Consider the following 144,179-nt stretch of genomic DNA (forward strand, 5'->3'; position numbering starts at 1 on the left):
CAATGTGTCCGTGATATTCGGAATCGGATATGCGTCCGAAATGGTTTTCGCATTCAGAAACCTATAATCACAACAAAACCTATATTTCCTTGTACCATCCACTGACTTCTTAGGTACGAAAACTACATTGCTTGAATAAGGACTATCGCTATGCTCTATGATTCAATCCCGTAGTTGTTGTTCTATAAACTCCTCTAGCAGCGGTTGCATGTGACGTGCTACCCTATGTGGTTTCATAAACACTAATGTATTATCCTCTGTTGGTATGTGATGCTTCGTAATCGGTGTTGCCAGTAACCTACCCTCCGCTCCGAATAAATCGCTAAATGTCTATAACAATTCCTCCAACGCGACCCTGTCGTCTCCAAGCAAATGCTGTAATTTTTCGCTCATCTGCGCTGCATCGACGTTTTGCTTATGACTCGCCTCTAAATCCTCCTTATCGAGGTCATCTTCATCAAGAAACCCCAATGTCGCCAGTAACAACCCTTTCGACATGCTAAAATCCGCTCTGCCGAAGTTATCTATACTTAACAGAAACCCTATAATCTCCTCCCACATAACTTGTGTGAGCTAAACTCCTCCGCACAAAACAGTGCGAATTATCCAACTTCTCATTACTCGAGAGTGGCTCCACCTTGTACAACGTATCCTTTGGTAAGTCAGTATTTATCGAAACCCAGACTAACTTCCCTGTACCTGTCGGTATGTTATCCTGCCGGTCGACCTATAATGAATCCGTCCGCAGTTCAGCCGGCGTCACCATCGCTTTAAGTGCGCCTTGCGAATCCGTCCATTTGCAATCGTTTCTCCCATGCAAAACATCGTTCCACTGTTTGCTGCCAAAGATATATATTAGCACGGTGTTTGTCATGGAAGTCCAGACCGAGAATCACCGAATACCCCTCACCCACACATGGTAACAACTCTGCCTGCTCACTAAACTTAGTTCCTGCGATCACAAATTGAAGTACCGTCGTACCCAATGACTCCACTTTATTATGCCCCACCCCAAGTAACCTATGACGTGGTGGCTCAAGCCTTCTCCTGCTAACCAGGACTAATAACAGACACGTGTGCCCCCGTGTCAACCAGAAACCTCTGTTCCCTTCCGTTCACCAAGCCTAATAAGCATCATTCCGTCTGTGCACCTACAAGCGCATTACCTAATTTCATTGGGACCGCCCTCCGACGGTTGAAGCAGTCCCATTCTCGTTTAACGGCTGCTGTCGCCGAGGTTGCCTCCTACTTTTACTCCTGCAGTTCACTGCCCAGTGATCAGTTTTCTCACATGAGCAACACCGCAACTGACGCTGACACTGCCTCCTAATATGCGCTACCTGGCCACAACCACTGCCAGAACTTTATGCTCCACCCTTTGCTTCGTCGCATAATATACCTCCTACAAGTATGTGACAATCCTTAGAGCCGCAGCAAGAACACTGGGATTCTCCATTCGCACCCGACGTGACATATCCGGCGGTACTTTCGGTGACAGTTTGAACGTTTGTGCATTCAGCTTTCGAATCCTGCCTGAGAAAACCTACTTCTCATAACTCATGCACTTAATTTTTCCCGAAAAAACCTGGTAATATTTTGTTTTTGATACCTCTGGCGTAGCCCAGCCTCAAGCTCTGCAAACGTCCCCACATTGTTCAACATTTCATGGTACAGTACATACGACTTGGCATCCCCTATCAAGCGTGACTTCGCCACCCTCAACATTACAACATCCGACCACCCACTGGCCTCAGCCATTGTGATAATGTCATTAAGGAATTCCAACACATCCTCCGTTGTTTTACCTGGTGTTAATCAATGCCATGATTGCCAGGTCAAACGGTCTATGACACTCCCCGACCTGTAGTTTACTTTCACCCAACGTCCCTTCCCCTACTTGCAATGCCTCAAATCTCCCTGCTAATTCTTCATTGTTTTCTTTGTCCCTTATCCTTGCCTCTGACAATACCCCAATTTGCTCAGTTAGAGTGGCTACAGCTTCTGCTGTAGTCACTGCCACAGCCTCCGCTGCTTGCCGTGTTTCCTCCATTCTTGCTTATAGCTCTTCTGTTAGTATTTATTCCAGTCTGCTACTCCTAAAACTTAGTTCTTGCGGGGAATCATCGCCCATCTACATTCTGAACAATTAAGCACCAAATGTCCAAATCTGTTACAAATAAAACAATTCTTTGGCCCCCACTTTCTACACAGTAATCCGTGACCTGACAGGTTACAAAAATTACATCGGTTAGGCGCTACGTCGTCATGTCCCCCATTTCCCCTGAATTCAGAAAAATCGACTTGCTCCTCTGGCATTACAAAAGGCACCTTCAAAAAGTCCATACTAATTGACACTTAACCCCTTAAAACACAAAAGAACGACACATAAACAACAAATCAAACATCACTCACCCATCCCCATCGCGCTCGTGCACAGGTGACAGTCCTGCTTTCCTCCCTATACTGGTATGAACAAACACTTCCCGAACGACAAGACATAACAAGAAATGTACGACCACCCGTCATGAATGCAACCAAATACCTCAACTACCCCTCCAGACAGGCACACTTCAACACTACTTGCTCGAGATAAGATGTGGGAGTGGAAATCCAGTACCAGCGTTGTAACCGGCACCACTGCTGACACCACTGTTGCGGCCTGTCGATGGTCGAACCCGGGACTCCAGTGGGCAGAGCTGAAGTCGGGACCCACCACGCCATATTTCGTCAGGAGGCCGAGCAAGTTCAATAGTGTCAAGGGACAGTGCAGAGTGATACAGCAGTATTCAAAAGTATTCCTTTATTCAGCTAGTTTACAGAAGCATAATGTCGGTGCACCGCCTGCGCGCTGTTCCGCGAGTCCGGCCGTCTCAGCACTTCTGGACTGCCGACACCGCTGCTGCTGTCATCACGGCCGCCCAACAATGGAAGCCAGCCGCCCTCACCAGGTCGCCACCCGCCGAGGCATACAGACTGGCGCCGCTCTACTGTCCGTGAGTCCAGAGACTGTTACAGTCCCCGGTCCCCACCACCCTCCGCTCCATTTGGTCTGCTCTGTCCGACCATGGGACGAAGGTGGTTGTACTGGTCAACTGTGGCCCTCGGCCGCTGCTGCTCTCAGGACAGGGCCGGACTCGAACCCGCGCCCTCCTGGACGCCGTGCCGCAACTTGCTGCTAGTGGTGCTTGTCGGATGGCTACACCTGCTGCCGTTCCTAATACACTATCAGTTCTGCTGCGCCTCTCGCAGCGTACGCCTTGCCTGGACCCCGGTACGCCAGGTGGGAAGCGAACATAGCCCATCATGGACCCCCTGCAGACTGCTGTCACTGCCCTCCTTTAGGCAGACCACGCAATCCCCAAGTACCCAGCTGCCATTCTGTCCCACCCTAGTGTCGTGTCCCCGGAGGCAGAATAGAGCCCGAACAAGTACATACAAACAAAGTACAGGTTTACACAGAAGCCGGCCGCGGTGGCCGTGCGGTTCTAGGCGCTTCAGTCCGGAACCGCGGGACTGCTACGGTTGCAGCTTCGAATCCTGCCTCGGGCATGGATGTGTATGATGTCCTTAGGTTAGTTAGGTTTAAGTAGTTCTAAGTTCTAGGGGACTGATGACCTAAGATGTTAAGTCCCATAGTGCTCAGAGCCATTTGAACCATTTGTTTACACAGAATATTTACAACATCGCTGCCAGTCTGGCCCCTATAAGCATAGACCAGCACAGGTCTGATCCGACTCTCGACTGACTTAGTACACCCGTCAAGCTAAAAGTGCCTCACTATTTATACTGCTTTTCCCCTTGCTTCTGACGTAGTGTCAGAGAGAGACAGAAACTATGGCAAGGGTAAATTCCCATACGTCAGCCCCTTACACACGGCCACTCTCGGCTCTGGCCTGCTGCCTCGCCTCATACATCGGAATAATTTAAAGCAGTGCTCCCGTTCCCTGCTTGGCAGTTGCTCCACTACAAACAAATCGTACCTGCAATACGCCGCTGCAGCTCCACGCCATGTTTACCCTGTCTGGCCTACGGGCTGCCGACTATTACCACACACTGTCAGTGGCGCCAGACTTCATCACTCAACCGCGCCTTTACTGAATTTTAACCAAATTCCCCTTTCCTACGACTAGACTAGTACTAGTGCAGCAGTAAGGAAAACTTTTTGTGGAATCGATGGAAATTCGTGTTCCAGTCATTAAAAATTAATTGGAATATTCACTCCAGCTAGAACAAGAAAGACTGAAAAACCGAAAATTCCGATTTCTTTCTCTGAACCACAAATCTTAAAGGTTGCTGGATGAAGTGGAAAGAGAAATTTTGAGTTAGATATCACCAGTTACTACAATACTGTTGAATTTGATACACCTTACTTTATTTTCGTTGTTTTCCAAACTAAGGGAAAAAATAATCAGTTGATTGATTCTTCTTTATTCGACCGCTACAGAATATATACTTTAAAAATTAGCAAAACAAAGTTTTTCCTCAAAAAATGTGGAATCTAGATCCGCCAAATAATTGTCTAAACGCATATCATGCTTTCCTAGATTTGAAAAGAGTCAGACAACTGAATATTGATGTTAATGTAACATCCTTCAATTTTATTGGAACTTTTTTATATATGTCATAAGTATGTCTAGAGTAATGAATGTGTTAACAGCTCAGAAAACAACAATGAAACTGTGTGCCACTTTTAATGATAAAATTCCTAATGACACACTTGCATATATTGTAATGTATGGTAAAAAGACACACAGCACAGAATTTAATTTTAACTGAGTATTTTTAATGGATTATGATAACATTTTGAATTTTTAAAATCGGTTGAAAAATAAACTGAAATCTACATATTAATCTGCTTCTGGATGCCCACAGACGAGGGCTATTGTATAATTTCTGTCTGTATGAAGCCTCCAGGCTGACTAAAGGAGCCAGCTGTGGGCATTGAATTTTGTCTTAGTCTAAAGGTCGCACTCCTTGCTATAAAATCACATCTTCCTGCAGGCTGTGCCTGTTATCCCTCTTTCCATCTTACTCGTGTGTCGTTTGTATACTGAAGAACAGATGGCTCTGATGTAAGCTCCATTTACATTAATACAGGAACATACTTCATTTCAAACGTAAATTAATCTTTTTTAACACTAATTTCAGTACTGTCATTGACATTTACATGTTGTTTAGAATTTGTTTCTTCAAAAAAAGTGATAATTTGAAAGAAAGTAATTTATTTCTTATCCAAAATAAACAGATGAAAAAGAATAAATTAGAATCAACTTTGTCTCTGGAATACGAACTATATACAAAAACTGTCGACGTTTACTCTCTGTCAAACTCTGCATGAGTGTGTCGACTGAAGGAATGTGGCCATAGAGCTGACGAAGTCTTAAGTGTGTCAAATGCGGGGTTGGCTAGCAATCTGACAAAGGATTTTATTTCCTCGCCTGCGTACTTAATAACCAGAGAAGGACAGGTGACTTTGCTGTTTGGTCCCCTCCTCCAACTTAAACAACCAACCAACAACCTAAAAAACATGGAGCGATTCAGTTAATTCTGAAATTAGTCTTCGTTAAGCATCGTGTACCCAGGGTCAGAAGCCTGAAACTTGGAAACGAGTGGAAAGTGTTAGATAGAAAACGTTTTGCAGTTTTTAATTTGACTGCGTTAAGTGTAACCAGAAAAAAATGCTGTATAAAAGTAGTGAATTCGTCAAAAGCATGTTCATGGAAAAGGCTCAGCCTGCCCGTATTCTACTACTACGAGTGTTGTAGAATGTCTTTTGAATTGAAGATTGTGTCTGTTACTTTCCAGTGATTATTCAATGGAGTTCTCCAGAGTCAAAAACCCAAAAGTACATAGTCTATTTCCAAGATATAGCGTTTTCTAAAGATTTGTTCAAAGATGCAGAACGACTAGAAAAAGCGTTTGACAGGTTAAAATCTCCACGTCTCACACTTACCATTAACAGCCGTCATTTTGCTCACGCACAGGTGAATTGCACAGAGCTAATTATCTGCTAGGATAGAATGAGGACCAATCCTCACCTCACTTCTGCTGTACATGACTTTGCAACACCACACACAGCTATACAATTGCAGTCATTTATTGGGTTGGGTAATTATTACCGAAAATTTGTCCAGGTGTCTGCAGAGATTGGAAAACCACTGAATGCGAAATCAAAGAAAGGTGTAACTTAAGAGGAATTATTCAACAACTGGGAAAGAATTATTCTCAGAACATACTTCGTTAAATAAATTTACACATCCAATGATACGAATGAATATCACAAATTTGACTTTGTCAGTTTTGGGTGTCACTTCAAACTTGTTTTATTTTTGTACGGTAATGGTAAGAATGATAAATCTACTTTTTACATACATAGATTTTAGTGCTATAGAATTTCATTAAAATATGTCATTGCTAATTATTTAGATCCCAATGATTTGTTTTCTTTTAATAAGCATGAGAAGTTGAAACAATGAAACCAAAACTTGGAAGCAAAGACAGCAGTAAATATATAGTAAAAAATGTAGTAAGCAATTTATAATCAAAAGAATACTCCAGTCATACTGATAAGTAACTGACTTTCAAATACAGATATTTGAAGCCTCATGGTTACGGCGCATATACATTATAAGTCACTCTGCTTTTAATGGCTTCTGTGACATCCTTCAGTCCTTCCTTATTTTCCTCTTCAAAGTGGGGGATGGTGCTGTTACATCGTTGCAGCCACTCCCTTATCTTTGGGTATGCATCAAGGACTACTCCCATTGCCTGTAAAACAAAAATTACCTGTGTCACTATGCCTTGAGAACCAGCATATTGTTATGATATTAGTAAATCTAAAACAATAATGGTAAAGTGCTTTATGTTACAGAAAATCTTTACAATATATTCCCGAGGTCCATCAATGGTTTATTATTTCTGATACACTGACCAATAAGTCATTTAGAGAAGAAACTAAAATTTCGTTTCCTTCTCAACTGCACTAGGTTAGTAAAATGAAATCAGTGGAATAAATTTGGATTAAATCAGTCAATTGTGAGTACATGAGACAACAGCGATGAAATGGATTCAGAAATGTTTAGCCTGCAAAATGTGAGTGTGTTGTGACAAATGAAAATCAGTGGTATTCTGAAGGCATGGTTACATTTAAGTGAATCTATTTCAAATTTTATTTATATTTATCTGTTTATTTATTTTCTGGTGGCAGGGTAAGTTCATAAAGTGTGCTACCCCGATGTACATACACCGTGGGAGAACATCTGGTAGTAGTGTTCAAAAGTAAGAGTTATCCTCAGTGACGATAAAAACAGGTCGGCTTAGGTGCTCGTTTGGCACGAAATTTCCTTTCCTGGCATTTGCATCAATTTAGTGAATAAATGAGAAAAGCTTTTACAGGAATATGTGACGATACAGTTGCATTTATTGGTAACTAAGATAATTATATTTGAAACAAATAGCAATTCGTCAACTGACCATCCTTTATGTAGTTTTGCGAATATTTTCGTAACTGAAACACTCCATTAGATACTTCCACGTTGTGTCGTTAGAACTCCAGATTGCTTTGGTACACTTTCAGGAGCTCTTGCTACTTGGTAACAGTTCAAACTAGATACATCCAGACATCTATAAAAAAAAAGCTGCTTGATTGTCAACCCTCTGTAACTCACAATACATTTCAGATGACAAAACACTGGATAAACAGAATCTCAGGTACCTCATGACATGTTCATAAAAATAAATTTTTAATTAAGCAGTATCAGTTAGTGCTAAATACTCAAAGTAGCTAGAAAAGCAAGAGCTTTTTTTCAAAACTGCCATTTTTTTGCTTTTAGTTACATTTATAATTTTTCTAGTATGAAGAGCGTAGCACATTAATGATAAATGACTCAGTTATGCTGGACGAGCAATTCTTGTCAGTTATCCTTTTTGTGTATATGTTGACTTGCACAGAAGTGAAATGTGGATGATAAACAGTTCGGACAAGAAGAGAACTGTAGCTTTTGAAACAACATGCTACAGAAAAGTGTTGAAGATTAGATGGAATAATCAAAAACTAATGAGGACAAACAAATTTGGGGAGAAAATAAATTAATGGCACAGCTCAGCTGTAAGAAGAGATCAGTTGAGAGAACACATCCGAGGCATGAAGGAATTGTCAGTTTGATAACAGAAATGAGTGTGTGTGTGTGTGTGTGTGTGTGTATGTGCGAGAGAGAGAGAGAGAGAGAGAGAGAGAGAGAGAGAGAGAGAGAGGAGTGTGGGGGAGGGAAGAGGATTGTAGAGGGGCACTAAGGGTTGAATACAGTCAGCAGATTCAGATGGATGTAGGTTGCAGTAATTAAGCAGGGATGAAGAGGATTGCATAGAGCATTCTGGAATGGAACCAGAATCAAACCATTTTTCGCACACACACTGTAGTAGGGGTGCGTCAGAGAGACAGAGGAAAGAAGCTCGCCAGGAAATGACGCTATAGGTTCTTCCTCAAGAGTGCTATTGGAGGCTTGGGTTCGGCGGCGTGGCTTCCTGTTGACCAATGCGTCAACAATAATCAATGGAACAGGCTGAGAATGGCAAGGTAACAGACGTTGCAGATCCAGTCAGAATTCGTCAATTTAAACAGACTGCTTTTAGAACAGATATTTTTTGATAAGTGTCTGTTTCCTTTAACATGGAAAAAGAGGACATTACCTAAGATTTCTGAAAGCTGATAAAATGCAATTCAAATGACAAATGGCAAATGGCAAATAATCAGAGCTCTCGAATAAAACTTTAGGAAACGCCTACAACAAAGTCTGCAGAATGACGGGACAGTGAGGAGACAGACATGTAGCTCTTTTTCCGGCTGTTACGGGAGACATTTCTATTTCTTTTCTGTTTCTACTGGAAAGTCGCTCAAGACTATTTCTGAGTGGACCCAGTGGTTATCAGTCAGAGTCTTTGCCATTATATGCCTGATCCAGTTTTATTCTATCCTCTTAACACAAAAACAGCAAACTGCTCAGTCTTCTTCTTCTTCTTCTTCTTCTTCTTGGTGTAATACCCAACACCATTAACAGGCGGATCACTGGAGTTCGTCATTAGTGTGATGGGTATATTAACGTTTTCTTTAATCTTAGTGTCTGATAAAAAGGCATTAAATGTTTGAGATTAAATCTTGTCAAGAGTAACCTCAATCTATTCAACTGTGGCCCAAAATAGACCAGTTTCATGGAAATAACAAATAATTATAATGCACTTTAATTACATCTAATACTTTTATTTTTTACTGATTAAAGTGACGCATTGTAGTGCATTTCAATCATTAATTAAGCGTGTTGTAATGTAACAGAAAAACTCTGTGGACTATCGAATTTTTTCCTTGCAGTTTTACTTTTCGATGTATTTTTTTCTATGAATCAAAGTTTGTAAATAAGTGAACTAATATGTAAATTGAAGGTCAAGGTGGGAGATTGGGAAAGAAAGGAATGGTATTACTGATGTCAGCTGCATTGGGACATTATGCGGAACCAGAGGCAACAAATGAAAATGTCTACTAGATGGGGTTTCGAACCCAGCATCTCCTGCCTACTAGGGAGGTGCGTTAACCACTGCGCCATCCGGGGCAGAGCGTTATTGTAACTGCACGGACTAACTCAGCACGTCTCATAGCAGACCCACATTCCCACCAAGCACCACCCATCTGCAGTCCCTGTCCATTTCCTCCGTGCTCGCTACTCTGCGAGTCCCAGGACGCCGGACGTACTTGTGCATCCGCACTGAATGTAGTGGTCCTTTGCCCTTCTAGACGTATCAGTTATATGAGTGTGCGGTGTCTATTCTTTCGGACATGTCCGATTAAATTGAATGTTTCCTCATAGTAAAGATAAATAAGTACTAGTTGTAAGTAGATACGCTGGGTTTAGACAGGGCGATGCGAATTGTCAGAGATTCTAGTGAACTGACAGTTGCATTATCGCTGTGCGCCAGCAGTTCATTACCGTGCAGAGGAGAAGGCAGGGGGGGGGGGGGGGGAGGGAATGTTGAGAGAGACAGTCGAGTTGAGTGAAGCTGTGATTCTCCTTCCATTTTTTGTTGTTGTTGGAAAATGGTCGAAAGCTGTGGTGCTAAAGTATGCAATGGCACAGCATACATTTGGTGAGGGCTGGCCGAGTATATGGCAGTAACTGGGAACAGTACAATTACTGCAAGAGGATGCAAATTAACATGAAGAGTACTATTGGCCCAATATCATTTGTTACGGAGTTACAGGAAGATCAGCCTGTGCTGCACATTGTCAACCAACAATACCTTACATTGCACTAACGACATCTCATCCTGAATTAAGATCCAACCATTTACTTGGTCAGGCTTTGCCAGCGTCACAGTTCATTTTGTGTTTCAGTAATACCGAAATACACCACAGTAATGATCTTCACTTTTACTTAAGACAAAATACCTATGGAGGATCTGTTCTATCCATTACTGATGATCTGAGAGTTTCTGATGATTGAGGAACTATTATACAGTTTTTTAAAGAAATAACAGAAATTAAAAATTCAATAATACGCAAAACAATTATTAATTACTTAAGTGCTTCACTCCAGTAAAACTTATTGTGAAAGACATTGCTTAACGAAGTAAAATTCAGTAAAAGACAGTTTCTTATTGTACTTTTTCATGAATAAGGAGGTTTTCATTTTTACGCAAGTGCAATCAGTAAGAAATGTGTGCTTAAGTCTTGAGCAAATAATGGTAGTAATTGCACAAAGTAATTAGCAGTACTTGTTAATGAATAGTAATAAAAGCTGACGTTAATAGAAACCAATGAGTCAGTAAAATCATACCACGAACTTTTCCATTCTTTCGCAATCAAACTTTTAACTTCGCAAATTACGTTACTGTAACTCACAGGAAAGTGATTGCTGAATGACGCTGTCACTACGATAAATGATAAGCTAAATGACAGCATTCAATAATGAACAAAACACAAATAACTTTTGAATAAAATGAAAGACAGTAACCGTTACAGTGAATGACCTCACGAATTTTTGCATTTCCTAATTTTTTATTAGTAATGAATTATGTTCTTTGATTACTACTAATTGATTTCCATGAGCTGGTATGTAACTGAAAGAGTTTTTTCTCTGTGACATATCCATTTGATATCACGCTGGAGCAATATTTATCAATTTTTTTTACTGTTTTCGCCTTACGACAAAACCAAACATTTTTACCAAGTTTTTCACCATTAGCGGACAGTGAGTATAAACCATTAATTTTCTTTAATTCATCAATTAAACTTATATCACTTTTCAAATTAAGCTAATTGCTGTAATTCCTTGCAGCCAAATTCATTTAACGTTAACATAGTTTTTACTTCTTGTCGTCATTGCTCCAAATACAGAGCAACGGTGATTCGGTTATAACTGCACCAACATTTCACGGATTTCATTTATTCTTCGGATAGATGCCCGCCATGTGCAACAGGAAACTTGAGGTACACGGTCCATTTCAGTCCTAATTAGCCAAAAGTGTAGTGGGTGGTTATAATGCATCCATCACGACATAAAGTAGCTTAACAAACAGTGGGGCTAATACATTAATGGCAACAAGTTCCACCATGTGTTTTTTGAAACATAATGAAATTTACATGCTTTCAATGTATTTGAATAGATGTGCTGTGGGACGAAAGAGATGTGATCACACAATTACCAACAGATGCAGATTTCGCTGTATTAAACTGTCACTCAGCATTATAATTCGGTATGAAATTGTTGGAAACGTACAGATGTAACTTCTTTTATAAAAGTACATTTATCCGTCATTTGGAAAAAAAAAATTTATCTGCACGTACGCTAAGATCAACAGTCACATGACTTTGTCAAATATTTACTATTTATATCGAATGTGTGTTTAATAACTTATGGGACAAGTGAATGTATTATATTTGAAAAACTAATTGCAAATACCTCTTTCAGGAAATAAAGTCTTAGAAGACTGAATTTCTTCCATAGTCATTCAACTGGTTTGTTTTCCTTTTCTCCTGTTTCTAACCTGTAGAAGTTTGTTTCTGCACGGTGCACGCAATGACGTCGGAAATCTATGCTATAAACAACGATTTTTGGTGTCCAAAATAATTCCCCTCCTATTTACTGTTTGCGTCGTTTCTCCGGTACCTAATTCTAGATGGCTAACTTCTTCATAACCATTATGACTCTCCTACTAATAAAGGTTTGAATATACTGTACTTCTCTACTACCTTTTCGTTTCAAAAAGTAATTTTCTACTTATTGGTCACGTTTCGTAACATCACACTTGAAATTCTTCTGAATCCTTTGCAGAGCGTACCGAAACCCACATTCTCCAATTGACGCTGTATCCCAAATGAGTAGTTTCATAGATACATCCATGACGTCTAGCTTATGAGACTTCGCCTGTACCAGGTCTTGCTCTCACATTTTTATATCTGATCTGGAGAACGTGCTGGCCAGGGCAGCAGTCGAACATTTTCTGTATTGAGAAAGGCCCGTACAGGACCTGCAACATGCGGTCGTGCATTATCCTGTTGAAATGTAGGGTTTCACAGGGATCGAATGAAGGGTAGGGCCACGGGTCGTAACACATCTGAAATGTAACATCCACTGTTCAAAGTGCCGTCAATGCTAACAAGAGGTGACCGAGACGTGTAACCAATGGACCCCATACCACCAGGCAGGGTGATACGCCAGAATGGCGATGACGAATACACGCTTCCAATGTGCTGTAGGGAAGCAGCATACTCACGCCTTATAAAATTCACATCAGTCTTTCCATTGTGTGCCAGCCTAGTCCGCTGTAACTAGCTCTGACGTCATAAATATTGCGCAATACTTTAAAATGAAGTAAATAACCTGAAACGTTTCTAGCATGTCAGGAGTAATACAAAATCAATATGTGTTGGATATCAGTTCAATAACTTTAGCCATTTTCGAAATTTAGATGTTTTTCTGTAAAAATCATTGGCGCAACAGAAAAGAGCTAGAAACTTAAAAATTTATATTTAGATTCCTTTTGCATAATAATTTAGTATTCTGGATCTCACAAATTAAAATTTTAGTTGAAATTCATGATTTTCTGGGTTTTGTCTTCGAAATTAAGGAAACAAGATAGATTAAGTAGGCGAACAAATAAAGCTAGGGTGTTTAAATTTAAGTAGAAGGGAGATCCGCTATAATCATAAAAATGTGAGAAGTTTCAACAGAATAACTATAAAACTATAGCTATAGCGTATCTCCAAAGAGCAAGTTCAGAGCTCGTCTACTGCGTGTAGTGAACGTAACCATGAAATCATTTTCGAGTGAAGTGTTAATTCTGGGATGACTTTAATGATCTATCTTCAGTTTGCGTATGTCCTATTTTCACGTGCCGCCGCGGGACAGACATTCTATCATTATTTAGCGTGGCGTTTGATGAACATTATCATCAAATTATGGCGAGCATTCACTTAAACATTTAATTTGAACAGTTATAGTGGCATCAGCGCATTAGACTCTGAACTGCTCTGGTAGTTGGATTGTGTGGATTCTTTTTGGTCTGTGACTTTCAGAATATAGTGAACATTTTAGAGAGAATGGTTTTTGATTATGAATCCCAGACAATCTCGTAATTCTTCAGAGCTATAAGCTGTAGCTATAAATGTATTTCTCAGATGAAGTGGGCACTAGGAATTCTAATTACAGGCTTCACGTTTTGCTAATCACTTTCTGGTTGCCAATATTGTAGTTAGAGAGCCAGTTTTGAGAACAGTAAACAGCATAAATATAAAACATATATTCTATTACTCCACCCGCCGCCCCACACATGTTGCTAATCGGCCGGGAAACAAACTGAGTAAAAGTGAAAGTGATTTTTAAATATTGGGATTCGGAAGTGAAATGCGACACGCAACTGAGCAATGGAACAGTGATAGACAGTGTTACGTGTGCATGTGGACGACGCAATTGGATTAACAACGCATCTGGATTGACGGAGCTGGCGCTGAGTAGCTGCACTGCTGGCATCGCGAGAAGTGAGTCTCGCCGCACTGCAGTCATCTGTCGGAGCGATTGGAGCCGCGTCTGCTGTTGCGGGCCACGCCCACAACACAGCAGTTGTCGAGGTGCCGTCTGCAGTTCAACGCGCCGCGTCACATCAGTAATCCTGGTACGCCGCGCTGGCAACGCCATACATCGTGCAGAAGGAACTAAGTTAAGTGAAAAGCTGTTAAAACTTTTACTAACCTGCACTAAAAGACAGTTGGCGATGGAACCGCAAAAAGAAACAGAAGTTAAACCTAAATCAGGACCTATGTCTGTTGAAGGAACTGTAAATCCAGACAACGGTTCAAGTGTAAATATGCGTGAAAATAGTAATGTCAAAGTGAAATCCGAGCTAGTGTCTCCTGACAGTAGTGTGAAAAAGGGCAACGATTCAATAGTAGAGACCCCTGTAGTAAAGCAGAAATCAGAAAGTGTTAAGTTATTGGATGATAGTTTCTCTGATGAATTAAAAATGAAACAGCCATCAGAGATGGTAGAGTTTAAAAAGGAGAAGTTAGATATGACTGATCAATCAGAATTTCGTTTAGTTTTGATGATTCTTGTATTGGAGCTAGTTCTTCGTCACCTGAGTGTGATAAAAAGCCAGCTAGTGAGGAGCCCAAAGATACTGGGGCTATTGATTTAAATGTAATATTACAAGCAATAGCTGCCAGTAATGCAAAAATGCCAGCCAGTAATGCTAGAATGACAGCTGAGTTAAAATCTGATATAATTGAGGTAAATAACAGGATTGTGGCCAGCAAACCAATTTTAAAAAACGGTTTGAGGCAATGGACAATAAATTAGAATCCTTCAAGACTGGCTGCAATAAGTTGAAAGAGGATCTGGACAGTTTAAATTATAAAATTGATTACAACCATGAGGATATTAAGAAAAAAGTTGCTCAACAATTTTCTGAGATGTATAAAACAGTAAAATCCGAAATTGCTGAGGTTCGCAAAAACTTCCAAATGGAAGATGCGAAGCTGGAGCACAAGTTAACAGAAACGATCGAGGCGGAATCTGAACTGTGCTCAGATAGGTTTAAAGATGTTAATATAAAAGTAAACATATGCCAAGCAGAAGTAGACGCAGTCAAAACTGATACTACTCATATTGTGCAAAGAGTAGATAATGTTGAAATGAAAGTAGAAAATATTAGTACTAACATTGCTAACATTGAGAGTAAAGTAGCTTCAGTAACTTCTGGTAATGGTAGTATGCAACAAGTTGTAGCTGCAAACGCCGCTTTTATCGGGTGTCGGCAGTTCTTGCGGTTCGATCCAGATAAAAATATCCACCCGCTAGATTTCTGGAACGATTTTGAAGATGTGATTCCGCCAACTTGGTCTGAACGAGAGAAAATCTCATTTATTAGAAGCCATTTAGCAGGTGACGCCATGTGTTGGTCAGCTGATGTTATGTTGAAGTGTAAAACATTAGCGGAATTTAAAACAGCTTTCATTAATGAGTATTGGTCTAGCAATAAGCAAAATGAAGTGTTGAGAGAATTTTGGAGTGGAAAATGCTTCAATGCAGACAAGGAATCTATTAAAGAGTTTGCCAGGTCATGGATCTCACGTTTGTCACATTTGGCCGAAAAGCTAAAACCTGAAATGATAATACTAGGTCTTGAAGCCAAACTGCCATGGTATTGGCAAACTAGAATTATATCTGCCCCTAGAGACAATCTGGATCGTTTCATTGAATATTTGGAACGTGTAGAGCGTGTGGCTGCCAATGAGGAGGAAGCACGTAATAACAGAAATGCTAATAACACTAGTAGCAATTTTAAGAACGAGCAGAATGGCAATGTAAACATCAGAACAGTAGGTGTTCGCCATCCTAAGAAAGGTAGGAATTGGACAAATAATTACTAGAACCAACAATGGCATCCAAATTATAGTAATTTTGTTCCTAACAAAAATGTGCAAGTAAACAACAGTGTTGAAAGCAATGCTGTGCCAGTTAACTATAATGCAAATAAAGGTAACAGTAGTAAGCAGAGGCTGGAAAACTATTTCCCATCTATGAGGATACTGGCGCTCACCAGGCGGTTGTTTTTCCTAAGCCAGTAATTACAGTAATTAGTATGACAGATCAGAATACTCAAACTGAGGATTCGGTTGATGGGTCGGTAGCATCCAATGATACTGCAGAAATATTAAACCACTCACAGTATTTGATAGACACCGTGTTAGAGACGCTTTCTAAGTGGGAAGAGAAAGAGAAGGCGCAGCAGTGTAACGGTAGGGAAGAGCTACAGAATACTGAATTGTCAGGTGAAGAAGCAGAAGAAATTCATGCTTATATTTACGATGAGGATGATGTGCTCTTATCTAAAGTGCCTGTGCAGGATATTGATACTGTACTAATAGATTTAGGACAGGAGGTAAGTGAGAATGTAGAGGATAGCCTGTTGGGGGTCGATGAATCCAGTAGCTGTGACCAGTTGTCACTGGAGAAGGAACTCGACGATAATAGTGAAAGTGGTTTAGCTGTAACTAGTGTTATGCCCGGTCTGGAGGTGAAGAATCGCTCAGACTGCAGTAATTTGGCTCATGTTCAGCAAACTAAATGTAATGAAGTCGTGCGGTGTTTCGATTTGAAATTAATAGACCGACTGGAAAAGGCAGCTGAAAATGTAGTTCAGGAAACCCCTACACACTTTGACCTAAATGTAATGAAGACAGATGTCGATCACTTTAGTTGGAGACAAATCCAAAAGGAACTATTGGATGAGTTTGAGGAACCACCTGTACAACCTAGAATAAGCCACCCTATAATAATAGTGAATATGTTGGGTATCAACGTTGTCTCTTAGACAGTGGAAGTGAGGTGAGTGCGATATCTCAGTCCTCCTTTGCTGCATTACCTGGTAAAGACAGGCTTACAGTAATGAGGGTATCAGGACTAAGAATAATTGGTGCTACTGGCAAGGTGTCAAAAACGGTAAAGCAAGAAGCTTTACTGCCCTTTGATATTAATGGTAATTTAATAGATCATCCATGCTTAATTGTAAAAAATCTCAGTATTGAGGTTTTAATTGGCATAGATTTCTTGTCGAAATATCAGAGTGTTGTTGACTTTGAAAGAAGCCTGTTAAAATTGGTCTTGCCGATAACCGGAGTAATTACGGTACCTTTTATTGATAAACATGTAGTAACTAATGATGAAACTTAGGAGCTGCTTTTACGATTTCTGAAAAATAGGAGATATTGGGACGAAGGTGTTAATCTTAGTAAAAGTAAGCTAAACATAGAAGAAGAAGAAGCAATTATTTTGGACAAAAAAGAAGCTAAATTGCAGGAAATCGATAAAATTTCAGCTAATCAGAAGGAAGAACTGAGACAGGTTTTAAAAAGGCATCATAAGGTATTTTCAAATCGACCTGGCGTGGTCAAAGGTTATGAATGTCAATTAAAGGTGAAACCTGGCCAAATGTTTTTCAGGAAGCCATACCAAATACATGTAGCTAGAAAGGAGGCGGTTCGAAAGGAGATACAGAGAATGCTAGAGTGGGGTGTGATTGAAAAAGCGGTCAGTGAGTACAATCATCCTCTTGTTGTTGTACCAAAAAGATACGGGAGTGTCAGATTGGTCTTGTACGCTCGTTGGTTGAATGAAATAGTGGTTAGGGAAAGTGATAGACCGCAGAACATGGACGAGTTATTGCAAAAATTCCGGGGAGTAAAATTCTTAACCTCTATGGACATCACGTGTGGATACTGGAATTTGCCACTGGCGAAAAGTTCAAGGAAGTACACAGCTTTCTTGTACGAAGGAGTTTGTTACCAATACCGTGTGGTACCTTTCGGACTTAATATCTCTGTTTATGCCTTCGTACGTGTGATGTGCCATGTTTTAGGACCAGCCTCAAGTAATAAAATAAGTCTACGTAGATGATCTGTTAATAGCAACTCCTACCTGGGAAGAACACATAGTTTTATTAGAGGAAATGTTAGAGGCTATTGAGAGAGGTGGCATGAAACTAAAGATTGAAAAGACAGAGTGCGCTAAAGAGGAAATAGGTTTCTTGGGATATATGACAAGTGGAAAAGGTATTCTGCCTCACCCAGGCAAGCTAGCAGTCATTGAAAAATTTGAGGCTCCCAGAAACAAGAAGCAGTTGAGATCGATGTTCGGTCTTTTCGGCTTCTGTAGGCGTTTTGTTAGTGATCAGGCTTTTAATGCACCCTGTCTTCACCTCCTGCTGAAAAAGAATACCCCTTTGGTTTGGACAGCAGAATGCCAACAGGCGTTCGAGGTGCTTAAACAATCTTTAATTAATAGTCCTATATCAAATCATCCTGATTTTGAAAAACCATTCTGTATGCCTGTTGATGCTAGTGGCTATGGTATACCTGTGGAGATATTCCAAGTAGAAATAGAGAACGAACAAGAAGTGCACAAGGCTATAGCTTTCGCAAGTCGATCTTTACAGGCAGCAGAGAGAAATTATGGCATCTTAGAACTGGAAGCATTGGCAATTGTATTTGGGGTACAGAAATTTGAGCGGTATCTATTAGGTCACAAGATAATTGTGTACAGTGACCATAAGGCGTTGACCTTTTTAAAGACCTGTAAGTTGAGGAATGCCCGTTTGGTAAGATGGTCATTGTACCTCCAGCAGTTTGACCTTGAGGTTAGATATATTCAAGGGAAAGACAATCTGGTAGCTGATGGGTTATCTAGAAGTGTGGAGCTATGTGATGACGCGGGAATTATAGCAACTGACCTAAGTGAAGTACGGATGTTTGCGTTGCACGAAGTAAAGGAAGAAAGTGCATTAAAGAGGGTGATTAAGAACTTGAGACGTGAGCAGAATGCAGATGACCAGCTGAAATTAGCGAAGAGCTATTTAGGAAATGCGAACTGTCTTAAGGTTTCGCAATACTATAGTCTGCATAAAGGTATTCTGTTTAGAAGGAAAAATGTAGGAGTTTCAGAGCGGAGGCCGTGCTTTCCCTCACAACATGTAGACTTACTAATCGACTATGTACACCTGAGGTATGGGCACTATGGTGCAAAGAAGTGCATTGCCAAATTAAAAGAGAAGGTTGTGTTTGACAACATGTACCGCCGTGTTACCAAGCGTCTAGCATCTTGTGTAGTGTGCCAGAAAGTCTGTGCTGCTAACACCAAAATACAAGGGGATATGCATTCAGTAGAGCCAAGTGAAACCCTAGAATTACTGGCTTGTGATTTGTTTGGCCCTCTTCCTGCTTCGAGAGGTGGGTGCACCCATGTTTTTGTTGTTGTGGATGGATTTAGTAAATATGTTAGGCTATACCCAATTAAAAGAGCAAATGCAAAAACGTTGGTAGAAAAGTTGGAAAAAGATTTCTTCATGAACGTTGGCGTTCCGAAGAGTTTGCTGTCAGACAATTTCAAGAATGTCTGGATAAGGCCGGAGTGAAACATCTGAAAATATCTGCGTATTTCCCCCAAGGAAATATGAGTGAACGTATTATGAGAAAATTGAATAGGCTTTGCACGACTTATTGTGCTCGGAAACACTCAAGTTGGGCAGAGCACATGAAGTATTTTGAGAATGTAATTAATAACTTAAGGCATGATGCAACTGGTTTTGCGCCTTGCGAATTGATGTTTGGCCAAGGTTGCAGATATCGTAGAATTCCCTATTCTAACGCAAATATCCACAAACGAAAAGAAGTTAAGGGCTAGGGCAAATATAAGGAAAAGAACATTAGAAAGAAAGGAGCGTCATGACGCAAAAGCTGTACCCACCAGTTTTGAAATAGGTCAGTTAGTCCTTGTCAAAACCAAGGAAAAATCAAAGAAAATAAATGCAGAAACAAAGAAATTCATGTTCGTATACCAAGGACCTTTCAGTATCATAGGAAAACCACATGCCAATGCATATAGGCTAGAGTACCCTAAGAGTAAAAAGCTATTTGGTCCCAGGAACGTGATCGACCTAAAGAAGTACACAGGTAGTGAATGAATTCTGTAGGGAGGAGGTTGTTCTGTAACCTCTACACAGTGTGGCAGCTGTGCAGTCCCAGCTGTGTGAGATCTTCTTTCCTTTTCAGGTCTCACTCATTCTTCATCTTTCCTATCCACAAAGTTTCGACTCCTTCTTTGCAATACAAAAATTTTCCGTCATGGCTATCAACCCATGAGTTCTATAACCATTCTATCCACCGATTAGTGAAGAAAATACCTAATGTGACAAATCTAACAGTGACATAAACAACGGAGAAGTATGATGTAATTAAGATACAAAGGTATTTGAGTAACAAGTATGTATAGAACCCTGGTAATATTATAAGTACAAAGTTGTTGTTTTATTGGAAATGGTCCACCAACAGTAATTTAAAAAGATATACAAATTCGTGTACAAGCAGGATCTGAAGTGGCAGTGAAACCTATTGTACGCTGTAGAGCTAACTAATTAATGGTAAAAGAGATTGCTTAGTGTTATGAAAAATATGCAGATAAGTTGTAAGAATGAACTCACCTTGTGTAGCAAGGAATGGTAGTGTAATAGAATTGAACAGTGTTTTTGGTTGAGACGTGAAGGACACGTCCTTGAAATATTTATAAGGTTGGAGCTGGCCGTTATTTGGTGTAGTGTGTGACAGGACACACCTGCACGTATTGAGGTTATGAGTTGGAGGCGTGAATGCGACCATAGGTACCCTTATGTTAAATGAGACAGAGCCGCTCATGGTGTCCTATAGGTTTAAGGAATTTAGCATTACGCTCGGCCATAATTACTTAATGCACTTTGGTGGTAGGTCGAGAGAGACTACCTGTGGTTTCAGCATCCAATCGAGTGGAAATGGATTGCAACATGAGCAAACTCATCAGCTGCAATACACTATAGATATGAAATAAATGTGCTATCCTATGTGTTAAATGTTAATAGAGTGAGTGTTAAATAAGTACATACACTAGCAACATAATTGAGTAACATAATGGCAGACGTGAAACATTATTTATAGCTCAGTATAAATACACTTCGATGAAGTAAGTACATAATTGCAGATGTGGAACTGACACAGCAGCAGAGGACCAATAAGTGGATTTAGTAGTCAACTAAACGTAGTGTGTTTAGAACACTCAGAACTGTACTATTACCACAAGTTACTCACATGTACAAAGAGGCTGAGAAGACAACTGCTAATCAAATATACTATCTCTAAGAATAAGGTAATCGAAGATGAGTCAGTTAAGTAAATAAAATACAGATTTGTCAGGAATGTACCGAGCATTGGTTCAGTGTTCCGGCCCAGAAATAATAAATTGAGATTAAATAGGATTTATGATTGTATGCCTTGAAATTTCCCCTCCTCTACCCTTGTGAATGGAAGTGTAGAACGCCAGCCAAAGCGGCTGCAACCACGTGTGTAAAAATGAAATTGTCATGATTTGTGAAATTTTCTTTCAGGTTCAGAAAAGACTGCTAAGATATAATTATCTGTTTATGTATCATGAATAACTGTATTATTTTCTTTGAATTTGTGTATGTAAAAATATTTACAGACAATTTAATGGATTTAAGATTTTCATAATTTTACGTATTTTTATGTGTTTGTCTGTCTAAGGCAATTTGTATGCCAAAGTGTTTCATCGATTTTGCTTAAATTTTGAGTGATAATGTTGCTTAAGAGGCAGTGAACATGCCAGCAATTTAAATAATTGAAGTAGGTAGTAAGTTTTCTTTTAATATTTCTACATGTTTACATTTCAATTTTAATTTTCATAGCGAGTTAAGCAGTACTCTTGCTTCCCTTTCTGTAATTAATTTTTTTTTCATTTACATTCCAAAAAATTAAGTAGAGGGTGATGTAAGGAAGCAGCATACTCACGCCTTATAAAATTCACATCAGTCTTTCCGTTGTGTGCCAGCCAAGTCCGCTGTAACTAGCTCTGACGTCATAAATATTGCGCAATACTTTAAAATGAAGTAAATAACCTGAAACGTTTCTAGCATGTCAGGAGTAATACAAAATCAATATGTGTTGGATATCAGTTCAATAACTTTAACCATTTTCGAAATTTAGATGTTTTTCTGTAAAAATCATTGGCGCAACAGAAAAGAGCTAGAAACTTAAAAATTTATATTTAGATTCCTTTTGCATAATAATTTAGTATTCTGGATCTCACAAATTAAAATTTTAGTTGAAATTCATGATTTTCTGGGTTTTGTCTTCGAAATTAAGGAAACAAGATAGATTAAGTAGGCGAACAAATAAAGCTAGGATGTTTAAATTTAAGTAGAAGGGAGATCCGCTATAATCATAAAAATGTGAGAAGTTTCAACAGAATAACTATAAAACTATAGCTATAGCGTATCTCCAAAGAGCAAGTTCAGAGCTCGTCTACTGCGTGTAGTGTACGTAACCATGAAATCGTTTTCGAGTGAAGTGTTAATTCTGGGATGACTTTAATGATCTATCTTCAGTTTGCGTATGTCCTATTTTCACGTGCCGCCGCGGGACAGACATTCTATCATTATTTAGCGTGGCGTTTGATGAACATTATCATCAAATTATGGCGAGCATTCACTTAAACATTTAATTTGAACAGTTATAGTGGCATCAGCGCATTAGACTCTGAACTGCTCTGGTAGTTGGATTGTGTGGATTCTTTTTGGTCTGTGACTTTCAGAATATAGTGAACATTTTAGAGAGAATGGTTTTTGATTATGAATCCCAGACAATCTCCTAATTCTTCGGAGCTATAAGCTGTAGCTATAAATGTATTTCTCAGTTGAAGTGGGCACTAGGAATTCTAATTACAGGCTTCACGTTTTGCTAATCACTTTCTGGTTGCCAATATTGTAGTTAGAGAGTCAGTGTTGAGAACGGCAAACAGCATAAATATAAAACATCTATTCTATTACTCCACCCACCGCCCCACAGTGCGTTCACCGCGATGTCGCCAAACACAGATGCGACCATCATGATGCTGTAAACAGAACGTGGAGTCATCGGAAAAGGTGACGTTTTGCCATTCGTGCACCCAGGTTCGTCGTTGAGTACACCATCGCAGGCACTCCTGTCTGTGATGCAGCGTCAAGGATAACCGCAGCCATGGTCTCCGAGCTGATAGTCCATGCTGCTGCAAACGTCTTCGAACTGTTCGTGCAGATGGTTGTTGCCTTGCAAACGTCCCCATCTGTTGACTCAGGGATCGAGAAGTGGCTGCACGATCCATTACAGCCGTGCGGATTAGATGCCTATCATCTCAACTCCTACTGATACGAGATCATCTTCGTGATGTAGCAATTTTAATGGCCAGTAGTGTAGGATGTGATATTATTTACTTCAAAGTAGTTAATTCGTTCATTTGCTTTCGAGATGTGTCTCGTGGAAGCCGAAAGACGATGGTGGGATCATGATGCATATTTTCGGGAAGCTTTGTACAGTGACGGATTTGTTATGCCGTGCAGCTTAAGGATATAATGTATATTAATTACATTTGTTCTTTATAAATACTCTACATAAGTGAGGGAATCGCAGACAGACAGACTAATTAACATAATGCATTCGTATGCAGCTATTACAATCAGTAACATTATTAAAGGAAAAGGTGCACCCATTAGAGAAATGTCATTAAAAGAAACCATAATTGCTCTTATTTATAAATAAATTATTCATTTCTGGTCCACAGTTAAATATGTGGGTGTTACCCTATACACAAGTATTTAATTAAGTGCTCGAAAGATTTTATACCAAGTAAGTTAATATCTTACCAGTGCAGACTACAATGTAAAGACAATAATATTCCTTGTGTTAACTGGTTGTTTTGTTGATTCTTGGTATAATATTTTATAACTTATGAATAAAAAACACATGGTATTTGTTCAACGTTCTACATTATACATTACTTAACTAATTAGATATGGGCTACTAGTCATCAATAGTTACAAAGGTTGATATATGTCATTTTTTATGCCTTATATTGTTGCTCAATCTCTTTTACAGCCACTGAACATTCTTCACAAATAGAAAGAAGTAAAATGTTTATGGCTCAATACTCAGAATCTTTCATTGTGTTGCATTAGACGAACCATACTTGCAAGAATAAGTATGTTTGTGTGTGTGAATTTTTGTGAGATCAAAGGTTTTAAACAAGATGCAGCCAAAGAGTCTCTCAGCTGCCCTTCAAAGATGGCAATGGTTAAAGTTCAGTACAATATTCAAAAAAAAAGTTCAAATGTGTGTGAAATCTTATGGGACTTTGGTCATCAGCCCCAAAGCTTACACACTACTTAACCTACATTATCCTACAGACAAACACACACATCCATGCCCGAGGGAGGAATCTAGCCTCCGCTGGCACCAGCTGCACAGTCCATGACTGCAGCGCCTTAGACCGCTCGGCTAATCCCATGCGGCAGTATAATATTAAATTGGGAAGAATTATTTCGATAAAAACGTGAAGTAAAACTATTTCTCTTACAACCAGATAAAACATGACGAACTGAGTTAATGAACTGTTGGGAAGAGAAAAAATAAATTGACAAAAATGCAGTAACCTTTGGTGACCCGTTATAATGACATGAGTGATCAGTGTAAGGTTACACATATAGTTACTGAGTATCGATATCTGTACCTTACACGAAGTGGTCTATCACATCAGCACTACTGCCAGCGGAACCCCCAGTGATCCAGAAGCTCTGTATGGCGGCGACCCACCAAAATTAGAAGCAAGTTATTAGCAAAGATCGGTAGAAGCAATGGTTATCTCAGGATAGTAATAACAAGCTGAAATAAGACTGAACATTAATGTGTGTGCTTAGAAACATTAGGAACGTATTCCGTGCCATGTACTAGAGACAATAAAACTTGCAGTTTTATAAAGGCATGTCTCCATTCGAATCTTTTTCATATCTATTAGAAATAACAGAGTGTAAAGATTTTTAATGGCAAGTATGGTGATTTGATATGGCATGTACCAGTAGGCGCATTGTCCCATTTTATTCCTTGGGAGTAAGATGTCCACTCTAAGCTGTAAGACATAAAATTAGTACGACCGCCATGGCTATATCAGCACAACTGGTTTTAGAGAGAAAGTTGTCTGTTCAAATGGTTCAAATGGCTCTGAGCACTATGGGAGTTAACTTCTGAGGTCATCAGTCCCCTAGAACTTGGAACTACTTAAACCTAACTAACCTAAGGACATCACACACATCCATGCCCGAGGCAGGATTGGAACCTGCGACCGTAGCCGTCGCACTGTTCCAGACTGTAGCACCTAGAACCGCTCAGCCACCCCTGCCGGCAAAGTTGTCTGTTATTAAGACGAATAACGGAATAGGCATCTTACAACAAGATAACATTGTCTTAAAGTATGTACGTATTGAACTGTACAGTTTTTATTAGTTTGACGTGTTCTTTTTTCTCACGATTTCATTGGTCACGTAAATTTTTAAATCTAGCTGACATGTACTTTTTCTATCACTTGACATTGCTTCTCTACAGCACGCTTGAATTTTAAACTCCTTCTGTACTTACATTGTACATATATAAACCTTGTTTTTTTCATCTTCTATTGCATACAATATTTATATATTTATCATATTTCTGGCAGTTTTCATAACCACTTGATAATGGCTTAAAATAAAGCCTGAAACCAGTAGTGGAGTTGTAACACCGAAAATGTAAATAAAATACCTTCTGCACCATCCAAAATTTTTTTACATTTAATATCCGTTCATAAATTGTACCACATTTTTAATTTTGAATCTCTAAGCTTTCTTACACCAACTGTATTTAGTATGTAATTGATATGAAAGTGGATTTATTTGTGAATGTATGTAATTGATTGTAATTATAATGCAAATATAATAAATTGCAGGATAATAGCCAAGGGAACTGACTTTAAATGTATCGATAAGAACGACGAAATGGCAGTAGATGTGCCGTTGTTTATCTTTGGGTATGGAGAGTATCAGTCGCGCTGCGAGCAGAGAAGAAGCAGAGCAACTAGAGTCATGAAAGAGTTGGGCGCTCCCGCAGATGCGGTGTGCGGCTATGATCGCGCCGGTGTAGGCGCCACTACTGCGTTGACCCGCGATTACTGAGAGCCCGGTAGGCGTGAACAGACGGAGGAAGCTGCAGTTCTCACAATTGCCTGTCCCATGATTATCCGTGGCTCTGGAGACGACTCGTGGTTCTCAGCCAGCAACAGCAGCAGCTCAGTATTATCGTCGGCTACATTCTTCATCGCTCGCACAGCTACAACATTGTAAGACTGTTAGCTGAGAGTGTAAACAATATTGTACGGCCATTACCCAGTGACATTTCTTTCACAAAGATTGACTAACTTTCACGAATAATAACGTACAATAGTTAAAACTTGTAGGGCACCTGTGTTGTCGTTGTCCTCAGGCATTATTATGAAGCAGGGTCCCTTTCCTTTCCATGCAATCACCGAGTGTCGTAAAAATATGAAAACTGATTAACTACTTACTGCCAGTTTTTTTTTCTTTTTTTTTTTTTTTTGTTAATGACCAGTTTCAGTCTAACTTCACCTGCCTCAGTAACTGTTCAAATGAATCTGAGCTCTATGCGACTTAACTTCTGAGGTCATCAGTCGCCTAGAACTAAGAACTAATTAAACCTAACTAACCTAAGGACATCACACACATCCATGCCCGAGGCAGGATTCGAACATGCGTCCGTAGCGGTCGCTCGGCTCCAGACTTTAGTGCCTAGAATCGCACGACCACTCCGGCCTGCTCAGTAACTGTTCATTCTTGTATTGCATAACAGAGGCTTAACGAGTGTGCAATTCAATCACTTACAGTAACTTAAAATTTCACTGGCAAAACTAATAACTAAAGACACAGCACAAATTAAGATTGCGCAATTTCATTTATTCCGTATTTAGCTTATCGAGTGTCTTCTGCTGGCTTCATACGTACTCTATTGTTCTTATGTTAAAAGTAAAATCAGTTGCTCATTTGCTAAAAGTACATTCAATAATTAAAAGTAAATTGCTTGTCTTTTTACAAATGTTGCATTACGTTACGCTGAGGTTACTGGAAGTCATTCTTTACGTAACGAAGTTTCAGTTACGGCCAGTCATTAATTTAATCAGGAACATAATTTAACTTTACTTTCAAAATTCAGTATTTCAGAATAAATAACTACAAACTCAGTGCTTTCTCGTTCGTTTATTTTGTCGTGAACTGTTGTGTTGTGGAAAAGCGTGACAACTTTCTGTCGCCACGCCAGTGATTATATGCTTAATTTGTTTTGTCATTACCTTTCTTAGGATTTTGGATATTCACTGCACTAGTGAGCTGGCGATATGTTTAATTATCCTTTTTTTTTTTTGCTGATCAGCTTATCTACAACAATCCGATGCGTTGGGTTCACTGTCAACGATCATTCTCGAAGCAATCACGGTCCCATCCGATTTTCATGTGCTTTCAAAATTTACAGAACACCTTCGAGAACTTCACTTTGACAGTGTTGAAGCAGTACGAGCAGAGGCGAGGGAGTGGTTTCGTCAACAAAGTCAAACATTCTACTGTGACGGAATCAACGAACTAGTCTCTCGTTCGGAGAAAAGTCTTCGCCTCGAGGATGACTGTGTTGAGAAATAAATACGTAGCCATGAAGAATGAGAATGTAGAACGTTAACAAAGTTTGTGTTATTTAAAAAATATTCTGAGATTTCACGTAAAAAATCAGAGGCATTACTTTTCAGCACGACCTCGTAGTAACTGGAGAGTTGCAAAGAAAAAACAGTGTAAGCTACAAGTACGTTACTGCAAACTAGAGTGTAGCGTTAACAATAGCTATAAATTTAGTGCCTGCGAATTCTAGAGTCACATACGAGGTGTATGTGAAAAATTATTAGACTGATTTTTTATCTACCAAAGTTTTAATTTTTTTCAAACAACAATATTGTCCTCTTCAAAGTAGTTCCCTTCGGCAACTATACGCCAGGAAAGTAGTTGTTCCCCGTCTTGGTCATATCTTTTGGATGCTCTACAGAGTTGCAAAATGACGTTCTTTTAAAATTTTTCAATTTCGAGAAGAGAAAATCGTCACAAGGACTCAGATCAGGCGAATAGGGGGGCAGTGGAACAACAGCACTGCCTTTTGATGTCAAAATGTGACACTGTGTGTTCTCATGATGCAGCATACGCTTGCCTGCAATGTCCTCAATTCACCCTTTTCCTGAGCCTATCAAAGACATTTTTGTAAAACATTTGGTTGACAGTTTGCCCTGGAGAAACAAATTCTGTATCCACAATACCGTTAATATCAAAAAAACATGCAAATAATTGTTTTGGTCTTTGATTTGCTCATTCGAGCTTTTTTCAGTGAAAGAGATCCCTCAGTATGCCAGTCCTCACCTAGCCACTTTGTCTCAGGACCATATTCAAAAATCGAGGATTCATTACCTGTGATTACACGACTGAACCAGTCATGGTCAATGACAATCCTCACAAGAAGATCAACGTACACGTTTCTTCTATTGTCCATCTGCTCAGTGAGGTTTTTCTGTACCGTTTTGGCATAATTCTCTCGTATGTGCAAAACTGACATCAAAATTTGATGTACGGTGCAAGTGTCTAACAGGTCACCCATCATCCTTATTCTTAAACGTCGGTCTGATCCCACAAGAGCAAACATGCGTTCTACGTTTTCGTCGCTTTTTGAAGTTGAAGGTCTCCATGAGATTTATGGTGTGTTCTCGGCCTTCCAAATTGATTTGTGCCAGCGAAAAACTTGTGGTCTTGGTAATTAATGTTCCCCATAAGCCAGTTTCAACTTTTCAAAGGTCACACTCGCGGATTCCCAAGTTTAACACAAAACTTGATACAATAACGTTGCTCTAAATTCCGCCGTTCCATTTTCGTAAAACACAACTTCACTGACGGCGCTATCGAGAAGCACGTGATGGCTGTACAGAGCTGAAGCTTGGCCTGAGCAACTGGAGGGGATGAACACAGGGGTGTACACAACTAGAACAATACAGTGTTGCCAGCTCGCTCGCGGTGTTGTCTATCTTATTACTTCTCTCACACACTTCATATTTTGAATCATTATACTTTCAAAAGACATAAACGTAGGCTCACTGATAACGCTACCACAGTGGTGAAACATATTTGGGTTGAAACAAACAAAATTGTGCTCTTGCAAAAGGACGCTCCCTCCAAATCATTTGCTAATGTGTCGGCTTTCCGGGTGCATGGCCGGCGTTTTATCACCATAGGTCAACGCACTATGAAACCTGAAGCAGCTCACCTGCAGAGTGGCCGTGGTCACAGCGCAGGCGATGTCGGCCACCGTGGCGTGGTCTCCAGCCACCCATCCAGTGGGCTCCAGGAACTTCTCCAGAATCCCCAGTGCATCGTATATGGCAGCTTTCTTGTCCGGTTCCACGTCAGATTTTCCCAGGAACATCAAAGGAAACTGCAAAACACGACATGATGACATTTGAATTAATCTCGTTAACTGCTAGACACATTAAGAAATACAGAATACTGCGCCTGGCAAAACAGGGGAGAAGTTAGTCTTTTCTTTGCAGTAACATCAAAAATCTACAAACAGGTTAATGTGAATGCATTTCTGACAACTGAACTATAGACTTGATAACTACGATGTCTAGTGCCACTTTTGCTCGGTGAATCATTTTGCAATAACGTGTCTTAAAACTTTCGTACATCAAACGACTAGTTATGTCATTCCACTTGAAGTTTTCTTCGTTATATAACAGTTTTATGTGTAAACGTGTTACTGAAACTGAGCGCTCCCCTTATGCTTACAGCATAACAGTCTGCTTTTACGCCCTTTGCAATTCCTCTACGCGTGTAACTTTTCTGTGTATTTCTACTATGCCGAAGGTTCCCAACAATATATTTAACCCGGTTTATTTCATACTGTATTACTTTCTTCTTTTCGTGTTGCCGTAATTTCTACGTTGTAGTACAACGCACTCCTGTTCTCAAAAGTTACAGTTTCAGAATTTTCCTCCAAAATCTGGGGAAATTTTTGGCACTAGAGGATATCTTTAGTTGCAAAACAAAAAAAACAAAAAAAACTGTGTTAATTTTTATGGGCACATTAGTTTACATCTTGCGTAAACTTACTTCCTTAACAACATAATTATTTTACGATAATTTTTTTATCTCAGCGTACCGTGCAGCTGAGATGTATTTTAATTCATGTTCCTGTTTTGACGCATGTCGTAACGTTATTATCTTGTAAATCTCTGCAAACGTTTTATTAGTCTGCACAAACCTAAAAATGTTAATGCAAATGTTTTGTGTGAAATGTTTGTATTTGTAAGCTGCCATGCCCAGAGTTAACTGCCAAAGTCATTCGAAAGAGTCTATACCGAGACAACTGAAATACTTTCTTATCATGTCTGCCTATCATCTCGGAAGTGTGGAATTTTTTTAGAGAAATTTTAAATAGTTTAAAATGCAAGAACACCTACGCTGGTTAAATTATCGTCAAGTTATGGAGAAAGAATATTCATAAACATATAAAGTTTGCGTTGAAACTAACACCAAGCTACACAAAAACATACACATATATTGGACCAAAGTTATTTGACATAAACGATGAGGAATTTCGCCTTGGCAGTTATTTATTGTAAGGGTAGAGTGATACAATATGTTTTCTCTTGCACTGAACGTCGCTCTCTGCAATACTTAGAGGCTACGGTTGTGAATTTTCTGGAGCAATTTATTTGTGAGTGAGTCATATACATCTCTTCCTGCTTTATATTATCCCTGATACCGTTCGGAGTCGGGTAATGCTCTTTACACAACAATACCCGCAAACTTTACTTCATTTTGACGTTACGTGCAATATTGACGACCGCATGATCGGCTATCGACATTGTGACAAGGAAGAATATGAATATTATTGCTCCTCCATTCAATCGCAGCAATTTAAGCTGTCCTCTTAGGTTCCTCCCTAACCGCACACTCGCAAGTCGCTACATATTCGTAAATAAAGAGACAGATATTTGTGAGAAGAAAAAATACAAATTTTATTGCAGCTCGTTTTAGCCGCAGCATTTAATGTTGTACTCTTTATTCCCTGCCTAATCACACCCTCGGAAAACGCCACACATCCGTAAATAAACAGCGAAATATTTGTGATAAGGAAGACTTTGTGCTCTGACGGCAAAGACTACCAAATCCACCGGTTAGTCCCTGAACCGTTAGGGGTAAAACTCAATGGGACCCGGGGCAAGTAAGGCTAGCAACCTGCTTCCCCGGTACTTTAAATGTGATGCTGGGAACAATCAGAGCAAAATGCCTCGGACCTTTGGAGGTGACGGAGTCCCACCTCTAATTGACAAACCAGGGACACCTTAGATACGACTCGGCAAACGAATGGTAACGAGATGGGGAGCTATTAATATCAATGGGGGCTACTCTGGGAAGAAGGCAGAGCTGGCAGAGGCTGCAAGTAAGATGTGGTTGGACGTTTTAGCTGTTAGTGACATTCGGGTAAGGGGTGAGAAAGAAGAGGAAGTGGGAGAACACAAGGTCTACCTGTCAGGAGTCAAAGCAGGAATAGCACAATGGGATGTAGGGCTTTACATCAGGAAAGAAATGGAACCGAGAGTAGTTGCAATAAGGTATGTAAACGAACGACTGATGTGGATAGATTTGACAGTGTCTAGCAAGAAAATTAGGATTTTGTCAGTATATTCGCATTGTGAAGGGACAGATCAAGATAAGATGGATAGTTTTTATGATGCACTCAATGATGTAGTTGTTAGAGTAAAGGACAAGGGCAGTGTTCTGCTCAGGGGTGATTTTAATGCCAGGATTGAAAATCGAACAGAAGAGAATGAAAAGGTTATGGGTAAATTTGGAGAGGATATGGAGGCCAACAGGAACGGGAAACAACTCTTGGATTTCTGTGCCAGTATGGAATTAGTAATCACAAACACCTTTTTTAAACAGAAGAACATTCACTGGTATACTTGGGAAGGCAGGGGAACCAGATCTGTCATTGACTATATAATAACAGATCAGGAATTCAGGAAGGCTGTGAAGGACACACGTGTATTCAGGGGATTCTTTGAAGACACTGATCACTATTTAATCTGCAGTGAAATTGGTATTGTGAGGCCGAAAGTGCAGGAGGTCAGGTCCATATGTAGGAGGATAAGAGTGGAGAAACTTCAGGATAAGGAAATCAGGCACAAGTACATACAAGTGCATATAAGTACATCACAGTGATCTCAGAAAGGTACCAGTTAGTTGAATGTAGTCAATTACAGTCATTGGAAAAGGAATGGACAAGGTACAGGGACACAGTACTAGATGTGGCTAAATAATGTCTTGGAACGGTAGTGTGTAAAGGTAAGATGAGGCAAACAGCTTGGTGGAATGACACAGTCAAGGCAGCTTGTAAAAGGAAAAAGAAGACGGATCAAAAATGGCCACATACTAGAATTCAGGTACACGAGAGAGTTATGTTGAAGAAAGAAACAAAGCCAAACAGATAATTGCAGCATCCAAGAAGAAATCTTGGGAATACTTTGGAAACAGGTTGGAGACTTTGGGTCAAGCTGCTGGAAAACCAGTCTGGAGTGTAATTAGCAGTCTTCGAAAGGGAGGTAAGAAGGAAATGACAAGTATTTTGGACAGGTCAGGAAAACTGCTGGTGAATCCTGTTGATGCCTTGGGCAGACGGAGGGAATATTTTGAAGAGTTGCTCAATGTAGGTGAAAATACGATCAGTAATGTTTCAGATTTAGAAGTACAATGGGATAGGAATTATGATGGAAATGGGATCACATTTGAGGAAGTGGAGAAAATGGTCAGTAGATTGCAGTGCAATAACGCGGCTGGGGTGGATGAAATTAAGTCGGAACTCATCAAATACAGTGGAATGTCAGGTCTTAAATGGCTACACAGGATAATTGAAATGGCCTGGGAGTCAGGACAGGTTCCATCAGACTGGACGAAAGCAGTAATTACATCAATCTTTAAACATGGAAACAGAAAAGATTGCATCAACTACAGAGGTATCTCTTTAATCAGCGTTGTGGGTAAAATCTTCTCAGGTATTGTTGAAAGGAAAGTGCAAGTATTAGTTGAGGACAAATTGGATGAAAATCAGTGTGGGTTTAGGCCTCTTAGAGGTTGTCAGGACCAGATCTTTAGCTTACGGCGAATAGTGGAGAAGTGTTATGAGTGGAACAGAGAATTGTACGAGGGCCGTTCAGAAAGTAACCTCCGGTTGATTTTAAAAAATACACCAAGTTAAATAAAAATATTTTAATATATACATCTTACAACTACATCTTTGCACTATTTTTCTACATAGTCTCCATAGCGATTGAGGCACTTATCGTATCTCTTCACAAGCTTTGAAATTCCTTCTGCATAAAAATCACCCGCTTGTGCCTGGAGCCAGCCTGTGACCGCATCTTTGAGCTCTTCGTCGTCATCAAACCGCTGTGACCCGAGCCATTTCTTCAAATGCATGAAGAGGTGATAATCACTTGGCGCCAGGTCTGGGCTGTAAGGTGGATGGTTGATAACGTCCCACTTGAAGGACTCAAGAAGGGCCGTTGTTCTGCGAGCAGAGTGAGGACGGGCGTTATCGTGCAAAAAAACGATACCGGAAGTCAGCATGCCACGGCGTTTGTTCTGTATAGCCCGTCGTAACTTTTTTATTGTTTCACAGTACATGTCTTGATTAATGGTCGTACCACGTTCCATGAATTCAACCAACAACATCCCTTTGGCATCCCAAAACACCATTGCCATCAGTTTTCTGGCAGAAAAATCTTGCGAGGCTTTTCTTGGTTTGGTAGGCGAATTTGAATGTGCCCACATCTTTGATTGTTCTTTTGTCTCAGGGTTCACGTACTTAATCCAGGTTTCGTCACCGGTCACGATTCTGTTTAACAATGGTTCTCCTTCGTCCTCATAACGCGACAGAAAGTCTAATGCAGAGGCCATTCTTTGAGTTTTGTGGTGGTCGGTAAGAATTTTGGGCACCCATCGTGCACAGAACTTACGGTAACCCAATCTTGCTGTCACTATCTCGTGCAAGAGAGTCTTAGAAATCTGTGGAAAACCAGTAAACAACTCCGACATTGAGAAACGTCGATTTTCACGAACTTTTGCATCAACTGTCTGAACGAGTTCGTCAGTCACCAATGATGGTCTACCACTCCTCTCTTCATCATGAACGTTTTCTCGTTCACTTTTAAATAAACGTACCCATTCACGGACAACTCCTTCACTCATAACTCTTGGTCCGTACACGGCACAAAGCTCATGATGAATAGCTGCTGCAGAATATCCTTTGGCTGTAAAAAACCTTATGACAGCACGCACTTCACATTTGGCGGGGTTTTCTATTGCAGCACACATTTCAAACTGCCACAAAAACTAAACTAGCGCAGGTACGACGTTCACTCGACCACGGCTTGATGCCGACTGACCTGTTGAGTGCGTGAACGCACAGATGGCGTCGCTACTCCCCCCACAACCCGCACTGTGACCAATCGGAGGTTACTTTCTGAACCGCCCTCGTATCTATGCTTTATAGATCTAGAAAAGGCATATGACCGGGTTCCTAGGAGGAAGTTATTGTCTGTTCTACGAGATTATGGAATAGGAGGCAAACTTTTGCAAGCAATTAAAGGTCTTTACATAGATAGTCAGGCAGCAGTTAGAGTTGACGGTAAATTGGGTTCATGGTTCAGAGTAGTTTCAGGGGTAAGACAAGGCTGCAACTTGGCTCCACTGTTGTTCATATTATTTATGGATCATATGTTGAAAACAATAGACTGGCTGGGTGAGATTGAGATATGTGAACACAAAATATGCAGTCTCGCATACGTGATGGCAGATTCGATTGAAAGTTTGCAAAGTCATATTTCAGAGCTAGATCAGAAATGCAAGGACTGTGGTATGAAGATTAGCATCTCCAAAACGAAAGTAATGCCAGTGGGAAAGAGATATAAACGGATTGAGTGCCACATAGGAGGAACAAAGTTAGAACAGGTGGACGGTTTCAAGTACTTAGTATGCATATTCTCACAGGATGGCAACATAGTGAAAGAATTGGAAGCGAGGTGTAGCAAAGCTAATGCAGTGAGCGCTCAGCTACGATCTACTCTCTTCTGCAAGAAGGAAGTCAGTACCAAGACTAAGTTATCTGTGCACCGTTCAATCTTTCGACCAACTTTGTTGTATGGGAGCGAAAGCTGGGTGGATTCAGGTTACCTTATCAATACGGTTGAGGTTACGGTTATGAAAGTAGCTAGGATGATTGCAGGTACTAGTAGATGGGAACAATGGCAGGAGGGTGTCCACAATGAGGAAACCAAAGAAAACCTGGGAATGAACTCTATAGATATAGCAGTCAGGGCGAACAGGCTTAGGTGGTGGGGTCATGTTACACGCATGGGAGAAGCAAGGTTACCCAAGAGACTCATGGGTTCAGCAGTAGAGTGTAGGAGGAGTCGGGGTAGACCAAGGAGAAGGTACATGGATTCGCTTAAGAATGATTTCGAAGTAATAGGCTTAACATCAGAAGAGGCATCAATGTTAGCACTGAATAGGGGATCATGGAGGAATTTTATAAGTGGGACTATGCTCCAGACTGAACGATGAAAAGGCATAATCAGTCTTAAATGATGATGATGAGGAGGAGGAGGAGGAGGAGGAGGAGGATGATTATGAATGTTAATGTTCCTCGTTTCACTCGCAGCAGTTTAAACTGTTCTCTTAGGTTCCTGTCTCTCCACACACTCTAGAGACGGCACATATTCGGAAATATACAGCCAAATATTTGTGGAAGGTAGAATATGAATTTCATAGTCGCTCGATTCAGTCGCAGCAATTTAATCTGTCCTCTTAGGTCCCTGCCTAATCGCTAAATATTTATTTCATCCGTTCTCAGATGAGGCTGAGTGTAAATAGTATCCAATATTGCAAAACATACAAGTATTAGATTCAAAAGAAAGAAGCAGAGCATGTTAAGAACGCTAATACGAAAAAAAATGCGTGCAACGGGATGCGAACCAACAATTTTCGATTCCAGCAACCACGGCATTATTAATCACCCTAACACTTAACCATGCGATGTTTAATTCCAGTCTTGGTTATCATATTCTGTCTTGAATGCTTGTATCGTTGATACGTTATAGAGCGAGATTTAATTATAGTTGTGATGTGTTTGTGATAAATTTTCAATGCTCCATTACGTTGAAGCGGCATATTGCAAATTATAAAAGAAGTGTGTTTCATTCTTAATTTGTAAATTATTGACGATATTAACTCACTCCTATGACAGCAATTATTCAGGTAGTGCGTTCTCGCTTCCCGCGCCCGGGTGCCCGGGTTCGATTCCCGGCTGGGTCAGGGATTTTCTCTGCCTCGTGATGACTGGGTGTTGTGTGATGTCCTTAGGTTGGTTATGTTTAAGTAGTTATAAGTTCTAGGGGACTGATGACCATAGATGTTAAGTCCCATAGTGCTCAGAGCCATTTGAATCATTCAGGTAATGAAGGGAGACGAAAATTTAATAGTCATGGGTGACTGGAATTCGAGAGTAGGAAAAGGGAGAGAAGGAAACATAGTAGGTGTATATGGATTGGGGGGTAAGAAATGAAAGAGGAAGCCGTCTGGTAGAATTTTGTACAGAGCATAACTTAATCATAACTAACACTTGGTTCAAGAATCATAAAAGAAGGCTGTATACAAGGAAGAATCCTGGAGATGCTAGAAGGTATCAGATAGATTATATAATTAGGAACCAGGTTTTAAATTGTAAGACATTTCCAGGGACAGAGGTGGACTCTGACCACAATCTATTGGTTATGAACTGTAGATTATAACTGAAGAAACTGCAAAAATGTGGGAATTTAAGGAGATGGGACTTGGATAAACTGACTAAACCAGTGGTTGTACAGAGTTTCAGGGAGAACATATGGGAACAATTGACAGGAATGGGGGAGAGAAATACAGTCGAAGAAGAATGGGTAGTTCTGATGGGTGAAGTAGTGAAGGCAGCAGAGCATCAAATAGGTAAAAAGACAAGCGCTAGTAGAAATCCTTGGGTAACATAAGAAATATTGAATTTAATTGATGAAAGGAGAAAATATAAAAATGCAGAAAATGGAGAAGGGAAAAAGGAAGAGAAACGTCTCAAAAATGAGATCGACAGGAAGTGCAAAATGGCTAAGCAGGGATGGCTAGAGGACAAATGTAAGGATGTAGAGGCTTATCTCGCTGGGGGGGTAAGATAGATACTGCCTACAGGAAAAATAAAGAGACCTTTGGAGGTAAGACAGCCATTTGTATGAATATCAAGAGCCCAGATGGAAACCCAGTTCTAAACAAAGAATGGAAAGCAGAAAGGTGGGAGTGTATAGAGGGTCTATATAAGGGCAATGTACTTGAGGACAATATTATGGAAATGGAATAGGATGTAGATGAAGATGAAATGGGAGATACGATACTGCGTGAAGAATTTGACAGAGCACTGAAAGACCTGAGTCGAAACAAGACCCCGGGAGTAGACAACATTCCATTAGAACTACTGACGGCCTTGGAAGAGTCAGTCCTGACAAAACTCTACCATCTGGTGAGCAAGATGTATGAGACAGGTGAAATACCCTCTGACTTCAAGAAGACTATAATAATTCCAATCCCAAAGAAAGCAGGTGTTGACAGATGTGAAAATTACCGAACTATCAGTTTAATAAGTCACAGCTGCAAAATACTAACGCGAATTCTTTACAGACGAATGGAAAAACTGGTAGAAGCCGACCTCGGGGAAGATCAGTTTGGATTCCGTAGAATGTTGGAACAATATTGACCTTACGACTTATCTTAGAAGAAAGATGAAGGAAAGGTAAACCTACGTTTCTAGCATTTGTAGACTTAGAGGAAGCTTTTGACAGTGTAGACTGGAATACTCTCTTTCAAATTCTGAAGGTGGCAGGGGTAAAATACAGGAAGCTAAAGGCTATTTACAATTTGTACAGAAACCAGATGGCAGTTATAATAGTCGAGGGGGGACATGAAAGGGAAGCAGTGGTTGGGAAGGGAGTGAGACATGGTTGTAGCCTCTCCCCGATGTTATTCAATCTGTATATTGAGCAAGCAGTAAAGGAAACAAAAGAAAAATCCGGAGTAGGTATTAAAATCCATGGAGAAGAAATAAAAACTTTGAGGTTCGCCGATGACATTGTAATTCTGTCAGAGACAGCAAAGAACCTGGAAGAGCAGTTAAACGGGATGGACAGTGTATTGAAAGGAGTATGTAAGATGAACATCAACAAAAGCAAAACGAGGATAATGGAATGTAGTCGAATTAAGTCGGGTGATGCTGAGGGAATTAGATTAGGAAATAAGACACTTAAAGTAGTAAATGAGTATTGCTATTTGGGGAGCAAAATAACTGATGACGGTCGAAGTAGAGAGAATATAAAATGTAGACTGGCAATGGGAAGGAAAGCGTTTCTGAAGAAGAGAAATTTGTTAACATCGAGTATAGATTTAAGTGTCAGGAAGTCATTTCTGAAAGTATTGGTGTGGAGCGTAGCCATGTATGGAAGTGGAACATGGACGATAAATAGTTTGGACAAGAAGAGAGTAGAAGCTTTCGAAATGTGGTGTTACAGAAGAATGCTGGAGATTAGATGGGTAGATCACATAACTAATGAGGAGGTATTGAATAGAATTGGGGAGAAGCGGAGTTTGTGGCACAACTTGACAAGAAGAAGGGACCGGTTGGTAGGACATGTTCTGAGGCATCAAGGGATCACAAATTTATCATTGGAGGGCAGCATGGAGCGTAAAAATCGTAGAGGGAGACCAAGAGATGAATACACTATGCAGATTCAGAAGGATGTAGATTGCAGTAAGTACTGGGAGATGAAGAAGCTTGCACAGGATAAATCATGACGTGACATTATATTATCGCAATAATTGTAACAAATCGTTCCAAGAATTACGTATTTTTGTAAATCTCTGATACGTGCACATGACATCTTGAGAGAGACGGGTATCGAATGCTAAGAAAAGTAGATAGCCGACCGTTTTGTGTGTGACATCAAAATGACGTCGCGTTTGCGTAAATTGTTACGAATCAAGTGTTACCCCTCAGAAACTTTAATGTTGCTCATCATTCGTTACTCAGAATCGTGAGCGGCTGAAACATGGCGGTAAAAACAGAAGGGAGGTGTCATTATGTTACGAACTTTAAGCCGATGTCCGCCATCTTAACCAGCCCAAAACATAAGGTTCACTGCGCTAATGCTTCCCCGTGACGTCACTCAGACGCGCCCGTGCCCAATTTCGACAGTGTTGGGTGCGTTGATTCTGTGGAGACGTAGTTGTTTCATCAAAAATGCCAGCTTGTATTGTTTACGGGTGTACTAATCGATCCGATCGTAATCTAAGGCTTTAAGGAATCACATTTCATTCATAACTGGAGCTATTCAAGCAATATTTTCTTTTGTATACATGAATTATTGTTGAAATGTTTACTTTTACTGTAGTGGTTTTATTTCTACCATCTGACTTCAGACTTGCCTTACTTTATTTTGTGTCCGTTCTTTTCTTTTCTGTGTTGTTTATTGCCTTGCAACTCGCAAATGCTCCGACATCCAAGCCACACTGTCTTAACGGTCTCGATCCGCACAACACACGGCTACGTAACCGCGCTGATTGTTGGTGCAGCATCTGATGCCCAAAATTCCTCTCGCCTATTATTATTCACATTATTATAGCTGTTCACATTTTCTTACCCTTCAAAAAGAGTGTGGCAGCTGTCATGTATGTGTGAGCTTTTGTGAATGTGTATGTGTGCTGTGCTTCCTTTCTGAAGAAGGCTTTGGCTGATTTATGTGAACACACTTCTCGTTGTGCCTGCGTTGTGCTAGGCGTGTGAATAGCTGTATTTATTCACTCGTGAAGTTTGTTGTAAAGAATCTACTGCACTTCAAGAGGAACGATGATGTACATAATTACAATACTTAAAGAAAAAATGATATTCATTGCGCCACATTAAGTTAGCCTGTAGCACGAGCAGGGGTTTACACTGCTGCAACCAAAAGTTTTGATTACTGACGCATTGATATAACGCCTGACACACAGCCACGCATAATTTAAAACTAAACTGAAAACGTTTCTACTTGATAACATATATACACGGAAGAGTATCTGTTACTGTAATGTGTAAGTGGTGATTTATTTATTTATTTACGTCCTGAATCTTTGTGGTACATATACCATACCTTAGATGTTGGACAAAATGACATTACATTAATATACTGTTACACTGATTGTATACACTACATTTATAAATTGTTACATTTTTATATTGCTATATTGTTACATTACATTTTTATATTGTTACAACCAAAATTAACTTATTTTTCAAGATACTGTGTTACTGAGTAAAAACAGTTTTCCAAGAGGTATGATGTTACAGATTTTTTAAAGCTATGGATTTTGTTTATGGCATTTAGATTACTTGGTAGCTCACTAAACAAATGTGAACCTGAGTGATATACACCTTTCTTGCACAGTGTGGTATAACAATGATGTCTGTGTATGTCACTATTTGCCCTTGTATGGTGTTCATGCACAGATTTATTTTGAATAAATACATTTCCATTTTTTAGCATGCTTTTATTTAGGAACATTACAACTTATAGTATATAGATACATGGTAGAGGTAGAATCCCCATTTCTTTAAAGAATGGTTTGCATGATTTTCGGCTGTTGGCATTTTTCATTATCCTCACAATCTTTTTTTGTTTCCGGAATGTGGTTATGCTATGAGGAGAATTTCCCCAGAATATGATGCCATACCTCAATAGGGAGTGTATGCAAGTGTAATACACTGCTCTAACTGTTTCAGGACTTGTGTTGTTCCATATAATCCTCATCGCATAAGTCATTTTGGATAGTTTAGAATTTAATGAAGTGATGTGGGAATTCCATTTAAGATTGTCTTGTAAGTAGATGCCAAGAAATTTTGTTTCAGTGACACTGTTGATTCTTTGGTTTTCCATTGACATGTTTGGTTTTAATGGGTTTTTATTTTGTTGTGTATGGAAGCGTAAGACGACTGTTTTTTGAGGGTTTATCAGTAATTTATTCCTCATAAACCACTCTGAGACATTTTCACTTGTGACTCTAGCATTTAAACTTAGAGCCATTTCATTTTCACCTTCAATAAATATGCTTGTGTCATCTGCAAATAGCACTGGTTCGGAGTGTTGAACGTGTAGGGGGAAGCCGTTTATGAAAATTAGGAAGAGAAAGGGACCTAAAATTGAGCCTTGTGGTACACCGTGGGTTAATGTGGAAGGTTTCCATTGATAAGCTTGGAGTTCGTTTTTTCCCATGTGTTTTACCTCTGTTATCTGAGAGCGATTTTCTAGGTAGGATTTCAGCCACTCGTGGGGCAGGCCTCTTACACCATACCACTCTAACTTTCTTAGGAGAATTTCATGGTCTATTAGATCAAATGCTTTTGTTAAATCCAGGAAAATCCCCGAAACATTTTTGTGACTATCCACTGATTTTAAAATACGATTTATGAGGCTAAAAGTGGCTGTTTCAGTACTGCACTGAGGCCTGAAGCCATGCTGACATCCTGAAATCATGTTTTTTTGTTAAAGAAATCAGTTAGTTGTAGCAGAACTAGTTTTTCAATGATTTTTGAAAAACCTGATAGGAGTGACACAGGCCTATAGTTGACCACCTGCTGCTGATCGCCCTTTTTGTAAAGGGGTACAACTTTTGCAGTTTTTAACTGTTGTGAGAAAATACCACTTGATAGTGAAGAATTGCATATATCTAGCAGTGGTGCGAGTATCTGTTCAGCTGATACTTTTATAATATAGTCTGGCACATCGTCGACTCCGGCGGAATATATACTTTTTAATGACTTTATGCTGTTTAACAGTTCTTCCCTACTTATTGGTCAGAGGAACATGGATGTATTTGTTACACTATTTCCAGAAATTTCCTGTAATATTTTGTTTGGTGTTTTTCCCATTTGTTCCTTCGCTAACTCATGAGCAATATTGGTGTAGTAAGAATTGAAGTGGTTAGCAATTAATTTTGGATCAGTGATCTTGCTGCCCACCTGTGACAATACAATATTTTTGTGTGTTTCCACCTTTCCAGTAAGTCTCTGTACCGTATTCCACATTGTCTTAGCTTTGTTTGATGATTCCATAATAAGTTTGTCATTTTCCCTTAATTTTGCTTCCCTTATTACACGACTCAGAGTTAACTTGTATTTTTTGAAGTAGTGAGCAAATTCAGGGCTGCTATTTGTTTTTGATAGTGCAAAAAGTTCTCTTTTTCTTCTACATGATACTTTGATCCCTGATGTAATCCAAGTTTTGGGTTTGCTGGCACCTTTACAAATTATTTTCTTTTTTGGAAATCCAATTTCGGAACAATGTCTGTAAATTTCCATGAAATTATCCAGCTTTTCATCTGTGTTGTAACTGTTGTAGATTTTATTCCACGAGTGGGTACTTAGCATATGTTTGAAGTGCTCAATATTTTGCATGCTGAATTCTCTCTTGTAGATAACACTTCCATTCCTAGACAAATCAACACTTCCGCATACAGCAAGTAGCTGTGCATTGTGGTCACTGTAGCTGGTATTACAGTTTTCTGAGGTGTGCATGTCAGTGTTTACAAAGATCGGATCAGTAAGTGTAGCACTAGTTTTTGTTATGTTTGTAGGGAAGTTTATTTTAGTGCACACATTATATTCTTGAATAATATGAAGGAATTTTTCTCTTTGGTGGCTGTGTGTTAAGAGGTCAATATTAAAATCGCCACACAGAACTATAGTTCTGCAAGCATTTTTAAGTTTCCCTAGTGCAAGGTCAAGTTTTTTAAGGAAAGTATTTACATTGCTGTTGGGTGATCTGTAAACACACATTATTATAGTTTTTCCTGATGTTATTTCAATAGCTGAGGCTTCAAAGTGTTTTTCGCTTCCTAAGTGATTTACACAGTCTATTATCTTATAGTCTATGTTTTTACATAGACTGACATCTGCCCATCTTTAACTGAAGAACGTAAAAACTAATAAATAATCAGCATGGAGGCATACTTACAACAACAAAAAATTGATGTCAATATAATTATAATGACTCATTCCATACATTATGATTTATCATGAAAATGTTACATGGAACATGAAACTAAGTAATTGACAATTGGTGTATCACTTATATACTTTGAAAACCTCAAAATGAAATTCAAAAGTACAATCGAGCAGATGATCAAAGTAGATGTACATTCAAATTGTGCTATGTTTGGTTTTTCCTGAAAAACTAACAATTACTGATGAGAAATATTCTGGGAAAAGAAGCAAATAAACTACTGTTGGAAAGAAAGGCCTACATCGTATACAAGTTAGGCTATCATTACTGAAAAGTTATTCACATACATGTTATAGCAAAATATCCATCTTAAGGGGTCTTAAGCGTTTGGTGTCTTTATATGACCCATCTGTCACAAAATGGAAACCACTGAAAATCAAAAATGTTTTATCTGTAACAGTTATCTACAACTTTGAGCTACTTATCTTCATAAACGCCACTCTGACTTAGACATTTGTCGGTGCATTGTACGAACTTTCCAATACCCTCACCATAGAATTCAGCCCCCAGTGCTGTCCGCCAATTCTCTACGCTGGTCTGCAGCTTGTTGACTGTGTCAAAATTTTGCCTTCATAGCTTAGATGAAAATCAGAGGGAACCAATTACGGGCTGTATTGCGGCGATGAAACACTTCCCATCGGAAACGCTGCAGGAGCATCTTCAGTGCCCCTGCAGAATGCGGCTGAAAATTGCCTTGAAGAAGGAAATGCATCATAGTTATGGTATGCGGGCAGCATAGCTTCAGGCGAAAATTCTCACTGGGCTCTCGTAGTTGGCGGGAGACACTGTAGTTGTAGGCATATTTACGTGCTCACTGTGCACTCGGAACTGAAAAGAGTGACGTGATGCGATCGACGGGAGTACTAGCGAAACTGCCCAACACATCTATGGAAAACTTAATCGGAGTTTAGAGACATAGCCCTCGTAAAAAAAAAAAAATTACGTGCAGCACGCAAAAGGCGTTTTTCTTTTGGACTACTGTAATTTGCTTTACTGTGTTTCCTGAAAAATGCACCATAGTGGTACCCCGGGACTTATTTTCATCTTCTAAAAATCCAATGTGGTACAAGAACTGCTTCGAGGGACACGTTATGAGAGATTCACAGAAAACAGGTTGGAGGAAATCCCACGCGCCGACGCATTAAAGTAATCCAGGAAAGGGCTAAATTGGACAGGCTTGAGTGTGATGGCATGACCAATTATACAATACGTCACCTATACCGTTTTGTAATGACTCATGGCCAAACTGAGAAACTTTTAAGGAGGTTTTTCACCACGAGGGAATCTTGTAGGGTTCTAATTATCAGTGAGAGGTTTCACTTGGATATGGGACACCATAATAAACTTATGAGTTCTCTTCCTCCCCGAAATGAAGCAATTATCAAGGCTAGAGGTGGCGGTACAAGGTATTAGCATCATGATTATGAGGACGTCCGGCTTGCACGAACGTAAAGGTCACTTAAATGTTGCATCGCAATCTAAACTGAAAGAGTCTTATTAATAAAGATCCTAACTGCAACAACTACGTTCTTGAGACAAGAAACAGAAGCAGTACGGAGTGAACAAAGCAGACAGAAACGGCTGCTTCCCACAATACTGCAAGGTAATCAACAAACGACTTCAGCCAATACACGCTTAGACAGCCCATCAACTAACATATACTGAACACAGTATAGTGGTCCATGCGTCAGCTGAACGCGTTGGTCTTGCGAACAAATGCTCAGGAAGAGCGCATGTTGTTAATGTTGTGCTCGACTGCCGGGCCGGCTGCCAGAAGACGGCCTCGCAACAATCCAGCCACGTCCCACGCCCAGCTGCTCCAGTCTCTCTCTTTCACTCTCTCTCCACCATTCATCTACCAATCTATCCTCCTCCGCCAGCTAATTCTGTTGCTCATGCTCATGATACAGTTATTACAATCATTTAATGTAGGCTTTCACGGCTGTTACTGACTTCCAGCCCGTGGTCGATGTATAAAACTTGCTCCTAACGTTTCATCTCCGACTTGTGGAGACATCTTCAGAGGTAAAGCGGCGAACTGCAACAAGAATTGGAGGGAGCACCGAATGTATAGTACCTGTGTAGAAGGCACCACAGCCCATCACATGACGTCGGCTAAGAGATTGTCTCTGGTATTGCCAACATTCTCAATTGAAAGTAATCGATCATCCTTATTACAGTTGTAACGTTGACATCCAAATTTTATTTAATTTATCGCTTTCCTCTGTTCTGTTAAAATTATTACGGTTTTTGTAAATCTCCATAGCCCCTCTATAAATGCGCACATGATAATGCGATGTTTTCTATATGATGCTCGTCTCAGTGAATTTTATTTCATGATCACCCGCTTGGTAAACATATTCCGACATGGCTGATTTGTCCGTATGTCCCAGGCGGCAATTCCTTCCGTGTTCAACCAGACGGGTGTTAACACTTCTTTTCGTGGTACCAACGTTACGGTCGCAGGTTCGAATCCTGTCGCGGGCATGGATGTGTGCGATGTCCTTAGGTTAGTTAGGTTTAAGTAGTTCTAAGTTCTAGGGGACTGATGACCTCAGCAGTTAAGTCCCATAGTGCTCAGAGCCATTTGAACCATTTTGAACCGTGGTACCAAAATAAACCAGTCCACAGGTACGTCGACCAACGCTTATCAGCCGGGAAGTTTTAAGTGAAATAATTACAATGACATAATTCGAAACGTTTATAGATGTGTAATTGTGTATTGGAAGTGATTGCAAGAATACTCACAGTAGTGGCTCTCAGACGAGGGAACAGCGTGGTGGCATCGAAGTAGAGTCGTTGGTCCACAACCACCCTCTTGGCTGGATCCTTCGGGTACAGAGAGTCGTCCTTCCCGTACTTGGACACCAGGTACGTGGCGATTGCGTGGCTGCCGCAAGTAAAGGCGTCATTAGCACCATGAGATTAAAACTGGCAAGTAGAAATGCATTGCGGTTCGGGATGGAGTATGAATGTTGGGAACATTTTGGAACTGTCTCTAAGCTGATACAGAAGGATACTTCTCTAAAATTTAATTTAATCAGGCACAGATTAAGCACATACTATTCTATCATTGATGAAATTTTTAATGGACTTGCCAATTTATGCAAAAATATTTATTTTTATTGATTTATTAAGCATACATCCAGAAAACAGCATTACAGTAATTCATTTCTGACAGACTGTGGCAGTGTGTCAATTGACAGCAACGTTACACTCCTACTGCAAAAAAAAAAAAAAAAAAAAAAAAAAAAAAATGACGTGATGCTAAGTGAATACAGTCTTTACGCGAATATATGTATGGGTCTCGATCCTTCAGCACAAGCAGAACAAGTTTCGATTATTTTGAGTCAAATTTAATGGATTCCCCGTGGCAATACCAATAAAATTCCTATTTTATACTGTATGTGCCTTGAAGGAAATGAAGGAGCTACATTGGTGGTCAAGCCATCGACTTCACATCTTACACAAAACTGTGGTGACAGGATGTGTTAATTCCCGGTACACGTTACTTTGTAAGCAAAATTCCCAACTGCCAGCGACGTCAATAAGCACAATACTTTCTTAAATATATGTCCTACCGTAAATAACTTTCAGTTAAGCGCCTCTGCATGTCACACTTGCACTAAAGCCTGAAGTGTAGACGTGTAGAAAGGTGTCAGATTTAAGGTTAGCCATGTATTCTGAATTTACTGTTTTTTATGGGAAATTAGCTACCGGGACTGTATTGTGATGTTCATTGCGGAAGATAAACTATGAGTTAATATTAAAAATTATGAATTACAATAAATAGAAATATCTACATAAATGTACAATACACAGTTACGAGCCAAAACATTATGAAAGGAGAAGATGAAAAATTAAAATCTATAGTATTAAATGTCGTCCCGTCAAGAAATTGAGATGTTTTGGACTACACGTATTACTTGAGTAAAAATGAAACACATACTGCAGGATCTCCAATATGCTTGCGCGTGCGTGTTTGCGTTTGTGTGTGTGTGTGTGTGTGTGTGTATGTGTATGTATGTGTGTGTGTGTGTGTGTGTGTGTGTGTGTGTGTGCGGCGCATTTCCCAAATTAGTCCGGGAGGAATGTAATTAGAAATCATTCAGGCAGCGTGGCTAGTTCATCCTGTAAAAAAAAGATGAGCTAGTCACTCTGATAACACATTAAAACCCTAGCCCTAATTTTACAGGGAATAAATCAGACATTCCTGGGAACCTTAAAAGTCGTATCACGTATCGTCAGCTAAAACAGAGGGCATATCAGCTGGTAAACTAATTTCTCCCCTCTTGTCAGAATATAAAATACATTCTAAGACGAAGAAAAAGACACACTACGAAGGAATTATCCGAATGGGACAGAAACTGGTAAATATAATGTACATATAGAGACAAACAAATGACTAAAATTGCAGGAAAACTGAAGAGAAAGAGCTTTCCAAACTGAGAAAGTCAGTAAGACGTTGGTCCACCTTTGGCCATTATGCAAGCAATTACTCGACTTGACACTGATTGACAAAGTTATTGGATGTCCTCCTGTGGGATACCGTGCCGAATTCCGTCCAACTGACGCGTTAGCTTTCCAAAATCCCGAGCTGTTTGGTGTGCCTGGCCGATGAAGCTCCAAACGTTCTCGGGACAGATTCGGCGACCTTGCTGACCAAGGCAGGATTGGACGTGCACGAAGACAACCTGTAGAAACTCTCACCTTGTAATGCATGCATTAATTTGCTGTAATATAGCCTCAGGATGACTTGCTATGAAGGGCAACAAAACAGGACGTAGAATATCGTCAACGTACCGCTATGCTGTGAAGGTGACGCGGGTAACAACCCGAGGGGTACCGGTTGTCAGGCCGTATGCTGGGCAACAGTCAGGTTATCACACTGCTGTCGACCGAGTGAGATGGCGCAGTAGTTAGCACACTGGACTCGCAGTCGGGAGAACAACTATTCAAGCCCGCGTCCGGCTACCCTGATTTAAGTATTCCGTTATTTCCTAAATTACGGGATTGTTCCTTTGACAGGGCACGGCCGACTTCCTTCCCCATCCTTCCCTAATCTGATGGGACCGATGATCTCGCTGTTTGGTCCCTTCCCCCCAATCAACCAACCACCACTGACCGGAGGGGTGCACAAAGTGAAAAGATAGTGAACAACAAAAAAGTGCAAGTGACACTGATTCGTGAACAGCCTAAGAAAAAGAGACCTTTAATTATATTGTATGACGTGCCAGAGGTCACAGGTGCAAAGGCACTCAAAGATACAAGATACATGTAGAACCTTGAAGATGAACTGAGTAAGGAAAGCTTCGAAAGCGGCTTTGCAGTATGATTCAGGTCAGGACCAAGGGGGAAGAAAAGTGGTATCAAGTTATTTAAGTGAGTCCTGAGGTTAGAACAACTCTCATGAAGCGACATAAAGTATATTTGGGTTCCGTTCGGTTACAGTGAAACACTGTCTAGTAGTGAGGGGGCGTGTTCAATGTCAAGACCTTGGTCATTGGGGAAGGCATTGCGATAATCAAGTAGACAAGTGGACATTGTCGGGAAGAACACCATATCAGAAAAGACTGCAATAAAATCAAACAAGAGGCAGTGTGTGAGCCTTGTAAATATAGGGGTAAAAATGCGCATGGAACAGAAACGAATGGCACACATATCAAACCCTCCTAACAAGGTAGATTTTAAGAATGGATTATGAGTAGGCGTCTCATAACAGCAGAAAGCAATGACACCATCAAGTGCCGTCTATGTAAGAAACATAAATCACCATCAGGGCTCCGAAAGAGCGAGGACTTTCTGGCAAAAAGTAAGTGGTAAGTACCATAGAACATAGCATGCGACACAGACTGGAGTAGAGCATCGTTCATCTACGAATAAGCAGGAAAGAAGTTTTGGGCGAAAATTCAGATCTATATGGTACAACAGAGAAGCAAGATCGCAGACGGATGCAGGAGTGACATGATATAGGCGAATAGGATTTGGTGACACAAACTGGCAGCTGTACGTAGAACGCGACAGCACATATCCTGAGGAATACACTACGCTAACTACAAAAGTAAAACAAGATTCTCCAATGCAAAAAATGAATCTGCAACAAAAACAATACGAGAGCCAGCGAGTACAGGAAACAAACATATTCTACAAAGGAGTAAACAACAAAAACACAGACCAGAACAGATCCGCGACAGATTTATGAAACCATAGAAAACGTTATGCAACTCACTAGACTCCGAGAGCCGAAGACGTTTATTACAGCGTTTTTTCCTGTACCAGATTTCGTAGACAGAGTCCATCTCAGAGTGAACAATCTGCCAATATAAGTGGAAAAGCTGTAGAAGTTACTGAAGCAGGTTTCTGTCAGAAGAAATGAATCATTTTCCTTAGACACTTTGTACAAGCATATTGTGATGACGCATGGTCGTACAGCATGCGATTACAGGCGAGTAGGACAAGACTGCCGAATATATACGCGTCACCCATAATGGAGATAAAGATAGGATAGCTTAACGCCAGGAGAAGTGTCAGCGTATTGCATGAGGCTAAGAAGAGTGGCAGAAGAGTTGCAGTTAGATGTAGTGTGCCTCCTAGAACAGTATACGAAGGTAGGAAATATCCCCAGTACGCCAATAACTGACCCTATGGCACCAATAAAAGTACTTAACAAGGCCATAACAGTGACAAAAATATCGCAGTACTGTTCGGAACATGTAATCTGTGTCGAAACGTGAACCGGAAGGGACGATTGCATCCTGGTTTCCACGTATTTTCAATTTAGTGATGAGAGCGACGAGTATCTGCTAAGACTAAAGGATATTAATCACCTAGGACGAATTAAGCCTCTTATGTACTACACTGATGCAAATGAGAAGTCAGTATTGTGACGTGGCTCAAAAAAATGGTTCAAATGGCTCTGAGCACTATGGGACTTAACATCTGAGGTCATCAGTCCCCTAGAACTAAGAACTACTTAAACCTAACTAACCTAAGGACATCACACACATACATGCCCTATGCAGGATTCGAACCTGCGACCGTAGCGGTCGCGCGGTTCCAGACTGAAGCGAATAGAACCGCTCGGCAGCACCGACCGGCTGTGACGTGACCGCCTGACTGATGGCCTTGGAAGACAACTAGAAGAGGCATTGTGGAACTGAACCTGTAGGTATTGAAGGCACCTTGCAATCCGCCAACCTACGAAGGGAAGGTTGGAGCAACGTCAAATATTGACATCAGTTTAGCAAATACGGCAGGGGCGCGCCCTGTAAAAGGCTGGAAGGTTGCGAATGGAATGACTTCGAGTGATCACAATATCGTACACTATACCATCACTGGCAGGGAAATCTCAAGACGTGACAGAAAACGTGCGCATAAGGCCCAATTAAGAGATCAAGGACGCTAAGTGGGAAGAACTAAGAAGAGTTTGATAATGTAGACGTTAAAGCGCAAAAACTGACCGTGGCTATACATAGAGCAATGGATGCATGGGTACCTATCAGCGAAGGTCATTATAAAGAAGTACTTCACGCAACAAGACCCCCGGAGTAGGCAGCATTCCATTAGAACTACTGACAGCCTTGGGAGAGCCAGGCCTGACAAAACTCTACCATCTGGTGAGCAAGATGTATGAGAAAGCCGAAATGACCTCTGACTTCAAGAAGAATATAATAATTCCAATTCCAAAGAAAGAAGGTGTTGACAGATGTGAAAATTACCGAACTATCAGTTTAATAAGTCACAGCTGCAAAATAATAACGCGAATTCTTTACAGACGAATGGAAAAACTGATAGAAGCCGACCTCGGGGAAGATCAGTTTGGATTCCTTAGAAATGTTGGAACACGTGAGGCAATACTGACCCTTCGACTTATCTTAGAAGAAAGATTAAGGAAAGGTAAACCTACGTTTCTTGCATTTTTAGACTTAGAGAAAGCTTTTGACAATGTTGACTGGAATACTCTCTTTCAAATTCTGAAGGTGGCAGGGGTAAAATACAGGGAGCGAAAGGTTATTTACAATTTGTACAGAAACCAGATGGCAGTTATAAGAGTGGAGGGATATGAAAGGGAAGCAGTGGTTGGGAAGGGAGTGAGACATGGTTGTAGCCTCTCCCCGATGTTATTCAATCTGTATATTGAGCAAGCAGTAGAGGAAACAAAAGAAAAGTTTGGAGTAGGTATTAAAATCCATGGAGAAGAAATAAAAACTTTGAGGTTCGCCGATGACATTGTAATTCTGTCAGAGACAGCAAAGGACTTGGAAGTGCAGTTGAACGGAATGGACAGTGTCTTGAAAGGAGTGTATAAAATGAACATCAACAAAAGCAAATCGAGGATAATGGAATGTAGTCGAATTAAGTCGGGTGATGCTGAGGGAATTAGATTAGGAAATGAGACACTTAAAGTAGTAAAGGGGTTTTGCTATTTGGGGAGCAAAATAACTGATGATGGTCGAAGTAGAGAGGATATAAAATGTAGACTGGCAATGGGAAGGAAAGCGTTTCTGAAGAAGAGAAATTTGTTAACATCGAGTATAGATTTGAATGTCAGGAAGTCGTTTCCGAAAGTATTTGTGTGGAGTGTAGCCACGTATGGAAGTGAAACGTGGACGATAAATAGTTTAGACAAGAAGAGAATAGCAGCTTTCGAAATGTGGCGCTACAGAAGAATGCTGAAGATCAGATGGATAGATCACATAACTAATGAGGAGGTATTGAATAGAATTGGGGAGTAGAGGAGCTTGTGGCACAACTTGACTGGAAGAAGGAATCGGTTGGTAGGACATGTTCTGAGACATCGAGGGATCACCAATTTAGTATTGGAGGGCAGCGTGGAGGGTAAAAATTGAAGAGGGAGGCCAAGAGATGAATACACTAAGCTGATTCAGAAGGATGTAGGCTGCAGTAGGTACTGGGAGATGAAGAAGCTTGCACAGGATAGAGTAGCATGGAGAGCTGCATCAAACCAGTCTCAGGACTGAAGACCACAACAACAACAATAACAACTTCGCGTACGGACAGAAGCTCTGAAGATGCAGAACAAGAAGAGCCACGGAGCTGTGCCAGGGCAGCACAACTCGAGAAGAAAGAGCCCGAAGCTTGCGTAGATACAGGTATTTAAAACGACGTTCTAAGGAAGAATTGGGGAAAACGAACATGGAACGATGGAATTAATTCGTGGAGGCTAACTTAGAACCGATCGCTGGCGTGTACCATATAAAATAGTCTGCGAGAAAATACTATCACCAACAGTCTTAGACACGCTCAGAAGGAATGATGGGACGGTGACAGAAAATTGGGAAGAGCCAGCGGTGCTAATGGAAACACTACCTCCTGACCATGGAGAAGAAGGCGAGACGGATAATCAGCGTAGGTTACAGGAAATGTTATGGGAAGAATGCAGAACAATAACCTTGTGTATCCTTTCTCACAAGAAGAAATTAGGCATATAATTTTAAGAATGAAAAAGAAAAAATCTCCAGGACCGGACGGGGTCCCTGCCGAAGTAATACAAGCCTTATGTGACCAATTAGATAGTTACTTGTGCGAGCTGTGCAATGAGTGTATCTTGCAAGGAACAGCCCCTGCACCGTGGAAGAACGCTGAAATGGTCATAATCAGTAAAGGGCAAGATAAGGATCCAATTATACCCAAATCCTACAGACCAATTTGCCTTTTGAAAGTTCTTGGCAAGATATTTGAAAAGGTTACAAGATGACATACTGTTAAACGGAATGAGCCCTCACCAGTACGGGTTTACGAGACGCAAGTCAACTTAAGACGCAGTTAATAAGGTGATTTTGCTAGCTACAGATACTCATTCTACCTACGCTCTAGCGACGATGATTGATATTGGTAGTGATTTGGTAGTCTTAGGGGCTATAGCAGGACCCTTTGATTGTCATCCGCGACACCGTTACAACACAGTGATACCTCGATGATGTTCTGCGTCCCGTTTTCTTGTTCTTCACGACAAGCCAACCTGGGCTTACATTTCAGCAAGGTAATGCACGTGCATACACGGCGAGAGTTTCTGCTGTTAGTCTTCGCGCTTGCCAAACCCCACCTTGGCCCGCAACGTCCTCCAACCAGCTCGCCATTTTGACGATCTAAAGCGCCAATAGGACAGAATTTGGCACGATATCCCTCAGGTGAACATCCAACGACTTTATCAACCAATGCCAGGCCGAGTAACTGCTCGCATAACGGACAGAAATGGACCAACACGTTACTGGCCTGATGATTTTGGGAAGTCCTTTTGTCATGAATAAATCATCCAACTTATCAGAAATTTCTTTATCTGCACATGTACATCACACCTACCAGTTTCCTTTCCATTCGGATAATTCCTTCGTGGTAAGTAGTTTTTCTGTCTGAGAGAGTACTTTTATCTACTATGTGGTGTGCTGAAATCGGAACGTCACCAACATCGCCTATTTGAGGATTCTCTCTCCAGAACAGGAATCCATACGTCATCAGACTATGCCCTACCCGAAGTGGCGAGAGAAGTTCTTCACGTCCCCTTAGTAGCCGAAAGGAGTTACGCCACAGCCTAGTAAATGGTTCCACCAGTCGCAATTATTGTCCACCGCTTCCAGTCACTCTTCTTCTTGTGGCCACATCTACCTGCTTAAAATGCGAGGGCATAGCACGTAGGGGGCAGCACACTGACCCACTTGATTTAGAATACACGCGTCCATGGATGCAAAACCCTTCAGTTCATTATCATGAATCCGCTTGCGCCCTGCTATTCATGAGAATGATAGCCCCATTCTTCGCAGGTGAAGAACAGACCTGAGTGTTACGGACTTATTTGTCTCCTGAGTACATTAGTTAAATACATTTTAGGGGCTCTCGGGGAGTCGGAACAAACTTGAAATTTGCAGGTATTAACACATTCCTCTTGACTCAGTACGCTTAAGATTGCATGTAACTCTGCGTTAAAGTGGTAAATTGTATTGGGAAGCGAATCTCGAGGACGTGATAAGGGTAAATCGTTGAACAGTCAAGAGTGTCCCCCTGCTTAGACCTGTCTCTAAATACAGGTATGTGGTTGTCGACTTCAGTAAAAATTTCATTAATAATCGAATTAAAAACAAAAGCAGGAGTGCAGTCTCTACTCTACTCCCTCCTTTTCTTTTTGAGTCACCTTCTGATTGGCTTGATGCGGCCGGCCGCGAATTCCTTTCCTGTACCAACCTTTTCATCTCAGAGTAGCACTCGCAACCTACGTCCTCAGTTATTTGCAGGATGTAGTGCAATCTGTCTTTTTCTACAGATTTTACCCCTAGGTATTTAGCTGAATTTACGGCCTTTATATGTGACTGATTTCTCGTGTAACCGAAGTTCAAACGAATTCCTTTTAGCACTCATGTGTATGACCACACACTTTTCATTATCTAGGATCAATTGACTATTTTCGCACTATACAGATATCTTATCTAAATCGTTTTGCAATTGCTTTTGATCTCCTGATGACTCTACTAGACGATAGACGGCAGCATCATCTGCAAACAACCTAAGACGGCTGCTCAGATAGTCTCCTAAATCGTTTATGCAGATAAGGAATAGCAGAAGGCCTATAATACTACCTTGGGAAACACCGAAATCACTTCTTTTTTACCCGATGACTTTCCGTCAATTACTTCGAACTGTTATCTCTCTGACAGGAAATCAGGAATCCAGTCGCACATCCGAGACTGTATTCCATAACATTGTTCCATAACAGCTTGGGAGGTACGGTGTCAAAAGCCTTCTGGAAATCTAGAAATACGGAAACAACTTGAAATCCCTTGTCGATAGCACTCAACACTTGGTGTGAGTAACGAGTTAGTTGTCTTGTGTTTTCTAAATCCGTGTTGGCAATGTGTCAATAGATCGTTCTCTTCAATTAATACACAATTTTCGAACACAACATATGTTCCAGAATCGTGCTGGATACTGACGTTCATGATAAGGACCGGTAATTAAGTGGATTACTGCTATTGCCTTTCTTCAATATTGGTGTGACCTGTGCAACTTTCCAGTCTTTGGGTACGGATCTTCGTTGAGCGAGCGGTTGTATATGATTGCAAAATACAGAGATATCTCATCAGCATACTATGAAAGGAACCTAACTGGTATACAGTCTGAACCGGAAGACTTGCTTTTATTAAGTGGTTTAAGTTGCTTCACTTCTCCGAGGATATCACTTTATAAGCTACTCATGTTGGCAGCTGTTCTTGATTCGAATTCTCGAACATCTACTTCGTCTTCTTTGGTGCAGGCATTTTGGAAGGATTTGTTTAGTAACACAATAGTTTTAGTGGCACAGTCACTGACACTATGTCCTTTGCTATCGCGCAGAGAAGGCATTTATTGTGTCTTGCCACTAGCATGTTTTACATACGACCAGAAGCTCTTCGAATTTTCTGCCAGGTTTTGAGACGAAGTTCCATTGTGGAAGGTATTGTAAACATCTCGTATTGAGGTCCGCGATAAATTTTGAGCGTCTGTGAAAGATCACCAGTCTAGGTGATTATGCGTTAATTTAAATTTGGCATGCTTTCTTCTTTGTTTCTGCAACAGTGTTCTTATTTGTGTTGTGTAGCATGGTGGATAAACTCCGTAATCTGTTAATCTATTCGGTATAAATCTATCAATTGCTGTCGACTCTATTTCTCTGAATTCAAGCCACATCTCATCTACACTGACACCGGTAATTTAGAAGAAGTGGAGATTGTCTCTCAGGAAGACATCAAGTGAATTTTTATCCCCTTTATTCAATAGATATATTTTTAGTTTATTTTTGGAGGGTTTGGGAGTTACGGGAGTCAGTCTCGCTACGGCAACTCTGTGGTCACTAATTCCTGTATCCGTTTTAATATTCGTTATTAGCTCAGGATTATTTGTTGCTAAGAGTGTGTTTTCACAACTGTTCACTATTCGAGTGGGTTCGAAATAATTTTCAGAGAATGTGTTTAGTATAATTTTGGATGATGTTTTATGCGTACCTCCGGATTTAAATGTATTTTGGCCAACATATCAAGGGTAAATTGACGTCGCCACCAATTGTATGAGTCGGGTAGGTGTTTGAAATAAGATTCAAGTTGTCTTTAAACATTTCAGCAACTGAATCATCTGAGTTGGGATTTCGGTAAAGAGATCCAATTATCATTTTTCTTCCGGTTGCCAAGAATGGCTTTTAATTCACAGGAATTATCCACTTAAATTTCGCTACAAGATAAACTACTTCTACCAGCAGCAAGGAACCCACCGCCAACTGTATTTAGTCTATCCTTTCTGAACACCGTTGGCTCCAACGAAAAATTTCGGCTGAACGTGTCTTCAGTTTTATCCAGCTTTCGGAGTCTATAACGATTTGAGCATTAGTGCTTTCTAACAGCGCTTGAAGCTCTGGTACTTTGCCAACACAACTATGACACTTTACAACTGTTATACCGATGGTTCCTAGATCTACGTTCTTCCTGAATTCTACTTGCTCCGTTTGAGACTGAAGCCCTTTTTGAGTTTCGCGAGACCATCTAACCTAACAAACCGCCCAGTCCACACAACACAGCCCTGCTAGCCGCCTCCTGCGTGCAATGGACTCCTGACCTCTTTAGCGGTACTCGAAACACCACCACCCTATGGCGCAAATCGAGGAATCTGCAGCCTACGCGGTCGCAGAACCGTCTGAGCCTCTGATTGACACCCTCCACTCGGCTCTGTACCAGAGGTCCGCAGTCGGCCCTGTCCATCTCGCAAGCAAGACTGGCAGCTTTTATCACTTCTGGATGGCCGCTCAAAACCAGAGAGTATTTCTTCCGATCCAAAGCGACACACATCATTGGTACCGAAGTGAGCCACCACCTGCAGTTGGCTGCCCCTGTGCTCTTCATGGCATCCAGAATGATTTGTTCCACGTCTTAAGTGACTCCACCCGGCATGCACACGAAGTGCACATTGGCTCTCTTCCCCTGCTTGGCAGCCATGTTCCTAAGGGGCCCCATAATGCACCTAAAATTGGAGCTCCCAACCACAATAATCACACCCTCTGTGACTGCCCGGATCTTGTATTCTGAGAAGTTTACTCTCAAACAGGACAAGCGACAGCATCTGGCTGAGGGACAGAGGCAACCGCCGTAAGTGACGAAAAATCATCGAGGAAGACAGAACAATATCTGGCGTTCCCCGATGAAGTGTTATAGGCCTTTGCTGTTCCTGATCTACATAAACCATTTACCAGACAATCTCAGCAACACTCAAATTTTTTGCAGATGATTCTGTCGTTTAGGGTCTAGTAAAGTCATCAGGAGATGGGAACCAACTGCAAAATGATGTAGACAAGATATCTGCATATTGCGAAAAGTGGCAATTGGCTCGGTACACCAACAAGTGTTATAAATCAGCATCGTAAGAAAATAAGAGAAATCAGTGCTCTCACGAAACGGTTTCAGAATTCGTTTTTCTCCTGTACAGTTTTGAGAGTGGAACAGTAGATAAATAGTATTAAACTGATTCGATGAACTCTCTGCCAAGCTGTTAAATGTGAACTGCGGTCATGTGAATGTAGACGTAGACTTAGATGTAGGTGTTTCATCTAAGAAGCTGGTCGGATTGCAAGCCTGAAACGTCCCCTTAGAAAAATTATACATGACTGTGCTTAAACTGACACACAATATTTTTTAGCGCAACGCAATCTGACTTTCAATAATCCCTACAAGAGAATGTCCCTGACTAAATTAACCTATACGTTTCACAAATCACTTACCTCACAAAAATCTTCGTTACTCGAACTACTGCAATACAGCGAGCGCCACTACTGCCAGCTAAATAAAAGATTCAAACTACTGAAGGCACTAACTACTGATGGGCATAGTTAGCAAAAGAAAGATTTTGATAGAGAACAAACAATGTATTTACCTTTATAGTGTTGAAAAGTCATTTTATATATATATATATATATATATATATATATATATATATATATATATATATAAGTCCATGATATCCAATATTACAAATTTACTGTCTCTGATGGACACACGTCCAGATCATTCGCTCTCAAAAATCCGTCATCTCACTCCCCACATCCACCACTGTTGGCAGCTCACTGCGCAACGCTACGCGCTGTTAACAGCCAACTGCCCAACACTACAATAGCGACTGTTGCAACAATGCCGACCAGCCTCAGACTGCACACAGCACAGACAGTGATTTTCATATAGAGCGCTACGTGGCGTTACCAATAAAAAAAACGTAAACAGCCTACTTAAAAGCCGTTTCACTGATTTTAGCGGTTTAGTTATAAACTCTAGCGCTTTTCGAATATCCCTTCTTCCTTTTCAATAAATGTAAGTTCATTTTTATATAAATGAATCCTGTCATTGTGTACATTTTTCGTAGTTACTGATTGTTCTGTACGACCTTCTGCTGTGACACTAGTAGCTATGGAAATAGGTGTCCACCCAGACAGAGCCCCGTTTTGTTGTATAATCCTTACATAACTGAGGTGCGGCAGGTTAATGACAGGATGTCCACTAACTACTTTTTCGGCTCAGTGGCCATCCATCACATCGACACGTAGCACACCCAGAGGTTGAGGAGTTTCTTCGAGAAATCTGTACCATCATCGTGATACAGGCGGTGAAGCCAAGGTCCCCGTCCTCACTGAAGCCCGCCCAGAATGTACGGTTACAAAGGACTGCCAGCGCTCACCGACCCGTTGCTCAACAACTCCAGATTGTTCTAGTCCGTACCCAGCAACGAAACCGAGCTTCCTAATTTGTTCATCATTTGGTAGAGATTAGATTAGATTAGATTAATACTTGTTCCATAGATCATGAATACGACACTTCGTAATGATGTGGAACGTGTCAGGTTAATAAAAGATGTCTGTACAAGATATTACATTACACAAAATACTGCATGACACTAATGTTTAATTTAGGTTTTTTTCCCTCCCTTAATTTATATCTAAAAATTCAGCCAATGAGTAGAAGGAGTTGTCATCTAGAAATTCATTTTATTTATTTTTAAATGTTGGTTGACTATCTGTCAGGCTTTTGATGCTGTTTGGTAGGTGACCAAAGACTTTTGTGGCAGTATTATTTGCCCCTTTCTGTGCCAAAGTCAGATTCAACACTGCATAGTGAAGATCATCCTTTCTCCTGGTGTTATAGCTATGGACACTGCTGTTACGTTTGTACTGTGTTGGATTATTAACAACAAATTTCGTAAGTGAATATATATACTGTGAGGTTACTGTGAGGATCCCTAGATCCTTAAATAGATGTCTGCAGGATGACCGTCAAATGGGTCAAATGGCTCTGAGCACTATGGGACTCAACTTCTGTGGTCATTAGTCCCCTAGAACTTAGAACTAGTTAATCCTAACTAACCTAAGGACATCACACACATCCATGCCCGAGGCAGGACTCGAACCTGCGACCGCAGCGGAGGATGACCGTGGGTGGGCTCCAGCAATTATTCTGATTACACGTTTTTGAGCAATGAATACTTTTCTACTCAACGATGAATTACCCCAGAATATGATGTCATACGAAAGCAGTGAATGAAAGTAGGCATAGTAAGCTAATTTACTGAGATTCTTATCACCAAAATTTGCAATAACCCTAATAGCATACGTAGCTGAGCTCAGACGTTTCAGCAGACCATCAATGTGTTGTTTCCAGTTTAACCTCTCATCAATGGACACACCCAAAAATTTTGAAAATTCTACCTTAGCTACAGACTTCTGTTCAAAGTCTATATTTATTACTGGAGTTGTGCCATCCACAATACACCTACGGCTTATTGAATGCCATAGACGCGATGAGCAGTCCCCATTTCCGCTACCAACAAGTGCAAGAACCGATAATCATAATATTAGATAGCGTATTACCACTTACATTCCACAGGCACTTATGTAACGGAGAAAATAATCACCTCACTGGACTACGGACAGGAACAGATGATATTCCACACTGTCTGAGGAGGTAGGTCCCAGGTGGATAAAGGGATATTGTGGCATTAAGGGAAACAAAGTTAATGTTTTAATTCATTAGCCGCGATAATGAAAATAACTACAGCGTAATTTCAGCTATTTTTTACGAAGGGCTAGCACTTTAGTCAGGGAAGCTTACGCACAAATATGCACTTTGCATGCAATGCGACATTGCTATGACAGTTCCGCGAGTTTTTTAAATACGTTTGAGCATCATTCATGGCGGCTTCCATAAACATCTGACGACAATGACGACGACGACAACAGTGAAGAATTAAACAGTTTAACCAGGATATCGGAATTGCTAATGAAGAAAGACACGGACTGGGTCACTTGATATATTTTATTCAGTTTAACTGTATCTTTGCCACGTCGACTAGCTGAGCTTCGCAGTGAATAGATGTACGGACCTGAGGAAGACCTGCAACGAAGGCCGAAACCGTTTAGCATAATAAACCACACCAAATGTCGAAGACTGTGTCTTTATTCATATGCATTTCAGTAGGTGTGTGGAACACAGCAGAAAGCATAGCTGCAGATACTGTCGAGGCCTAACTACTCAAGACTGAGCACGTCTGCTTCATATCTCTTCACTCTGTTGCTAACAGCATTTACCCTGGACACTAGCTGACTGTTATAATAATGCGACTCGGCATTATACACTCCTGGAAATGGAAAAAAGAACACATTGACACCGGTGTGTCAGACCCACCATACTTGCTCCGGACACTGCGAGAGGGCTGTACAAGCAATGATCACACGCGCGGCACAGCGGACACACCAGGAACCGCGGTGTTGGCCGTCGAATGGCGCTAGCTGCGCAGCATTTGTGCACCGCCGCCGTCAGTGTCAGCCAGTTTGCCGTGGCATACGGAGCTCCATCGCAGTCTTTAACACTGGTAGCATGCCGCGACAGCGTGGACGTGAACCGTATGTGCAGTTGACGGACTTTGAGCGAGGGCGTATAGTGGGCATGCGGGAGGCCCGGGTGGACGTACCGCCGAATTGCTCAACACGTGGGGCGTGAGGTCTCCACAGTACATCGATGTTGTCGCCAGTGGTCGGCGGAAGGTGCACGTGCCCGTAGACCTGGGACCGGACCGCAGCGACGCACGGATGCACGCCAAGCCCGTAGGATCCTACGCAGTGCCGTAGGGGACTGCACCGCCACTTCCCAGCAAATTAGGGACACTGTTGCTCCTGGGGTATCGGCGAGGACCATTCGCAACCGTCTCCATGAAGCTGGGCTACGGTCCCGCACACCGTTAGGCCGTCTTCCGCTCACGCCCCAACATCGTGCAGCCCACCTCCAGTGGTGTCGCGACAGGCGTGAATGGAGGGACGAATGGAGACGTGTCGTCTTCAGCGATGAGAGTCGCTTCTGCCTTGGTGCCAATGATGGTCGTATGCGTGTTTGGCGCCGTGCAGGTGAGCGCCACAATCAGGACTGCATACGACCGAGGCACACAGGGCCAACACCCGGCATCATGGTGTGGGGAGCGATCTCCTACACTGGCCGTACACCACTGGTGATCGTCGAGGGAACACTGAATAGTGCACGGTACATCCAAACCGTCATCGAACCCATCGTTCTACCATTCCTAGACCGGCAAGGGAACTTGCTGTTCCAACAGGACAATGCACGTCCGCATGTATCCCGTGCCACCCAACGTGCTCTAGAAGGTGTAAGTCAACTACCCTGGCCAGCAAGATCTCCGGATCTGTCCCCCATTGAGCATGTTTGGGACTGGATGAAGCGTCGTCTCACGCGGTCTGCACGTCCAGCACGAACGCTGGTCCAACTGAGGCGCCAGGTGGAAATGGCATGGCAAGCCGTTCCACAGGACTACATCCAGCATCTCTACGATCGTCTCCATGGGAGAATAGCAGCCTGCATTGCTGCGAAAGGTGGATATACACTGTACTAGTGCCGACATTGTGCATGCTCTGTTGCCTGTGTCTATGTGCCTGTGGTTCTGTCAGTGTGATCATGTGATGTATCTGACCCCAGGAATGTGTCAATAAAGTTTCCCCTTCCTGGGACAATGAATTCACGGTGTTCTTATTTCAATTTCCAGGAGTGTATTTCGGAACAGAAAATAATAAATCTTATTCACTACAGAAATTATAACTGAACAAAATATGCTTACCTGTGCCATATGAACAAACCATTATCGTCTAGAGACGGTATTGTGTGCTCTGGATTCATCTGAAACGAAGGGATTTGGTCACAACTCGCAGTCACATTAGTCTTACATTATGCGAAACTAGACATTTCATCCGTGCAGCAGAATATACAGATTACACTAAAAAGTTTTAGATTAGTCAGTTCCTGAACTTAACAATGTTGGTTATATTACAAAATTTAATCATTCTCAGATCTGCGAGTTGCCAATGGTTTAGAACACAGTATTTGTTTTGTTCGTGTAAGTAATCTCTGCAATGCATGGCAAAATTACTCAGAGACAGAATAAATACGCTCACATTTTAATAGACATAAAGACAAATGTAAATACAAGACACATTCTCGGCTTACTGTTTTTGTCTCGTTTACTAGTTCCTGTATTCTGTAGAGTTGTTCTAACATTCAGAATCCAACTGTTGCTTGTAACAGATCAAGGTGGAATTATCCTCGTTGTTCTTATACCACTCTTGAAGCCAATATTATCATTTTCTTTTCACACCTTTTTTCCCATTAGCAGTACACTTGCAATAGTTATGTTGTGGCGTAACAAGCTAGCTACGCCACATTGAGAAGGGAGCCGTGAGGCACGCGTACACACACGCCGACTGGCGTCAAGTCTGGAACAGGATAACTATTGAATGGTAGCAAGAAAAGTACGTAGCTGCTTTATACTTAACTTTTAATCTTTGTTGGTTTACAACGTTCTTCTTGAGACATTTATACGATAACTCTCAAACTTGGTAAGGCTACTGGCGCCTTGCTAGGTCGTAGCCATGGACTTAGCAGAAGGCTATTCTAACTGTCTCTCGGCAAATGAGAGGAAGGCTTCGTCCGTATTGTCGCTAGCAATGTCGTTCGGACAACTGGGGCGAGTCCTCGTCCGTATCTCGAGACCTGCCTTGTGGTGGCGCTCGGTCTGCGATCACACAGTGGCGACACGCAGGTCCGACATGTACTAAATGGACCGCGGCCGATTTAAGCTACCACCTAGCAAGTGTGGTGTCTGGCGGTGACACCACAAGTTACACGAACTAATTTCCTATTCAAGTGACAATTCATTTTTCACTGTATAAATTGCCTACTGCCGATGAGCAAACATATTTAATTCATCTGGAAATATTTTGTTTAAATAAATATTCGTAATTAAGATAACTAGGAACCATGTGCACGTCAAAATTCAATTATGCTAGATTTGTTATTTTATTTAAGCCCTTATTCTTCGCTTTGCAACGTAGGTTACACTTTTTCCAAAACTCTACGTTTCAGAAATTATTTATGTTGAAAATTTTTATGTTCCAGAATATTCCAATCTTAATGTGAAATTCTTTCAAAAATCTAGTGCCATAGTTTTGTAGCACCAAATTTTCGGTTTACAAGAATGCATACTTTCACCAAGATAACATTTTAGTTCGTTAATTATTCAGATAAAGAGAGTACATTTTTAGGCGAACTTTGGCGATCCCTGTGCACATTAAAATTTCTCACCCGCAAAATAATACCAATAATTTTACCATTCGCTAGCGACACTGCTCTTAATCAAACAAACTTGCACTGAGGTGACAAAACTCAAGGATACCTCCTGATATCGTACCAGACCCCCTTTTGCCCGGCGTAGAGCAGGAACACGAATTGTCATGGACTCAACAAGTCGTTGGAAGTCTCTGCAGAAATACTGAGCCGTGCTGCCTCTATAGCCGCCCGTAATTGCGAAAGTGTTGCCGGTGCAGGATTTTGTGCTTGAAGCGGCCTCTCGATTGTCTCCCATAAACGTCCGATGGGACCCACGACGGGTGATCTGGATGGCCAAATCATTCCCACGAATTGTCCAGAATGTTCTTCAGACCAATCGCGAACATCTGTGGCCGGTGATATGGAGCATTGCCGTCCATAAAAATTACATCGTTGTTTTGGAACACGGCATCCATGAAAGACTGAGAATGGTCTCCAAGCAGCTGAACCTCCAGAGGCGTAATGTTGCAGAGTGATATGAAATGGAACGAGTATGTGAGGGTTGTGGTAGGAAAGGCGAGTGGTCGATTTCGGTTTATTGGAGGAAGTGTGCTCACCTGTAAAGTAGACCGGATGTAGAACGCTAGTGCGACCTATTCTAGAGTACTACTCGAGTGTTTGGGATCAGTACCAGATCGGATTAAAGAAAGACTTTAAATCAATTTAGACGCGGGCTGCTAGACTTCTTACTACACACATCAAAAAAAGTTTTTCATCACCCCATTTCTCAGAACTCCTGAAGATAGACCTTGAATGTGGATATCGTATCACAGACACAGTTACTTTGACTGTTCAGAGACGTCACTAAACCTGCTCAAAGATGTAAACAACCATGCATGAGCAACGCCTATTAGAAGGAGGGGGTCCGACAGCCGATCAGTTTGTCGTTCCACCAGGAAGGAGGTACACAGCACGTGTTGTCTGTAGTTTAACCATGCCTAGACGCTCAATACCGCGTTTCAATCGCGTCCCCAATGTCACTTTGTGCCAGGAAGGGCTCTCAACATGGAAAGTTTCCAGGCGTCTCGGAGTGAACCAAAGCGATGTTGTTCGGACAGAAACTGACGATGACGTCCCTCACTCAGGCCGCCCAAGGGCTGAGACGTGTTTAGAGGTAACCCGGTCAGGCTGAACGCCGGCCACGGTAGTCTCGCGGTTCTAGGCGCGCAGTCCGGAACCGTGTGACTGCTACGGTCGCAGGTTCGAATCCTGCCTCGGGCATGGATGTGTGTCATGTCCTTAGGTTAGTTAGGTTTAAGTCATTCTAAGTTCTAGGGGACTGATGACCACAGCTGTTAAGTCCCATAGTGCTCAGAGCCATTTGAACCATTCAGGCTGAACGCCTTAGACACACTGTCCAGAGAGCGCAGCAAGGTGGAGGTTCCCTGCTGTTTTGGGGTGGCATAATGTGGGACCGACGTACGCCACTGGTGGTCATGGAATGCCACCCTCCGACCGATAGTGCAACCATATCGGAAACATATTGGCGAGGCACTCGTCTTCAAGGATGACAATTCACGTCCCTATCGTGTACATCTTGTGAATGAGTTCCTTCAGGATAACGACATCGATCGACTAGAGTGGCCAGCATGTTCTCCAGACATGAACCCTATCGTACATGCCTGGGGTAGATTGGAAAGGGCTGTTTATGGACGACATGACCCACCAACCACTCTGAGGGATTTACGCCGTATCGTCGTTGAGGAGTTGGACAATCTGGACCAACAGTGCCTTGATGAACTTGTGGATAGTATGCCACGACGAATACGGGCATGCATCAATGCAAGAAGACGTGCTACTGGGTATTAGAGGTACCGGTCCGTACAGCAATCTGGATCACCACATCTGAAGATCTCGCTGTATGGTACTACAACATGCAGTGTGTGGTTGTCATGGGCAATGAAAAGGGCGGAAATGATGTTTGTGTTGATCACTATTCCAATTTTCTGTACAGGTTCCGGAACTCTCGGAACCGAGGTGAGGCAAAACATTTTTTTATGTATTTATGAGACTCAGCACTAAAAGTAACAACAAGACGGATAAACTCCGAATAACGCACAAACAAAACTCGAGACTCAAAACACTAGCTCACAGATCAAAACCTGAACTGTAAACACAGCTGGTTGCTATGACAGTGATATCGACCGAAAGGTCAGAGTTTCTATAACAGAAGAGTGAAATCCACAGTCATCTGTGTGTAACTTTTTCGAAAATGCAAAGGTCTGAATACGAACACACCGTAAGTTCGGTTATTTTCCTGAGAGCACATACAAATTTGAAAAATGAAATAAAAATATTACTAACTAGAATTTCTTAACAAATTTTGCAATATTTTAAACAGAAAATTTCAAATTATTTTATAGGTTTAACAACTGAAAATGCTATTTTTTACCATCCTGCGACTTTCCGACTCCTCTGAAGAACATACATAACAATTGTCCCTACCTATAGCGAAGGCACTACCAACGACTTTATTACACTAGACATTTATATTGATAATGTATACATTAATAAATGTGTATCTCATAGCTCACATGCATTAAACATATATATATATATATATATATATATATATATATATATATATATATATATATACAGGGTGTATATATGATCCACATTTAACACCTTATTCGTAGCCTCATATAGTACAATTACAGAACTGCATTAAACGTGCTTAAAAAAACGCTTAAGTGCGCATCTGCGTTACTAACCATGACAGTGCACCCAATCCAGAATGTTTTAGCCGCCACATTACCTTAACGTAGTCCTCATTGAGGTGTTCCCTTTCCATGAGGTTGACGATTTTGATGGTGACGTCAAGCCCAAGGGCCTTAGCGGTGCACAGAGCTGTTCTGCAAGGCGGGCTGAGAGGAAAATGGTACAGAACTATGGGCATCTTTTCAAGCTGCGTCTGAAAACAGATGTAAGAAGTTACAAAAAGAATGTTCAAATGTGTGTGAAATCTTATGGCACTTAACTGCTAAGGTCATCAGTCCCTAAGCTTACACACTACTTAACTTAAAATTATCCTGTGGACAAACACACACACACACACACACACACACACACACACACACACACACCCATGTCCGAGGGAGGGCTCGAACCGCTGCCGGGATCAGCCGCACAGTCCAAGACTGCAGCGGCCCAGACAGCTCGGCTAATCCCGCGCGGCTAAGAAGTAACACCATTATTTTAAAGATTAATTACTGTAGAAAGGTGTACTCCTCCTACTGAATGGGGTATCTTCCATTATTATCCTTACTCCCTGACTCTAAACTTCCTTCCTATATCATAATTTTAGTATTGTTCTGAAACATTAAATATGAAACTGCCATTTTTTATGTTGAGGAAAGAATAATTCACGTGAGCAGTCTTGCTTCGACTTTGCAGATTTCTAGATTGAAGGCTTCAGTACATTCTCGGCGCCATCTCATCCACAGATGTATACTCGAAAATTTATATTACTCTCAACACTGTCTGCGTAAAACAAAAATAATCGCATATCGTTCTGTTACTCATTAGATAACTTTTATTAGTGTCGTTTAAGGACGATGCAGTTACATTAGCACTTTCTAAAGATTTTCTGGATAATTTGATGAAGGATAAGCTATTAACAAATTTGATTTTTGGGTGACACGCAACGAGATAATGCACTTTCAGGAAGGGAGGAGACGTGAGATTCTCAAGGCGACGACACAGGGGACGCAACAGCTATAGGCAAGCGGGGTACCCAACGTTACAAGACACCGCGCCGTCGGCACACGGCTTGTAGCTGGTTAACGTGATATTTATAGTCTGATTTAAACTAGTTGTCACTTGACGTTTAAGCTCCGAAGTTGCGGCGTTGTCTCGTCGAGTAGACTCTGCAGGCAGGCGCCACAGCGCACCGCTTTCCGCGGCGATGGAAAAAGGCTCTACCTTCCATAAAAATCAAGTAAAAAAACTAATTTCAGTTAGAGAAAGAGTTATATTAATTAGGTACAATTTTCGCATTCGTAAACAGCTTCAAATGTGTCACATTATATCTCAAAAACTAATGCTCTCACAGCAATACTCTTTTTCCTTGATTGCTCAAATATCTCTCTTGGCAATGAATTTTTTACAATTTTGGAACTGCACTGCTTTTCCTATATACAAGGTGAGTCAAAAAGGACTTTATAGCTTTGGAATTATACAGAAATTTATTGAGATAACTTGCAGAATCGGTGGATGTGTCAATTTGTAGTAAACAGCCTCAACTATCACATAAAATTGTCAAGTGTCGTTTTGGTTCGATGTGACTAGCATCTGTGATGCAGCGAAATTCAACCGGTTATCTGCTTCTTCCCCACATTCGTTGTAGCAAATGGGGGTAGCTTGTGCAATAGCAGCGTACATTCGATTTTCCATTTTGGCTAAACTGTCTGATGGATAGGGGGGGGGGGGGGGGGGGATATATACACGGTCTTTAATGAAACCTCAAAGAAAGCATACAGCGAGCTCTCTTGTCACCAGTGAAAGCAGACATTTTAACGGTGCACTGCGCTGCCGCTACTCGTGGCGGAATGGGGCACTGATGGGCTACGTGAATCAAACTTGAGGTTGTTTGCTGCAAAATGACACATCTGTTGTGAGGACGTGGCAGTTTTAAATGTGGAGTGTTTTGAACTATGTTTGGTTAAGATACAGGTAGAGGTCGGGTCTGAATCACCATTGCCAACCGCAGCAAACAATTACGCTGTAGCCACTTCCAAATGCTTTGTGTACTCCAATTTGCTCTGTGTTGTGGATTTCTTTTTGTTTCATTTTTACTCAAGTGAAGAGACTAATCCCAGTGCATAAAGCGATTCGAATGCGACTCTCACGACAACAAAAGAAATCAGAGCAATTCCTATGGACTTTGTGTCAGTTTTGATTTCGCGGCAGCACGGAATGCGGACGTATGGATGGCAGCCCTTCGAGAGGGGGCGGGGCTTATTCCCCCACACCGCTTCCCTACGACAGCTAAGTTCGCGTTTGATTTCTGCCGCGATCGAATGCCACGATATACTGTCCGCATAGTACCGATTCTGTAAATTATTTCAATAACTTTCTATATCATTGTAAAGTTTCTTCTTGACTCGCCCTGTAATATTATGCTTCTGAAAACAGCGTGCAACTGTGTCGGTATTTAACTCATAACAAGAATGAAGTTTAAAGTCTCTATCTCCTAAAAAAATAATGCAAAAATACTGAAATTTACGTGTAGTATCGCTTTCAGTGGTATCTCTTTGCACATCCAACATCTTTTCTTTCTTTTAATTAGGGCGGGTGTTACGTTGGTTTTTGAAACAGAAGTTTCCGCGTCTAGGAAGGTTTCCTTCTTATCACTGCAATCTCGGTAACTATTAAACAGATGAAATAACGTCTTAGTGTCTACAAAAATCAAATATATTTAAAATGCAGTATAACTACCATAAGGAGGTGCCCGCCTGGTTAGCCGTGTGCTCTAACGCACGGTTTTCCTGAGTGGAAAGGAGCGCCTGGTCCCTAGCACGAATCCGCCCGGCGGACTTGTGTCGAGGTCCGGTGAGCCAGCCAGTCTGTGGATGGTTTTTAGGAGGTTTTCCATCAGCCTCGGCGAATGCGGGCTGGTTCCCTTATTGTGCCTCAGCTACACTATGTGGGCGATTGCTGTGCAAACAGGTTCTCCACGTACGAGTACACCACCATTACTCTACAACGAAAACTTAAGAGTTATAATCGTCTGGTGTGAGACATTCCCTGGGGGCGGCGGGGGGGGGGGGGGGGGTTCCACTGGAGACTGAACCGCACAATAACCCTGAGTTCAGCGTGGGGCGCGGAGACGTGAAGTGGACTGCGGTAGCCGTCGTGGAGTTGTCGACCACTGCGGCTGCCGCGGGGACAGAGCCTCTCCGACTTTTCTACAGTAGAATACAATAAGATAAGGAGGCGATGGGAGGTGTCTGAACAGTATTCCTTAAAAGGGAAACACCGCATTACACCCCCTCAGATACAGTGGCAAGATGACCCCGTGGATGGCCCGTTAAAAACTGGACACAGATCGAGCAGGAAGACAGGAAGAAGGCGAACCGAACTGAAAAAAGAAGCAAAATCGAAACGTGAATGGTCCATGCTCATGATCTACATCATCGAGCGCACTCCAATGTCCACGGCGTCGTTATTATGTGCTCACGGTGTTGGACCGCGCTGGAGTAGATCCGCGTTCAGATCTCCCTCATGCCATTTTTTTTTTTTCACAAAATTATGAACTTTCGTCCGGTCATTGACGTCTCTGTTTGCTGTATTTAAATTTGTTTGTCTCGTGGAGTAGTGTCCGTTTGCAACAGCTACTTGTAAAGAGAAACTGGAACACCTGCCTAACATTGTGTTCGGTCCCAGCGAGCATGCAGAAGTGCCGCAGCTGGACGTGGCATGGACTCAGCTAATGTCTCAAGTCGTGCTGAGGGAATTGACACCGTAAATCCTGCAGGGCTGTCCATAAATCCGTATGAGTACGAGGAGGTTCAGATCTCTTCTGAAAAACACGTTGTAAGGAATCCCAGGTATGCTCAATAATGTCATGTCTGGGGAGTTTGGTGATCAGCGGGTGTTTAAACTCAGAAGAGTGTTCCTGGAGCCACTCTGTAGCAATTCTGGACATAATGGGATGCCGCATTGTCCTGCTGGAATTGCCCAAGCCCGTCGGAATGCGCAATTGACGTGAATGAATGTAGGTCATCAAACAGGATGCTTACGTACGTGTCACCTGTCACAGTCGCATCTAGACGAATCAGGGGTTCCACATCTCTCCAATTCTACGCGCCCAACACCATTACACTCCCTCCATCATCTTGGACAGTCCACAGTTGACATACAGGGTCCATGGATTTATGAGGTTGTCTCCATAGCCATATACGTCCATCCGCTCGATACAATTTGAAACGAGACTCGTCCAACCAGGCAACATATTTCCAGTCATCAACAGTCCAATGTCGGTATCGACAGGCCCAGGAGGGCGTAAAGCTTTGTGTCGTGCAGTCATCAAGGGTACACGAGTGAGCCTTCGGCTCCGAAAGTCCATATCGGTGATGTTTCGTTGAATGGTTCGCACGCTGACACTTGATGGCCCAACATTGAAATCTGTAGCAATTTGCGAAACGTTTGCACTTTTGTCACACTGAACGATTCTCTTCAGGCGTCGTTGGTCCCGTTCTTGCAGGATCCTTTTCGGATAGCAGCGATGTCGGAAATTTGATGTTTTACCGGATTCCTGATATTCACGGTACACTCGTGAAATGGTCGTACGGGAACATCTCCACTTCATCGCTACCTCGGAGATGCCGTGTCCCATCGCTCTTGCGCCGACTATAAAACCACGTTCAAACTCACTTAAATCTTGATAACCTGCCATTGCAGCAGAAGTCACCGATCTAACTGCGCGAGACAATTGTCTTATATACCCGTTGCCGACCGCAGCGCCGTATTCTACCTGTTTACATTACACTGGTCAACACTCATTTTCTTGCCAAGGATATTTGAGTGGCTTTAGGATGGGTTAGTGGTGCTGAGGACGAATATAGCAACCATTTATGCAGTTTGGCTCTAGTTTTTGAGATAATGCATGATTTATTCAAAAAATTAGAAAAAATTGCTAATACTGAACTCGAGCGCTACAAACTACAATGAAAAAAGAAAATAATCTTTATAAATAGGTTCTATGAAAACCTGATAGGCATTTGTCCACGTATAAAACATAATTGAAAAGTTTCTCTATAAGTATATCACTTTCCGTCCATGACGAACCGCTTCCTGCACGCTTTCCTTTTATAGGTCTCTTCAGAACAGTCACGTTGCAGATTCCAGCAATAATCTGCCATCATATGCCTGTCCCATCTTCCTTTATATCTTTCCTCTATTCCTTTCATATCTTGATGGAACCGCTCTCCTTGTTCCTCACTGAAATCACCTAGATTACGAGGAAATCGATCCAAGTGGCTGTGACGGAAGTGCAATTTTATGCTCATGTTAGCTCCTAAGTTTTGAAAGTTAGTGAGCATGTTTTTGACCAGTTCCTCGTAATTGGGAGCTTTATGATTGCCCAAAAAACATTTTACAACAGCGACAAAACTGTTCCAGGCCGGTGCTTCAGTGACAGTCATGACACTTGTAAAATTGATATCGTTGATGAGCCTGCGAATTTGAGGACCATCAAATATTCCTGCCTTAAGTTTTTCACTACTGAGTCCAGGGAACGTATTGCAGATGTATGTGAAGCAATTACCATTTCTGTCTAAAGCTTTGGTGAATTGCTTCATTAGTCCTAACTTAATATGTAATGGTGGAAGAACAATCTTGTCCCTACTAACCAGAGGTTCATTAATGATGTTTGCTTCACCAACAGCCATATGTTCCCTTGGAGGCCATGTTTTCTGCTTCCAATGTTCGTGCTTTGCCCTACTATCCCACATGCAGATAAAACATGGGTGCTTTGTGTATCCACTTTGTTGTCCAAGCAAGAAGTTTACCATTTTCAAATCAACACAAATCAACCACTGGTGCTGCATATACTGAATTTTCTGCAGAACCATCTTGATGTTAGCATATGCTTCACAAAGTTTTGTTGAGTGAGCAATTGGAATAGATGCGTAACGATTGCCATTGTGTAGGAGAACACGTTTTAAACTTCTAGTGGAACTGTCTATGAAGAGACGCCAGTCCTCTGGTCTATATTCCGGCAGCCCCAATTCGAGTAAAAGTCCAGGTATATTGCTGCAATACACTATAACCTCTTCTTGGTTGAAGTATAGAAGAAGGTTTTCTTCTCTCGTCCGGTAAGCTGTTATTTTAACACTTGGATGAAGACAGTTCTTTTCCTTAAGCCTGGATGCTAAGAGTTCTGATGCTTGCTTTGAAAGATTGAGTTCTCGTATCAAGTCACTGAGCTCCTTCTGGTCGAACTGCTGGGGTTGTGTCTCACGTCCTTCGTATTCCGAACCACTACTTGTACATTCCTCGCCGTGCACATCGTCATCTGATGATGTTAGCGTGGGTAATGTTGTGAAGGTTGGTACAGGAACATCGTTGCTGTGCACCACCGGTCTTCTTGCTGACTCCAAATCGGGATATTCCCACTTTCGTTATTTGAACCTATTAAAACCATTCACATTAACAATGCAAAAATAGCAATCATCTGTATGGTTCTTCTGCTCTCGCCATACCATAGGCACTCCGAAGTTTAAGCTTTTCCTTTTTCTTTTTGTCCACTGCCGTAAGCACTCCACACAGCATTTACAAACTTTATGGGGTGCCCACGCCTTGTCTTGATCTCCAAGTTTAATTCCGAAATATGCCAGATACGCTTCCTTCACAAAAGGAGTGATATTCTTCCTGTTCTTTTGAAGAACGTATTCACCACAAATGTAGCAGAACTCATCTGGATGGTTCACGCAAAGACGGCGTGAAGAACTCATGTTTTCCTAAAACAAAATTGCACAAATACTACATATTATGCAGAACTTTCTTGTATTTGCATGTCAATCACATTCAACAAACATCATTAATTGTTTTGTGTGAAATGAATACTCACCTCTTATTTGCTACGTCACGATGAAAAGGTTCTATCTCCTTGAAGCTGCACTGCACATGTGTGTGACTTTCGACCTTCGCCATTTTTCTTGTTTACACTGAACGCTACCTATCGACTGTTGCGGGGATTACCTCGGCCAACAAATGAATGTCGAGTACCGCCGAATTCAAATCTGCACAACCCTCAATATCTTCAACACACGCACCGCACAACAGGACTGAACACATGCTGACAGTGTGATGTTTGCATGATGTAATCCTCAACCACACAGATGCACTCCCTGAGCACAATTGTTTAATAAAGATAGTACAATATCACTAATTAAAAAACAGGTAGCAAATACATTACACCATATATGGACCCTGCAGTCGATATTATCCACATGAAACTCTCATTTCCACAAATAACCTATATCTCAAAAACCAGAGCCAATTTGGAAAAAGTACAAATATACTCGGAATGAGTATCATAACAATATCCCATTTTCGTTCAAACTTCCCTGGCAACGAAAAAAAAATTTTATTTTGTAGAGCTGGTAGAGGCATGCGTATTCACACACATAGATAATTATCTATGTATGTGAATACGCATGCCTCTACCAGTTTCTTTGGTGCTTCAGTGTATAACGACTTTACGTACTACCACTGCCACTGCTAAGACTACACTAGGAGAACAGACACGTCAATGATCAAACGGAAAGTAGATAATTTTGTGAAAAAATAAGCTCGTGCACGAGGGAGACTATGAATAATACGAGGATTAAAACTTAAACAGAGGCAACTATTTATTCACAACCGATACAAAAGAGTTACATGTTTGCACCTGTTACTAATCTCCAAAGTAGTCAACAGCGTTGCGTAGCCAGCGATGTGGAAGGCGTAGTATACTGTTAGCAGAGCCTCTTCTGTTGATGGTGCGAATGGAACGTTCTACACCTGTCGAATCTCTGGAACAGTTCTGAAGCGAATGCTTCGAAGTGGTTCCTTCATCTTCGGAATCAAATCAAAGTCACAAGGATTTACGTTCCGGGAGTATGGCGGATGGTACAGTACTTCCCAGCCCCATCGACCGAACAGAGCAGCCACAGCCTGCGCCGTATGTGCCCGCGCATTGTCGTACAAAATGATGGGAGGCGTGCGCAGAAAGTGTCGCCGCTTCTTTCGCAAAGCAGGTCGCAGGTGATGCTCCAAAAACGAACAGTAATACTGTGCAATGACAGTCTGCCGTGGAGGAACGTAATGTGTTAGGATAACAACATCACAGTCGTACATGATAATCACCATAACTTTCACCATACTGGCGCTTTGACGCACTTTCGACTTTCGCGGCGACCTATAATGAGGCCATTCGTTGGATTGGCGTTTTAGTTTTGGCACGTACGATATGACCCATCTCTCATCCAGTGTTACGATACGGCCTAAGAAAGCCTCTCCTTCGCGCTCGTAGCGGTCCAAGTGCGTCTGAGTAGCGTCGTAACGCATCCATTTCTTCCGTCAATCGTGATGCAAATTTTCGCATGCCCAGGCGATTCTTCAGGATGCGAAGCACAGTCGTAGAGCTAATCTGGTTTCGTGGGCGAGCTCACGAATCGTATGGCGCCGATCACTGTCCACTAATGCGGCAACAGCAAGCACTTCTTCTTCATACATGCTAGGACGACCTGCCCGATTCATGTCTGCCACAGTTTGCCGACCTTCGTTGAATCTTTACCCAACGTGCCACTGTTCTGTACGGCAATGTTGATTCCCCGCACGCCTCATGAAGACCTTGATGACACTGTCGTGCTGTACGACCTCTGGCACAATCAATCTTGATCCAACTCCGTTGTTCCTGTTTCGAAAACATTACGTTAGACAGCTTGCTCACAAGTGACTGTGTTTCCCTCGATTGTGCGCACGCCGATGACATGGAACGGGAGAGTCAATTTGCTCGGAGGTTAGGTATGTATGTCAACAACGTGTGCTATAAGCGGCAATAGTAGATCCCATTGCATAGTGTCTCCACAGTAGGGTTCCAACCTACGTATATTGTGTTTCAATATTATCAATTACCTCGAGGAGGTCTGTCGACACATAGTCGACACAGATTTAGGAATCATCGTTCTTGTGAAATACCATTACTGTAGCTCTTTATTCACACGAAGTGTTGAGTGCTAGCGAAAGGGATTTCAAATTGATTTCGTATTTCTAGCTTTACGGAAGGCTTTGACACCGTACCTCACAAGCGGCTTGTAATCACACTGCTTGCTTTTGGAATATCGTGTCAGTTATGCGATTGAATTCGTGATTACCTGTCAGAGAGGTCACAGTTCTTACTAACTGACAGAAAGTCATCGAGCAAAACATAAGTGATTTCTTGTCTTCCCCAAGGTAGTGTTATAGTCCCTCTGCTGTTCTTTATCAATATAAACGATTTAGGAGACAATCTGAACAGCCGTCTTAGGTTGTTTGCAGATGGTGACGTCGTCTGTCGTCTAATAAAGTCATCAGAAGATCAGAACCAATTCTAAAACGATTTAGATAAGATATTAGCGTGATGCGAAGAATGGTTAATTTCTTCACAAATTCATCCCCAGGTCTACACACTAGCTACGCCGTTAATCAGTTCTATAGGAAAAGTGAAATTTTTTGCTGGTCTGAAAGGTAACAGGTGGTGTTCGATGCTTTAAAGCTGATTTTAACTAACACACCTGTTCTAGCCATCTCAGATTTTGGGAGTCTAATGCTGGGGTCACAGCAGTTTTGTTTCAGGAGTAACAGGGATCGCAGCGGCTTATTGGTTAAACCACTTGGTCTTCATCTGTTCTCGAAAGCCGGCCGGGGTGGCCGAGCGGTTCTAGGCGCTAGTCTGGAACCGCGCGACCGCTAGGGTTACAGGTTCGAATCCTGCCTCGCGCATGGGTGTGTGTGATGTCCTTAGGTTAGTTACGTTTAAGTAGTTCTAAGTTCTAGCGGACTGATGACCTCAGATGTTAAGTCCCATAGTGCTTAGATCCATTTGCATTTTAGCAAAACTGTCGCTGAGGTACAAGGAACCGGAGAACAGGTTTTATCGAATTCTACAATTTAACAGAGAGCCTTTCTCCATTCGAAAATTTACAGGATGAACAGAATAGGGATTAGATCTTAGGGGGTATTAAGAGGCAGTTGAGGGAAGGAGACTCAATAACGAATCATACAATGGAAGTCCAGGCCAGAGTTGCAAATTTTACTTTTTTTATTCACTCGATGACTAGCTTTAGGCCGCGACCCATTTTCAAATCATTGTAACATAGTCAAAAATGGTATTTCCGAAGATGTGAAAACCATGCCGAAAATGTGCAACGAACAGTTACAGAGCAGCGCAGCAGTATGCTGGAAGTTCGTCAATAAATGGATTCCAAATCATTAAAGGATTTTTGTGGTATTGTACCCGCCATGACGGGAGACCAAAGAATTGTTTACCCATCCAGCTTGCAATCTCCATTAGACATTGTGTGGGAGGACACTAAGGGACCTACAAAAGTATTCCAAAAATTAAGGAGCATCCGACATTGCCCACGTTGGATTTCGACATGATAAAATTACAAGGTACGGAAACAACAGAGGTAAAGTCGAATCCGAATAACCGCAGAGATTTTTTGAGTTCTAAGTGGAAACAGAATTTCATGAAAAACTTGTTCGTCGACTATATGGAGCCACTTTCTTGGATCAGCAGTTGAAATATATATATTTTGGTCGTGGTAGATCTCTTTAGCCGTTTTCTCTGCTTGTCCCCTAGTAGGTGAATGACCACTAGTATCTCCATTAAACATCTGGGAGGTCTGTTTTCCTGCTTTGGTCCACTGAATGTGCTGGTGAGTGATAACGCCTCTTCACTTACATCTAGGGAGCTTCGCAGCTTTATTTTGGCAATGCGATATCCCATGTCACCATCGATCCCTGTTACCTGCAGTCCTCATTTATTCAGAGGATCAACCGTAATTCAAAATCTGCCCTAATAATATTTCATGACAAATCGCAAACTGCTTGGGAGAGACCTCTGTGCTGGCTCAACTTTTCCCTGAATGCGGCGGTCGCATAAGACCATGCCAGCAAGGTTGATGTTCACGTATCTGCTTAATTCACCATTAGCACATTAGTGAATACGATGATAAGCTGCTGGAGAAAACTGAGAGGAGGTGCCCTGCCTCAGTGAAAGTTGGGGTTTTAGGTAGAGTCAAAAATATTCATCCCAAAATTAAGGATGCCGAAAAACTTACTGGGGATCTATTGAGGCGTTCTGTCGGTCCCTATGAAGTTGGGAAGGTCCTTGGACTAGTCACGTTTTGGGTACTAAGTACAACAACAGGCAAGTTACCAAGGAATCATTTAAGCCAGATGAAAGACGAAAAGAGCTGAGACCCAGAAGGCCTCCCCCTCCCCCCCCCCCCCCCCCCCAGCCCTCAGATTAGGGCTGGAAGGTTGAACCGTGCGCCTGCTCGTATCGATACCTGATGAGAAAGGTCAAAGGCAGTGTTGCTGCACTGCATCGCAATGGTCTTCGGCGCGGGCAGATAGGAGGCATACAACAGAGGAAAGAGGATTTAACGCCGCATGACGGAAGGACAAAAAGAAGATGTCGTGCGCTAAAGCTTTTGTTTCGTGCGTGGCATGACGTGGAAGAGTGCAGAGGAAACATACCTTGCAATGTACAGGTTGTACCGGCTGTTTACAAGAATATGGTGTACCGTGATGGAGAGCTTTGTCGATCAGTGTCGTCCGTCAGCGTGTTTGCCACTTGCACTGGATATTTCTGCCAGATAAGGTTTAAACTTGGCTCAAGGCGACTGAGGCATAGTTCCTGCTGATTTACTGCAATCTTATCTGCACAATATGATTGTATTTCACTTGGTGAGGCTTCATTCGTTTATCTAAGCCAGTGCATCTTGTTCTGTGTATCACCTGTTTCGAGTGTACAGTCGCTAACCACGTTTTGGCGATGTTAGAAGTATTTCTGTAGAACATTGTTGGTGGTTCCAACCAGGTGCAAACCTTTTTATTTAACGCATCTTTGGCGACTAGACTATCAACGTCACTGTCTACGAGAGGAAAGTTAATTTCTCAGCTCTTTAGCGAACCACTGTTCTAAGATAAGAAAGATGCACGTTCTTCTTCGATCAATACACATAGTCAAATTTTTTCACTTTTTGTAATCAAAAATTGTTCAAATGGCTCTGAGCACTATGGGACGCAACTGCTGAGGTCATTAGTCCCCTAGAACTTAGAACTAGTTAAACCTAACTAACCTAGGGACATCACAAACATCCATAATTGAATAATGGTGATATTTACTTAGGAGTTAGGTTTTTGTCAGTTTCTCTGATTCATTGAAAACATAATTTGATGGTCCACAACTTTTATCCCATAAAATTTTGCGTGGATTTGCCTAATTCTCAGGTGCTACACGTTTTATTGCAGCAAACGAGTGTTTTTTGAAAACTGAAAATAAGTTTCCTCACGAAACTTTTGTAACTAACCTCAGTCGATGCAGAATTTATTGCTTTTCAGTTTTGGTAACCTTGGAATTTCCGATTAAACGCTTAGTTTCGCAGGAGTTTTAAAAAATGTCTTAAATTTTGGTGGTTTTCTTTGAACCATGGCTGAAGCTCCGATCGGAAATCGGGTCAAACTTAGATTATTCATGTCAGAGGCCTACCTGAGTGATTAAAACAGTTTCAAGTATTCCAGTAATTTTTGAAACGCAACCACATTTTTGGAGCTAATTGTACTGGCTTATATGGCATTTGACTGGAATATCCCCACTACCCCCCCCCCCTCTCCTCTCCCCCCCCCTCCACCACCACCCGGATCGGTTCAGCAGTCTGGAAGGTGTTTTTCCCCCCACACATTGGCTCCTTTCTTTGCGAAAACTAGATATGTGAGAGTTGTCATGTGCGTATTTTTTGCCGCACGGTGTAGCTGCGCGGTCTGAGGTGCCTTGCCACGATTCGGACGGCTCTCCCCGTCGGAGGTTCGAGTTCTCTCTCGGGCATGGGTGTGTGTGTGTTGTCCCTAGCGTAAGTTATTTAAGTTAGATTAAGTAGTATGTAAGCCTAGGGACCTGTGACCTCAGCAGTTTGGTCTCATAGGAACTTACCACAAATGTGCCAGAAGTGTTGCAACAAACTTCGAGGAGTTGTTGAGCGTGTGAGCGTGTCTTGAGAAACAAATCGAGTATAGGAACCCGTGACTGGAAACGTCATCCAACGACGCTACAGGGTGTCGAAGTTACAGGCACCGGCGGTCCTCTAACACTGTCGGACCATACGCGGTACGTCTCGCCACGTTGTTTGTCATTCAGTGATCGTGACTGATTGCTACAATCGCCAATGGGGAAGATGGACCTAACTGCTGTGTACAAAGGCCTTGTCTTCTGTGAATGAGATACTCTGTTGCTTCTGCGGATGACGGTTTCGGACATGGGTTTCGACCCGCAGTTTATCTTTCTCCTGAAACCCTCTAAACTCTCCAATGGTTTTCGGTGTACAGGAGAGAAATAAACTGAAAATGGAAACCCATATCCAAAACCGTCATCCACCACAGCAGCAGACCACCTCATTCATAGGAGACGAGGCCAATCTATGCAGCAGCTGGCTCCATCTTCTCCACTGGCGATCGTGTCAGTCAGTCACGATCACTGAAAAACAACATTGCGAGACGTTCCGCTTGTGGTCCGTCAGCGTACAAAGTCACGTTTGTTGCCGCAGGGATGTCCTACCGGCACGCGCCGCTGCCAATAACTTCGACGCTCCGCAGCGTCGTTGGATGACGTTTCTGGCCTCGTTGGATGACGTTTCTGGACACGGATTCCTATCCTCGATTTGTTCCTCAAGACACCCTCTACAACTCTTCGAAATTTGTCGCAACCTTCCTGGGACACCCTGTGTAGTTTAGTGTTATGTTTGTACTGCGCAATGATGGTGTTGGGAGATGGGAGATGATGAAACCCAGTGCTAGAATGTACCTATTCCTCTCGAACAACACAAATGGAGCAGCCAAGACAAGCGTCCCCATCCCGCGGACTAACCACAATCAACAGTTTCACATTTCCTCACTTCATGACAGTGCGGAGAGATTTGGAATTTAACTCAGTACAACGCGCAAAGACTGGTGATCGGGATCTTCACGATACCACCTACATTACCTTTGCTGGACAAATACTGGCAGTGAAAATTTCATCCACCGCCAAGAATCTAAATAGCTTACCTCCGAGTGGAGCCCGGCGACACAGGCGAACACGACAGTTATCTCTAAGTTAATGCTGGTAAGTGTGCACTGTGCCATGGAAACAGTCACAATAATTACACAGTTAATAACTACTCCTTACAGCAACAGTGACCTAATCGTCAATTTTGATATTATACTCTTTCGAGTCCACCCCGATAGATGAGTGGTCAGCGCGACAGAATGCCGCGCCAGGGGGCCCGGGTTCGATTCCCGGCTGAGTCGGGGATTTTCTCCGCTCAGGGACTGGGTGTTGTGTTGTCTTCGTCATTGTGTTGTGTTGTCTTCATCATCATTTCACCCACAGGGGTGGCGACAGGAAGGGCATCGGATCACCCCTTAAATTAACCTTGCCAAATCACACGATAACCATGCCGATCCTGCGAACGTGCGGGACACAGGCACAAGGAAAGAGACAGTATTATACTCTTTCGACAATTGTTGCAAATGATTTCTAGTATCTAATAAAGCCACCGGGCGAGGTGGCAAAGTTTTGTGTGGCTGTACTCGTGTTAGGGCAGGAGCAGGGTTCAAATTCAACGTCTCGACACAGTGAATTATGCTCTACGTCTACATCTATACTTTGCAAACCAATGTGTAGTGCATGGCGGAGTTGTGCTAGTTAGGGTTTCTTCCCGTTCCATTCACGTATTGAGCACGGAAAGAACGATTGTTTAAATTCCTCTTTGCGTGCTTTTAATTAATCTACTCTTGTCCTCACGATCCCTATGCGAGCGATAAGTAGGAGGTTGCAGTATATTCCTCGGCGCTTTGCAGGTAGGCTTTCTCGAGATAATTTACGTTTATCTTCAAGAACCTGTTGTTCAGTTTCTTCTGCATCTCTGTAAACACTCCAACGCGGGACAAACAAACCTAAGACACAGCTGTGTCTTGAGAATGTCGTTATTGTATCACACGACTAGTTTCGGCGGCGCATTACCACCAAGGAAATTACTCTTTTGGCAGTGATGAACCTGAGCATGGCGGTAATGTGCCACCGAAACTATTCGTGTGATAGAATAAAGACATTCTCAAGATACACTGTGGTGGTACTTTTTCTCATACATATCATTAGCTGAAGTCACTCGTCCGTGCAATAAGATGGACATCCGTAAATTAAACGTATGACCATTTATGCTACCCTTCCTGTATATGTCCAGTATCCCAAGCTAGTCCTATTTGGCACAGGTCCCACAAACTTGAGCAATATGGGTCGCACGAGTGATTCTTTAACAATCGTCTTTGTAGACTGACTGCATTTTCCCAGTATTCTACCAATAACCCGAAGTCTACCACCTGATAACCCACGACTGAGGCTATGTGATCATTGCTTTCCATATATGTACGAACTCTTACACCCAGATATTTGTATGAGCTGTCCGATTCCAACTGTGACTCGCTGATGATATAGTCATAGGATACAACGTTTTTTCGTTTTGTGAAGTGCACAGTTGTAGTTTCTGATTTCTTGAGGGTATTTTCGTTCTGTCGTTGCAACTATAAAAAATACGTGTTTTTTTCACTAGATGCGTTTCGCTTTATTGAGGTAAAGCATCGTCAGTGATGGTGATTTTCACTTGATTTTTTTCCTACATCGGGAAATACGCTCTGCTAGCACATCGTTGACGTTTTTCTTGTTTTGACACTGACAGTTGCAGTCTCATTTTTAGTTGCTCTGTAGAACTACGCATTTTTTATCTTTTAGACAGCACACTTTTTTCACACCACTGTAGAAAAAACAGAGGAGCGTCAAAACGCGAAATGGAAACCGATCTCAGTAACCAACTGTATGCCTGTAACAGTAAAGATAGGACACATCTTATATGGAATGTTGTATTCGAATTATTCTACACTAGTATCTCCTAAAGTATAGTCCTCCTGAAAAATCTGAAGCCAGACATTGTAGTGGCGATCAGCATGACAGTCATGAACAGCCAGATGTACTATACGATCACTACTACAGTTATCTGACTCAAGATCGCGTGATATGGATGCAATGGATAGATACTGTCTGATCAAAAGTATCCGGAAACCCCTACGTAATGTGAATTGACCTCTAGATGTGACGTGAGGTGGACACCTCAGTATCAAAGAAGACGGGGAGTGTTGTGGTTGTCATTATGGAAGCAGTAACAGCAGAATGGTTCAGACAGGGAAGCTCAGTGACTTCGATTGTGGACTTGTCGTTGAATATCACCTGGGTAACAAATTCATCATGGACACTCCACCTTTCTAAAGCAGCCCAAACAGGCTGATGGAGATATGAAAGTAAAGTGGAAACGCGAAGGAGCAACCACAGCTAGACAAACCGGGTGAACGTCACACACTCAAGGGCAGGGAAAATAGAGGAGGGTCTGCCACGGCATGGCAAACTTTACACACGAACGTTGTGCAGACCATGTGCGGCCGAGACCTGATCTGTCTCAGCTTTGCTTGGTCCTTCTGGAGAGTACCCGGAACAGTGCTACATTTCCTTGAGTATTGTGGTTTGGGACTTTTTATCGGCACAACTCTCTTCAGTTTGGGAGAATCATGGCGTCAACGCCATTTACCCTTCGCTATTTGTTCGTCGTACGACGGACATTCACAGGTTCAGTGGCTGTTTGCATAAAAAGAGGCAGTCTAGCTATCTATTGTCACAAAAAATGAATGGAAATGACAGAAAGACGGATGAGAATTCCCATTATATTTTATACAGTTGTGTAAACAACGGGTATCGCAGATTTGCTATGAAATGATATTACAGCACCATGCACAAGGAATTTCATGAATTAGCTGACAACGAAAGTGCAAAAACTTATATGATACCCCACGGGATTTATTGTCCAGTACATCAAGAAGCGCTTCCTGCTACATTTTCAGACATGGAGCACGTGAAGGAATTGCTGGTACGAGCAGTAAAATTTCTGAAGTCGCTTACAATAGTCCACCGGAATTGCAAGAGTTTTCGATGGAAATCAACGAAGAGTATGGAGACTTTATATGTTATCGCGAAGTACGTTGGTAAAGTTAAAGGGCATGCCTGGTACGATTTTTCGATTTAAAATCCGCTATTTCTGAATTTATGAAGGAAAGAGGAGAGCAGGGACGAAAATTAGAACATCTGCAATGGATTGCAGACCTTGAATTTTAAGGAGCTTGACTTCACACTGCTAACAATAAGACATTTCAAGGTGAAAAAAATCTTTTGATTTGATGACGGACGCATTTAAAAAGAAAACTGCATTGAAGACTGAAGGGACAATTTCTGACAAAAAATATAGTGCAGTTCCCGAAGGTCACTGGCGTTAAAGAAAATGCGACGTTTGAATAATTCATTGTCGCCTTGAAAGAATTACAGGCATTCTTTCTTAAACATTTTGAAGACACTGCCGATCTTACATTTTTTCGAACTGTTTTCGAGACAGTTTGCCATTTGAGTTGAAAGGCTCCTGTCCATATCGAGCTGGAACTGAGTAATCTACATTAAAACTGTCCCGGACATCTACATTGTTCTCCTCAGGTAGAGTTTCCACGTCTCCATAATTACGTAGCAAAAGTACTACAACATTTTGATAAACCTAATTGTGTGAAAAACCATTTATGATTATGAAACTAAATAAATCAGAAATACGTGGCTACCTGAGCGGGAAAATCTTTTAAACAGTCTGCGTCTGTCCATATGCCGACATTTTGTATTACATAAAAATGATGTCTTCATTACGCAAAAAATTAATGATACTGAAAATTAGTTTCGTTTGTGCTCTATGTTGTTGACAAATAAAATATGAAACCATGTCGCACGCAGTGCGCCTGTATTGCCATTTAAATATCGCTCAGACATCATGATCTGCTGGTGGGGGGAGTGTGGAGGCAGGCTGAGCGCGTGAGCTGAATTCTTGGTCGCCCCTGCAGCAGGTGATATCGATCTGCTTACTAACTTTATCTAAGGCTAAAACTTTTTAGAATTTTTAATCAGATGATTTGGCGAAATTTAATTTTGAAATTCACTGAATGCATCTCGCTTTGCTCTCTAATCCTCATTTTGATTTCATCCAGCCATTGTGCCACAAGTTACAAATTCGTTCTTAAGAAACAACTTGAGTAAATACAGCTTTCACTAGGAAAGAATTTAAGGAAAGCTGAATGCACTAGATAGGGCACGAAATACAATTTCATTCATATTTGGCTGAGATAGGGAGAAGTTAGGGCAAAAGCTCTCCAGCTAATGAAAAATCCTGTACCGTAGTGTTTCTTTCAGTCATATCCTTGGGTGGACTATCTAGCTATAGGTAAGGTACTGTACGAGAGGGCCGTTTCAGTTGCATACACCCTTCACATAAAACTTTTCCCATTCCTAAATCAGTCACAAGTGTCCTTGTAGTAGCCACACATCTGCCTTGTGATCGGTATTGTAGCATCATAGAACAGAGAAAAAGTCCTTAACAATCACATTACAAAAAAAATTAGTTCACATGTTTTTTAAAAAAATCTGTAACAAGATACTTCCTTACAGTGAACAATGTAGTTCGAAGTAGTTAAGACAGAAGTTCACCAGACGAAAGGTTTTAGAAGAAGCTAAAGTAGAATGATCGAAAGTCGGGTGATAGAAGTTTAATCATCATAATCCATCAGCTGAATATACATATAATAATACAAATTGAATAAGTGTGTTTGTCATGCTGGATACCTTAAATAAATGACAAAAACTAAATCGTGGTAATAGTTTGAGGGCTCATCCAAGCAGTGTGTATTGGTATCAACCGCTACAAGCGGTCAGGGGAAGCTAAGATGCCAGAGTAACAGTGGCAGAGGAGCCACTACATAACGATGAGATAATTTTTATCGATCTTAGCAAGTAAAGCTTACTTATAAGCAAACAAATTTTAAATAACAGAGCCCAGAGTGCTATTAAACTTTATTTTCGGTGAAGAACACAGCTGCTGGGACAAATAGACAAACACGCGTAAATGAGAATTCTATCAATTGGGGTTTTCAGCTTGTTCAGACGTTTGGTTTATCCGCTGCTAACCACAACATCGAAACCAGATCAATCAAGAACAACTGCCAAGATGAGAAACATAGAAGTATATATCCTCGGCGTAACGAAGCAGCTTAAATCACTCAATAAAGGCAAGGCCTCTGGTCCAGATTGTATACCCGTAAGGTTCCTCTCAGAGTATACTGATAAAATAGCTCCATATTTAGCAATTATATACAACCACTCACTCACAGAAAAATCCGTACCAGAAGACTGAAAAATTGCTCCAGCCATACCAATACCCAAAAAGGGAAGTAGGAGTAATCCGCTGAATTACAGGCCTGTATCACTAACGTCGATTTCCAGGAGGGTTTTGGAACATATACAGTATTCGAACATTATGAAGTACCTCGAAGAAAACAATTTATTGACACATAGTCAGCACGGTTTCAGAAAATATCGTTCTTGTGAAACACAACTAGCTCTTTATACTCCTGAAGTAATAAGTGCTATCGACAGGGGATGTCAAATTGATTCCTTATTTTTTGATTTCCAGAAGGCCTTCGACACCGTTCCTCACAAGCATCTTCTGATCAAACTGCGTGCCTACGGAGTATCGCCTCAGTTGTGCGACTGGATTCGTGATTTCCTGTCAGAAAGGTCACAGTTCGTAGTAATAGACGGAAAGTCATCGAGTAAAACAGAAGTAATATCCGGCGTTCCCAAGGAAGTTTATAGGCCCTCTGTTGTTCCTGATCTATGCTAACGACACAGGATACAATCTGAGTAGCAGTCTTAGATTGTTTGCAGATGATGATGTCATTTACCGTCTTGTAAAGTCATCAGATGATCAAAACGACTTGCAAAATGATTTAGATAAGATATCTGTATGGTGCGAAAAATGACAATTGACCCCGAATAAGGAAAATTGTGAAGTTATTCACATGAGTACTGAAAGAAATCAGCAAAATTTCGATTACGCGATACGTCACACAAATCTGAAGGCTGTAAATTCAAGTAAATACTTAGGGATTACCTAAATTGGAAGGATCACTTAGATAATATTGTGGGTAGAGCAAACCAAAGACTGCGATTCACTGGCAGAACACTTAGAAGGTGCAACAGGTCTACTAAAGAGACTGCTTACACCACGCTTGTCCGCCCTATTCTGGAGTATTGCTGTGCGGTGTGAGATCCGCATCAGTTGGGACTGACGGATGACATCGAAAAAGTACAAAGAAGGGCAGCTCGTTTTGTATTATCGCGAAATAGGGGAGATAGTGTCACAGACATGATACGTGAATTGGAGTGGCAATCATTAAAACGAAGACGTTTTTCGTTGCGACGGGATCTTCTCATGAAATTTCAATCGCCAGTTTTCTCCTCCGATTGCAAAAACATTCTTTTGGCACCCACCTACATAGGGAGAAATGATCATCACGTTAAAATGAGAGAAATCGGGGCTCGCACAGAAAAATTTAAGTGCTCGTTTTTCCCGCGTGCCGTTCGAGAGTGGAACGGTAAAGAGACAGCTTGAATGTGGTTCATTGAACCCTCTGCCAGGCACTTTATTGTGAATAGCAGAGTAATCACGTAGATGTAGACGTAGAGAACTACTCCTCATTAAAATCCTTCTCAGTGTACCGCCGCGTCGTGTTACAAAATTTTAAAATAAATCGATGTTTCACCCGAGTTGTAGCGGTCCTCTGAGGCCAGAATTTTAACGACGTTGACACCGGACATGGAAGCCTACGCATTAATAGGCGCTAATCTTCTGTCAGCTTGATCGCACCGCTCGACCCGCTTGCAGAAAAAGAAGCTATCACATTCCAACGTCACCACAACCTATAACCAACCTATGAAGTTATAATGAAATCTAGACCTTTCGCTGCTTACACGTGTTGATAAATATCAATGGGGACAGTTGAAAAATGTGTCCCGGTTCGAGTCCCGGTCGGGGCGCACATTTTTCAACTGTCCCCGTTGATATTTTTCAACGCCTGTAAGCAGCGAAAGGTCTATATTTCATTATAACTTCATTCTTCGAGACCTGCAAGATCACCAATGATATCTGGACAGATATCAGCCTCATATATAAACAATCTTATCATAATTACAGCAGTTCAAATTTTGTGTCTATCGCCAGTCTGTTTGCTCGTTGGAAACACGTTTGTAGCTCGTACTGTCCTTCTATTTTTTGTTTCCTCCAAACTGAAGCTATGCATACAACGGCTATTTGCTTCATAGCGCATATAAGTGCTTGGTGCAGATGATGCCTGTAAACTTTAGCACTAAATACTAGTATTACATATTCTGTCACTGTAAAACGGTTATTACACCCAAAATATTCCTGTTGAATTGTTCGACCCATAAGATTTTGGGAAACCCACTGCTTGTCCAAAATTTATTGCCAGAATATTTCGCTCCAGAGTTTTTGACCAGCTTACAGCACAGGTGTAAACCATTTCATACGTGAAGAAAGAAGAATAAATTGCAAATGTCATGACAGCAACTTACGAACATTCGGCGTTTTTCCCAGGTTTCGTGGGAGATAATAAACACATTGTGATGAAATACGTTTTGTTGTTGTTTCTGTCGTCGTCGTTGTTGTTGTTATTGCTTTTCTTACTACGTTTTCGAGTTTTCAGAAGCAATGAAAACGGGATGACAACAATTGGATGTGCTACTATGCACGTAATGTAACCTCAGTTGCGAAGCGACTTTACTCACACGAGCGGTTGTGCCCGGAAATTTACAATAGTGTCTGAACCCGTATTTGTTGATATCACCTTTAAAACTGACACGTTGTGACAGAAAGGAAAGAATATTATAATGATAATATAAGAAATGTGGCATGAAGGAATAAACACAGTTTTGGGCGATGATATTATCTTGTGTTTTTTCAGCGGTCTCCCACACCAGTCTAGGGCAACAGTGGGCCAGTCCCCACGTCCCGCTTTCGATACGCGCTACGCAAACAATTGTAACACTTCAACGTGAGATTACTCTAGATACAGGAAGATGGAGTACACAAATTTCGTCCCAGGGAATATCAATACACACTATAAAAGTAAGTATACAACGTGCGTGCCGCTAAAACTCAGAAAAGAGAGCCGGTACGATCAAGGGAGTTACATAGTGTGGTAGCCCTCTACCCCCTCCACGGAGAAGGTTCCCATTTTTATCTGAAGGGCGTGCTTTTGAAGATATAAGGGCTGGGAAGCTTCGCCCTCTAGATATTTGTAGAACATTCCAGAATGTTTCGGAATGTTCCACAATGAGACGGGTTGTTCTGGAATGTTTGGGAATAGCCTGAAATATTTGGAAAGATTCCAGAATGTTTGGAAACATCCAGGAACATCTTACATCATTGCGGAACATACCCATTGGTCAGTAGCAAGCATATATATAGCAAGACCCGTCGTGGGTTCGAACATCAGTTTCTTATCAGTGAAGAAGGGATGAACCGACAAAGTGGTGCAGTGAGTGGATGACAATGCCCAATCGTAAAAGAGGAGATCTTGCCAGGTCCGAAGCAAAACGGCGAAAACAAAAAGAACAACGAAGAAACGAAACACACGAAAAGCGCAGTGCCCATTTAATTTCCCAACGAACGAGAATGAGCACCGCGAGAAGTAGAGAAACCGAAGAATAACGAAATGAAGGGATTGAAGAATCAAGAACTGCGACACAATCTTATAATAAAAGACTGCGAATTCAAGCTAGCCACGAAAAAATCACCCCACGAGAAGAGCAGACGCGGACAAGTAATGGAACAGGGTGATCGTCAAACAGCTATCGAATAACGTAATCGAAGCCGAACTTATGAGTGGAAAGAACAAGGGGCATAAACTACTTACCCCCAGAACACCACTAGTCTCTACTGAACTGCCATTCCAATTTAAGACACTGCAATTTCCAATCAAATTAGCCTACAGTTTTACAACTAACAAAGCGCAAGGACAAACTTTAAAATATTGCGGCATCAACCTGAAAGACTTTTGCTTCTCTCACGGTCAACTATAAGTAGCTTGCTCTCGAGTAGGAAATCAGAACATTTTGTGCATACATCCCCAGGATAATAAAATGAAAAATGTTGTTTATAAACAAGTATTGTAAATACTTATAATGTTTCCAATAATTTTTTTTTACCTCTTACACTTTAAAGCTTATCCTTTTTTCCAACTACCACACAATCTCATATCAACTCCCTGAGCGATGCCCGGTGCCCCAAGTACTATAATAATATAACAATGCCGACCCAAAAGGCAAACAGGTAAAGGGAAAAGAAGAAGAAGAATATTCCACATAAACGGAAAAGCGTACAAATGACTTACGTGACACGTAAATGACTCCGAACAATGTAACAGCGTGGAGCGCACGTTGTCTGGGTGCAGCTGTCTGGCAGCGGCGGCGACGGCGCCGGGAAGATAAGTGGTCCATCTGGCGGAAATTCCCGAGCCTTGCCGACATAACACGAACAGCGGCTGCAGCTGTCGTCCGGCCGTTGGACAAATTGCGTCGGCTACAAACGAACCGTATACGTCCCTGGAACAACGTGTCCTTCCGAAGCAGCGCTTATGTAAGACTCCTCATCACTGTCTGCCAGTCCTACTGCCAAGGTCCTGGTAAATTACAGTAAGCTAATCGTCTAATGTTACTTGTAGAAGCGTGCGAAATACATTACACGCTGGGACGTCAGTGTCCCCAATTTTTCAAATAGCGGGTAAGATTCTAAAATTGCAGTTTTTGGTGTTACTCATTTTGTGAGCCTCAAAATGTGTCATGAGCCAAAAACAAGATTCTAATGCAGCACACAACAACTGTTGCATCTCAGTCGTTGATAGTTATCCACTTATTATGTTCAAGGTAAATCACTTTGACACCTAAACGATGAAATTGTATCCTTTACCCTTTGGGTAATGAAGGAAGAATGTCGTAGGACATTCAAAGCTGTTTGAGATCCAAAGCTTAAGAATTAACAAGCGCAAGAGCATTTGTTTGCTGAATGCACACTCTGAATTGCTTTGTTACTTGTATGTAATGTGTGTCTGTGTGTACAATGTAATACTTAATAAATAGATCAAGATGCCAAAACGGGGTTATCGACAAGTAATAATACGTTAGCGCATAAAAATTTTGCTGTATGTTTATTACAGAAACCTACTGCCTGTTGTAACACAATACAAATCATTTTAAAATATGGAAATGTCTCTTTTTCAGTTCATCATGCGCACATTTAACATCAGTGCTTTTTGACTTTCAGACCTCGTTTTAAAACTTTGAGGAACGAATGGTAACACTTTTACTTCTGAGTTATGCAGAACAGACGAATGTTTCACGGAAATATCACATTTTATAAAGGCGTGATGAAATCAATTTATACCCGGCGTTCAGTTCCCTGTGAGCGACAAAAATGGCTCTGAGCACTATGGGACTTAGAACTACTTAAACCTAACTAACCTAAGGACAGCACACAACACCCAGTCATCACGAGGCAGAGAAAATCCCTGACCCCGCCGGGAATCGAACCCGGGAACCCGGGCGTGGGAACGAGAACGCTTCCGCACGACCACGAACTGCGGACTGTGAGCGACATGCTGTTTCTTGTCATGATGTGCAACATTAACAAGGGCAGTCACATCCATTGGAATGGGAGTAATTACGTACACAAAAAGAGTCTTAATCAGGGCAACGCACTGGTTACAAACCTGGTCCCAAGCAGCCTGAGTCGGTTCTCGAATAAAGGATGTCGCACACCCTCCCCCTTTCCCTACGAAATCACCGACGACGTCATCGCATCACCCCTCCCCTATGACGTCATTGACGACGTCATTGTATTTCACCCCCCACCCTCTCATGATATCTGTGCTGTTGTCAGATTTCTCCTAATAGGCCATTTGCCCCTATGTAAAAAACGTGATGGGAGATTCAAAACAGCCAAAGGTGCTAGAGGTTTCTCCCAACTCCTCTGATTTAACTACTGAAGTAGGATTCTTGTCCTAAGTACAAATTAGCGGGATATACAAGATGGTGTAATATCCTTTTGGTGTGAAATACAAACAATTTGAGATGGCTGACCACGGATACTGACACAGCTCTATGACATCAGAAATCAAGATGGCGGTCTCTGTAAGCTAGGACAAAGTGGAAGTAACCACTCTGAAATTGACTGCTATTTACAACTGATCTACTTTCAGCGACATCAAAAACCACTTAACATGGTTTCCTTATGCAGGTACCAGGTGATTATATTAGGTTGGTGCATAAGTTCATAGCGTTTTTCTTTTTTTTTTGCATGTTCATATTATTAATCGATTATTAATCGATTGCTATTTTTTATTTGTAGTTCACTATGGACCATAGAAAATTGAGTCCCAAGAGGAGAAATCGGAACGCTTCCGACATGTTCTTCTGTTTGAGTTCAGTAGAAGGTTAACAGCAGCAGAGGCAGCCAGAAACATTGGCGTCGTGTATGGGGATAATTCCAGTGGACAGAACACAGAAAGCAAACGGTTTTCTCATTTTAAGGAGGATTGTTTTGATATTAATGGCCATCCACATTCAGGAAGACCTTTGCGGTTAGATGAAGATCGTATTAATCCACAACAATCCACATCAGTGTACTCGAGAACTGGCAAATGCGATGAAATGAGACCATTGCACCAAAGTGCGACAATTGCATGCAATGGGGAAGCTTAAAAAAATCGAGTGTAAAAATTCAAAAATGTTCAAATGTGTGTGAAATCTTATGGGACTTAACTGCTGAGGTCATCAGTCCCTAAGCTTACACACTACTTAACCTAAATTATCCTAAGGACAAACACACATACCCATGCCCGAGGGAGGACTCGAACCTCCGCCGGGACCAGCCGCACAGTCTACGACTGCAGCGCCTTAGACCGCTAGGCTCGAGTGTAAGTGTATCGCATGCTCTAAGCAAAAATCGCAAAAGTTACCTTGTTCGTCATCAACTGGCTCATGAACAACACCGACCATTCCTACCAAGTGTCATTACTGGTGACGAGAAATGGGGTCTTTATGCTAACGCAAGGAAAAGAAAGGAATGGTTGAGCAGCAACTCACTGTACAATGACCTGCACGCATTCACAAAACATAATCTTATGCATCCGGTGGAACAGAGAAGGTGTAGTGTACTAAGAGTTGCTTCCCTGAGGAGTAAAATGCGCTCCGAATATGGCTCAACGAGTTCTTTGCCTCAAAACCACGTGATTTCTACCGTCACGGAATCGAAAGTTACCTCATCATTGGCAGACTGTTGTAAACAGTGAGGGAATATGTATTATTGACGACTAAAGTCTCCATTATGTGTATCTGTTGTGTTTATGAAGTTTATGGTAAGACGTAACAATCGTATGGCAGCGAAACGTGGTAGATGTGCTAATGCATATCTATCGATTTTTGCTGGAAAAAAGTTAGTTACAGTTTTGGTCACCAGAATCAAATCTAGCACTGTACACTGTTCGTATGAGAGTACGACATCCACACAGTCATCTGGCAAGCTATAACATGATTGACGACTATCACGAAGAGAGACTGTGTGCTGTTAGTGGAACTGTATTACGTGAACGGCAGCAATTAGAGTGCTGCATTGAGAGAGTATCACCTTCTGAAAGGTCTGAAGAAAGGCCCGATGTCATCAAATGGTTTAACGAAGATGATAATGCAATCTGAAAACGTGTGAGCTTGGTAGGAAATCTAGTAAAGACATTGACGATGCTTCTGTTGTTGTAACTGACCGTGCAGCAGGTGCCCGAGAGTTACCCATACCACGGTCAACAGTACGGTAAGTTTCGCGGCCTATATTTACTGGGGCCTGCACAAGATCCACACAGCGCAGTAACTGAAACCTTAAGATCCATAGTAACATTCTCAATCTGCTCTTTGTTTTCTGGCACGGATCAATGTTGACGACATGTGACCAGGCAGTATTCTATGGAGTGACGAGGCACATTTTACACTACAAGGTGCAGCAAATACACAGAACTGCCGAAATTTGGGTCCTGTTAATCCACGTGTTATGCACAAAGAGCAATTCCACTCGTCGTATGTGACTGTGTGGAGTGAAGTGACAAGCATATTTAGTCTCGGTCCGTTCTTCTTTGAAGAGAATACACCCAGAGGCCCTGTCGGGTGCGCCACCTTGATTCCTACGTTGGAAGAGCGCAACTGCGAGGAAACCATTGTGTTGAAGCAAAATGAAACAACACCCTCTGTCACTCGCCCAGTGAAAGATATGCTTAATGCATCCTTCTGCAGATGTTTTCCAGATGCATGGCCAGCGGGATCACCTGATCTGAGGGCTCTGGGGGGTATTTACCAGGGACTCTTTCAGCATCTAACTGATCTGAAGACCACTGTACAGGAACACATAGCTCAGATTCCACCGGAGCTGCTGCGAGGAGCTGCAGATCACGTCGTTTTATGGATGCAGCGTATCGTCGACGTCTCTGGTGCTCATACCGAACAAACTGTGTAACTGGCAGTTAATAATAAAATCAATATAATACCTTTCTCACTTGTTTGACCTTTTATACCCATGTCTCGTTCCTAATTCATCACATATAGAAAAATTTCGTTCTAATTCATCACATACACAAACATTTCGAGACGTCTTTCTTGCAGCTATAGCGCCAGATTAGCACCTGATGGCCAAAACTGGAAGCAATTTTTTCCAGCGTAAATCGGTTCCGCATTAAAACGTCAGCGTATCTTCCAAATTTCGCTGTCGTACGAGAACTACTGCCCACGCTGGACTTCTGTGGGTAGTCGCACTTCCATTATAACCACTTGGTAGAAAGCTATTATTTACGCAGATGCGTAGGAACCTGCAGAACTATTTACAGCAGTTACGACTTTCAGTTTACTTGTTCTAAGTACAGAATTCAAGATGGCCTCTGAGTTTTCCCCTGACCTCACGCATATCACTTGCTGCAATTTGCAGTCCGTTAGTGCTATGTTTAAAAACTTCTCCTCTTAGGCTGAAGTTTAAACCATTGTCACGCAAAGTTTCAATCTGACTTGTCCAAAAGCCCACTTGTACTGTGCTTAAACAACTGCTGAGAAAGGATAGGCATGTTTATGTCTTTATTTGAACAAACACTCCACGAGGTCAACCCACTGCCCTAAATGCAAATGTTGCTAGCCCACTTGTCAACAGTTTAAACAATTGCTCCTATGAGGTGACAATTTAAACAGTTTAACCCATCCCAGTTACCTTAAATTTTAAACACAAGTGTTTAAAATGATGGGAAAAATCAAAACAAATCACTTGCCTCAAGTCTGAAATGATGAGACTATGCAACGAGTATGGTTGTCACTATTATGTGCAGTATAAATATGATAGGAACACTTACGTCTTTATTCAAACAAACATCTCCCTTCTGCAGTCTTTAGATGCATCAATAACAAGCATAGTGCTGCTGAGTCTCCAGCCGCCAGATGGATAAGGATTCGACTGCAGCACTTCGCTCAGCCGTGTGGCCGCCACAAGATGGTACTCGTATAATGTTGTGCATGCTCCACAGGTGTCAGCCCAGGTCGGCTGCCCTCATATAACTCAGTGCCAATATGCTTCGAGCACGCTGCACCACACTGAATGGCTTGACGCAGTCCCACGTCAGCGACGGCTTCATGTCCCAGACTGGCCGCTTCCTCCTACATGGTACAAATCTGAAAAGGTTGGTACCGTGTCATCAGTTTGTGATAAGATTAGATGTGTTCTCCGATCATGGCTGTATACCTCGACGTAACCAATTATGTAAGTCCGCACTCTAATTTTAGAACTCTAAATTTAGAATTTCGCTTGATGGGTGTCCACACAGAGAACTGAGACAGGAGCCGGCACTACCAGGCACACTCGGTGCAGTGCCGTCGCAGTGTCTTTCTCTAGTGTGTTGGGGCATACAGGAGTGTACAGAAGTACACTTAAGGGGAGACTGCAGAACGATATACCGCTGTGAACGTGCATTTTGCGTAAGGCCAGTGAAGACCCATTTATGAGTGGAACAGAACCGACAACACTGAATTTTGTGTTGAAATCAGTGAACATAGACCGACATCAATCATTTTTTGAAGTAAACCAGAGAATTCCTGCTTCAGATCTGCTCCCTTACCAGCGAACATGTGTACTGAAGAGTCAAATCTAGTTACTCGCTCGGTGAACGCCACATAACAACCATATCACAGAACTTTTACATCCCTAAGGTCCTGCTTCACTGCGCTTTTTTTTCCCACACGTACCATCAGTCGTCTCCTTAGGATGTGTAAAGAGAAACAGCTGACATGTACACAACAAATCATCTAATTTTCACGCCAGTTTTATGCTGATTTCGACGAATATTGCTTCAAAACCATTGAAATTTATGGCTAAATAGGTGAATCGACACTGTTGCATTTTCATCTGGGCGATGCATAGCTGTTAAGATCCTAGCAGAGCATTTCTGATTTTGTTCCATATCCGTTGTCATGCTTACTTCATAGGTACTCCAAACAAATCTCTTTAATTCATCTTAGCAGTGTCTCCTATGTCATTTCCTTTACAGTACATGATATTTTCCAAGAACTGTTACAACAAATGTAAGTCTTCCATCTCTCTCTCCTGTACTTTTCAAACTCAAACAATGATTCCACTGCAACTGCAGAAGATTTTCAGGAACATAATCGTATCGATTTGATATGTTTTATGCAATTTCATATGTTGGTGATACTGAATCTCTCGAGTACATTACGTTCATCTTTGTAACTGGTGATATACCTTTCAATTCTCTGGAAATCTCGAGAATGATCCTGTACACAGTGTATTTCAAACATGCTTTTGGTTTAAGCAATGCCTATGGTAAGCTGTCACCTTATTATTTGTCACAGCTGGTGATCGTTTGCACTTACAAAAAATGACTGTTATAAAAAAAATTGGTTCAAATGGCTCTGAGCACTATGGGACTTAACATCTATGGTCATCAGTCCCCTAGAACTTAGAACTACTTAAACCTAACTAACCTAAGGACATCACACAACACCCAGTCATCACGAGGCAGAGAAAATCCCTGACCCCGCCCGGAATCGAACCCGGGAACCCGGGCGTGGGAAGCGAGAACGCTACCGCACGACCACGAGCTGCGGACGACTGTTATAAATATACGTCTCACTGGGCAATGCAATGAAAGCGAACTCCTTGATAGAGGTAGAGATGTGCAGGACTCCAGCATTTGAAGCTTGAACATAACAGTATGCTACTGATATTTTACTAACATCGTGAACAGAAAAGAAAACTATCCCACTCTGATCTCTCTCTCTCACTGTAACTGTCAAGCATATGGTTACAGAAATTTGTGCGTAGTGGTGCTAGAATTTCACCAATTCCTATCATTGACTCAGAATTCCTCAGCTATGAGACTGAACGATTCTTACGCCCAAACTATCTGCAAGTATACCAGATGTGACGGAGACCGTTCCCTGAGAAGTTTCACACAGCATTTCACAGTAGGGCATTGGCTGCAATTAATCTATAGATAACTGCAATATACTACACCCAATACGACACAGTTAACTTAGCAGATATTAGCAGTGCCATGACGCTATGTATTAGACTATCATTGCAGTGAACTATTCACACTTTCAAACCAACGTAGCATTGTAGCAGGCAGACACCTATTCTGAAAATGTACAGTGAGTTAATTGTCAGTTTGCTGTGCCTCGTTGGTGTGACTGACGTCAAAGCTGCGCAGGGAGCAGATAGTTTTGTATCAGCTGTTATGGTGTGATAATCGTGTGATATACTTTTTTATGTCTCTGTTGTTCACTTACGATTTTGACGTCAAAATGTGTCTGCATGGAAAAAATAACGCTTCAGCTCTTCAACGATACACATTTTTACACTTGTGAGCGTTGTCGAAGACTCTCAAAGTTTCATGCTTTTCAAATGGCTGTGCACTTGGTGTTTTAGGACCAACAGCTGTTGCAGCTTCCTAAAGTTCAGTATTAGCTGCACCCCTTGCTGTAACTAATACGTCTTTCTTCCGACATACATTACCTACAAAATACTTTTTTCATCAAATTTACGCCACATGTGGCATTCCTACAGTACGTGTGTCAAAACACTGCTCTGGTCTTTGATATGTTTTCGGAAGAGAGTAAGGTCAAGGGCTGCCTGTTCTCATAGACCAGTACCAACAGCACAATAGGAAAAATCCTATGCAATTTTTCTGTGAGCAGCAATTTTCCGAATATATGCATTACACGTTATCATGCCAATAATGCGCCCTCTTTCAAACTCACTGATTTGACGGTACGGTTCGCGCGTATGTCTGAGAGCCATCCTGCACATCTACTTAAATCACACTGTCGACCTTGTACCCGCCGTCCGACAAGGTTCAAATGCTCATAATTTCTGCAAAACATACTAGTGCACATGTCCTGTAAATATGAATTTCATATCTTTAGTCGTTCAAGGTGCTCTGTTTTTTTCTGAACGTGAGTGTACGTCACTTTTGTGTGTAAAACTTCTGTCATTGCGTAATGTATAGCACTGTAATCGACAAATAACATACTTATTTCCAAAACGGTATTATCTCGAGAAAAATTAACAAAAACATAAACACAGACGTCTGTGGCAAACGACTCAGTTTTCGCGGTTTTGGAACATCCATTCATTCATTGTTTTACTTGATCTCATTATGTGCACGTTGTTCCTCATTTCTTCAATACTTTTATTAATAACCTGAGTGCATTATTAGCTAAAGTGCGGGCTATTACGATAGAAGAGAAAACTGAAAATGTTTACATTTATGGAGAAAGTGGCAGGAATGTTGATACTGTTGTAATGCCTCATGCTCGACATTCTCCAAACAGTGTGCGACACGCACTTCTTTTTGTCGGGTTATTCGACAGTTCTCCACCGAGAGAGGGTCAATGTGGAGGCTGGCCGTGTGGCATCGCCCGCTCTGCCTGTGAGTGGACATGTGGCCGCTCCTTCAGCAAGGTCCGAGCACGCACACGGGGGGAGGGGTTTATTAGTTATTGGGAGCTCCAACGTGAGGCGGGTGATGGAGTCCCTTAGGGAAATAGTGGAAAGGTCGGGGAAGAAGGCCAGTGTTCACTCTGTCTGCTTGAAGGAGGGTCTCATCCGAGATGTGGAGGAGGCCCTGCCGGCGGTGATAGCACTGGGTGCACCCGACTGCAAATTCTTGCTCATGTCGGCACCAATGACTCCTGCCGTCTGGGTTCAGAGGTCATCCTCAGTTCGTACAGGCGGTCGGCGGAGTTGGTGAAGGCGGAAAGCCTTGCTCGCGGGGTGGAATCTGAGCTAACTATTTGTAGTTTCGTTCCCAGAACTGATCGCGGTCCTCTGGTTAGGAGCCGAGTGGAAGGCTTAAACCAGAGGCTCAGACGATTCTGCGGAGATCTGGGGTACAAATTTCTCGACCTCCATTATCGGGTGGAGAAATCTAGGGCCCCCCTGAATAGGTCAGGCGTGCACTACACGCAGAAAGCGGCTACAAGGGTAGCGAAGTCAGTGTGGAGTGCACATGTGGTTTTTTTTAAGTTAGAGAATTCCCTCCCTAGGCCCGACAAGACGCCTCCTGAGACGCGGCAAGGTAGTAGTAGGCAAAACGCAACAGGCAATAACAATATTAATGTGGTAATAGTAAACTGCAGGAGCGTCTATAGAAAGATCCCAGAACTGCTCTCATCAATAAACGGTCACAATGCCCACATAGTATTGGGACAGAAAGTTGGCTGAAACCAGATGTAAACAGTAATGAAATTCTAAACTCAGATTGGAATGTATACCGCAGAGATAAAAAAGGTAGGAAGATTTTTCTGTTTATCAAAAGTGACAAACAGCAGATTTCAGAGTACTTGACGGCTAAACACAAAAGTTTTGTCTTAAGTTAGATGAGTATGTGCCAAGCAAGATCGTAAGAGATAGAAAAGAGCCACCGTGGTATAACAACCGAGTTAGAAAACTGCTGCGGAAGCAAAGGGAATTTCACAGCAAACATAAATATAGCCAAAGCCTTGCAGACAAACAAAAATTACGCGAAGCGAAATGTAGTGTGAGGAGGGCTATACGAGAGGCGTTCAGTGAATCCGAAAGAAAAGCTCTGTGTACTGACTTGGAAGAAAATCCTAAGAAATTTTGGTCTTATGTCAAAGCGGTAGGTGGATCAAAACAAAATGCCCAGACACTCTGTGACCAAAATGGTACTGAAACAGAGGATGACAGATTAAAGGTCGAAAAACTAATTGTCTTTTTCCAAAGTTGTTTCACAGCTATCTCTGCGGTATACATTCCAATCTGAGTTTAGAATTTCATTACTGTTTATATCTGGTTTCAGCCAACTTTCTGTCCCAATACTATGTGGGCATTGTGACCGTTTATTAATGAGAGCAGTTCTGGGACATTTCTATAGACGCTCCTGCGGTTTACTATTACCACATTAATATTGTTATTGCCTGTTGTGTATTGCCTACTACTACCTTGCCGCGTCTCAGGAGGCGTCTTGTCGGGCCTAGGGAGGGAATTCTCTACTCTGTAGGCCGGCCGGAGTGACAGTGCGGTTCTAGGCGCTACAGTCTGGAGCCGAGCGACCGCTACGGTCGCAGGTTCGAATCCTGCCTCGGGCATGGATGTGTGTGATGTCCTTAGGTTAGTTAGGTTTAATTAGTTCTAAGTTCTAGGCGACTGATGACCTCAGAAGCTAAGTCGCATAGTGCTCAGAGCCATTTGAACCATCTACTCTGTAGGAATCAGCACGAATTTCAAAAAAGACGATCGTGTGAAACCCAGCTTGCGCTATTCGTCCACGAGACTCAGAGGGCCATAGACACGGGTTCCCAGGCAGATGCCATGTTTCTTGACTTCCGCAAGACGTTCGATACAGTTCCCCACAGTCGTTTAATGAACAAAGTAAGAGCATATGGACTATCAGACCAATTGTGTGATAGGATTGAAGAGTTCTTAGATAACAGAACACAGCATGTCATTGTCAATGGAGAGAGGTCTTCCGAAGTAAGAGTGATTTCAGGTGTGCCGCAGGGGAGTGTCGTAGGACCGTTGCAATTCACAATATACATAAATGACCTTGTGGATAACATCGGAAGTTCACTGAGACTTGTTTCGGATGATGCTGTGGTATATCGAGAGGTTGTAACAATGGAAAATTGTACTGAAATGCAGGAGGATCTGCAGCGAATTGACGCATGGTGCAGGGAATGGCAATTGAATCTCAATGTAGACAAGTGTAATGTGCTGCGAATACATAGGAAGAAAGATCCCTTATCATTTAGCTACAATATAGCAGGTCAGCAACTGGAAGCAGTTAATTCCATAAATTATCTGGGAGTACACATTAGGAGTGATTTAAAATGGAATGATCATATAAAATTGATCGTCGGTAAAGCAGATGCCAGACAGATTCATTGGAAGAATCCTAAGGAAATGCAATCCGAAAACAAAGGAAGTAGTTTATAGTACACTTGTTCGCCCACTGCTTGAATACTACTCACCAGCACACTGGACTCGCATTCGGGAGGACGACGGTTCAATCCCGTCTCCGGCCATCCTGATTTAGGTTTTCCGTGATTTCCCTAAATCGCTTCAGGCAAATGCCGGGATGGTTCCTTTGAAAGGGCACGGCCGATTTCCTTCTCCATCCTTCCCTCACCCGAGCTTGCGCTCCGTCTCTAATGACCTCGTTGTCGACGGGACGTTAAACACTATTATCCTCCTCCACTACTCACCAGTGTGGGGTCCGTACCAGATAGGGTTGATGGAAGAGATAGAGAAGATCCAACGGAGAACAGCGCGCTTCGTTACAGGATCATTTAGTAATCGCGAAAGCGTTACGGAGATGATGGATAAACTCCAGTGGAAGACTCTGCAGGAGATACGCTCAGTAGCTCGGTACGGGCTTTTGTTGAAGTTTCGAGAACATACCTTCAGCGAGGAGTCAAGCAGTATATTGCTCCCTCCTACATATATCTCGCGAAGAGACCATGAGGATAAAATCAGAGAGATTAGAGCCCACACAGAGGCATACCGACAATCCTTCTTTCTACGAACAATACGAGACTGGAATAGAAGGGAGAACCGATAGAGGTACTCAAGGTACCCTCCGCCACACACCGTCAGGTGGCTTGCAGAGTATGGATGCAGATGTAGATGTAGGGAAATGTACAGCCATGGAAAAGGAACCGTTGAAGAACAGTTTCTGGAGAAAATAACGAAATTTCGATATTAGCCGCAGTGACTCATAATTAGGACACGGCAATTATGTCGCGAATCGGGCATAAGTCAGACTACCGTTTGCTGAATTCTGAACCGTAGAAGACACAATCCGTTTCTTACTTCTCTCCATAAATAAGTTCATGGCAATGATTTCCAGAACTGGGTCACATTTTGCCATTGATCGCTTCAGCAAATATAGAGAGCTCCATTTCTTTGCTCGAGTATTGTTCTCCGACAAATCAACCTTCACAAAACATAGTACGATTATACGATAAAACATACATTAATAAAATGTGGAAAACCTACATTGAACATCAAGGTCCGTGGAATGTGAATGACTGGTGTGGAATAATTTGTGACAGGCTCATTGGTCCATTCGTTATCGATGCCACCTTAATTGTTTATAAATGTCGAACATTCTTGGAGGACTATCTTCGAGTATAGCTGCAAACCTTACCTAGGACTTGGGACACAAACTGATTTCATCATGATGGCTGTCCAGCACATTATTCTGTAGCGGCATGGGAAGTATTAGATATCTTGTACGATCGTTGGTGGATCAGAAGAGGCAATCCAGTGTTTTGACAGGCAAGATGGCCAATCTTTCATCGTCTTTTTTTTGTGGGGTTACCTGAAGAGTGAAATCATGACATGCCAACAATGCATGAAAACGTGATTCAATGCGTATTAGAAGATTACATTTGAAATACTTCTCTCTTGTAACAAATCATTCCATGTGCGGATAAAAGAGTGCATAGAAGTGGGTCAGTGACATTTTTGAGCACTTACTGTGAAATAATTCTTGCAAATAGGCATTGCGTTAGTGAAAGGTGAGAGGACAAACTTCTTTCAACTTTTTCTCGCAATTACTGAACATATCTCGATTTTTTTATCTAATGCATTTTTCTCGAGTTTTTGAACTCCATTTTTACCAGTTGCAGCACTATCTATCACACACCGAAAACAGTGTTACATACAAAAGGTGAACCGTGCAAGACGTTTATACACTCCTGGAAATGGAAAAAAGAACACATTGACACCGGTGTGTCAGACCCACCATACTTGCTCCGGACACTGCAAGAGGGCTGTACAAGCAATGATCACACGCACGGCACAGCGGACACACCAGGAACCGCGGTGTTGGCCGTCGAATGGCGCTAGCTGCGCAGCATTTGTGCACCGCCGCCGTCAGTGTCAGCCAGTTTGCCGTGGCATACGGAGCTCCATCGCAGTCTTTAACACTGGTAGCATGCCGCGACAGCGTGGACGTGAACCGTATGTGCAGTTGACGGACTTTGAGCGAGGGCGTATAGTGGGCATGCGGGAGGCCGGGTGGACGTACCGCCGAATTGCTCAACACGTGGGGCGTGAGGTCTCCACAGTACATCGATGTTGTCGCCAGTGGTCGGCGGAAGGTGCACGTGCCCGTCGACCTGGGACCGGACCGCAGCGACGCACGGATGCACGCCAAGACCGTAGGATCCTACGCAGTGCCGTAGGGGACAGCACCGCCACTTCCCAGCAAATTAGGGACACTGTTGCTCCTGGGGTATCGGCGAGGACCATTCGCAACCGTCTCCATGAAGCTGGGCTACGGTCCCGCACACCGTTAGGCCGTCTTCCGCTCACGCCCCAACATCGTGCAGCCCACCTCCAGTGGTGTCGTGACAGGCGTGAATGGAGGGACGAATGGAGACGTGTCGTCTTCAGCGATGAGAGTCGCTTCTGCCTTGGTGCCAATGATGGTTGTATGCGTGTTTGGCGCCGTGCAGGTGAGCGCCACAATCAGGACTGCATACGACCGAGGCACACAGGGCCAACACCCGGCATCATGGTGTGGGGAGCGATCTCCTACATTGGCCGTACACCACTGGTGATCGTCGAGGGGACACTGAATAGTGCACGGTACATCCAAACCGTCATCGAACCCATCATTCTACCATTCCTAGACCGGCAAGGGAACTTGCTGTTCCAACAGGACAATGCACGTCCGCATGTATCCCGTGCCACCCAACGTGCTCTAGAAGGTGTAAGTCAACTACCCTGGCCAGCAAGATCTCCGGATCTGTCCCCCATTGAGCATGTTTGGGACTGGATGAAGCGTCGTCTCACGCGGTCTGCACGTCCAGCACGAACGCTGGTCCAACTGAGGCGCCAGGTGGAAATGGCATGGCAAGCCGATCCACAGGACTACATCCAGCATCTCTACGATCGTCTCCATGGGAGAATAGCAGCCTGCATTGCTGCGAAAGGTGGATATACACTGTACTAGTGCCGACATTGTGCATGCTCTGTTGCCTGTGTCTATGTGCCTGTGGTTCTGTCAGTGTGATCCTGTGATGTATCTGACCCCAGGAATGTGTCAATAAAGTTTCCCCTTCCTGGGACAATGAATTCACGGTGTTCTTATTTCAATTTCCAGGAGTGTAGAAGGCAGAGAGTCCGCCCCCTCTCCCATCGCGACTGCATTTTTCCACATAATAAATTCAGTATCAATGAATGCAACATCTGAACTGTTAAGTTTCGTCTCTTGTAAAAACGTGCTAAGTCTCTTCGACAAAGCAAAAACTAGATTGTGAAGTGTCTCTGACATTGAAAATGTGTGGATTACTAAGGCAACCTCTCTGACAGCTGAGCTTTTTAGTCTCGCCGGATATATGTTTGCTGGAGTAAAACGTGTTAATACCTGTAAAATATAGGATTCATTATTTTAAATATTTTGATAAAAGTTGTATACATTGTTAATATAGTTTTCTGTACTTTGAGGACTGTGGAAAATAAACAACTTTTGTTAAAATTTTGTCAGTCTGTTTTTACTACATCAGCCCTATCCTTGACTCGGCAATATTTTCCATATAACTATTCTTATACGGTTTGAATTCAACTTGCGTTGCACGCAGACCAACTGGAGCCCTAACAGATTCGGGTATGCCATCTGTAAACTCAGCTGTTACGGCATTTCCGTTTGTAGCTGACATACTTGCCAACATCATAGCATAGAGTCTTAACGTACACTATGTAATCAAAAATATTTGGACACCCCCAAAACATACGTTTTTCATATGAGGTCATTGTGCTGCCACCTACTGCCAGGTTCTCCATATCAGCAACCTCAGTAGTCATTAGACATCGTGAGAGAGCAGAATGGGACGCTCCGCAGAACTCACGGACTTCGCACGTCCTCAGGTGATTGGGTGTCACTTGTGCCATATGTCTGTACGCGAGTTTTCCACACTCTTAAACATCCCTAGGTCCACTGTTTCCGATGTGATAGTGAAATGGAAACGTGAAGGGACACGGACAGCACAAAAGCGTACAGGCCGACCTCGCCTGTCGACTGACAGACACCGCCGATAGTTGGATATGGTCGTAATGTGTAATGGGCAGACATTTAACCAGACCACCGTACAAGAATTCGAAACCGCATCAGGATCCACTGCAAGTACTATGACGGTTAGGCGGGAGGTGAGAAAACTTGGATTTCATGGTCGAGTGCGTGCTCATAAACCACACATCACGCCAGCAAATGCCAAACAACGCCTCGCATGGCGTAAGGAGTGTAAACATTGGACGACTGAACTTTGGAATTAGGTTATGTGGAGCAACGTATCACGGTACACAATGTGGCGATCCGATGGCAGGGTGTGGGTTAGGCCAGTGAACGTCATCTGCCAGCGTGTGTAGTGTAAACAGTAAAATTCGGAGGTGGTGGTGTTATGGTGTGGTCGTGTTTTTCATGGAGGGGGCTTGCACCCCTTGTTGTTTTGCGTGGCACTATCACATCACAGGCCTACATTGATGTTTTCAGCACCTTCTTGCTTCCCACTGTTGAAGAGCAATTCGGGGATGGCGATTGCTTCTTTCAACACAATCGAGTACGTGTTCATCATGCACGGCCTGTGGTGTAGTGGTTACACGACAATAACATCTCTGTAATGGAATGGCCTGCACCGAGTCCTAACCTGAATCCTACAGCACACCTTTGGGATGTTTTGGAACACCGACTTCGTGACAGGCCTCACCGACCGACCTCGATACCGCTCCTCTCTGCAGCATTCCGTGAAGAATGGGTTCCCTTTCCTCAAGAAACCTTCCAGCACCTCATTGAACATACGCCTGCGAGAGTAGAAGCTGTCATCGAGGCTAAGAGTGGGCCAAAATCATATTGAATTCTTGCATTACCGATGTTGGGCGCCACGAACTTGTCATTTTCAGCTAGGTGTCCGGATACTTTTGATCACATAGTGTATGTTCGCCGTAGACTTAGTCTCTGTATAGCGATCCATATTACAGCATACAAGTCACGCATGTGCATGACACTTGGACGCTTTAAGGGGAGTTAGAACGGAAAAAATATTTTTTCACATTTTTATCTCATTATGAAATTTGCAATTTTCCGAATTATCACTTATAAACTCACATGGGAAGTAGTTCATTTTATTTTTTTAAATATAATCTACATTGATTGAAAATGTTAAAAATTTTATGTGCATTACTTCAGAATCTAATAAAATCGGTAAATTTTTATATAGAAGGCTGTGGATTGCTCGGTAATAGAGGTTAAGTTAAATTTTTGTATTGGTAGCACCGTCAAAAACAGTATCGTATCGTTTCATAGTATAAACACGCGCAGTATGTCGAAATGCTAACATTTTTGCGAGGAAAAGCGACGAATCTCTCAAAAAGCAAAGTATGACGCCAAAACGAAGTGTTTTTTAAGAAACGTGGGTTTCATGGTAGTAGATTTTCGAATAAAGGGAAACACTGTGTTCAACATATGGCGTGTGAAGTTACAGACAATGAAATACAAGTAAATTCGTCAATATCTAGATAAACACTGATTAATGCTTCGAAGATTAAAATTAAACATTGTGATACACAGTTTTCTCAAAACTAAAGTGATGTAAATGGTAGGTTAGGTTATATTCTGATAGATTTACACTTCCTAACAAGTGTGTTATGTGAATGTGTGTGTTGTAAAATATGTGGAGTGCCAGTTAGTTTACATGAAGACAGTGAGGCGCCAAATGAACTAGCTAGGGAACTTATTATTAATTGTGCCAGTTGTAAATATACTCATTCATTTTGGAATTCTGATAAGTGTAAAGATAATTATTTTGAAGTAAATGTTAGTTGGTTTTATGGATGGAGAGCTATTGGCAAAGTACACACTGCAGCAGAAACAATGTATGCCTGATGAACATGCCACGCCCACCTTGTAAAACCGAAAAGTATGCAGGATTTACTGGAGCTGCTGTGGAATCTGTTGCATGTGAGACAGTGAAGGGTACCACAAACGAAGCTGTTGAAATAAATGATGGTATGACTGACATACCAGTAGCTTTTGATAGCACTTGGCAAAAGCACAGCTACTGTTCTAAGAATTCTGTTGCAACGGTGACCATTGTGGATACTGAAAAGGTAATAGATTTCCAGATTTCAGCCAAACACTGTTATAAGTGTAAATCAGGGAATGAAGAAACGCATATCTATGACAGAAGATATGAAGTAGGCCTCTGCAGCTACTGAAATTTTTAGTCGATCTGTGAACGAAATGGGAGTGTTACACTAAGTTCTTAGGTGATGGAGACTCAAAAGCATATAACAGTATAGTAGCCGCTCAACCTTATGGTGAAAAGATTATCACAAAACTGGAATGTATTGGCCATGTCCAGAAGAGGATGGGTACCAGGTTGAGGAAGTTGAAACAAAGTTTGATTAAAACAATAAGAGGCAGGCTGATAGAAAAAAAGATTGATGGGCTACAGCAGTATTATGGGATGGCCATTAGACATAATATTAAGGATTTGTTGAAAATGAATCAGGCAGTATGGGCTACAGTGTTCCACACACTGGAACTAATGAAAAACCAGTACACTGCCTTTGCCCTCCTGGACCTGATTCATGGTACAATTACCGAAATGCCCAGTACTCAAACAGTTCATACAGTCATAAACATCCAATCCCAGCAGCAGTCATGAATATCATAAAACCTATTTACAGAGATCTGACAAATCCTGAATTACTGGAGAAGTGCCTGCATGGTCAGACTCAAAATCCCAATGAGTCGTTCAATAATCTTATATGGACTCACTTTCCAATAATGTTTCTCTTGAAATGAAGACACTGAAGTGGGGAATCAGTGATGCTGTTATTGGTTTTAATGTTGGAAACATTGGTAGGGTGAAAGTGCTACACCATAGGGGAACTACCCTGGAGCAGACTATATCAGAGAACTTGATCGGATGGACAAGGTTCGCATTGATAAAGAAGAGTATGCAGCAAAGTTGGTCACTAAGGAGTCCAGAACAAAAAACTTGGAAAAACATCAAGAGGATGATATACGGTATGGTGCAGGGTGCCTCTGAGTGACTAAAAATAAAAAAAATTAAGCATATATTAAGTGAGTTACAGTCTTTTGAAACTTTAGAAGCAGTTCCTGAAAATTTACATTTTCTATTGCATTTTTTCCCTAAACCTCAGAAACCACATCGAGTAGAGTATTTAAATCTTTGGGTAGTAATAACATACATATCCTGAGTCTACTGAAGTAAAAGAACAACAAAATGTTATGTATAAATAAAATTATTTAGGGTGCTGTACAAAAAATACACAAAATTTTAACTGTATTTCCGAAACCAGTGGCTGAAATGCAATTATTGCAGTTCAGTAGATTCAGAACACACAGTTTAATGTACTCTAAAAGTGTCATGTCAACGGCTACAGTGGTTTCTGAAATACAGGGAAGCCAGGTCACTAAATATAACATTGTTGAGATAGGCGTTCCAACTCTCCTTAAATAAAAAAACTGTGTTGGGTCTTCAGATGTTAACCTCATTGTGTCACTCTCAAAGATATTAACGATGGATTCGTTGTTGCTGATGAAAATATTGATGTCTCAATGGAGCGAATTCTGTTCTGATATCATGCAGTCCTCTATGTATTTCAGCTTATTGCACAGTTGATCCCACTCCTTACCACTGAACTACACCTTTTGCATCTCGCCAAACATTATCTATTTCTAAAACAACTTCGGAGACTAAGTCAAATGCCAAACCAATGCACTTCACTCCACTGGCAGTCAATTGATAGGTAGTGCTGCACAACAGCATTCTTGCCCTCGTGGGCTCAGCATTCATTTGCTGGTACGGGATTGGCGACCCCAGGGCTCCTGAGCTGGGGACTGGCAAGTGCCACCAGTCCTATGCCATCGTAAGCTCTGGGCATGCTTCAGCAACCACTGTGCGGGGCAGTGGTGGATCGTTGTGTGTTACAGGGAGATTTGCCCAGAACACAAATAAAAAAACCCTCAGTCCCAAAATGTGCTACGTGCCGATGAGATACATGGCTTCATTATCAGAGAGCCTCTGGGGATCCTACCGCACCTCAGTTGTGCAACACTTACCGAGGCACACGGGACTCTGTCTAGGTGGACTTTTATTCAACTAGCTGCTCGTGGGTCCGAGATGGAACCCTCGAAATTATCTGCTTCCCCTCCCAGCAGTAAGGGTGGGCCGCTGGTAGGCACTAACACCCAATAAAAAAAGAGCACTTGTGAAGCCAGTTCTTCCGACTCATGAGTTCCTTCCGAAAGTTTTGTTCGTAGTAACAGAAAACATACTGGTAGTCAATATTTTTTAGTAGCTAAAAGGAAGGAAGATAGTTTCGAGAAAGTTTCGCCTTTCTATATTCAAATACGCTTCGAGGGCATTAATGGCACTGTGAAATCAGTCAAGTGATTGTGTAATCGGTCACTGTTGAAAGCAACATCTAGTTCCCAACAAGTTAAGAACCTCCAGAAAACTTAGTTCCTTGGAGAATATGCTGTCGAAACTCAACTACAGCCCACCTTGAATTACAGCAGAGGTGTTGTGATGTGCAGGGATCTGGTGGACATTCCCAAGGAGGAACTGAAGAATGAGTGTGTTCCAGTACGATTATCGCTGTGCAAAACATCATGAAGAGGGTAATGGGGATCTTGTAAAAACCGACTTATTTATCTTGTCGTTCAGTTGCACAAAACTTCCTGAGCACGTTAAAGCAGGTTTCCTTCGCCTAAGCATGCAGCCTTATGCCTTCAAGCCAATGCGCTCTTTGAAAGGCCAGTACTTTGGTCATACTACTCTTGGGTGTCACCTTGTTCATCATCTTTGAGGTGTGAAGTCCTCTGGGGCTCATCCTGCCAAGAGTCGGAACTGCAGCATGTATTATGAAGGATGGAAGACACAAGAGCTTAAGACTACAAAGCACATCTCGCATGGAGAGTCTAAAAAGTTGTATAAGGCCTTGCTGTCCCCAACGTTCGCTACCTCCTTTGCATCAGTCCTTAAACAGCCAGTGCTGAAAGCTGATGCTGCTACACAAACGGAGGTTGCTGGCATCAGCACTAGTACCTGCGTTTGTCACTGCACTTGAGCTGCTGCAGTTATTTCAAATCCTGGCTCTTCTCCCAGAACTTCAAAAGAGGCCATGGTTGCTGACGTTGCGAGATCCTTGCCCCTCCAAAGATTCAGTCTCATCCACCGTCCAGTGCTGTTACTCCCACTTCTCGGTTGTCTTTGAAGCCACCTCAGACCAAAAATTAAAGCCAAATGCAAGAAATCGCCACCAATGGAGACAGAAAGTACACGGTCCGATGATGTCGATGTCATCCTCTCTAATGTCTCTCTCGAATCTTCTTCAGAAGCGATGGACCTTGATGTTGAACTGGGACAATCGACTCGCCCCAAGACTGAGTCTCCTACAGCAGGCTCCCCTCTCCAGCAGAGAGTCAAGTTGGAAGCGCTACCCCTGTCACAGATGGCTCCCATCCTACAGAACATTAATGGGTCAGGGCACACGTGGTGGAATTGAAACTCCTAGTACAGGAGCACCCCATTTGCTTTTGTTTGCAGGAAACCAATTATAAAGCGTCTGATGCCCCTGTACTATGGGGTTATACACTCTACAGCAAAGATGACCTGACTGGAGAAAGCACCAAGGGAGGGGTCGCTGTGTTTGTCGATAATGTACTCCACTCTTCTGTTCTTCACCTGGCTACTGACCTGCAAACATTTGCAGCTGAAATTCGTATGTCAGAGGATCACAGTTTGCTCGCTGTATTTATCTCAGCAACATGTAACAGACTCTGAGGCTCTCACAGGTCTTATGGAACAACTCGCCTGACCACTTCTCCTGCTGGGAAGATTCAATTCACATCATTTCTTTGTGGCTCGACCTCAACTTGCCCTTAGGGTGAGATTCTGGAGAGCCTCCTAACATCTCACGAGCTGTGCTCCTCAACACAAGTACTTCCAGCCATTTTTGTCCTGCTACTTTCTCAGCCATCAACCTCTCTTTCTGCAGATCATGGCAAAGCATTTTCCAAAGACTACCACCAGTGCCAGTCAGAATCTGGCGTTTGACTGTCACTTTTCGACTGTAGAGAGGAACAAATTGGACTTAAGATCCAATAATTCTAAGTCTTACAACTACCCTTTCTCCATGTGGGACCTGGAATCGCCACTTTCTAAGAGTCATGATACTGCACTTGACCACGACCAAATCCAGTACTGCATGCTTCGCCATTTGCTTACAGCGTCAAAGGAAATCCTGCTCGAATTTTTTAATTTGATATGGCAGACAGGTTACTTTCTCAACTCTTGAAGAGAGGCAATGTTGATCCTTCCCTTCAAACCAGAAAAGGACCACATATATCCCAGTAGTTACTGGAGTATCGCCTTAACAAGCTGTATCAGAAAACACTGGAGCGAATGGTTAACTGCCATCTGATCTGATTGTTAGCGATCAGGCAACTCCTTAGCCGTGGATTCCAGAAATTCCGGTCTATAGTCGACAACCTGACCCTGCTAGAGACAGTCATTCAGCAAGCTTGCCTTTGTAAACATCACTGGATAAGTATCTTCTTTGACATCAGTAAGTTGCACGATGCTACTTAGACACACCGTATTCTGACGCAACTTCATCAATGGGGATTTCGTGGCGACCTCCCCATCCTCACATGGGCTTTCCTGTCTAACGGTATTTTAGATCCCTCGTTGGTGACACGCTGTCGGATCGTTTTGAGCAAGAGAATGGTGTCCCTCAGGGCAGTGTTTTAAGTGTTACCCTCTTTGCAATGGCCATAAACAGTATCATATGTACAGTAAGGGGCCTTGTATAATGCTCCTTATTTGAGAGCGACTTTGCTGTTTTCTGTTCCTCCTCTTGTGTTGCAACATCAACTCATCAGTTGCATCTTACAGTGAGGACGTTAGAGGAGTGGGCTGAAAAGACAGGTTTTCAGTTTTCTGCAGGTAAGTATGTGTGTTTATAGCCCTCATTTTTAATTTACCTAATTGCATATGAGGGATACAATTCTACATTTTGAAGACAGTGAGGTTTCTGGGCTTCGTTTTTGTCTCCAAATTATCATGGCTTCCACAGCTGAGAAACCAAAAAGCCAGAACCCTGTAGGCATTGAATATTATGCAGTGCCTGAGCTACAGGTCTTGGGGAGCAGAAAGTGGGCGCCTGCTCCGATTTCTTAGGGCTTTTGTGTGTTAATGGCTAGTCTATGGGTGCAAAGTACGTGGATCGACGAGGCAGTCTTATGTGAAGATCATTGACGCTATCTGTCATGAGGGGATTAGACTGGCCATGGGAGCTCGCAGGACCAACCCCAAACTAGTCTCTGTTCTAAGGCTGGTGAATTCTCACTTGCAATCCGACGACAATTCCTCATGGTGCGTCAGACATGTAAGTTCCTCACAGCTCTGCCTCTGGAACGCCTTTTCTCCAATTGTCCACGAGCAGCAAGGCCATTTGGGATCTGCATGCAGCATGCGCTGCAGTCACCCAGCGTGGAGCAAGTACAACCCAAAATCCAAGATTTTGACCATCTGCCCCCTGGTTACTGCAGGGGCACTCCTATATATGTTTTCAGTGCATTATTTTATGACATTTTAAATGAGCAGCACGACTCCACAGCTGTCTTTACAGACGGGTTGAAACAGGGGGACTCTGTAGGAGGGTCTGTTGTTTTCCTTGATCGTATCCTCAAGGTCCGACTACCTCAAGACTTCACTATCTTCGACACAGAATTATTTGCTATCTTGTGGGCACTGGAGCAGATGAAATGTGATTCAGGCACTTAATTCCTTATCTGTTCCAATTCTCTGAGTGCCATTCACTGTCTACATCGCTAGTACCCAGCAGATAAAGTAGTCCAGACTGTCCAGGACGCCTGCCTCCAACTGCAATGGTTGGGGAGGGAGGTGTCTTTCTGCGGGTCCCAGGGCACATGTGTTTTGCGAGGAATGAAAGAGCGAATGTAGCCGCTAGGGAGGCATGTCGTGATCGTTAGGTAGTTCGCTGTGTTATCCCGCTGCAAGCTATAGCCTCGCTGTTGAGATACAGAATCTTGCGTTGATGGTTGGGTGAGTGGCCGGAAGTGATAGACAATAAGCTCCGTCTAGCAAAACCGACAAGGCAGCCATGGCGTATCTCCTTCCAGCCATGTCGACGGGACGAGGTTCTCCTTACTCGTCTTCCCATACGCCACAGCCCTATGATGCACGTCTTCTTGCTTTGCAGAGGACCCTGCAATAAGTGGTGCATGTGGTGTATAGATCACTGTGCGCTACATTTTATTAGATTACGTTTTATTTGATGTGAAGAGCAATAAGAAAATGTTCTATAAAATGATGAAAAATAAAAGGAAGGTTCTCAAGTACCAGTAAAGATGGAGACAAAGGACGGTGGACGGTACCGTGGTTGAAGATCCAGCGAATATAAAAGATCTCTGGAAAGAACATTTTAAGAAAATGTTAAACGCTGAGGAGCAGGTACACGAGGAAACAACAAATAATGGAGAAATTGAGAGAAGTTGGGAAGCAGAATTAAGACAAATTACACTGTAAGAAATGGAAATGGCTGTGAAGAAGATGAATGGGTGGAAAGCCCCAGGGCCGGATGAAGTATCAGTGGACATGATAAGAGCAGCAGGTCCAGTGGGAATGCAGTCGCTGTATAGAGTACTATCAAGTGTGTTGAGAAATAGTACAATACCTGACGATTAGAGAAGAGGAGACATTGTTCCCATCTTCAAAAAAGGCAATAAAAGACTTTGTAAAAACTACAGAGGAATAACCCTTATGAGACATACAGCCAAGATTTTTGAAAGAATTTTGCTAAACCTAATAAGTGAAAAGATAGAAAAGGAGATGAGTGAAGAACAGCATGGGTTTAGGGAAGGAAGAAGCACGATCGACCTGATATTTTCTATCCGTCAAGTGTTGGAAAAAAGTTGGGAGTATAACAAAAGGGTGATAATGGTTTTTATAGACATAGAAAAGGCATATGACTCAGTTAACAGGGAAAGACTCTGGGAAGAAACAAAGAGATAGATATAGAAGATGGATACATTAATGTAATAAAGACAATGTTCAGAGGACACAATTGTAGAATTAGAACACCATTGGGGAACTCTGAATACTTCGAAGTAAGACAAGGACTTAAGCAAGGAAGTATTATATCTTCTGCACTTTTTAGTGTTGTGATGGAGGAAATGAATAGGGCAGTTAAAGATATAGTAAAAGAAAAATACAAAAAGATGATTTTTGCAGATGATATGGTAATATATAAAGAGGAAGATGTACAGTTACTACTTGATGCATGGAAGGAAATAATGAAAAGGTATGGATTAAAAATAAATAAAGATAAAAGTGAAGTAATGGTATTTGGAAGAGAGAAAGGGATCAACGGGAATATTACCTTGAATGGAGAACCCCTCAAAGTGGTAGAAAGCTTCACTTACGAGGGCGGTTCAGAAAGTAACCTCCGATTGGTCACAGTGCGGGTTGTGGGGGGAGTAGCGACGCCATCTGTGCGTTCACGCACTCAACAGGTCAGTCGGCATCAAGCCGTGGTCGAGTGAACGTCGTACCTGCGCTAGTTTAGTTTTTGTGGCAGTTTGAAATGTGTGCTGCAATAGAAAACCCCGCCAAATGTGAAGTGCGTGCTGTCATAAGGTTTTTTACAGCCAAAGGATATTCTGCAGCAGCTATTCATCGTGAGCTTTGTGCCGTGTACGGACCAAGAGTTATGAGTGAAGGAGTTGTCCGTGAATGGGTACGTTTATTTAAAAGTGGACGAGAAAACGTTCATGATGAAGAGAGGAGTGGTAGACCATCATTGGTGACTGACGAACTCGTTTAGACAGTTGATGCAAAAGTTCGTGAAAATCGACGTTTCTCAATGTCGGAGTTGTGTACTGGTTGTACGAGATAGTGACAGCAAGATTGGGTTACCGTAAGTTCTGTGCACGATGGGTGCCCAAAATTCTTACCGACCACCACAAAACTCAAAGATTGGCCTCTGCATTAGACTTTCTGTCACGTTATGAGGACGAAGGAGAACCGTTGTTAAACAGAATCGTGACCGGTGACGAAACCTGGATTAAGTACGTGAACCCTGAGACAAAAGAACAATCAAAGATGTGGGCACATTCAAATTCGCCTACCAAACCAAGAAAAGCCTCGCAAGATTTTTCTGCCAGAAAACTGATGGCAACGGTGTTTTGGGATGCCAAAGGGGTGTTGTTGGTTGAATTGATGGAACGTGGTACGACCATTAATCAAGACGTGTACTGTGAAACAATAAAAAAGTTACGACGGGCTATACAGAACAAACGCCGTGGTATGCTGACTTCCGGTATCGTTTTTTTGCACGATAACGCCCGTCCTCACTCTGCTCGCAGAACAACGGCCCTTCTTGAGTCCTTCAAGTGGGACGTTATCAACCATCCACCTTACAGCCCAGTTCTGGCGCCAAGTGATTATCACCTCTTCATGCATTTGAAGAAATGGCTCGGGTCACAGCGGTTTGATGACGACGAAGAGCTCAAAGATGCGGTCACAGGCTGGCTCCAGGCACAAGCGGGTGATTTTTATGCAGAAGGAATTTCAAAGCTTGTGAAGAGATACGATAAGTGCCTCAATCGCTATGGAGACTACGTAGAAAAATAGTGCAAAGATGTAGTTGTAAGATGTATATATTAAAATATTTTTATTTAACTTGGTGTATTTTTTTAAATCAACCGAAGGTTACTTTCTGAACGGCCCTCGTATTTAGGAAACGAAATATCTAAGGATGGAAGAATAACCAACGAAATTAATAGGAGGTTACAGATGGGAGGCAATTTCTACCAAACAATAAAACACCTGATTTGGAATAAGGAAGTTTCAGAAAAAGCAAAACCCCTTATGTACAAGAATTATTACTTCCCTAGTGTCACCTGTGGTGGAGAAACGTGGACAATGACAGAAAGGGATTGGAGCAGACTGCAAGCAGTGGAAATGAAATTTCTCAGAGCAGTTAAGGCAAAAACAAGAATAGACAGAGTAAGGAATGTATAAATTAGAAAGGACCTTAAACAAGAAAGTATGAGAGAAGAAATTGAAAAAAAAATTAAGATGGTATGGGCATGTTAAGAGGATGCATGGGCAGAGACTCCCAAAATTATGGAAGAACTAAAGATGGATGGAAAATGGCCTAGAGGGCACCCAAGAACACGGTGGAAAATGGGAGTGAGAATATCTGTGGAAAGGAGAAGTGTGACCTGGCAGCAAGTGGAGGAAGAAAACTGGTGGGAGAACCGAGCCAAATGGAGAGGACTCGTCAGCACCCAGACCCGGCAATAGCTGGAGCGGGATCCGGATATAGATAGACTTTTATTTTCAGACCAGCGGGTAGCGACAGATTTGCCGACAGACCTGCCCTCTATTTTAAGTGACTTTACACGGAATATGGTCAGAGTTTTGAATTTTTATGAATTGCGCAACATTATTCCCAAGATTTTAGGGAGACAGTGTCAGTGTGTTAGCAAGCTGACTGGCTCGCCCATGTTTTTGATAAATGGTCTGCCGGTCGTATTTGCCTGTGCCATTGTTTTAGCTCTTACTTCGTTTTGTTTGTGTTTTAGTCCCTGGATTAGAAGCTTTCATCCTTTCTCCGTAGAGCTGAGGTATGATGTAGAGTGACTATGTGAGTCAACGCCAGTGAGGTGGTAGCAAGTGCGTAAATGACGTTCTTTTAGGTTTCATCCTCACTGCGTCCAACAATTTCAGCGATTTTATCCACATTGGTCTCTTTTAACATGTCAGGGCGTTGATAAACTTTCCGTTTAGTGCCTGTAAAGCCAAAACACACACACACACACACACACACACACACACACACACACACACACACACACTAAACACACACTATTCTTAAACGACTTTCTGAGGCTCGACAAGTAGTGCTGACACAAGATATAGTGGAAACTCAAAGTCTGGAAACGGTTCTACATGCTGAATTGATTTCTACTCCAGCGTCTCAAATGCTGCATCAGTACTCCCTATCTGCATGCTGGCTTAATTTCTGCTGCTGCTCAAATGTACCAGACACTACATCATCCACATGAGGAATTGGTTGGGCTGTGGGAGAAGTAGAAGAAAACCATTAAACCACATATACATGGATATACATAATGTATAATAACAATGACCATTGAGAGAGATGAATGGGTTAGTACTTCCAACTATGTTAGTAATTTTTTTCTGTGTGGAAATGGCAGTTCTCTGCTGATACTTCATGATGGTGATCATCCTTTAACTATGGTCTACGCAGCACAATTGGTGGAAACACTTGATGGTTAGTAAGCCTGGACGCTGAGGATGAGTGGTAAGGGTAGTGCCATGGAAGTTGGGACTACTAATTTGGACTGCTAACACTACAGGCTGTTCCATAACCCAAGGTCCATAATTCTGCATAGCCATCTTGGATTCTGAAGTCATCGACGACGTTATGGATTACCATCTTGAATTCTAAATTTATAATCATGCAGACGGCACAAATACCTTGATGATCGTCATCTTGGATTGCTTATCAAGCAGACTGCGTTAGGGCTTGTCATCATGTTTCTGTTTGGGGCAAGTTGTTACAATTTTGGAACAATTTGTCACAGTTTTGGGGGCATTTAGCAACAATTTTTGCTGAAACTTGTAGATATACGCTGTAACGTGTTATGTATTCTTCACTTTGCAGTACATAAATTCTTCAATTTCCATCGATATTCCCATATCTTATGAAATACTCAAAGTCCAAATTTCTTCTGAAACATTTCAGAGTAGCCTCATAAAATCAAGCATATGTGTCTGGCTATTACCTTATAGCATGTCTTCGGGATAGGTGTCTGTGGTACAAGGGCTGAATCATGCCATATAGGCTTGATGGCATATATAGTTCACTGTGACGGTAGTCTAATACATACAGCCATGGCAGTGGTGCCACCTGCTACATTAACATGTGCTACCGGGTGTAGTGTGTTGCAGCTATGTATAGACGAATTGCAGGGAATGCCCTACTGTTCAACACAGAATCAAACTTCTACAAGAATCATCTCCATCTCGTTTGGTATACTTGTAGATAGTGTGGGCACAGCAAGCTACAAACATTTTCTCATAGTACCAAATGTCACTATTATTGAGTGTGAAAATAATCAGTGAAATAAACCCCACTGTTGGAGCACATATTTTTTATGTGTTTACACATTTCTTTTCTTTATTCCTCTGTGGGTGAAAAGTGCTGGTGTCCACGAATTATGTTGCCAGCATTGGTATATTTTATGGTTACACATTTTTACGTATTTAACTATAATTATATGTTTTATACATTATAACTTTATGCTAAATAAAATTAAGTATTACTGCTTTTTCACTCTAATTAACCTCAGTAAGCCGTTTGTTAGTGAGATATCTAAATCAGATCTACCATAAAAGTTGAAGACAGGAAGTAAATTACCTTTAAAAATACATTATAGTGGAATAAAACATAGTTAATTGTACTTTTATCTGGATTACGAAGGACGTGCGCCCAGTTAATTATCTAAGATCTGACTTTTCATTTCTCAGAAGCAAATCCGATATGATAACAACAGTGTGTGTAGCATTGTCTCAGCCATTATTGTGTGTAGTATAGGGTTTTGTGTGCTGTCGAGATTGCCAGTGAGTCAAATAAGACTAACAGCCTGAAGTTTGCCGACTACCAGCAACGTATACTGAAGAAGAAGAACTACGTATTGTATGCACCAAGAAAAGTTTGCAAAATGGTACTACTTCAGAGTTCATGATTCTTTATGTTCATGATGTCTTCTGTTGCTTCAAAATTATCATCTGAAGTAAGATCTTGGATTACGATGGACGACACTTTCCCTTCTTGTGGGGAGATTGTTCTAAGTCGAGTGTCCAATAATCTGATCGGGTGGTCTGTGAAGCCCCATCTTAGCAATACATACTGATTTGTAGCGCAAAGAACAAAACAGTGCGATTGACTATAAAGAAAGTGTTACCGACGCAGATCCAAAGGACTCCAAACTCCAAAAATGTTTTTTTTTTAATTTTTCATGACATTCGCTCTGCTATTATTGCTGCGAACACTCGATGGTTCAGACTTCAAGCGCCTGAATTTCACGCGTTTCTACAAATGTTAATGAAAAACTATTTCTATTTTTGTTACCAGGAACTCTGGAAAGCGTGCGACGCTTTACAGTACAAATGGATGGCCATCGAGGAAAAATCGATGCATGTGAATGTTTCATTGTCAATTTCATAATTGTCAAATTCGGCGGAGAAGAACCCTCAATGCCATTGCTAAATTCCTGCAAAGTGCTGGAGCGTACAAGTCATTCAACAGTAGCTCTTCTTGTGAAAGGCAATCTTGAAGCGCAGTTTCCTGAGAGAATTCGGAAAGAAAAAGTTCTCTTATACACTCAGATGATGTGGCATGCGTGCAGACGGCCCTTTGCTTGTTCTATCCGCATTTAATCCCCTTCACTTGTCTGGCCCACGTACTGCAACTGTCACCGAAGTAGTGCATGGTAGCTACCCAAAAGTGAATTAGATAATTTAATAAACCAAGAATGTTTTTCTCAAAACCCCAAATTGTGTGTCACTCTACAAGGAACTGCTGCCGAACCTAGTGTTGCCACTTACATCTACATCTACATCTACACGGGTACTCTGCAAATAACCTTTAAGTGCTGGCAGAGGGTTCATCGACCACCTTCACAATTCTCTGTTATTCCAATTTCGTATAGCGCATGGAAAGAATGAACACCTATAGCTTTCCGTACGAGCTCTGATTTCCCTTATTTTATCGTGGTGATCGTTCCTCCCTATGTAGGTCGGTGTCAACAAAATATTTTCGCATTCGGAGGAGAAAGTTGGCGATTGGAATTTCGTGAGAAGATTCCGTTGCAACGAAAAACGCCTTTCTTTTAACGATTGCCAGCCCAAATCCTGTATCATTTCTGTGACACTCTCTCCCATGTTTCGCGATAATACAAAACGTGCTGCCTTTCTTTGAACTTTTTTGATGTACTCCGTCAGTCCTATCTGGTAAGGATCCCACACCGCGCAGCACTATTCTAAAAGAGGGCGGACAAGCGTAGTGTAGGCAGTAGGTCTGTTAAAAATGGTTGAAATGGCTCTAAGCACTATGAGACTTGGGTCATCAGTCCCCTATAACTTAGAAGTACTTAAACCTAACTAACCTAAGGAAATCACACACATCCATGCCCGAGGCAGGATTCGAACCTGCGACCGTAGCGGTCGCGCTGTCCCAGACTGTAGCGCCTAGAACCGCTCGGCCACCTCAGCCGGCCAGGAGGTCTGTTACATTTTCTAAGTGTACTGCCAATAAAACGCAGTCTTTGGTTAGCCTTCCCCACAACACTTTCTATGTGTTCCTTCCAATTTAAATTGTTCGTAATTGTAATACCTAGGGACTTCACAGACCACACGATCAGACTTAGTCTGTCCGAATGAAGCGGGGTACATGGATTCAAGTTGTCGGTTTCTCAAGCCGTGAAATGTGTGACTGATTCATTTGCGAGAGAATCTGTAGTTTTAGCACTAGAGGAAAAATTGCTTTCATTGAATATAAAATCGAAAACGCTCTGGCGTACATCCACAGCAACTTTGGGTTCCTTGGCAGTAGCTTTAAGGAGCCAGGATGTGTCAGGCTGCCTTTGCAGGAAACATTAGAAATGTTTCTGTGCCGTGAGCTCGCTTTTAATTTCGCGTAATTCCCGCGGATTTGGAATCTCATTGGCCACAAGAGCACATGGAGCGTTACTGTCGCTGGTAGAGTGCAGGTCGGGGGAGGAGGTAGTTAAGGGCTGCGGCGTCCTGGAGAAAAGGGAGAGAGTGACACGGGCGGCGAAGAGCGCAAGTGAGGCGGCATGTTTTTGTGGGCAAACGTCTGCCATGGCCCCTTAGGCAAGAGTGGTGCCTTTGCTTACAGCTGGTTTGGCGGGGCCGAGTGTTGGTCATAGCCGTGAGCATTGCTCGTTAAAAGCTACTTCGGCTGGACGCACACAACTCGGCGTGTCCTCTGCTATTCAAACTGCAAGCAGTTTGTGTCCATTGTGGTGCTGGGTTGGACTTCGGTCTGCCCTTTGCAAGTAGTGGAAGCGGTGGCGTCTGTTGGATGATACTCGTGGGTTTCCGACTGCGAGTAATCTTCGTTACATCGTTCTCTCAGTGCTCTCTGAACAAGCATTTATTTGTCAGTGGGCGATGGATTTTACGAGAAATCACGGTGAGCATCCGATTAGTTTGCACGCCACTTGGTGTCGCGTGGTGGCTATTTTGACACCGTATCCTGGTTGCAAGTTGTAATATATATAAATGTGTTATTTATGAAAGTTTTTCCAGGTACTACTTGCTAAATCTATGGGGGCTTGTGGCTGTCACTATTCCAAACTGATTTTAGAATCAAAGGGTATAGAATGCAGATGTAATTCCTCTGATTTACGAATTGTACTTTCTAGTCAGTGAAAATTGTTTAATCTAACTACCTTATTTCTGAGGCATGTCTATATTTCCCTGTTGGCTAGTATCAAGAGCTCGAAATGTTTACTAAATTGTTTGCATCTACCAAAATAGAACTACAGAAAAATTTTATGGCTCAGTGGTCAAGTCAGTTTCCTGTATAGCGTTCGTACTTTCCTGCATTTGTAGTATGTTTTTTACTAAATAATTAACGATTTGTTGTCTCTGTTTTACAAGATAAGTGATTGTACCTCATGTTAACTGTGGTCTAGTTAAAGATGCCTGTGTATCATGACTGAACTTTTTAATGAAGGTTTCTAGTGTTGTGGTAGCGGCAACCGCCGTCCTATGTTAGTAGAGAAGCGGGAATTATTGCTAATGCCGTTGCCTCTGCCACCTCATCTATCATCATAAATTTGAACCACATTTGCCAGTCATTTTGGTTACTTCGAAGGCAATGGCGTTTTGATAAATACTGGCAATAGCTGATGATTGATATTTCTGACATATTCATTTGATTATATGTTTTGCTGTTTGAAGTGTAAATGTATTTTTACTTCATTTAATATTCCTTACTAAAAGAAAGTGATTTTGTGCTGTTGCCGTTCTGAGTTGTTTCCTGTAAGTTGTGTTACTGAAATTTTGTCTTTTCAGTTCTGGAGGCAGTTTGTTAATGTTATTCTTGGATTTTTGCTTTTTAAAAATAAGTTCATTAGTGTTTTTCGAAACGTTAATAAATACATCTACATCTACATTTATACTTCGCAAGCCACCCAACGGTGTGTGGCGGAGGGCACTTTACGTGCCACTGTCATTACCTCGCTTTCCTGTTCCAGTCGCGTATGGTTCGCGGGAAGAACGACTACCTGAAAGCCTCCGTGCGCGCTCAAATCTCCCTAATTTTACATTCGTGATCTCCTCGGGAGGTATAAGGAGTGGGAAGCAATAAATTCGATACCTCATCCAGAAACGCACCCTCTCGAAACCTGGACAGCAAGCTACACCGCGATGCAGAGCGCCTCTCTTGCAGAGTCTGCCACTTGTGTTTCCTAAACATCTACGTAACGCTATCACGCTTACCAAATAACCCAATGACGAAACGCGCCGCTCTTCTTTGGATCTTGTCTATCTCCCCCGTCATCCTATACTCAAGTATAGGTCGAACGAGTGTTTTGTAAGCCACCTCCTTTGTTGATGGACTACATTTTCTAAGGACTCTCTCAATGAATCTCAACCTGGTACCCGCCTTACTAACAACTAACTTTATATGATCATTGCACTTCAAATCGTTCCGTACGCATACTCCCAGATATTTTGCAGAAGTAACTGCTACCAGTGTTTGTTCCGCTATGATATAATCATACAATAAAGGATCCTTCTTTCTATGTATTCGCAATACATTACATTTGTCTATGTTAAGGGTCAGTTGCCACTCCCTGCACCAAGTGCCTATCCGCTGAAGATCTTCCTGCATTTCGCTGCAATTTTCTAATGCTGCAACTTCTCTGTATACTACAGCATCATCCGCGAAAAGCCGCATGGAACTTCCGACACTTCCTACTAGGTCATTTATATATATTGTGAAAAGCAATGGTCCCATAACACTTCCCTGTGGCACGCCAGAGGTTACTTTAACGTCTGTAGATGTCTCTTCATTGAGAACAACATGCTGTGTTCTGTTTGCTAAAAACTCTTCAATCCAGCCACACAGCTGGTCTGATATTCCGTAGGCTCTTATTTTGTTTATCAGGCGACAGTGCGGAACTGTATCGAACGCCTTCCGGAAGTCAAGGAAAATGGTATCTACCTGGGAGCCTGTATCTAATATTTTCTGGGTCTCATGAACAATTAAAGCGAGTTGGGTCTCACACGATCGCTGTTTCCGGAATCCATGTTGATTCCTACAGAGTAGATTCTGGGTTTCCAGAAACGACATGATACGCGAGCAAAAAACATGTTCTAAAATTCTACAACAGATCGACGTCAGAGATATAGGTCTATAGTTTTGCGCATCTGCTCGACGACCCTTCTTGAAGACTGGGACTACCTGTGCTCTTTTCCAATCATTTGGAACCTTCAGTTCCTCTAGAGACTTGCGGTACACGGCTGTTAGAAGAGGGGCAAGTTCTTTCGCGTACTCTGTGTCGAATCGAATTGGTATCCCGTCAGGTCCTGTGGACTTTCCTCTGTTGAGTGATTTCAGTTGCTTTTCTATTCCTTGGACACTTATTTCGATGTCAGCCGTTTTTTCGTTTGTGCGAGGATTTAGAGAAGGAACTGCAGAGCCGTCTTCCTCTGTGGCTCAGTACGATTCCACACAACACTAGCTCTCTACCACATTTCAGTTTCGGAATGTCAAATGCAAGCTAACTGCCATTAGAGGTGATACTGGGCAAAGACTAGTCAATAAGTTCGCCGCTGTTTTGGCAAGAAATCCAAGATACTGAACTTTTATTACTTTCTGCAATATACTCAGTGGTTGAGTCCTAAAACTTGCTTCTTCAACGTCTTGTGATGTGGAGAGATCACTTTTCCCCTTTAAAAATTCGCTTCCTGACTGTCGACTTCATACGGATGCAGAAAATTAGAAGCTCCTGATTGTTCATTGTGCTTCAGAATTAAAAATAAGGGTGGGTACCTTCATAATTAAGGGAAAGGTGGAAATATTAGTAAAAAGATGTGATCGAAAATAATTTTCGCTTAGTAGTGCAGTATAGACTTTCAAAATAAAACTAAGGTAATATAATGTGTACCGTTTTGATGTTTTTTTCATGTTTTTAGTACGTTCAGGTGCTTGTTAAGGTAATACAGAAGGCTATGGTGTAAATCAGAAGCTTATTTCAGTTGAAATTATGTTAAAAATTTAATAAAACATTTAAGTGCTATTAAATATTTTCTTACTTATCTGACAGTCTGGTCCCTTCAATCCCACAAACCAACCATCTTACATATCTGACACATTTTATTACATAAATGTCAAAGTTTTGCGTACTGGTATTACATAAAAATTCGGTCTCTATTCATCAGCGAGTAACAGATGTATGTGAAAGGCAGCATGATTGTCTAGCCACGGCTAATTGGTGGGTCGGTGGCCGGACACAGGAGATGACGTCACTGCCGCTCTCCATAAAGGCTCGAGTTTCTAGCCGAAAAAAATCCTGATGATCGCAGTAGGTACACATTAGCTCGCTGAAAACAAACATCTCGTTGTAGACCGAAATCATCCAAGTAGGAGCCCCTCAGTTAATACAAAACTTCATCAATTGTACACTTCCTTTTGTGGTGAAAGGTTAACAACATGCAATTCATTTTAAGTCTATTTTTCAGCCTGGTACGTTTCACCGGCCGTAACACCGAGGCAGCAAGCCGCCGGATATCGTGGCCGCATTGATCCACCAACAACTAACTGACTTCATTTATTACAGTTGTGAACATACAAATCAAAGAAGATGGTAGAAACTTGTTTCGCGTGTTCGTTATAAATGGAATAGAAATTCAACTTATCGCAATAAACACTATTGTACTACACACTATCGAAATAAACCATAAGGAAAAATAAGACGCACCACGAAGGAATTGTCCGAATCGGACGGAAATCGGTAGCTGTGATATACTTATACAGACATTTCTGATAAAATTTAACGATTTATTCAAGAGAAAGAACTTTACAAACTGAGCAAGCCTTATGCAAGCAGTTATTCGACTTGGCACTGACTGATAGTCTTGTTGGATGTCCTTCTGAGGGATATCGTGCCAAATTTTGCCCAATTGGCTCATTAGATCGTCAAAACCCCGAGCTGGATTAGAGCCCAGAACGCTCCGAAAGTTCTCAATTCGGAACAGATCTGGCGACCTTGCTGGCAAAAGTAAGGTTTGGCAAGTACGAAGACAAGCAGTAGAAACTATCGCCATGTGCGAGCGGGCATTATCTTGCTGAAAGGTAAGCCCAGGATGGCTTGCCATGAAGGACACCCTAACAGAGCGTAGAATATTGTTGGCGGAGCACTATGCTGTAAGGGTGTCGTAGGTAACAACCAGAGGAGTCCTGCTATGAAAAGAAATGAGACTCAGGACCATTACTCCTGGCTGTCAGGTCGTGTGGTTGGCGACAGTCAGGGTCTCCGTACACGTCTTCGGCCTGGAATCTCATTGACTGGAGTAGCATTAACTTCATTGATGAGTCTTGCATCGAAATGAGCCCCGATGACCAGCGAGTGGTGGGATACCACCCTGACTGTCGACTGCCGAACGACCTCACCACCAGGAATGACGGTCTTGGGTACCATTTCTTTTCCCAGCAGAACCATTTGGATGTTATTCGAGGCACCCTTACAGTGGTACATCGACGATATACGACGCCCCGTCTTGTTGCCCTTCGTGGAAGGCCATCCTGGGCTTACCTTTCAGCAAGATGATGCCCGCCCGCACACGGCAACAGTTTCTGCAGCATGTATTCGTGCTTGCTAATCGTAACTTGACCAGCAAGGTCGCCGGACTCTTCACGATTGAGAACGTTTGGAGCATTATGGGCAGAGCTCTCAAACTAGCTCGGGATATTGGCGATCTAACGCGCCAGTTGGACAGAATCTGGCAACATTTCCCTCAGTAGGACATCCAACAACTCAATCAGTCAGTGCTATTGCATGAGGGCCAGAGATGGACCAACGCGTTTTTGACTTGCTCAGTTTGTGAAACTCGTTCTCTTGAATAAATCATCCAGTTTTTCTGAAACTGTAATAGTTTGTTTGCCTGTACATGTACTCAACATCTACCGATTTTCGTCCCATTCGGATAATTTCTTTGTGATGCGTCATTTTCTTTTCTTCTTTTTTCCTTGGAATATATTATGTTATCGTGTCTTCTGGTGTGCCATGAAACAAAGAATCTACAGCCACCAAAGAAAATAATTATTAATTCGTACAACATTAAGACATTACCTTATAAAATAAAAAAATGACGTTAATGTACGAGTCAATGAAGGTTTAATATATGATAGATCGCCAGTTAAACACAGAGATTCGCCATATACTGTTGGCAAAGGCGTACTACTTTCCACACGACAGAGTAAAGATCCTTTGGTAAAAACTATGTAACCGAATAGTACAGGTTGGGTCGGGGAGACAATACTTTCCTTTAGCTAACCTGATAGTGCCTTGAAATAGTGGGAAAGCAAAATCGTAGCGAAGCATTGCACACACCTACGTCTTGTTCGTTTAATAACCTATCGCCTTCTATAATTTAACGAAATACAGTAACAAGAAAGGAAGCCATACTTTGTGCTACAGGAAACATAGCAAGGTATAAACGTGAAAAAGTACGTTAAATAATGCATACTGAAGATTAGCAAACAACGGGCCAGACGTTTTCTCTGCGATCAGTACTTCGCTCTATTAAGCCACAGTGGCTGTGCAGTAATGTCGGGAGTGTCCTACATACAGAGTATGAACGTCGATCAAAGGGCAAGTAAGATGTTTGCGCATCAATAGACGACTAGTGTTTCATAACACGAAACAAGAAAACTGCAAATCGCCCTTAGCCTAACGCCAGCGAACCAAATTTTCTTTAGTTTAATACGTGAATCATTAACCTCGCACCTTATAACGTTTGTCACACTTGAGCTAACCCTTGTGAAATGACAATGTATGCACTTAAAGGTTTTCTATCTGATGACATTATCTGATCAGTCTGTCAGCGTCCTGATCTCATACAGAGTGTGTCACTCTGTTTTCATTAATTAAAGTGAAACTCACAGAAAGAAAGACAGAGTGAGAGAGTGAGTGAGACACAGAGTTGAAGATGGAATTTACTGATGACATAGGACAGTTGGTTGTTTTTTGACGTGGAAAAACTGTAGTATTGTAAATATCTTTACATATTCTGATAAATAATTTAGATCGTTGGAATATTTGTGGACAGAGCGCAAAATTCAAATCGTTCGGATACTTTTCAACATTGCAGCTATATACTGACTGATTGTTTTGTTTTAACGTTCGGTAAAATACGCTGTGACTGACTGTTTAATTTTAACGGCTGGTAAAATATTGGGCTCTGATTGGCTGTTTGTTTTAATGACTGGTAAAATACTGAGCTGCCAACGGCCTTGCCGCAGCCGTAACTCCTGTTCCCGTCAGATCACCGGCGTTAAGCACTATCGGCTTTGGCTAGGACTTGGGTGCGTGATCGTCCGGTCTGCCGAGCGCTGTTGGCAAGTGGCTTGCTCTCAGCCCTTGGGAGGCCAATTGAGGAGCTACTTGATTAGGAAGTAGCGGCTCCGCTCACGAAAAGTGACAATGACCGGGAGAGGGGTCTGCTGATCACACGTTCCTCCATATCCGCATCCAGTGATGCCTGTGGGGTGAGGATGACACGGCGGTCGGTCGATACCGTTTCGCCTTTAAGGCCTGTTCGGACGGAGTTTAGTTTTTAAAATACTGAGCTGTGATTGGCTGATTAATTAGATTTTTATAAATTTTCCCCCAATGCCATCACACGTATTTCTACATCTACTCACATACTCTGCAAGCCACCGTACGGTGCGTGGCAGAGGGTAAACTGCACCACTGCTAGTCATTTCCCTTCCTGTTCCACTTGCAAATAGAGAAAGGGAGAAATGACTATATCTGTGTATGAGCTCTAACTTCTCATATCTTATCTTCTTGGTTCTTATGCGAAATATACGTTGGCGGCAGCAGAACCGTTCTGCAGTCAGCTTCAGAAGACGGTTCTCTAAATTTTGTCGAAAATACCGTCGCCTTTCCTCCAGGGATTCCCATTTGAGTTCCCGAAGCATCTCTGCAATATTTGCATGTTGTTTGAAGCTAACGGTAACAAATCTAGTAACTCACCTCTCAATTGCTTCAATGTCTTCCTTTAACTCGACCTTGTGCGGATCCCAGACACGTCAGCAGCACTCAAGAATAGGTCACACTAGAGTCCTGTATGCGGTTTCCTTTCTAGATGAACCACACTTTCCCAGTAAACCAAAGTCGACCATTCCCCTTCCCTACCACAATCCTCAGATGCACGTTCCATTCCTTATCGCTTTGCAACGTTAAGCCCAAACATTTAAACGACATGACTGTGCCAAGCAGGACCCGAAGTTACGGGTTTGTTTTCCCTACTCAACCGCATTATCTTGCTTCTTCTGCATTTAGAACTAACTAGAAATTTTGTCTGAATAATCTTGTAGTCACTCAACCTCGACACTTTATCGTACACCACAGTATCATCATCAACCACCACAGATAGCTGCCACCCTTTGCGTCAGATAATTTATGTATATTTTTAAATTTTAATTTCATCTCGGATTGTGACGTCTTGGCCCCTGATCTAGGCTACCCGCAAATAATGGCAAAGATTTCCTCACCGGATCCTAAGCTCAAGATCTCTAGACCCAAACTCAGAGTTCAGGGATGTGCCAAAGATTACCTTGATCTACTACTTTTGTTTTTCCGTGATATTACGATTTTGCGATGACCGACTTGAAAGAGCAGCGCGTCTGTATAAAGTATCGTTTCAAACTAGGAAAAATCACTATAGAAACGCAACAAGTGTTGAAGAAAGCCTCTTGACACAACGCACTAGCCTAGACATAGACTTACAACTGGTATAAGCGTTTCAAAACTGACGAACACCGACTGATGATGACTGTTCCGGTCGATCGTTAACTGGTATTGAATCAAAAATGCACAGAATGTGAGGGATCTGCAAGACAGTAAACAGGCCTATAAAGACCTCTGCAACGCCCTGCGGAATGCATTATGGTACGCCCTTAGGTGATCTTTCAGAAGAGTTGAGCAGTAGAGTGAATGGGGTAAAGGGAACGCCGTGTGGTTTCTTTAAAGAACTCGAATAATTTCGGGACGACTCATGCTTCCTTTCAAAGACTGTCACTGGCGATGAAAGCAATGTTTCTGGCAACGACACTGAAAGAACAAGAGGAGGTCATGGCGCTCGGATCACGAATTTACTTCAGACTTTGTACACTTTTAGTAGTACATTGGGGCAATGTAATATGCAAACAGTAATGCGTACTGCTTAGGCGATTTCGAGCCAATGACAAGAGAAGTTTTATGCGTCAGCGTGTGCCGGTGCGCAGCGATGCTGAGCACTAGATGGCGGCGCCAGGGGGTTGGCGTTCAAGCTCCATAAACTGTGGTTCGCTGGCATTTTTTTTTTTCTTTTTGCAGCGGCGCTAGTCATGGTACTTTATATATATTACACGTGAAATGTAATATTATAAAAATTTCCAGTGTCATTTGGTTGTCTGCTAATTTCACTATCCAAAAAATGTTTACAAATATGGACAAGTAAACGACCAAATGCATAAAGGTTTCCTGGAAATCTATGACTGTCGTGATTTCCGAAGTCCCTTATGCCTGCAGTCGGGTACAGTACCGAGAACTGCTTCGCACCTGGACGCTTCAAATGGCTCTGAGCACTATGGGACTTAACTTCTGAGGTCATTAGTCCCTAGAACTTAGAACTACTTAAACCTAACTAACCTAAGGACGTCACACACCTCCATGCCCGTGGCAGGATTCGAACCTGCGACTGTAGCGGTCTCACGGTTCCAGACTGTAGCGCCTAGAACCGCTCGGCCACCTCGGCCGGCCCTGGACGCTTCGATCTGCAGACACATATCTGTCTCGGAAAGCCCAACTCAGTCATCGCTAAATAAAGCTGTAAATAACTTTATTCAATAATACACTGAGTTATAATATGATGCAACGTGAGGGTAATGTACGATTAATCGTTAGATATGATTTCCACATTTCAAGTTACAGGGCGATATTTTTCAAACAAACACGTAAAACATAAATTGAAACGGCATCTACCGCAACGAATGAATGCAGTTTCCCCGCGTGCATGAGGGATCTTAAGAGTTTCTAAGGAAAATACAAAGCTCATTGATATTTTGTAAAATTCCTTTTTCCTCCTACAATCTGGATGCAAACCGTGCATAAAGCAACATTTTCGCAAATATCGGTGCCGAAAATTGGCGATATGCGATTGGGTGTATTTTAACAGCATCTTTACGAGAAGAAATTTCTGGTCTGTTGAAATATGAACAAGTTTGAAGGCGCTGGATAAAGATTTTAACTTGCATATAGAAATGAAAGTCGCGTAATATTTTTGTATTAATAAAAATTAGAAAACAGCTAAATAACTTTGGAAATTCTATAAAAGTTCATGCAAATAGACGTGCCTTTTAATCACATTGCCTTTCAGATATAATATATACGAAATAATATAAATAAAGAAAAAGATAAGCGTACCTCGATCCAGCGATCTACTGATTAAGGAGTCCATGACCGCCGCCATCTCAGACACATAAAACTTCTCTTGCGATTTTCTCGATAGTAGGACGTCTTACTACTTGCTCATTATGTTGTTCTAATGGACTATTAAAAATGTACAAATTCTGAAGTAAATCCGTGATCCAAACGTCATGGCTCCCACTTGTAAGCTGAAGAAAACTCGACAAGTCAGAAGTAACATTTCAAGTCCTTGTTTATCCTTTTTAAGTTAATGGAAGTCTTCAAGAAGAGTTCTATCGTTCTGGTCAAACGCTCAATAAAGAGTTCTGTCTCGTTGTTCTAAGATGTTTGTGGTAGAACACGTGGAGAAAATGCCCACAGAACTGTTGTACGAGCTACTGGGTGCTCCACCGTGGCAATTCATGACCCTACGTTACGGAGGAATCTATCACTATACATTCTGTATGTGAAGGCTTAACTCATGAACTACTGTAGGGATTTTGATGCAGTTTTCATTGATAGATAGCCTGATCCACGAGGAAGGTCTGTGTAGATAATTAATCACGGGTACCCCTGTCAAGTCGTACGTGCGAAGCTGGAGCAGTTTTCTACTAAAAACGAGGTGACGTTATTCCCGAGCTGCCCTGCTCATCAAACTTACCTCCGGATGATTCCTCTCACTCATCAAAAATGATAATTTGAAGAGCAAAGATTTGATACTGTGGAGGAGACTCAAACGGAATCGCAGGGGTACTTCCAGGATGCATTTCAAAAGTATTTGCGAAGTAAGCCATGTGCGTCCTACAGCAAAGCAGAAGAAACAGCTTGTGGGATCCTATGTCAGTATACTTAGTCAGCTCCCACGAACCAAATCGCATAGTCTACACGGCGTCCCACCCATTTAGTGCAAAATCATATAAATGGCAAAGGCTTTTAATGGTGGATGTATGCATAATTCTTCAAAAATGTTGAATTTCCTTCCATCAGATGATTCTGTAGCATGTTAAAAAGATCACCTGTAGTGTTCAGAGCTTTATTAGTGTTACATATGATGTAAAAACCATCTTATTTCAATCAATACGCAGTACCTTGCTCCCTTTTCTACACAGCTGTGTCCTTGTGATAGCCGGCCGAAGTGGCCGAGCGGTTCTAGGCGCTTCAGTCTGGTACCGCGCGACCGTTACGGTCGCAGGTTCCTATCCTGCCTCGGGTATGGATGTGTGTGATGTCCTTAGGTTAGTTAGGTTTAAGTAGTTCTAAGTTCTAGGGGACTGATGACCTCAGAAGTTGAGTCCCATAGTGCTCAGAGCCATTTAAACCAACCTTGTGATATTTTATTATTTCCTACCATCCGAAGACACGGTAGAGTATTAAAAGCTGTGAGCCCAATTAAGATGCGCTTAATTACGATTTATAACAGGAATGTACGCATGGTGGAACACAAAATCTGAACGAAAGATTAATAACCTCATTTAGCAGAGACGCACAAAGACAACATTTTGCTCGTCTGCTATTGTTAAAACTTCCTCATATGATGCTTGTCTGGTATTCAGTGATGGAAACGCTGGAAGAATCAGGACCCTTATGTGAATATGATTTAGTTTGCCTCACTGAAGTCCTATTGAAGATGGCTGATGATGTGCCTGTTGCCAGTTCTCAAACGTCAGTGTTTTCCATAAGGTCATGTCAGAAGGATCAGACTAGAAGAAAAATGAGCAAATGTATTCTCACAGCCAGCATTAAGGTACCTGTTTCCGGCATTAATGCTAAGAAAATATTTTTTCTGCATTTCTCGCAACTTTCATTTTTCAGTATATAAGAAACATTTCCTGTTGAACCATTGCAAATAAAAAGGTGAAATTTGCTACATATTTTGTACATACTATACGACATCTTTCTGTGGCACAAAAGTTTTCAAGTGTGCTTCACAGAGAAATTTATTTAAATTTTTGTGAAGAAAAAAATGGTACGTATCATACACATGAATTTTAAAAAAATGTTGCGAGAGTTATAACACTGGTATTAAGAAATTGGTACATAGATTCGTTTACCTAATTACTACGAACAACCTACCACATTTTGAAAGTGATAAGTAAAGAAACCATTGAGGAAGTGTTCATATGATGTAATGTGTTGTAAAAGTATCCAACAAAGTCATGGTCAAATTATTTGACAAAAAAATTGAAAAAAGTCCAGTTTATAGCCAATAATATAATGGTAACGTGTACAAAATTCGGTTCAATTAGCTCTCAAACAGGAAAAGTTACACTAGATTATATGTACCCGTTTATTTTCTCATACGACCCCCTTTAAACTGAATGGTGTGAGATTAAAACCAATACGTGGAAGCGAATATTTGGTTTTGTATTGACATAAACTTGCCATAACTAATTAACTCACAGACGCTGTTCAAACTGTCGATCGCCAGTCTCACTGCATTTACACTGCCTGACAGAAAAAGTGAAGCAGCCAGATGAAATGGTTGAGTGTCAATGTAACAAGCTCTTTATACTCGTGAAGTAATGAGTGCCATCGACAGGGGATCTCAAATTGATTCAGTATTTTTAGATTTCCAGAAGGCTTTCGACACCGTTCCTCACAAGCGTCTTCTAACCAAACTGCGTGCCTATGGAATATCGCCTGAGTTGTGCGAATGGATTCGTGATTTCCTGTGACAAAGGTCACAGGTCGTAGTAATAGACGGAAATTCATCGAGTAAAACAGAAGTAATATCCGGCGTTCCCCAAGGGAGTGTTATAGGCCCTCTATTGTTCCTGATCTATATTAACGGCATAGGAGACAATCTGAGTAGCCCTCTTAGATTGTTTGCAGTTGATGCTGTCGTTTACCGTCTTGTAAAGTCATCAGGTGACCAAAACGAATTGCAAAATGATTTAGATAAGATAGCTGTATGGTTCAAAAAGTGGAAATTGACCCTGAACAAAGAAAAGCGTGAAGTTATTCACATGAGTACTAAAAGAAATCCGCTTAATTTCGATTACGCGATAAGTCATACAAATCTGTAAATTCAACTAAATACTTAGGGATTATACAGGAGAGTCTCGATTATCCGACCTAAACCGGCCGCGGCAAGGTCGGATAAGCGGAAAGGTCGGATAACACGGAAAATAATACAAAAAGCACAAAAATTAAACTAAAGTAGGCCAAATTAGTTAAACATTTAATACAATACAAATCAAATTATACTGAATAGATATTCACTGTGTGAAGAAGTTAGTAATTGTCTTTTGTTTGCCTGCTGTTTGCCGTTTTTTTGCCGCTAAATCACGTAGTCTCTTAAGAAGTAAAACCTCGGTAGACGATGTTTCCTCCAGCTACTCTACATATTTTGAAGCAGTTTCTAAGGCCTTGTGTCCTTCGTTGTGAGAAATCTTGGGCGCACTTTCCTCCATTACATCCGCTTCTTCTTTTTCGTTTACCATGTTGACTATTTCTTCATCTGTCACTTCAAATTCTTCATCTTGGACAATCCATTCATTTATGTCATCTTCTGTGGCGTCAGCACATCCCGGAACTTTTCGTAACAATAAATAAATGTCGTGTGACTAGGGCTTCCCGTCGGGTAGGCCGTTCGCCGGGTGCAAGTCTTTCCATTTGACGCCACTTCGGCGACTTGCGCGTCGATGGGATGAAATGATGATGATTAGGACAACACAACACCCAGTCCCTGAGCGGTGAAAATCTCCGACCCAGCCGGGAATCGAACCTGGACCGTTAGGACTGACATTCTGTCGCGCTGACCACGCAACTACCGGGGCGGACTTCGTAACAATGAAAGCAGCGTAGTATTTTCTGGTTCGGTCTGCTGCTGTAGATTTTCGTCATCTGGGGAATTTTCTTGATTTTCCTGTAGCAAAATTTTCCAGGATTTTGCAATTGTATTTGCTACAACACTCTACCAAGATTGGGCCACGTCATAGGCTACGTCTTTCAAATTAATACGGCGCAACTGCTCTAGCATGTCTTCTCCCCTGGCCATTGCATTAATTAAAGAGGGAAGCAAGTTTCTGCGGTAGATTCTCTTCAGTGTCTCTAAGGTCCCTTGGTCCATAGGATGGTATAAGGATGTGACATTTGGTGGCAAAAACACGGCCTTTATATCTTGATCTCGAAGTTCATCTTCATTAGGATGACAAGTGGCATTGTCTACAAGCAACAGTGCTGAAAACACCACTTCTCAATTTCATTGCGGTTTCTTTTCCAGTCTCCAACTGTTATTTTCCCAACGTTATAATCTTGCACCACTTTGAATAAAGTTTCACCATTGTCTATTCTTTTTAAAGCTTTAAGTTTTTCTTCCATTGAAACGACAACATTTTTCCATTTTGAAGCCATCACCACAAATTTTAACAATAAACAAAGTGCAACACGTCCACTCCACTACAGATCTAAGTTAGCACTGAGGAGTGAGGAGAAGGAGACGGCGACAATGAACTGAGTATCAACAAACAACACGTTAGTCACTGACCTGTCGTCGGCTGGAGCACGGCCGGAGCGGTTAAAGGGTCGGATAACACAGAAGGTCGGATAACCGAAGCTCGGATAATCGAGACTCTACGTAATTACGAATAACCTAAATTGGAACGATCACATAGATAATGTTGTGGGTAGAGCAAACCAAATACTGCGATTCATTGGCAGAACACTTAGAAGGCGCTACTAAAGAGACTGCTTACAACATTTTTCCGCCTTATTCTGGAGTATTCCTGTGCGGTGTGGGATCCGCATCAGGTGGGACTGATGGATGACATCGAAAAAGTTCAAAGAAAGGCTGCTCGTTTTGCATTATCGCGTAATAGGGGAGATAGTGTCACAGACTGTGCGATTTGCAGGGGGGATGGGGGGGGGGATTTCCCCCCCCCCCCCCTGCATCAGGCCATCCCCTCCTCTGGCTTTAGTTTATGCATCCCAACCTGGGATGTTTATTTCCCACGCACTAGAGTAAAACTTTACATATAATTTAAATTTGTGTAGCCTAACACTGAAAGCGTTTAATACAGTCTTACTATTAATACTATTAATATGTTTGCTTATTATTTTGAAAAAGTCTTATGTAGTAGTTAAGCATTTCAAAACATTTAGAACTAAATCATCATTCTCATGTTGTCATTGTTGCTTTCCTCTAAAGTGCGTCATCCGTTTACTAGCGAGCTTGCGAGGGAAGTAGTGTGGCAGTCATACCGCAGCAGTCGTACAGCAGAGTTGGGTGAGCTGGGGGCTGAAAGTCCCACCCCGGGCCCTGACACAGGGTGGTGACGGGCCCGGTACCTGTGCGAACATTTACCGTTAGGCCACCTTTTGGCAACGGTTTGGCGCGGACTAACGCGCCTGGGACGAAAGCACACATTACTAAATAACGCACCATCGTCTGCTTCTAGTTCCTAGGGTACTATTTCGTGGACCTTCTTTAAATACTCTTCTCTTCCACCATCGTTTTCTTTTCCTTTGGTTTTCATTTCCGTTGTTAGCTGCATGTGCAAGTACCATGTAGTCCGCCGCTGCGATACTTTATCATCCTTTATACTGCAAGACCGACACACGTGTGGCACAAATTCTGTTGCTTAGGTATAAATTAACCTGCCGCATGCAACATACGCCGCAAGATGTTGCCTGTTGTAGCATGCTACAAGACGACGCATGCCACATTTCCGTAGCATGCCACACTGTTGCAAGGCATCGCCCCAGCGTAAACGAGGCTTTAGAGCCAAGTCTGTATTTTATGGTGGATGTGATGTGTTGCGCACGAAACTATAACCTACAATCAGATTCAAACGTCGTGGAGAACTTTGAAGAGGTGTCATCCTGCAGCAAGATAACGCTCGCCCACATTCTGCCAAACGGACAGCCGACGCAACAAAGGAGTTGAGATTCGAGGTGCTGAAACATCCACCATACAGTATAGACCTGGCCCCAAGTGATATTCACATGTTTGGACCCTTAACGGAAGCACTACAGGGAAGAAGGTTTGAAAGTGATGAAGACGTCATTGCTACGGTGCAAAATTGGTTACAGATGCAACCGAAAAACGTATTTTCTGATGAAATTAAAAAAAAAAAAAATCTCGCAAAACGTCGGGAAAACTGCATTAAAGTCCAGGGAGGTTACTTAGAAAAATAACGCATGTTTCAGTTTTCTATCATCAGAATAAGTGCAGCTTTTCACAAATGTGCCTTTACTTGTTGAATTCCCGTCGTATACCCGTATGTAGATGATTTTGTAAATAAGCTTTACCTATAATGTACTTTTAAAGATATAACAAGGGATCGCTTTCCTGATAATGCATACGCGTGAATAGTGAGTTTCGGCATTAACATCTATTTATAAATAACTGTTTAACCATGGGTAACGCCACGGTCCAAGCTAGTAACATATGTAATTATACTAACCCCCTAAGACATCCCCCCCACTGGTAAAAGCACAAATTGTACACTGGTCACAGACATGATGCGTGAACTGCAGTGGCAATCATTAAAACAAAGGCGATTTTCGTTGCGATGGGATCTTCTCTTGAAATTTCAATCGCCAATTTTCTCCTCCGATTGCGAAAACATGCTGTTGGCACCCACCTACATAGAGAGAAATGATAATCACGATAAAATAAGAGAGATCTGGGCTCGCACAGAAAAATTTAAGTTCTCGTTTTTCCCGCGTGCCGTTCGAGAGTGGAACGGTAGAGGGGCAGCTTGAAGGTGGTTCATTGAACCCTCTGCCTGGCACTTTATTGTGAATAGCGGAGTAATCAAGTGGATGTAGGTGTAACTTCGTACACAGGCACACCATCGGTGGGTATAAAAATGATTAGAGTTGTACTAGTCTGTGACAGAACGGCCGCCGGAGTACATTAGTATTGGTCGTGTTTAGTGTTGTTACCAGGTCTGGCAAGGTATATACGAAACGTGAACGGCGTCAGATGTCGAGTGATCACTGTGAAGGACACGGAGATGCAGTGTACTCCTATGAGGCAGCGTTATCAGCTCCTAACAGACTTTGAAAAGGACCTCACTGTGTGTCTCCAGTAGGGCGGCTAGTCGAGTAGCGCAATATTGTCTGGTGATAGAATGAAGGCTTCCACAAGCGGATGACGTTGCTGCTGGTAAACCTTTCGAGGTATGAGGTCGTGGTCTACGAAACTCCTAACGTTTCGTCCAGAACTGAGATCGACATCTGCAGAGGTGTTGCTCCTCCTCCTCTGAAGGTGTTCAGCGCAGTTCTGGACGAAACGTTAGGAACAGAAGAGTTTCGTGGAAAACGATCTTATACCCCGACAAGTTTACCAGCGGCAATATCTTGTGGGTCATTCAGGTGTGACAGTACCTCGATGTTAGACTGCTTGGGAACGTGGGGACAGGCATACTCTTCATCAAGGGTCTGATCGACCACATCTGACGACCACAGGACATACCGCTGTATTCTGAACCACCTACATGATGACCTCTTTACATCTGCACCTACACTACTGGCCATTAAAACTACTACACCACGAAGATGACGTGCTACAGACGCAAAATTCAACCGACAGGAAGAAGATGCTGTGATATGCAAATGATTAGCTTTTCAGAGCATTCACACAAGGTTGGCGCCGGTGGCAACACCTACAACGTGCCGACGAGAGGAAAGTTTCCAACCGATTTCTCATACACAAACAGCAATTGACCGGCGTTGCCTGGTGAAACGTTGTTGTGATGCCTCGTGTAAGAAGGAGAAATGCGTACAATCACGTTACCGACTTTGATAAAGGTCGGATTGTAGCCTATCGCGATTGCGGTTTATCGTATCGCGACATTGCTGCTCGCGTTGGTCGAGATCCAATGACTGTTAGCAGAATATGGAATCGGTGGGTTCAGGAAGGTAATACGGAACGCCGTGCTGGATCCCAACAGCCTCGTATCACTAGCAGTCGAGATGACAGGCATCTTATCCGCATGGCTGTAACAGATCGTGCAACCACGTCTCGATCCCTGAGTCAACAGATGGGGACGTTTGCAAGACAACAACCACCTGCACGAACAGTTCGACGACGTTTGCAGCAGCAAGGACTATCAGCTCGGAGACCATGGCTGCGGTTACCCTTGACGCTGCATCACAGACAGGAGTGCCTGCGATGGTGTAATCAACGACGAACCTGGGTGCACGAATGGCAAAACGTCATTTTTTCGGATGAATACAGGTTCTGTTTACAGCTTCATGATGGTCGCATCCGTGTTTGGTGACATTGCGGTGAACGCTCATTGGAAGCGTGTATTCGTCATCGCCATACTGGCGTATCACCCGGCGTGATGGTATGGGGTGCCGTTGGTTACTCGTCTCGGTCACCTCTTGTTCGCATTGACGGTACTTTGAACAGTGGACGTTACATTTCAGATGTGTTACGACCCGTGGCTCTACCCTTCATTCGATTCCTGCGAAACTCTACATTTCAGCAGGATAATGCACGACCGCATGTTACAGGTCCTGCACGGGCCTTTCTGGATACAGAAAATGTTCGACTGCTACCCGGCCAGCACATTCTCCAGATCTCTCACCAACTGAAAACGTCTGGTCAATGGTGACCGAGCAACTGGCTCGTCACAATACGCCAGTCACTACTCTTAATGAACTGTGGTATCGTGTTGAAGCTGCGTGGGCAGCTGTACCTGTAAACGCCATCCAAGCTCTGTTTGACTCAATGTCCAGGCGTATCAAGGCCGTTATTACGGCCAGAGGTGGTTGTTCTGGGTACTGATTTCTCAGGATCTATGCACCCAAATTGCGTGAAAATGCAATCACATGTCAGTTCTAGTATAATATATTTGTCCAATGAATACCCGTTAATCATCTGCATTTCTTCTTGGTGTAGCAGTTTTAATGGCTAGTTGTGTATAATCCAATAACAAATACTGGACTCCCTACAACATACTGTGTGATTCCGTTTAATTGGTGGCACACTAGCGGCAGCCGGACTGGGGAACTATTGTCCCATGCGCACCACAAACGGCTGCGTTTCGAGTGGGCCGTGACCGGGAAGCATTGACTGCTGATGAACAGCGTCACACTGTGTTCAGCTACGAATCGCAGCTCTGCTCTAACTCAGACGATCGTCGTTGGCGAGTATGGAGGCAGCCTTGGGATAGGTTCCATTTTTCCACCGTTTTGGAAAGGCACAACGGTGTTACTTCCGGTGCTTTGGTGCGGGGAGTCATCGGATATATATCAAGTCACGGCTGTTAGTGACTGAGGGAAATCTGACAGCACAAGTGTCTTTCACTAACATTCTGCCTCCTTACGTGTTATCTCCCACTCAACAGTATCGTAGTTCCTTTCTTCGGCAGGACAGTGCTCGTCCAAACATTGCACGTGTCTCTATGAGACGTCTGCGTGATGTTGAGGTACTTAGGTGACCACGAAGATCCACACATCTGTCTCCAAAGAACAGCTTGGACGTGAACACTGTCCCAGTGACAGTATCCGTGATATCGACGTCCAGTTACAAAAGTTATGGGCCAACTTCCCTCAGAAGAGGAAACAATGGTCTTATGACAGCCTTCCGAACCTAACTATTGTACACATCAAGACGATAGGAGGCTGAAACGTCATACTGATAGGCTGGCTCATACTTACATATTATTTGTAAATTTGATTCCTTTGCAGTCCCTGAAATCACATTACATACCCTCTCAACCCACGAAATTTCTTTTCTTTTCGTTTCGTTTCCTCCTCTCTCGGATGCTTTACTTTTTTTTTCAGGCAGTTTATCACAACGCAGACCGTTGATGGAACTCAACTCTGGGTTCAAAAGTATTGTTCTCTGTTGCTTGCACACCTTGTTCATAATTGGGATGTAACTTCTGCTTCACCAGTACGTACCACATTACACGCATCGAAAGTATGTCCCAGCAACTTGATACATGCTTATTGCTGGATCTTCTACCAAACCATCTCATCTTCTATCACGCCATCTCTCGAGAAACTTACCCACGTATCTACTGTAGCTTTACGACCCATATTCTCGTTCAGTATCTATCCACGGCGAAAGGTTTCTTCCATCTAAGATGACTCACTTTGCGAAAATTTCTCTTAGTTCATTTGGTCGACCTTCCAGGCACTTCATCCTGTTGCACCGGAGTGCAGAATATAGATATGCCATGTAATGTAATTAGCAATGCTCCGTCTTTGACAGCCAGTCATGTACTATAAATGGCGGTAAACACCAACGTCGATACATTACAGGCGACTTATGCATCTGCATCTGCATCTACACTCCACAAGCCACTGTATGGTGCATAGTGAAGTGTACATTGTACTGTTGCTGACCGTTCCTCTTCCTGTTGCACTAGCAAATGGAGCGAGGAAAAAAGGACTGTTCGTTTGCTTCCGTAAGAGCTATGATTTCCCTTACTTCTCTTTGAGGTCCTTATGCTAAATATATAAATATATGTTAGTGGTAGTGGTATCGTTCTGCAGTCTGTTGCAAATGCAGGTTCCCTAAATTTTCTCAATAGTGTTTCCCGGAAAGAACGTCATGTTCCTTGCAGGGATTGCTATTTGAGTTCACGAAGCATCTCACAGCACTGATGTGATGATCGACTCTACCGATAACAAATCCAGCAGCACGCCTCTGAACTGCTTAGGTGTCTTCCTTTAATCTGACGTAGTGGTGATCCCAAACACACGAGCAGTACTCGAGAATGGGTGGCACAAGTGTTTCTAGACTCTTATCTACTTCATAGATGAGTTATACTTACCTAGAATTCTCCCAATAAACAGAAGTCGCCTTTCGCTTTCCCTATAACTGACGTTAAAGGCCCTTTACATAGCTTTTTCCACTTTCTAATGTTACACATAGATATTTAATATACACATAGATAATTAATTAAACTGCATTATCGTACGTTTTCCCACACTTAGAACCAGCTACCATCAGTTACACGAAATAGAAATTCTTTACAATCATCCTGTATCCTCCTACAATCATTCGAAGGCAAATGTTTCCTTCGCACTAACATCAGTAGCAGGCAGTCGCAGATATGTATATAGAAGACAAGAACGGTCCTACCACACATCCCTGGGGCGCTTCTGATGATACCTTTGTCTCTGATGAACACTCGACTTCCAGGACAGTGTACAACTGGGTTCCATTACTTAAAAGGTTTTCAATCCACTCGAATATCTGAGAAATTTGGAAATATGGTATCTACCCGTTTCCCTTTATTCGTAGTTCGCAGGACATTATGCAACAAGAGTGCAAGCTAAGTTTCGTATTTACGATGCTTTCTAAATTCTTTTAGATTTGTGGATAGAAGCCTTTATCTCTCAAGGAAATTTATTACAATCAAAGTCTGCAACACTTGATATCAAACACAACTCATATCATCTATACGCTGATCACTTTCAGTTGTACCTAAGGGCAAGTCCAACAAATCTGCATGCAGTCATTCAGATCGTAACTGCTAAGTTACTTGCTTTATCAGAATGGGTGCAGAACATAGGTTTGAAACTTGACCCATCTAAAACCCAAGCTCTCTTACTCTCTCACAAAAGACTCATTACTCCTCAGTTCAGAATCTCTTCCACCCTCAATCCTAAACAGCACAGAAAACACCGTTTCTTCTTCCAAAGAATTGGAGGCTAATTCTTTTTTAGGTTAGAGGGACCCCCCCTTGGGCGAAACGATAAAATACCTGACGGCTTACCAGAGAGGACATTATCATCGTTGATAAAGAACGTCCGTCCTCAGAGACCAAAAACAGGAAAAGTTAACGTAATATTGGTAAACTGCAGGAGTATCCAGGGCAAGGTTCCTGAATTAGTATCTCTTATTGAAGGAAATAGTGCGCATATAGTATTAGGAACGGAAAGTTGGTTAAAACCGGAAGTGAACAGTAACGAAATCCTAGACACAGAATGGAATATATACCGCAAGGATAGGATAAACGCCAATGGTGGAGGAGTATTTATAGCAGTAAAGAATTCAATAATATCCAGTGAAGTTATTAGCGAATGCGAATGTGAAATAATCTGGGTTAAGTTAAGTATCAAAGGTGGGTCAGATATGATAGTCGGATGCTTCTATAGACCACCTGCATCAGCAACCGTAGTAGTTGAGAGCCTCAGAGAGAACCTGCAGAACGTCGTGAAGAAGTTTCGTGATCATACTATTGTAATAGGGGGAGACTTCAATCTACCAGGTATAGAATGGGATAGTCACACAATCAGAACTGGAGCCAGGGACAGAGACTCTTGTGACATTATCCTGACTGCCTTGTCCGAGAACTACTTCGAGCAGATAGTTAGAGAACCAACTCGTGAAGCTAACGTTTTAGACCTCATAGCAACAAATAGACCGGAACTTTTCGACTCCGTGAATGTAGAAGAGGGTATCAGTGATCATAAGTCAGTGGTTGCATCAATGACTACAAGTGTAAAAAGAAATGCCAAGAAAGGAAGGAAAATATTTTTGCTTAACAAGAGTGATAGGGCACAAATCGCAGAATATCTGAGTGACCACCATCAAACGTTCATTTCTGAGGAAGAGGATGTGGAACAAAAATGGAAAAAATTCAGAAACATCGTCCAGTACGCCTTAGATAAGTTCGTACCGACTAAGGTCCAAAGCGAGGGGAAAGATCCACCGTGGTATAACAATCATGTACGAAAGGTACTACGGAAACAAAGAAAGCTTCATCATAGGTTTAAGAGTAGTCGAATCATAGCTGATAAGGAAAAGCTGAACGAAGCGAAAAAGAGCGTAAAGAGAGCAATGAGAGAAGCATTCAACGAATTCGAACATAAAACATTGGCAAACAATCTAAACAAGAACCCTAAAAAGTTTTGGTCATATGTAAAATCGGTAAGCGGATCTAAATCCCCTATTCAGTCACTCGTTGACCACGATGGCACCGAAACAGAGGACGACCGAAGAAAGGCAGAAATACTGAATTCAGTGTTCCGAAACTGTTTCACTGCGGAAAATCGTAACACGGTCCCTGACTTCAGCCGTGGCACGGACGCCAAAATGGAAAATATTGAAATAAACGATATCGGAATTGAAAAACAACTGCTATCACTTAGTAGCGGAAAAGCATCCGGACCAGACGAGATACCCTTAAGATTCTACAGTGATTATGCTAAAGAACTTGCCCCCTTTCTATCAGCAATTTATCGTAGATCG

General features: G+C 42.1%; 1 protein-coding gene across 1 annotated transcript; it reads right to left on the reverse strand.

Moving 5' to 3' along the window:
• Nucleotides 1–6,298: 6,298 nt before the first annotated feature.
• LOC126412238 (glutathione S-transferase D7-like) lies at nucleotides 6,299–90,130 on the reverse strand. The gene is made up of 6 exons (XM_050081730.1): nucleotides 89,981–90,130; nucleotides 66,624–66,779; nucleotides 62,322–62,380; nucleotides 45,933–46,074; nucleotides 29,282–29,449; nucleotides 6,299–6,768 (listed from the first exon to the last, which is right to left on the reverse strand). Exons 2-6 carry the CDS (start codon nucleotides 66,762–66,764, stop codon nucleotides 6,610–6,612), a joined length of 669 nt encoding a protein of 222 aa, XP_049937687.1. The 5' UTR covers nucleotides 66,765–66,779; nucleotides 89,981–90,130; the 3' UTR covers nucleotides 6,299–6,609.
• Nucleotides 90,131–144,179: the final 54,049 nt, after the last annotated feature.

The sequence above is a fragment of the Schistocerca serialis genome, chromosome 7 (assembly GCF_023864345.2).
Source record: "Schistocerca serialis cubense isolate TAMUIC-IGC-003099 chromosome 7, iqSchSeri2.2, whole genome shotgun sequence".
Taxonomy (NCBI): domain Eukaryota; kingdom Metazoa; phylum Arthropoda; class Insecta; order Orthoptera; family Acrididae; genus Schistocerca; species Schistocerca serialis.

Excerpts from the sequence above, each read along its gene's own strand:
- LOC126412238 (XM_050081730.1), bottom strand. The coding sequence starts at position 66,764 with ATGCCCATAGTTCTGTACCATTTTCCTCTCAGCCCGCCTTGCAGAACA. Across the intron at positions 46,075-62,321 it reads GGTTTGTTCATATGGCACAG|CCACGCAATCGCCACGTACC; the intron begins GTAAGCATATTT and ends TACTTGCGGCAG. Across the intron at positions 6,769-29,281 it reads TGACCACGGCCACTCTGCAG|GCAATGGGAGTAGTCCTTGA; the intron begins GTGAGCTGCTTC and ends TTTGTTTTACAG.